This window comes from Mchenga conophoros, linkage group LG17 (assembly GCF_057382185.1).
Source record: "Mchenga conophoros isolate Kocher_MC1m ecotype Shallow Benthic linkage group LG17, M_conophoros_male_GT1.1, whole genome shotgun sequence".
In the NCBI taxonomy this organism is placed as follows: domain Eukaryota; kingdom Metazoa; phylum Chordata; class Actinopteri; order Cichliformes; family Cichlidae; genus Mchenga; species Mchenga conophoros.
Window position 1 is genome coordinate 33,268,313 of NC_140542.1, and position 143,878 is coordinate 33,412,190.

Consider the following 143,878-nt stretch of genomic DNA (forward strand, 5'->3'; position numbering starts at 1 on the left):
GGAAAACTGCTGGAAGTACAGATAGCTCGCACACACATACTCACTGATCAATACCACAGCAAGTAGCTGTGTTAAGGTTTTGCTGGTCTTAAGGTAACCTTGTTTGAGGATTCAGAACTGAAGCCACAGAGGCTGATAGAGATTTGTGTTATTTGTTTCGCTACATCCTTGTAGCAGGAACCCGTTGACCCCTTTGTTCAGCTGCTGATTATCTTTTCACTGGCAGACAAAAATATGTTTCTCATTACAAGCATTGGAGATTGATTGTGGTTTTCTTACCTCAGTGTAGCATGTCTGATTGGCCCGCGGTGGAGATAATTGCAAGTCTTGTTGTCTCAAGAACAGGTTCTCATACAGAGCCTCTTTCGTGCGGCTCCGTTTTCATCAGTCTCGGGGTCTTCAGGTCACAGTTTCGTTCTGCACTGCACATGCAAATATGCTCCTCAGAACAATGGTTTCTATCTTTAGTTCTCGCAGAGGTTTTAGATATCACTCATTATAGAATAAAAGGTTGGACTGTGCTGCTCACAAAAAAAAATCATTTGAAACTGTTCAACATCATCAGTGCACTTCTCAGCACCCGAAACTCTGATCTATCCAAACTCTCTGTTGAACAAGAAGCCTTTTTAAAACGTGTCACAGTCTCCTGACGTTTAATGTCTTTCTGGGCCGGTTTGTCCAGATGCTACCTGTAATTAGGAACCGTTTCAAAAAGCTCCAGACGCACCACAACAGCTTTGTACCTCTCAACAGACAAATGCGATTCATCAGCTACGTGCCATGTCAGATTTTCAGTGACAAGCTCTTGCTCCTGAATTTGGCAGATTGTTTTGTTATATGAAAGCAAATGTTTCCAAAGTATGTGTGACAATGTGCTGAGAAAACGCAGTAAAATAAAGCAGTCATTGAAGGTGTCAGACTGATTTTGCTAGGCTAGAATTTGCAGCAAAATAATGACTTTGTGCAGCCTGCTTTTACCTGTCAAACGTATTGATGAAGAATGGATTCACAGCAGCACGTCCCTCTCCCCTCTTTCCCCTGTCTTTCCTAACAACGGTTAATAACTATAATTACTCATCATTGGTAGCTGCATCTTCAACTCAGCTGTCATTGGGTTCATTCTGAAAGTTGAAAGGTCAAGAAATAATCTTAATCATTTTTTTTTTCATATCATAAGAGCATCTTTCAAGCCACACTGTGTTAAAATGCATGGAAGAACTGATTGGAACGTGATTGCATGCTTGCATGAAAGCATAAAGCAGCTGTGTAAGACTGCAAGATGCTTGATTGAGTTCAGATGAGCAATAGTGTTAAATATTAAGAAAGATAATTCAACAAATGGTATCGACATAGTGACGCTATATTTATTCTTTTAATATTTTTTAAGTTAGATGCTGCAGAACTGATCCCAAACCAAAAGTTGATGTAAGCAAATGAACATGCACATAATAAGCATGCTTTTTTGTTTTTTCAGCTCATTGAAAGTTGTTTGCATTAAGAGTACAGTGATGTATCACTGCCTGACCTCATTACCCCAAAGACCCTGCCCTCTGACCTTTAACCCCATCCTGACATTTCCGTACACTCTAGGATCATACCCCTTGTTCACTATTCTCACTACTTCAACCATTGTCTGTGAAGGTTCTCAGTCATCCAGGTCATCGTAGTCAAAGGAGCTTGCAAAGAAAAGCGTCTGGACTTCTTTAAGTTGCTTGAAGATGTTTCACCTTTCATCCGAGAAGCTTCTTCAGTTCTAAGGTCAAATGGTGGGGAGTCCCAGTTTTAAACCTAGTGGGAGAATAAGTACAAAACCTTAACCATTACACAGAATTAAGGCCAGAAAGTTTACTTGTTCATCCTCACGTAACCTTTTGTTTTACCCCATTTGTTGATATGTGGGGTTTCTTTGTCTTTAAATTGAATAGGCTCACGTGTAGTGATCAGCAAGCTATCCTCTCTACATTTAAGTAATGTAAGAAATTGGTTTAGAAATCACATCTGACAAAAGGTAGCCTGAAATCAATAGATGAGGGCTTACTGTGCAGATGGTTAATGGCTTGTTGAGAAAGGTCTGCTTTTTAGGATTTGCATGTGAACACAATCATAGACCAGACTTAAGTCTGAAGTGAAATATGCTGTCTCTCTGTGAGCTGATCTATGAATGACCTGGCTTTTCTGGATAACTTTAGATGAAAATTAAACATTAGCTATTTTATTGAAGCCATTTTCGTTTCACTGCTGAGAGCATAAATAAATAAATGTTATTTTTCAATTTAATGTAGGCCAAAGTCACACATGCTTAGTAATCGTTCGGGGACCCCCTGATAACCTCTGGGTGCTATGGAAAAATGTGTATTCCCCAACTAGTTGGCAAGTGGTTGCTAAAGGTTGCTGGAAGCAGCAGAGCAAAATCAATCCCAAAGATGGGTGATACTTGTCGCGATCACCAGCAGTTTGCTGATGTACCTTCTGTGAGTGTTTACATAAAAAGTAGGTTGATGATCACTGTACAGTAAACATTTCTACAGTCAACATGCAGGTATGTTAGCATGCTTTCATTATGGCACTTTCCCATTTTCACCCTGCCACCCTCACACATGGCATATTTAGTAGTTAAAGTGACAGTACACAGGCAGTCAATGCTGGATGATGTTTATTAGTCAGTGAACTCCATGGAACACACATTTATATGTAGATTTACTCTGTTTCCGAGACAAAACAGGCAGTCCACTTTCTTGTAGCAGACGGTGGTGGAGGGCGTTATAACTCAGTTTTTACTCAGCAAGCAGCCAGTATGACTTTTAGTCCTTTTCCAGGGCACATGTGGAAGACATGCAAAATAATAAAATACTCTTGTTAAGGCGTTAAATCCCTACTTGCTCACATTTCTTTTATATCTAAAAAGAAAGAGACCCCTGCTGTTTGACTTTGAGCTTCATGCAATCTTTTATCCAAATAGAACAATCCAAAAGAAGAATTCGATATCTCTTTTCAAAGAAACGGCTTATGAAGGCTTGCTCCTTCCACCAGATCATATAAGCAACTAATCTACTTCCACAGAAGAGCTCTTGTGACATCAGCAGGGCTAAGGCTTATGACACAGCTAATTTGTTTAATGTTCAGGAACAATGGAAAGAGAGGATTCACTGTGTCATCCATCAATGACTAATGCAAGGCTGTAGAATCACCTCAGCTGGGAATTAACGGGACATGCCTCTTATTGTTTGAGGGGTTCTTTACAATGAGGTAGTGATGTCATACCGGGCGTGTGAATGTGAAACGAGTGAAACCTTTTCCTCTTCTCATCAGTCTTCACCACCCTGATGGGCTGCTGGTATAGAAAAGGCTCTTGTGGGTTATTTGTGCAGTCCTTCATAGGGGGAAATGATACCATTGCAGGAAGCGTGATGTTACAGTGACATCATAGACATCTTGCTTTCCAGGCCTACAGTGCATTTTAGTGTTTTCAGCTCCTTTTTTTGTTTATTTGTTTATTTGCAGATGTTACAGATCTACTTTTTCTTTTCTCTTTTACCTCAATCCCATACCAAGGGGCAGACATCTACCTAACTGAGCCTGGTACTGCTGGGCGTTTCTTCCTCATAAAAGGGAGTTTTTCCTTCCCACTGTCGCCTATCCATCTGATGGACAACTTCTTATTATTGGGGTTTTTCACTGAAATACTGTAGGATCTTTATCGTGCAGTATTACGCACCTTGAGGCGAGTGTTGTGATTGGGTGTAATATAAATAATCCTGAAATGAATTGAGCAGACAGTCCTGCTGGGCTGTCTTCCAAAGGTCTTGAGTTAACTTTTTTCAGCTTACACGGGTCATCCTTCACAAAGACAATAATAAACAGAACACAGATGCTTCTCCAACCATTTTGCTGGGGCATCATTAAATAAATGACATTATTTCATGACAAGAGAACGTTAAGCAGCCTCATGTGGAATGAAACTGGCAGTCTTCTTGGAAAGATGGGTTTAGGAACTTTCAAAAAAGCAACTCAAACATCTGCTGTGCTGTTCATTTTAGCACCCAACTGTGGCACAGGCTGCAGCCAACCGTACCTCCCTTGAGGTTTCAACAACTGACAGATGGCAGCAAAGGGAAATCAGGCTGTGGATGCATGCGTGTCTATGTACCTGTCTATGCATGTATGCGTATGTGCAGATTTCTCTGCATCACATATCCAAAGGGGGGAAAAAAAGAAATGTGCACTCATCTTAACATCAGTTTGTGTCTGTCTGTATCTGACAAGTGGTCCCTGCGACATAGCAATGCCTTCTCTTTGATATTGCACGATTCTCTCCAGGTGTCACAACTGAGTTAAAATGCCACATCTTGAGTGTCGCCAGAACTTGGAGATGAATCCCACTGAACTAGGGAGGGAAACTGAAAATGTGTCTGGACAGAAAAGCAGTGAACATTAAATGTATTTGTATAACCATGAGCTGACGTCTGTGCATGTCATACAAATGTTTATGTTTGAATGTGAATTAAACAATTATGTCTTGGGAGTAATTCTAGTCTGCACAAGGAGCCTCTAAATTGCATACCAACCCTTTCAGCTTTTCAGGAATACACCAAATGCAAGTTAAAAGATTTCACCTGGGGGAAAGGACTGCTACGAGTAAGTATCATCTTTCAGCAGTAAGCCAGAATCATGGCTGAGCTATTAGCATTTTTTACTAACTTAGCATAATTTGATGCCTCTCTTGCTTTGAGCTAGGACTGGTCATTAAAAATGCATCTGTCTCAATTAAGGCAGTACCGCATGAACTCATTCGCTCACAAGGCACACTTTCACCTTTTGTTTTTTGTATTTACTAAGCACAGGTACATTTACAAAGTCTGTAAATGTACCTTATCTTCTGTTGCTCATGTGGAGATTTGGCAACAGCCTAGGAGTATCTCCGGCTTGTTATGAGAATGCATATAGGTTTTGGAGATTTTCACTTACAAACTAATGGTCACAGTCTGTCTGTCTGAATTTTAGCTTTTTTCTGGAGGGTTGGGGTGGTGGAGTGCAATCAGAAGGGAAGGGGAGTTTCTCTGTTGTTTGGTTGGTCGACCTTTTGGCCCAAACTAAACAAACAGGGTTCCCAGAGGTTGACTCTTTCTGATTTGCTGTTGACTTTTGGGTGCTGGTGTCTGCTATTTATTGAAGAATCATAATATTTGGTGCAGACTTTTGTGGTTGTCCAGTAGTTTGTTTTGTGGCATGTATGAACAAATATCTGCATGGCATTCTAATGAGTTTTGGCAAAACTGCGTGGCAGGTCCAGATGTTTCCTCTAATTAACAAATGTTTGATAAAGCTATAGACACATTTCTGTATCTGTCAGAAACCATATGTGATTGCTATTTACCACAGACCTGCTTTGGAAATTCTCTCTCTCTAATATACAAGCATATATTGTTTTTTTTAATATTTGGCACAACACTCAGTGGTTTATATCCAGACTCCCTTCTGTGGATTAATAATTATTTTTAAAAAAGAATCCTAATTTTTTAGCAACTGTTAATTTTCTGCCATTAACAAGTAAACTGCTATATTAAAGAACTACCTCCCGTGACAAGCAATTTGTTAGGATATAAAAAACTTTTATACACTCAAAAGACACTTAAAAGTTTATTAGTTGCTGATTTGAAACTCCTTTGTGCCTTCAGAACTACCTTAATACATTCAGCAAAGGTGCTAGAAGCAGATAGAAGAGATTTTGGTTCATATTGACATGACAGCATCACACAGTTGCTGCAAATTTGTCGAATCCACACCCATGAGGCAAATCACCTGCTTCATCACATCCCAAAAGTGCTCTCATGACATGTGTTGACAGTGTGTGTGAACTCACTGTCATTTTCAAGAAACTAGCTTGAGATGCGTTGTCCGCTTTTGGTGAGCCTGCTTGAAATGTAGCTTTAGTTTCCTGTTTTTAGCTGATAGAAGTGGCACCTTGGTGTTGTCTTCTTTAGAGTTAAAGGGATTGAAAGTTCAACATTCTGAGATGCTCTTCTGCTCACCTCGGTGGTTATTTGAGTTTCTGTTGCCTATCAGCTCAAAGCATTCTGGATCTTTTCTCTGATCTCTGACAAAGCATTTTCTGAAAGAGACTGGTTCTCACTGGATATTTTCTCTTTTTCAGACCATTTTCTATATGAGCCCTAGAGATGATTGTGTGGGAAGAAATAACAGTAGATCAGGAGTTTCTGAAATTCTCACACCAGCCAACAACAATGACACATTGAAAATCACACAAATCCCATCCTGTCCTCCTCATTCTGATGCTTGGTTTGAACTTCAGCAGGTCATCTTCACCATGTCTACAGGCCTGAGTTGCATTTGTATTTGACCGATCAGATAATTTGCGATATCACATTTTCAGTGTTGGTCTCCAACCAGTAAATACTTCTCTGCATGGAAGGCTGATATTGGTAGCACTTCCTCCATCGCATTAGGAACAACAAGTTTGTTCATTTCCCTTCAGAGCAGCAGCTTCAACCAAATTAAAGCTTGCTGTTTTGTAGCCATAACATCAGCATAATTTTCCCCCTCAGCAGTTCTCACTACCCTCGCTGTGAAGCGCTGCTTAGCTTGAAGGTGCTTTTCAAATTATAAACGTGGACCTCCTTAGCAGTAACTAAATAACTAATTCCCTGGACTCCATCGTAATAAAAAAAAGTAATTAGAGTACTTTAAATCTGTAATCTGAAGACCAAAAACCACTCACAAGAACCAGAACTCAACATGCATGCTGCCAGCTCTGAAAGACTCAGCAGACACTTGATGTTGCCATTGCTTTCTACAGGAAATAACTGCAGGTTTAACAAAAACTACATAGTAATTTGGAAATAAATGTATGCATCTATCCATTTGCATGTCTGTCACAGAAATCCCTGATTCTAGTGTCAAAGTGAGAGTGAAAGCGTCCCTTTCGAAAGGCAAAGAGCTTGGCTTTAGGACACGATTGTCATATCTGTAGCTGTGTTCTACTTATCTACCCAAGCAGGACATTACCATTACAGCTGTTTGAGATCAGTGTCACATACTCAGATAAAGAATGGGGTACCATTGTTAAACCTGACAATGAAACATGTTTGCTACTGTTTGGCCCAGAAAGGGAAGTCATCATTCATAGGAAGTGACATATTTACTGTTGTGTTGTTGTTTTTTTTCTGTAGAGATAAAAATTTTATGGCTGAGGGCAGAGAACACTTCTCACTGAGGTGGACAGCCTCCACTGTGTACAGGTGACAGGCTGCATCTTCCATTTAATGCAATATCACTAATCACTCTTTACGTAACAACTCTTTTGACAATAGAGCTTGTCACGGGGGCTGAACCTGAGCTTGTTTGTGCCCATAACACCTGGTGCAATCTGCTTGCCTTGCAAACACGAGTCTAAGATGAAGTGAGTGTGTATGCGAGGAAAAAGGATTTCATTTGGCTTCCTGTCAGGGAGGAAAAAAAGGCAAAATCCCCCAAAGAGCTGCTTTTAAAACAGAGACAAAGGAAATTTACATGCACAAACAAAATATGCAGACAATAAAAGACACCGCACAGGTCCCATCTTGCTGTGCATCTGTTCCCACTTCAGATTTGGATGAAGTCATTTTAGACTTTTCAAGACGACATTTTCATCACAGCTTCCAGACAGACAGACATCTTGGAGCACACGGGCAGGATATTTTTGGAGGTTGTACCTAGGCACTGCTTTTAAACTATAACTACATTTGCACTTTCATATCATCTCCTCACTGCTGGAGAAAGCTACCCGGTGAACAGGGACTGTGTGATAAATCCTGCCATTATACAGTGGGTGTGTAAAGGGGAGGATGGAGGTGATCATCCTGCCTCACGGGGACTGATAGAGCCCAACGTCATTTTGACTTTCCTTCCCCTTCCCTCGTTCTATTTCTCTCTTTTTTTCTGACCCTCCCTGCTTGCATCCCTCCAGCTTGTCCTTCCAAACAACACAGGTATCACATTCCTCCTTTATCAACCGCTCATTCATCCTTTATTCCTGTGCGGCAGCTGAGAGCCTGTCTCCCCTGTCCACAGCACAAACAAGACAAGATTGCACTGATATATAACAAAGATAAAATAAATATCAGACATTTAATAGGTGAGTTTCTACTTATATTCATTTGGAAATCCAGATATTGTACAACCTCAAAGAGGTTTGATAACAAGCTCTATCAAATGATTAAATCTTGTTTGTGTCATTTCCCTCAAGTTGATATCAAGTAATTTAAATAGCTGTTTTACATGTTAGATATCAAAGTGTTCCACTTCCCTTTCAACCACAAAAAGAAATAAAAAATTTACTTACTTTAGTTACCAGAAGATAAGGAAATAATTTAATAAATGCATTGTTAGAAGTAATAAAAAAACATTAAGTGGTGAGTAATTTCAACACTTTGCTCTCCTCCTCCCTCGTAATCATTATGTTAATAGCAGACAGTTCATATCCTATATAAGCGCCTTAGTTTGTGCTAAATAATAAATGAATTAGACTTGAAGCTTTGTAAGGTTGTGCTTCGTGGGGACAGCTTTGAGCTAAACACTAAAATAGGAAATACAAAACAGAACAGCTGTAAAACAAAAGAAGCAACGTACATGAAATGCTGTGGCAGAACGTTAAGAGACTGCGCATAAAAAATTCCCACAAACCTCAAGGAACTGAAGAAACAATCTAAATGAATGAGGAAAAAATTCCTCGCCAGTGATGCGAGAGACTGATACAGTCCTATGGAAAATGATTACTTCATGTTTTTGCTTCTGACATTGGTTCTACAACCTATTGTAGCTACTGTGTACCTGAATACTTTCCTTTAACATGACTGGGTGAGGTGGAGGCTTATATGCACACTGCTATATACCTTAGATTAAATATCACCCAGGAGCTCAACATATACTTTCTGTTTAAAAGTGCTGCTACAGATGTCAAACTATGACCCATTTAATTGTTTATTATGTACGTACTGCCTGTTTTGCCATTTCAGCAATCACGCCGAATGAACATTTTCAAAACAAACCTGAAAAGGTATTTATACTGAGAAAGGTTCCTGGCTCTGTGTTAATCTTTAATTGGACTAAAAAAGGATTGGAAGCAGTTTTTCTGGCATCAGCATCGGCAAGCATCAGGTCTGCCAGCACAAGACAGAGACGAAAACAGAGAGGATTTTGTGCGTCTGCCAAAGCAGACTAGGGGGTCCTGGTGCAGAGTGAGCACAAATCTGGCAAGGAACTGATGAGCTACACAAAACCAAGTCACACAGTAGTAAAACCTGTGGGTTGTTATTTCAGAATACAGACTGCACTGTTGGGTGTTAGATGTGTAAGTTTCACAATTTAGGCAATGTGCTTTCTGTGAGGGAATATGAAGCGCAGTAAGCAATCAGTTCCCCTTCAATGCCACACAGTACAGCTAAAATGGTTCCCCTCAGCCTCAAGGTGCACATTCTTTGTTCACTAATAGTGAGACAGCACCAACATAAACCATTAGCCTGATAAAGTACCACCATCAAAAAGAGCCATATGTGAAGTAGCTATTCCTCACAGACTAAACAGGGTCATAAACTATCCATAGATGAGGCAATTACTTCTTGACCTGACACAACAACCCATTTCAGCCAATCAAACAGCGGTAGGGACCAGCATCCATGGTGTTACAGGCTGCTAACCAGGTTAGCTGTGCTGCTAACTCAGGCTAAATCTGTCACACTAAATTGGATGGGGAGATTTAGTGTGGCTCCTTCCAATCCTGGGAAGCCATCTGATGTTGCTCAGTAGTCCTCTCTGCTCTGTGGGACCAGTAGTAGGGACTTCTCTAGTCAGGGATAGCTAGCTAAAAAGCCAGGGATACCTGCCAAACGCATGTGATTTATGGGCCAGTGCAGGCTACTTTGCATATGTCCTGGTTTGGCTCTTTATTTTAAGCCTTACCTAGTGTTCATAGCTTTCATAGTATTACCTTGTGTGCAATCAAACTACTAGTTGAGAAAAACCCTGCTTACATTTATAGATTGCTGCTGCACAAAGTACAGTCTCTGGTTTATGGATAAGGATAGGGATAGCTTAGAGAAGGGAAATAGGACTAAAGGGGTTGAGAAAAGTCAATAAAAATGCAACAATCACATGCTGGAGGCAGGAAGTCACACATGCTGAACCTGCTTTGAGCACTGAGGGCTCCAGCTCTATTACTTAGTCTATTTATGTACCTCACACCATCACAGGTTCAATCTGACAGCAAACGGATCAAATGGAAAGCAGCAAAGGGAATATCTAATATATAAATAATCAGCAGCATCCCAAAGAATTCAGTGCGAGTTTATTTACTGTATCTATCATATGCAGTTAGTTTTCCTTTCTTTCAGTGATCTGTAAGTTTGCAGTGATCTGTGGACACCTTAGGTTGGTGGTTCCTAACCTGCTATGTTAAATTATTAATTGTTGTCATAGTCCTGGGTCTTGGATAAAGGGCTTTTGATTTTCTTGTAGTTTTTCTGGATTCTTATTGTTTGTTGGTTTTCATCGTTCCTTTTGCTCTTGGTTTTCATTCATGTTTGAGCTTTGTTGTTGTGATTTTTGGAGTCTTGCTTTTATCATCCTTCCTCCATCTCAGTCTGTATTAATTTCCCTTTGTGTTTCCATTCTCTGTTCATCTTGTTAAGTGTTAGTATTCAGACTACAACAGTTTCTCTCAGGTTATTTCCATTGTACTTTGTAGGTTAATCTTCAGTGGTGTCCTCTATTAGTTATACTTCCCACCCTCATTGTCTCTGTTGTGCTGATGTTAATCAGTTTCACCCGTGTCTGGTCCTCCACCTGTTCATCATCACTTCATCTCATTCTTAAAATTATCTCATGGAGGTGGGATGTTGCTTTAAGCAATGCATTGGCTACAAAATGAAAGAAATATTAAACTGTTATGTTGATTGTCCACAGTAGTGCTTCATCAATGGATCATTAATATCCCTAATATATTATACAGAACTTTAAAATTGGCTCATTAAGATTAAACTCATTTTATTTTCTGGACGATTTCTTCTACAATAATTTTTTGCTGTTGTTTTTGAAATAGACATACATCAAAATGTTTCTGCAGTGCTTCAGTAAGTAAATTTAGTTCCCCTCACCGGTTATAACAATAATTCATTTATTAATTTCCTTTCAAAAGGAAGAAATGTAATTTCCTGGCTTGACTCCTAAATTGTCTACTTTGTGTGTGTGTGTGTGTGTGTGTGTGTGTGTGTGTGTGTGTGTGTGTGTGGCAGGTTTCCTATCATAAAAAAATAAATAAATAAACTCCGAAGTCCAATGTTTGTCATAGACTGCTTTAAATAATTGTTCAAGTAAAATAAATGGAATCAATTGCTCAAATGAATTCATTGAAAGCATATTCACAGATATCAGAGCTGGACTTCAGTCTGCATATGTATTATTCATCAGGTGATGTAACCCAATCGCCTTTCTCATTTACAGTAATGATCCAGAGGATTTTTGTGCTTCCTGCACATATCGATGTTCAGTATAACACATCCTCAAAGTGACAGTGTTCAGCTGCTATATGTAATTTTCTGAATATACATGTTGGAAATCAGTCTCATTTATCAACACAACTTCAAGTTCTGCTGACAAACTAAACACAATTTCACTGCAACAAACTCCAACAAAAATACCATTTTGCAGAGCTACTGCTGTCCCTGCCACAAACAATATATTTGTGTTCATTGTCCAGAGGAGATCTATACCAAGAATGCTAATAAAAGCTGAAGGAACCATGAATCACAACAGGCTTTTCAATATCCTTCTCTGGAGGACGACTCGTTCCCCTGCCATGGAAGACTCACCTTTGCACATCTGCTGTGATTGTTTGTAAATGACTGCAGCACTGATTTCAGCCTCGCATGGGATTTTCAGTGTTTGTGTAATTTGTTTGAATGGAAGGAGGTAAAATGGGAGAAAAACTGGTGGTAATGAAGGTGGCTGCAGGAGAGATAAAAGCCACCCACAGAGACTACTGTACTATATACAAGCAAGAGCACAAGTAAAAAGCATGGACTTACAAAAGCCTCCTTTTGCTCTCCAACAACATCACAGATATTATGGTCATGCTGTAGCCACTGCTTTGGACTAAGCAAAGCAATATGCTGTATGACAAAAGTCCCTCTGGGATGCAGTGAATCCCTCCTTCTTCGTCTCTCTATTAGCTTGGAAATACCATAAAATCTATACTATAAATAACATAAATATAGAAAACTATGGATTTTATTTAAGTTCTTCATTTATTTCCACCCTTGTCTTGCTGTCTAGGATTTACGGATACAGAATGTTCTGGTGCACAGGGGTGGGCAGCACGGGTCAACAGGTCACTGTTTCCATTTTCTTGACTACACACATCAAAGTCACTACATCACTAGACCAACACCCTAATAAACAGACTCCCTACTTTAGGTGTGGGGGCTGTTTTGGAAAGGGTCATGCAGTGGGTCAGCTGTCTGCTGACAGGCTTTGGGGAGGGGAGAACTCAAAACTGCACAACATCAGTCACAACAACAACAGCAAAAAATCCCTCCATAGTACTTAAAACAGAGACAATCAACATTTTTAACCACATAACAACAATTTCTACTCACCTGGTTGACCTATATGTTTCCAGTGCCATTAGCCAGTTGTTTTTAGGTACACCTGTTCACCTGCAAATATCTCATGAGCCAATCACATAGCAGCAACTCAGTGCATTTAGGGATTTAGACATGGAAAGACAATCTGCTGTGGTTCAAACTGAGCATCAAAATGTTGATTTAAGAAAAGTGACTCTGAATCTAGCGTGGTTCTCAGGGTGGTATCATTATTCCAGAAAATCCTGACCCACTGGGATTTTCTACACATCCATCCGTAGAGGCTTTGGAGAGAATGGTCTGAAGATGAGAGAAATGACTTGTTGGTGACAAAATTTAGAGCAGCATGCCCAGACTCCTTTTAGTGGATAGGAAGGCAAAAGTAACTAATATAGCTCAAATAGCTGCTCAAATAAAGTATTCAGAAGAGCATTTCTAAGTGCACAACATAGCCAGCAGAGATTCTGCTGCAGCAGACGACCACACTGGGTCCCGCTCCTATCAGCTAAGAATAGAAAAATGAAGCTACAACTCACAAAGGTTCACCAGAAGATTGTGGAAGACCACAGATCCCGAAAACATTGCCTAGTGTGATAACTGTTTACTTCTGCTGCCCATTATCAGTGGTTTAGGCCACAGTGGTTGTATGATTGCATGGCATACCAAATAAGCATCCTTTAAACGTCACAACAAACCTGAGTATTTCTGCTGACCATGCCCATTCCTTTATGACCACAGGATAACGCGCCATGTCGCTAAAGTCATCTCAAACTGTGTTTTTATAAATATAATAATGAGCTCACTGGCCTCCACAGTCACCAGATCTTCATTCAGTAGAGCACTTTTGGGATGTGGTGGAAAGGAGATTTTAGGCAAACTGCAGTGACTGTATAATGATGTCATGTTAATATGGAACTAAATCACAGAGGAATGTGTCCAGCACCTTGTTGAATCTATGGCATGAAGAATTAAAGCAACAAAGGTCTTAACCCAGTATAAGCAAAGCAGCATAAGCAGTATGTGTGCCTACATACCCGCCAAGCTCTCTCCCTGTTTTCTCTACAAGCAGTGACTGTTATTAAGTTTTACTCAGGTTAAGAACAAAACACTTAGCAAGTACAGTGATGGGTAACTAAAACAGTGGCTAACAACATGTGGCTGTACTGCCATCTGTTGACTGAAAACACACATCACATTTCCACAAATCCTCCAAAAATAATTAAGTTGTGTCATTTGTTGGGACTCAGTTGGGACGCATTGAGAAAATTTCACAAGTACACAGTTGTCATTTGTTTGTTGCATTCGGTTTAATGGTTTTGCAGCTTGACACAAAAGAAGTTAGCGTACAGATCCAGGTGATATACAGTAGTAGATGTCAAAGCGATATGTCTTTCATTGTTAATAACTCCGAATAACAATTTAGAGTCATTGCGAAACCCACAGCTCCCCCACCAACATTCTGTCCCCATCGTTGGTAGCATTACTCCTGTTTCAATAAATAAATTTAGAAAAGAAGAAGAAAAAACGCTATTCACAAATAACTTACATAGTTTTCATAAACACTTTTTAAAAATAACCAAAAGCATTTCTTATTATATTTTTGTGTACATACTAATGACTGATTTAACAGAGAGATGGAGACTGTCTGTGTAAAAAGAAATCATAATTTTTCCAACAAAAAGAATTAATAGAAAATAACTTAAGAGACTGGAAAATCGCACTTTTCGCTTGACAAACAACTTAAACTTTCTTTTCCTTGTGCATTTATTTCTATCTACACAGTGTTTGGAGAATCATGTGCCTTGTCATATAATCCATTCAAGACATTTTAGATCTTGTCATATGATGGTATACAAATATGGTTGGTAATTGGTCTAGAAAAGCATTTGGATTAACAACAAATCTTATTTTTGAGAAACAATTTTCTTTTTCCAGTATTGTGTTACACCTGAACAAAAGCTAGAAGGATGCAGGATGTGGCATCTTAGTGAGCATCAATGTGAAGACTGTTTGATAATAAAGACTAGATCCTCAATATGGTCCGTGTATTTGCTTCCCAGAGTCTGTTATATACATGTTGCTTGAGGCAGGCTTAAATTTCCAGTCCCACAACGCACAGTGCCAGCAGCACCAAAGACACCAGGCTTAAGGTGGGCGTGATTGTGGATGCATGACCTGAGGAAGAAGAAGAAACAACATCAAACACACAAAAAAGTGATTGAAAAGTAGGTAAAATGGGTGAAGACTTTCATTTTTATTTAATGATTTTTCTGAGCTTTACCCAGAATCTTAATCCTCCTGATTGGGCCATCTCCTCCTTCATAACGGCCACGCACCATCAGTTCATAATCTCCAACCTGAGGCATGGGGAAGTCCATGAAGTGCCAGCCAGTGATGTAGACCTTCCCATAGATGTAGCCTGACTTTCTGAACATGACCTGGCAGATGATGAGAAACATGGAAGGTCTTCAGCAATCCTGTTATCGCTATACGACAGACGTGAGAAACTTGTTTTAACCCTAATTAAAAGAGAAACACTTTACAAACCTTGTAGTACAGCGGGAAGGAAATATTACCGAACCAGTCGTACTGGATATGATCCCACCACACATACAGCCATTTCCCTGTCCAACTGATGTATCGCCACATCCTGGGAGGATCTGGTGGTGCTGTAAAGAGATCATTTATTGAGTCTCCAAATGCAGATTTGCTCCTTATTATAAATCTTATTATAGTTATGCTCTGTCTTACGTGGCCTCTTGGTGAACATCTCACACATTTCTCCAGGGGGTCCGAGGCCTGCTCCATTGTAGGCACGGACCTCGATGAGGTAGTGTGAATCTGGCAGCATATTTTCCAGCCTTGTCTGATTGACTGAGGCTGAGACAAAAATACGATTGGCACCTGGTTCCGGATCATCATATTTTCTCCAGTATCTGACCTAGATGACAGGATATGGGATTGTTATGGAATGGACCCCTGTTCAACTGATTGTTAATGCAACTATCTAATCTCTCTGCAGTTCTGTACCTGGTATCCCTCAATATACTGTTGTAGGCCTGTTCCAGTGTCAACCACTGGCAACCACCAAACCAGAGCTTCAGTGGAGGACACAGGCCTAGCGTAGATATCTGTTGGAGATTCTGTAGGTACTGAAGAAGATGGAGAAAAATGAAATTGAAAAAGGTGCTCATAGTTTCCACGGTAATAAAAACAGGAATGTGATCAAGCCCAAAGCAAAGGTCTTACCATCTCGTGGATAGTAGATGACCTTTGTGAGGGTGTAGGGTCCGTCTCCTTTCACATTAAATGACTTGATCTTCACCTGAAACTCTCGCACCTGGAAGTCTTCCTCAGTGGGGATGAAATAGGTGTCTCTGTGAACGTGTCGTCTTGTCTCAGGGTCCGAGATGGTCTCGTACCACCAGTCGTAAGCATCGTGAGGCTTAAACGCGACGATGTAGCCAAACTTCTTACCATAGAAGTACCAAGGCTCCACGGGCTAAAGGTCACAAGTTGAAACAGTTTCCAGTAAAATTCAACTGTTAAAATGGAACTTGCGAATGAGGAAGTCAAGCAGAGACACCTACTGTCCACGTGATGATTATCTCACCATTTCGACCTCCATAACCGGCCAGATTGGTGGGAGACACAACTGGTGCTGAGGGCAAGAAAATAGTTTATCATTAGTATTTTTAAAATAGCATATCTAACATATCACAACTTCAATTTCTTTTTTATCCTTACGAGCGTCCCAGGTTTTGATCTTGAGGGAGGGGATACTGGCCTCTCCAGAGCCATGCTCATTAGTAGCAATGATCCTAAACTGATATTCCATCCAAGGATACAAGTCTGTCACCTCTGCTTTCTCCATACTGCCATCAAGAACAGTTGGAGCTGAAGGACACAAGGAACATTTAAATGATGAAAATAATAATAATAAATATATATATTATTTTTTAAGTAATTTATATCCAAAAGAATCACAGATCATACTCATTTGTTTCAGAGCCTAAAAATAGTAAAGGATGCTTTAGTTTATCATATCTGTGGCGTGAGTTGGCCCCCTGCTGGCAGCGAGCAGTACTCACAAGTGCTGGCATTCCTCCAGTCATCTTCATATAGAGCCCAGTAGTGTCTGGTCTGAATGGTATAGTAGAGAATAGGGCTATTATGCTCAGCTCCTTTAGTCCACCACAGCTTCACCCACGTGTCCCCAATCTCTTCCACCCGAATCACACCAGGAGGACCAGGAACACCTGGGGTTTGGGGATCAGATGAGGGAGGAGAATGAAAACACATGGAAAAATGAGTATAAGGGGGATAAAAATAATTCCAGTTTTTCTGTAGTCACTTATATTCAGCAGTGTTGCTTTGTTCTAGCACCTCAGAACAGACTTTAATGGCAAAAGATGTCATGCCTATTTGCTAGCATGGAAAAATATTGAGCTGGGGGTGGGTTCCCAAGTAGCTTGCAGATCTGCAGCAACACTAGGCAGGCTACAGCAGCTTACATAGCATACTTTTATATGAGATTTCCTCATTGGATCCATGAAAATGTTACAGCTTTGCCATCACTTGCTGATGTGGGCTGGCACTGAGAACTTTCCTTCATAGCTTTCTAAGACTATACTTGACTCTTTACATCTGTGTTCACCTCATGCTCAGACTGACCTACAATCTTGAGATCACAGTAGGCAGTGTCACTGTCCACAACAGTCTGAGCCGTGCAGGTGTAGCGACCTTCGTGCCAAATTTGAGCGTTCAATATTCTCAGGTCGCCAACACCATCTTCGTTCTAAATGACAGGAAACAACAGCATAATAGAAGGAAGGAAACCCAAAGGAGAAAAGGATAATGAGAAAAGTGGGTGAAGTATACAGAGGATCTTTAGTCTGCATCTTCGAAGAAGGTTTAACATAAATATGGCTGTAATAAATCACCAACCCTACCATGACACGTTCATATTGTTGCCACTCTGCATTAAAGTCGATGACTCTGAAGTCTATAGCCCAGATAAATGTGATGTCCAGCATGGGGTCGTATGAAGCTTGACACTTCAGAATCACCTCGTCACCAACTCTAACCTCAGTGTCCTCAGGTGCTACTGTGATGCTGGTAGCCTCTAAGCAAAAGAATATTATAGATACACTTAAAAATCATTCTAGATTGTGGGATCTTTACTCTGTTTAGATGCACACATATACATGCGCTGACCTGTGATGGTGAGATAGCCAGAGCTGTTGGCCTTTCCTCTGTCATTCTCCGCAAAGCAGGTGTAAACCCCTTCATCGTTTTTGGTGGCATTCAAGATCTCCAGACTCCCGTCAAACATGATTGAAATGCTGTGAATATGGACATAAGCAGTTAAGCTTCCTGATGTGCCTTTTTTCAACAAGCAAAAGAGTAAAGCTGAGGTATTAGGCTGACCGTGAGCTGTTGTAGAGGAGCTCTTTGCCCTTTGTCCAGGTGAATCGAGGTCTAGGAGCCGCTCTGGGTTTACACTCAATCACCACACGTCCGTCTTTAGCTCCGAGAAGCTGCTTCTTCACAGGGTTGAACTCGAATGTTGGCGCACAGGCTGGAGGGAGGTTAGAAGTGTCATTTTGTGTTTAATACCTGTCTTAAACCATAATATAGCAGTTCAGTTGTGCTTTTAAATGTCAAAATTCACTAAATCAGAGTACCGATGACTCGCAGCTCAGCGTTGGCGTATTTGATGCCCCAGTAGTTCTCAGCGATGCACTGATACATCCCGGAGTCAGCAAAAGTCAGGCTGGAAAACTTCAGCTCACCTTTACCATACTAGTAAAAACACAACCCAAACGTGTACTTGAGCCAAAGAAGACTTACACAAAGCAACTGTAAAGCCAAGCTGAGATATCATATTGCCCAGTTTCACACAACATGTCAAAGAGTTTTTACCATATATCCATCTTTATACCAGCGGATGAAAGGGAAGGGTTTCCCTGATGCCACACAGCGCATGGTGTGCTCTGAGCCAATGTCTTTCATCGTGTTATTGATGGTCTCTGCCCACTCCGGAGCAGCTGGAAAAATATAATGGGAATCACTATACATTACTGGATAACACAGACAGGCAAGTCACTGAGCTCTGACAAATGACTTACACTCCACATAGAGCCAGGCCTTGTGCCAGTCCTTTCCTTTAGTGTTGATGGCTTCACAGTCATAAAATCCCACATCTTCGTACTGTACATTAAACAGATGAAGCACGGCCCCCGATTCACTGATTTCATGATTAGCCGGGAGGTCTGTAGCATCAACCTTCCTCCATACAATATGTGGGATGGGACTGTGCAGAAAATACAGTTAGTTTGTTGATGTGATAGTAAAGCAAACTAACCAGAGGCTCTTCTTTGATGCAGTCCCTACAGATAAAGGTATACAAAAAATAAAAGTATTTTAAAAAGTATAAAAAAATGTCTTAGACCACCAGCCAGTTTAAATTAACAGAACTGTTCATTACCCAAATCATTTTTCTATTTCTGTAATAGGCAATCCAAGAATATTCACAAACTCTTTGTACAAAGTAATCTTAATGTAAAATATAATTGTTCTCAATAAATTTCCAATTTTACTGTTGTAAAAAAGCAAAAAAAGAAAAGACTCATTATTATTTTTGGATTAAGAAGCAAAATTACAGTTTTTTACTTGCATACTTGAACAGAAAAATTTGTTTTAATGAGATCTCCCTATTTTACGAGATGAGGAAATGAGGAAACATGGGAACCGTTTGGAATTAATCTGCATTCGTTTTACTTAAATCGCTTTGGAAAACACTATCTAATGTCTAAAGTCCTGGTTATGGTTAGGGATAAGGTTATGGTTAGGTTTAAGGTAGTGCTGTCAGCATTAATCTTGTTAAAATGACGTTAACACCATAACCGCATTAATGCGACAAATCTCCTTTAGTGAGTTAACGCGGATCTCCCCGCGTGTGGAGCTGGACTGCGCTAACGCATTAATGAGCTAACCGCGCTGATGCATCGACGCCGTGCTGACAGCACTAGTTTAGGAATAAAGTTAGGGTTAGGGCTGGAATACATGGCTGGGACGTGTATTACCCTGGGAGAGTCATTCTACTGGATTTTATCCATAACCCAGGCGTAGCATAAGAACGCAGAAGGAACACCTCAGGACTTGACAAAATCATCACTGTATTACACCTCGGGAGTGAGAACAGGCTGAATTTGAACATAAGAATGTGAATTGAGTTTGTAATTTGCCAATACAGTTTTTAGTTTTACACAGGTTTTTGACAGATCACTCGAATAGTTTTATTTTCTTGTTTTTATGACAGTTAGTCGAATAAATTGGTTAGGCACTGTACATGAATGCAAACTTAAGAATAATTTAAACGATATAACACAAGATATTCAAAAGATATAACGTTCCTATTTGGAACACGTAAGTATACAACCCCTTTAGTTACAGACTGTTTCCAGGTTTTCTTGAGTTTGAAACAGGACTATAATATTTCAGTGGTTTTTAAATATGGATTTTGACTCAGTCATTTAACAATCCAAACATTTTTTTCTTTTTGAGCCATTCTTCTTTGCATTTTTCTGCATGTGATTGTATTTCTATTGAAAGTCCAGTTTCTGTAAATGACTTACAAATGACTGCAAAAAGTTGTTTTTACGTGGCATCTGCTCGCATTTATACCAATTAATTATCAGTAAAAGGGAATCAAATGTGTGCTCTTGTACCTTGCCTAGTTTTTTAAAAAAAAGTCAACTATTTCCATTATTGTTTCCACATAAACTCTTTCCTATGGTATTTGAATGCATCAGTGTTATGCAATGCTTGCATGTGTACATGAATTATACTAAGAAAAACTTACTTTCCAAGAGCAAAGCATTCTAATGTAATATTAGAGGCCAGCATGGCAGTCGTATCTGGGAACTTCACCCTGATGTCTGCTGGGTATTTTCTCTCCTCACCTAAGAGAAAAGGCTTCATTATATATACAATAATAAAGCATGCAAAAATCCTTTTCCGGTATCGTTGCAGCACGGTGACTAACCATCGTCAGGGGGTAAGGGGATGAGAGGGATGAATTTGGAGAAAACACTCTTTCCTAAGACGGGACTAGAAACAAAGCAAGAGTAGTTTCCCGCATCCTGAGCTTCCACCTTGGCAATGTAGAGGTTCCCAGTCTTCTGGGAGACAAACCTACGACGGTCTGTGTTCAGGAACACTGGGAACTCATTGTAGATCCAGCGGTAGGTAACCTCCTCTGAAAGGGAACAGAAAGAGGGAGAGATGCATAGGCCACGTTTTCTTGTTTGCACCTCTGAAATCTACACACTGTTTGAATGATGAATTTTAGGTGTAATTCTTGAAGACATGTACATACGTGGCCAGGCTTTTGGAGGTACACACAACAGAACTGCTCCCTGTCCTTCTTTGACATAAACTGGCTCTCTCTCTTCATCAGGAAACTCACCCAGAACTACACAGAAAGTACACGGGGGTCAAAGTTCAGCCACTGCAAAACTGCTCAAAGGTGTGAATAAGCTTTAGTCATTAAGGAGCTCAATGAGTCAACACAGTGTTTGATAAGTATTATGATTCAAAGAGCATTCCCTCAAAGATGAAAACTTGCTGTGTTGCTTTCTAGATTTTAGTCTGTGTTGTCCTCTCTTCTGTAAATGGTACTTACATAGTGCCTTTCTATGTAGTTAAACGTTCAATTTGCTTTTCCTACAAGACTCTATCACGCAATCACACACACATTTGTACCGCTCTTGTACTGGTAGATTTACTGGTAGCTTTTATTTGTTCGATTGGTAGAAGACCCGTTCTACCACCTGAGCCTCAGCCTTAGTGATTTGGAACTGCCATACCTGGCTTAGGTTTTTTCCATTTGATCTCCACTTAGTCTTTATCTGTATGCCAGTCTGAGGACGTTACAGTTGAAATTAATACATAAATATCAACACTAAAATAATCTGGACCAGTCAAGGAACTCAATCGTCACAACCTTAATGAGTTGGAGATAATGTGAGCAGACACGCTGTCAAACCTGAAGCTAAAGCCAAGAACATATTCAGCTCAAGATGTCAACACTGAACTTAAGCAGGAATGCCGTGCTTGGTGGTATTCACTTTCAAATACATTTTTAACTTTATTTCTTTGACTTTTTGCTTTTAATTTAGTTCAGTTTCAGTTTAGTTTAAAAAGCAACTTTGGTCTTTATTAGTTTTTATTGTATGGAAGGCATACGTCAGAGGCAAGACTTAGGAAAGTCAATACAGTTAATAGAATAAAAACACACAACTTGACTCACATTCTTGTAGGCATCCAAAATGTCAATAAATATGACCATCAAAGCCTTAAAAGACAAGTTTTAATAACAACTCTTTACTAAATTAACAAACACAAAAACTAAGAATCTTTCCTGTATATTTTTTGAGTTAGTTTTATTTCGCTTTTTCAAATGTCTAGTTTAAAGTTTTATTTGAGTGACCTAAAATGTTTTGGGTTTTTTTACATATAATTTTAGTTTTTAGTTCAGTTTTAACTATATTAACATTATACTCACATCCAAACTTGACTCTGGCCTCTTTGCTGATAACGGTGCCGTAAATATTCCTGGCCACACAGACGTACGTCCCAGCATGTTTCTTCTGGATTGGATTGGTGATTACCAAATTCCCCCCCACCAGGCTGTAGTGTTCATCCGGCTGCTCCTTGAGCTTGATTTCCCAGTTATCCCGACGCCACCTAGCAGCAATTCAAATGTGACATCCTGTAATGTAATTTAATGTATTTCTTATTTAGGAAAACTATCATGCACCGGCTTGTAACCTGTATGTAGCTGGGGGGTTAGCACGTGCTCTGCAGTTCATGGAGATTCTCCCATCAGGTGAGTCTTCGATGTAAACCACATCCACAGGCTCCTCTTCAAATATGGGGCCGTAACCAGTAGCATCCTCTGATACAGAACAAATTAGTTAGTTCATACATATTAGATCAAAAATAATCCTGAATTAGCTCTTTTAGAGTCCTTTTATTATGACAAAACCAACTCACCACCATATATTCTGGGCTCACCAAACAAAACTGCCACTAGAAGAGTAGAAACATTAAACATTAAAGGCTGCACAATAATATCTTTTTTCCCCTCAACATCATTTTGAGAGAGCATGTGTTATTTTTAGGCATCATTAGTTTTCTTACCTGTGAGCGAGGGGAAGGAGGAGAGAGCCAGCAGCAATAAAGCAGTGGAAGCCATGGCAGTCAGCAGACTGACTCAGAGGGATGGAGGTGGATGGAGAGAAAAGTCGATGGACAGGACATGAACCGGGGAGGGCTGAAAGAGACAGAGAGGAAGGAGAGCTTTTCCTTCAGGATCTATGTCATCATTTGTTTCATTATTCAGTGCAATTTATTTTATTTCTTCAAAACACTTATGTCACTCAAAACAGGCTAATGACACTACATGCTATTTACTGGACTTTGCAGACCAGAAGCAGTCAGTGCAGAGCAAGCTGGAATCCTCCCTGTGAATATAAATGATTCAGGATGTCAGTGACTCAGCAGTACAATGCAGTGTGAGCTGGGTGGGTGCACAACCACAAGAAAGTGCACCTGCACAAACACACATACCTGCACTGTCTGAGTGCATGCTCAAACACTGAAACCCCACAACTGCCTGCATATGAACAAAACACATTGTAGCTCAGCATTACTTAAGGGCTCCCGCAGTGCCATGAAACATGCTTACGCATCACTCCTACAGGATGAAATGACAGTACTGCTGCTGTGTGTTGGTGTGTGTGTTTGCAACAGCAGAAAACTATGTCAAACATGACAGTGTGAAAAACAGAAGGAATGACTCACAGAGGCATGGATATGTTAAGTATGACCTTGGATTGGTTAACAGGATGGGTTAAGCTGGAAATTGGATATCTCTGTGTAAAGTTTTAAAATCTCTTGTGGAGAACACATTTTATATCATTATCTCATAAAGAAATTGAGGAATCCCTTTATGATTGTCTGTTTTTCCCCTGTCTTGGCAGTGTTTGCTACTTTGCAGCTGTGCTGGGGACCAAGTGGCAACCAGTAAATGCAGTTCCAGGACTGGCCACTTGAGGCTGACTCCAAGAGCCAATTAGTTACCATAACCAGGGGTGCACATAAGTGGTCCGCAGGTGCACATTCGCACCAGATAAGAAGTTGCAACGCACGTTTGCGTACATATAAAAGGCACTGTTTTTGTCCGCTAGAGTGGGATTTTCACGGCATATTCTGCACCACATCTCTGTGCATTCATCATTTGTTTGAAGCCAGCTCACCTCCTGCAACCACTTTTCCGAGAATACGCGCTTCTTTTGCGGTTCGGACTCCTTCGGACATTTCTTTGGAAGTGGAGGAACACCAGAGTAATTGCTTAAAGTAGCTTATTTCTTCGACATCTTTAAGAGTTCTAAACAAATGTCTGTCCTCTTCCAGAAAATCTTATGTACGCAAATGTGCGTTGCAGCTTCTTATCTGGTGCGCATCTTTTATTTTGACAGCGAATGTGCACCTGCGGACCACTTATGTGCACTCCTGACCATAACTCCCATTTTAAAATACTGTTATTTACAACAGAAATACACAGGTTTACAGCCCTGTGCAGATAGGTTCTTTTTTAGTATTAATGGGTAATTTATCTCTTCATAACAACTGTAGGGGTAGAGATTAATATAACCCATTTAAGGTTTACAGCTTTGCACATGCTAGCTATCTATTTGATCTCACCATCGCTAATTAGGGTCACTGAATTTCTATCAGTTATCTAAAAGATAATATATTCTGTTTTGTTCTTCCAATAAGTCTATTTTTTGTCATCAACTTTACCATTTTATTTGTGTGTTATTTAGCATTATTGTAGCACCCATTCAGTCTATGGATGCTCCTAGCTAAATAAGCTTACTCGCCCTCAATTGTTACCTTTAACTACGATCAATTCATGCTCCAAAAAAGCAAGATGGCAACAACAGTAAGTTAAAGTTAAGGTTTTAAATCAGCAAAGCCACATCTACAACCTAGTATATAGATAGAATTTGGTTTTAATAAGCAAACAAGCCATCTCAGAGGTCATTTTAGTTATACTGTTTTATGGAAGGCTGCTTTAGTTAGCACCCTTTGTGTAAGCCCACTGATAGCTAACTAAAGGCTTCTTCCCCTTTGTGATTTCAGTTTACTGTAAATATAGATGGAAATATGGAAAAAAATTTGCATAAGAATGACAACTAAAATCTTTAGTTGTATTTTAAGCAACTCTGTTATAAACTGTAAGCTGACCTTGTTGTTGCTTATATGACATTTACATTTCAGGTTTCAATATTTAACCTCCTAGGACCTTTCGTCCACATATGTGGACATCACATTTTGGGTTATTTAGACCAAAATACTCAATTTTGCTCTACCTGATATCCACTTACAAGGACATTATACTGCTACTGTTCTATCGAAATTTTAAATGAATATACTCATATGTGGCTCTCATTTTTCTTAAAAACCAAAATGAGATTAAAAAAAAAATCTGCTAATTGGTAAATGGCCTGTATTTATATAGCGCTTTTACTAGTCCCTAAGGACCCTAAAGCGCTTTACATATCCAGTCATCCACCCATTCACACACTGGTGATGGCAAGCTACATTGTAGCCACAGCCACCCTGGGGCACACTGACAGAGGCGAGGCTGCCGGACACTGGCGCCACCGGGCCCTCTGACCACCACCAGTAGGCAACGGGTGAAGTGTCTTGCCCAAGGACACAATGACCGAGACTGTCCAAGCCGGGGCTCGAACCGGCAACCTTCCGATTACAAGGCAAACGCCCAACTCTTGAGCCACGATCGCCCCCCGATCTTTGTTTTTACATTCATCAGGTCCCAATATGCCCAAATATGAAAGAGAAATTGAAAATGCATGCTGTGGAAGAGTTCGGGTCTCAGGAGGTTAAAAAAGGAATGAAGGAAAAGCCTGACTCTGTAATTGTGACGAATCTTGTGGGATTAGTGGGTGTAAATGCTACATTTTGGCAGCTTCTCATTTTTGTATTAGTGTTGCAAAGTGCACTGGTTCGGCACAGAATAGACAACTACTACAGCTATGTATGCAAGTTACTTCACTTTACATAGCCAAATACTATTTATAAATTTCCTTGAAGTCTCTGCTGACTTGTTGAGGATACAAGAGCTGCAGATTTCTCTTTTGTGTCTGCTGCTGGTTCAAAATGCATCGGAAATCTTTCAATTTGCTCTAAACCATCATCAACTCAGGCTTACAATGGATAATCTTCATACACTGTCACATGGAATGAGGCCGTATTAAACTGAACATATTAAACATTACATTTATATAGTTAAAGGCATATACTGTATGCACGAAAACTAAAATTAACATGCACTTCACTTTAGTAATGCAAACTTTAAAAGGCAAATTGAAGCTGAATGGTAAAAAAAAATGTGGCAAAAAATAGACCTAGAAAGGGCCAAACAGCCATCATTCTCAGTTAGCAGCATCTGTCTCAAACAAGCAGAAAGAGGGAGTGAGAGAGCAGAGGCATACACCCAGTAGCTTATCCACATGCAGAGACTGCAGCAGTGACTTCTCAAAGGCCCTCATGATGACTCAGCACTAATGTCACCATAGCTGCACAGCTATGTGTCTGTGCATCTTGTCCTAAGATGAAAGTACACCTCTTGCATCTAGATATGGGTACACAGATCTGTACACAGGCTACATTGAAAGTGTGCAAACACATTCAGAAATCACTTTTATATATAGTACTTTCATACAGCTTTGCAGATTAAAGTTGCAATCTGTCATAATGGAAATTCTGATCAATTCATCTGAGTTTGTTTTCATGCGATTCCCAGCTGGCAATAATCCCACCACCATCCTCTTTGGACAGACCAGAAAAAAATTTAGGTCAGCACACGTATTAAGCCTCAAGTCTCTCTCGGGGGCTGACTGGATAACCATGTTTGCATGTGGCTTTTGTGGCTGCCAGAAATCACATTCATAGTAATGTTAGAATTCAGCAACAGGGCACTCGAGTAATGCTGCTTTAATCTTGAGTTTGCTGGGTTACTTATGCACGGGCATTTGGATCACAAGTGATGTAAATGACAGAATAAAGACACACGAGGCTGAATAAGGAATAATCTGAATCTTGCAGCCAAATCCATTTGGTGAAGGACTTTTCAGCATCTGAAAGGAGGCGTTACACTCGTCACATCTTTTACAATCTGTTAAATCCCAGCAGACAAGGGGAAAAGAGAGAAAGTGTAGGGGAGGGACACAATCCTGCGATGTGAGCAAACACATTTGAAGTTACCTTGGTTATACTGACTCCTACAGCTACTTCCATTTCTTTCACACTATGCAACAAATACACTGAACACTACAGTGCAGGCCGTTTGCGGCACTAATCTGGCTGACTGTTAAGTTCATATTCAAAGGGTATGCAGGATGTGGCTCTATAGCAATACACATTTAATTTAACAATAATTCAGAATTAATGTTTTAAGAGGATAGATGTTCCAGCGCATATATACAGCAGTTTGGGCCAATAAGGGAGTAGCCCTGTCTAATACTTTCCCAAGCAGATGCCATAATGGATCCACTGCACTCTGCGCCCTTGACGCATCCAGTATGAGACACTTTCACCTTGAGTCTCCTCCCTGCATCCACTGATGCACTTTTTTAAAAAGCATGTGCTGCAGTCGATTCACTCTGAACTAAACCTGCAGAGTGAAATGCAAAGCCAGACAGCGCTGACTTTGTCGCAGTCTTCAGTCTTTTAAAGTAACTGCGCAGTTCCTTACATCACTTCACCCCTATGACGATTGAGAGGCACCGGTAATTCACTGCTCTGCATTGCGGTACTCCAGAGCCGGTCCATTTCCACACTCCAGCTCTCAAAGCACCCCCGGTTTATTCTCACATCTCCGGACACGAAGAGACAATTGTGTCATGCACGCGCTCGTCTGCGGTGTCGTTCTTACCTTTTGAGGCGGAATGAGAAATTTCAGCGCACTGTCTTCATGGCACACCTGGACCCGAACCGCAACGTGCCACAGAGCCCACCCCGCCGGAGCGTCCCGTTCAGATGAACTTTTCTATTGGATGAGAGAGGCTGAGTGGCAGGTCATGGTTAGCGGGGAGGAGGCGGCTGCGATTGGCTTTCGAGAGAGGGAGGATGAGGATGGGAGGGATGCGAGCATCATGCTTGTGCGCATCCCAGACGAGGGAAATAAAGTCACAGTGGGGAAAAAAGATAATTGGTTAAGTCATAATAAGTATTAAAAATAAATTAATAAAATTAAAGGAGGAAATATATTAAGGCGAGTTATTGAATTGCTGTCATCTGATTGAAAATAAAGTACAAGTATAAGGGCAGGCTATAACTTGGCACTCCAACGCACTAAAGATTTCGCAGGAATTTGGAAATTTATTATAATACAAAGGGATTTGGGAAATTTGAAAAAAGACATAAAGGAAAGCTTCCTATAGCTGATGCGGCCATGTGCTGTGCATCTTAAATGACCTGCAGATTAATTATTAATGGTGGATTGCAGACCAGGCGAGGTACAAGGATTCCTTACAATACAATAAAATAAGTTGTGGTTCCAGGGTGGGGGCAAGATTTTATTTTATTTTATTTTTTTGCGGGGGGGTCATCCTAAACTTAGTAAACATAATTAATCCTACAGTTTTAGGTTTTGTTTTTTTTACCTATCCTACAAGTTTTGTACTTTTTTTAAGTAAAAGTGCAAAACTATTAAAGTAAACTACTTAAAGTATCTCAAGTAAGTTCTTACTCTATGACTAGCTAATTTTACAATGAAAAGAAGTGATTTAGTTACACATTTTTGTTGATAATCTGTCTTTAATACAAATGTAGAAGTAGAAAGGAGCACAACAGGAAAAACTGAAGTATATCAGATGTTTGTATCAGTACTGCAGTTACTGCACTTTTACACACTGAGGGTCCTCCAGACAGTCCTCCTCACAGGATTTACAGGATGAGACTTATGGGAGAAAATGATTTGACACTTAGAGTCCCCCGAGAGCAGCAGTGCCCAGCCTTCTACCTTTCTACCTTTAAAACCCGCCTTCCAGCCAAATGGCTGGTAGGCTTTTAGCTAGGCTTTAGCTTCAGCCAAGTGGAAGCTAAATTGGCTAGTCATTCATATGTAAATTAGGTTGTTACCTGAGAATTCTGGAGGGGAGTGGGGGTGTGTGAATGAGGGGGTGGGGGAGCTGCTAAAAGCTGTGAACTTCCTTTTGTGTTCGTCTTAATGCATTCTCAATCATCCAGGGAAATAAATCTCCAAAAGTCACCAACTTGGAGTGGTTAGTTTCCTGAGCCACAAGGAAACTTGGAGTGTTTCAGTTTGCCATCTTAGGGAGAAATCAACACACATGGGTGTATGTCCTTTGTTGCTGAGATTTATTGATAAAAACAGTACAAAAACCCAACCATTTGTACACATATTTACAAATAATAATAAAAAGTGAGTGAGTACATTTCAACATTTTCAGCAATCACTCACAATCCTGGCACTGCCATGGTATCTGCATTTACCACATGTGTATCTGTAGCAGTGAACACATCGCACAGTGGCATGATTGTTCTTGCATTTGTGTTTGACCTGACACATGGCTCTTTTTCCAGGGCTAGGTGTGGAGGGTTGTGTCCAAAGCAACTGTTCTTTTCTTGCCTTCTTCCCAGCTTCCCAACACTACCAAAAGGAAGCCAAACACTGTCACCCTTTACAACAAAACAAAGTGTGGCGTGGATGTGATGGACCAGATGGTTCGGGAGTACACTGTCTGCAGAGGAACACGGCGCTGGCCAGTTGCCGTGTTTTACAACATGATTGACTGCTACAGATACACATGTGGTAAATGCAGACTGCAGATACCATGGCAGTGCCAGGATTGTGAGTGATTGCTGAAAATGTTGAAATGTACTCACTCACTTTTTATTATTATTTGTAAATATGTGTACAAATGGTTGGTTTTTTGTACTGTTTTTATCAATAAATCTCAGCAACAAAGGACATACACCCATGTTAGATTAGATTAGATTAGATAGAACTTTATTAATCCCTCGGGTGGGTTCCTCTGGGAAATTCGATTTCCAAAAAAGCACAGCACCGACAGAATATTATATATATATATATATATATATATATATATATATATATATATATATATATATATATATAAAATACACACACACACACACACACACACACACACACACACACACACACACACACATATATATATAAATACAGAGACAATATAAATAAAATATACGAAGGGGATAAATAGAATAAATAGGAATAAAAATAAAAATACAAGTGAATTGCACATTTCAAGTATTGAGTCTATTGCACCGTTGACTATTTACAAAAGTATTGCACAAAAGGTATTGCACAGTGAGGTGAAGAGGCACTACAGCTTAGTTGTTCCCCCCTCCTTTGTCCTCCTGTTTCCCCTCCCTCTCCCCTCCAGGGAGGAGTTAAACAGTCTGATGGCGTGTGGGACAAAGGAGTTTTTAAGTCTGTTAGTTCTTGTCTTTGGGAGAAGCAACCTGTCACTGAACAGACTCTTCTGGTTGTTAATGGCCGTGTGCAGAGGATGTCTGGCATTGTCCATAATGTCCATCAGTTTCTTTAATGTCCTTTTCTCTGCCACTGTCACCAGAGTGTCCAGCTTCATGCCGACCACAGAGCTAGCCCTCCTGATCAGTTTCTCCAGCCTGGATGAGTCCTTCTTTGCTGTGCTGCTCTCCCAATGTGTGTTGATTTCTCCCTAAGATGGCAAACTGAAACACTCCAAGTTTCCTTGTGGCTCAGGAAACTAACCACTCCAAGTTGGTGACTTTTGGAGATTTATTTCCCTGGATGATTGAGAATGCATTAAGACGAACACAAAAGGAAGTTCACAGCTTTTAGCAGCTCCCCCACCCCCTCATTCACACCCCCCCACTCCCCTCCAGAATTCTCAGGTAACAACCTAATTTACATATGAATGACTAGCCAATTTAGCTTCCACTTGGCTGAAGCTAAAGCCTAGCTAAACACCTACCAGCCATTTGGCTGGAAGGCGAGTTTTAAAGGTAGAAAAGCCAAATGGCTGCTCTCGGGGGACTCTAAGTGTTGATCCACAGTGTGATTAAAGAATAGCTAACACATTAGCCTAAAAATAAATATGTTGTCTAGTCCACTGCATGCACTTACAGTGTTTAACAAATTTATCAGACCACCTGTCTTAAAAGCAAGAAAACACAAATATTTTTGATTACAAGTACAAGTGAATAACTGTAGTTTGGCATCATAATCAAACAATAATATAGTGTTTTACTTTTTTTTAAAAAAATAAATAAAAGAGCACATTTGAAAAGCCATGGGTGATGACAATAATTATATTTTAGCATTAAAAATATAATTCAGATTAAAGCGCTTGCACATACTGGTGAATCAAAAATTATTCTGGTGATTAATAATACTGTCAATTTAGGCTGTGGGATAAACCTTACACTGGATGAAGGTCTAATAAAATTGTTAATGTGTGTTGTCATCATTTGTATACATTTTTTCAAATTTGGATTTCCAGTCTTTTTTGCCTTAATACTGTGTTTGCCTATATGCTGGGTTTTGAATTTTGTAGTCATCTTCTCTGATAGCTGCCATATTTACACGGATTTCCTTTTCAATGGAAACCAGTGTTACAGAGGAATTTGAATAAAGCACACACACACCACACATGCGGTGCCCCAGATGTATGTTAATCTTGTGAGGATTAACTTTCAGTTGTTAATCTCTGCTGGTCATTAGCTGGAGAAAAGACAAATCATGCACTAGGTGGCGCCACACACACGCACATACACACTTTATGTTTTACCCCTTGTACAAAGTCAAAGAAAAACATACGAGTTGTGGAATCCTGAAACCAACATTTATTTCATTTTTTTAAACTTCATTTAAAATACAAAATATTTTGCAATATTATATCGTAGAGTAAACCATTTTGACAGCCTTTCATGCTTCCCGTGTAGCGTTAACATTAACCAGAATGTCATATCATATACTGTGTAGCCTACTGTATGTTAACCAGTAACTAGAACATCATTTCTGGTGTATTCACATTCCAATTTGCCAGTTCGGTTATAAATCCATGCTGACCATATTTCCATATGCTCCCAATTAATATTAATTGTGGGGTTTTTGTCTTCTTTTTGGATGCACACGCTTTAAAAGGATATCATTTTTAACTGATGTCTAGTTTAGGACAATAGTTCTTGTGCAAGCTACATCCACCCACACGGTGTTGTCCCAAAATAGATGCATGTGTTTATTTTAAATGATATAGCCTATTTAACTGTGTGCCTTTTTTTTTTTTTAATTTATTTGTAAAAAATACAGAAAATGTGCATGAACTGTCTAAAACAGAAACAATACAGGTGTCACAAGAGCTCAGTCACAAGTTAAATAATCTCCTTTGATACCTGATCGGCTAAACATTTGCAAAGTCACCTGACGGGTTAAAATATAAAATAACTTCACACCAAATGAAAAAGAATGATAACTGTAAATAGTCCCATCTCACACTGAACTGACTGAGGTCTAGCTCTCACCTTCGACCTCAACGTGCTCAATTCAAAGTATTATTTACAAAAATGCAACAGAAATATCTACACGTGGAAAGCTGACACGTTGCAACCTAAAAACTTGATGCAAGTTATGATAAACCCAACACATGGAAATGTTCTCTGAAAAAGAAAAGGAAAGGAAAGAAAGTTTTGCATGTCCTGTTGAGAGTGGGAGCAGACTGCTTGACGCACATTGGAATTATAGACTGGTACCAATGGAAACAGAAAGCAACGGCATACATTGGGCACGCTGTAACGCGGTAGCATGCATGTGGTGCACACGCTCACTCTCGTGCACCCGGACATTCACACTTAAGCTTCATTCATTTTACAGTAATATAAAACTCACTGCGCTCAGACTGAGACGACATACAGCATAAGGGTTGAATGCATAAACCGAAGTCACCAGTGTGTTTTACCATTTGGAGTGAAACAAGCAATATTTTCACATGAACAGATACACCTGTTTTCACATTCAGTATCATTTTTATGACCGCGTCGTTTCTAAGCGCTACCAGCAAATGTAAGTCTATTCCAGATGTTGAGTCTGGTTCCCACTGGCGGTTACCTGGTGAGAAGGTTGGCAGTTGTTTAGTGCTCCCAACAGGTTGGGAGAAGTTTGAAATGTACACATGACACATTTTTCCCATTTTATTATCGAGTGTTCATAGCTGGATGGTATGATTATATGATGCGTATACACTGTGAGCTGATGGTAGCTGGATAATATGATTGTCAACAAGGGCATAGCAATCTATAGGTGGAAGCGATCCCTCACAACAAACGCCACTGTGTAACATCAAAATTGTTCAAATCAAGTCACGTTTATAGCACTGTGTAGGAACCCTGGACTCCAAAATGAAAGAGGCTATTTTTTTTAAATAACTAGCCCACATACAATATTTAGTGGCATTACAGCTGATAAAATGGTCTTAGTTTTAATGTTCCCCTATGAACAACTTTATTATCAGCGAAATCCTGAAGCGCATTTTTTTGCGGTGTTGAACACTCGCGTAGCTTTTAAAGCTGTTATTAAGGTAAGGTCGGGTGGTATTCTGAATGCATCGCAGCTGTAGACTTCTTGAACTGCTCTGAGCTCTGGTCTGTCTCATGTATGTAACTATGAATCAGGTTGCCGTTCACTACAAAGGCACTAGAAACCGTGCTGAGAGCTTCTCAATCATTAACATCCAAACATCCAGACACCGCTGCACCATCTCTCAGTGAACCTTTCTCTAAATGCGACATATTTGCAGCACAGTACGCACAGCACATATGCAAGAAGGAATGCTATTGGAAGCAGTGCTGGGGTAGCGGTTAGCTCTGTCCACGTAAAACAGAGGCCTGCGCATGGGCCACAACTCGAGGTGGAAGCACCTGGCAATGACACTGGATCAATCACCACTTAAGAGATCAGTGAGAAGAAGCGCAGGCTTGGGAAAAACACAAAAGACTGCAAAAAAGAAAAGAATGGGAGGCCGACTGCAGTTAAGTGTGGGAGGTCTGGCTAGCTGGCTGGTGTGATAAGTGGCTGAAAGCTGAGCTTATCTAATGTCTAGCCAGGTTTTTAATGACCGCAAATAGACATACCTGTCCTTAAAATATAGCTTTCTTCTTCTTCTACCACATATGTACAAAAAAGGTCAAAAACCTATGCTAGCTTCTACTTGGAGTCACACATTTCACAGCAGTCTCTGCAAAGACACTGCTGTCTTTTTTTCCCTCTATATATCATACGTGATTTGACACTTTCTGACTGATAAAAAAAAGGAAACAATAAAAGACATACCCAGCTGCTTGTAGGCGTGCATGGTATACAGTTTCAACACGCAGCTTACCTCTGCAACAACTGACACGAGTGTGGTAAAACGCTTATTAGGATCACAATTTACTCCATGCACATGTTTATGAATGGGATTGGATGCATTTTTTTTTGCCTGCCTTCTGGTTATGTACTGTAGCTTGATAAAATATATCTTTTTTGATATTTCATATCTTGTATATTTTGCAAAGGATATCAAATGGCACTAACACACTTAAAAGATTCGTGCTCAGTCTGAGTGGTAAAAACCCCTTCGGGTACATTCCTTTTGCTTTTCTGTATTGTTTGCTCTCTCCTTTCCTCATTTCACACCTTCTTTCAATGGTTATGGGTGATGTGGAGCCGGTCTTTGCCATGTTGAGTGCGTCTTGATGAGTGGAGGTCACAGTGTGACCGGGGCTGGCAGGTGTGGGGATGAGGTCGTGTCAGCAGTCTTGGTGACAGTTAGCCATGGCCACCGGAGTGAGAACCACCAAGGGGTTAAGGTAGGTGTCCACAACAACTGTCACCTTAGCAGCTGTCACCACAGAGATGGTCACATTTGCCAGGGTGACAAGGGAGTGGCTGAAGCAAGCGTTGCAGCCAGGCTGTGGCCCTTTGTTAGACAAATGAATTCATGGCGTTGACAGGCGACGGGGCCTCTGAGCTCTCGTTGCCTTCATGCGTGTCTTTTTCTTTCTTGCCGCTGTACTGGCCGATGAAGGAGCCGTCCTCGTTGAACTGCCCGTCCCCACCTTCACCATAATCCACCAGACTGTCGTCGCTCTCGTCACGCCGCACCGTCCCATTGGACGGCGTCCGGCTACCCTTCAGCGGCTTGTGGTCCTCAGTGTCACTGTAAGGAGTAGGAAGATGGCTGAGAAAGAACTCGTGCAGCTTGCAGAACGTCTTCTGCACTTCTCATAACCTTTTAGAAAGAAAACAGGCTCTTCAAGCACATAAGCAGTCTGGCTTTTCCACTGCACAAGCATAGCTTACCACAGTGACAATATCACTGCAACTTTATGCCATCTTTGGTACACATTTTGATGAAGCTCACTTCAAGTGTGCAAATACATCCACAAGTGATTACTTTTTTAAACTAAAAACTTAAAATGAGCAAAATCATGGGGTAAGTGATACATTACACGTTGTGGTACTGTTATTGTACAGTGGAGCAGCTCAGTTAAATATCATTTAGGGTGTTAGTGCTGTGGTGGTTCAAGTCCGGGTGCAGCGCTGCAAGAGGAGTTTGCAAATACGTGCCGTTCAGTCCTTTGCAATGTACCTGCATCCGAATGCAATTTCTGAAACGCTTTCAGTCAATATGCTTTCGCTTTACATGCAGGAATCCAAAATGCAAACAGCATCATTTAAACCATTTTGTCACGCTCCACCTGTATTAACACATTGAGTTTTATTCAATACTATGGCAGCTACAGTGAGGATCATACAAGTACTTTAGCACTTAATGGAGATATTAAAGACATTATCATTATTAAAACAATAAAATGAAGGGAGCTAGAAGCAGTTAAAGCAGTAATATTAAATGGTAAATCTGGAGTGTTAATGCTGGTACTATAATGAGCATCATGACACAGTAGTCTCTGCCTTCATTTTCTCTTTAATCAGAAACTCAAGGAGGTTTTATAGGTTGCTTGAATTGCATGCTGCTTTTATCGCATCTTGTCTTACCTCTCCATCGACCTAAACCCCTCCCCCCGAAAAACAAAACAGAAAGATAAAAGTGGAAGGACACATGAAAAGCAATTCATGAGCCACGGTGAGTGTCTATTTTTTGTGAGCTTTTTTTGGAAACAGACAGCGCTTTCAGCTCTCCTAGTCGAAGCATGCAAGATCTCATTTGTTTTAAGAGCAGTTAGTATACAATTTAAGAGGTCAGAGATGAAACAACTTGTTAAAATTTACATATTGTATAATATGAAAAAGCTTCTTTTATATTAGATGGGCAATGTGCAGGTGAGTTGGTAAATGTAAGAGTCAAAGCAGAGTAGTTTGGATATCGCCTTGCCTCTGTGGAGTGTTTGGTAATCGAGTCTGGAGTGGGGAGTGTTTCTGCAGCCTGGTAAAATGTTCTACATATACAAACAGCCCAGTCAGGACACAATGGACCAACACAAAGAGAACGCTCATACACTGCTCTGGTCCTATTTTAACCATGCTTCTCTGACTGAAGAACGTCTCTCACCTGTACTCTCCAAATGTCCCATCATCCTCCTTCATGGGTTGGATCTCTGGGTCTTGGTGAGCGTCTTCTTTTTCTTTCACTGTCAGTTTCAACAGCAATTAATTTAAATTTCTGCGCATTCCCGACTACAGGCTTGGACTCATAATGCACACAGATAATGTGTGGTTTACCTGGATATTTGCCACCCTTGTTTCTCTTGATGAAACACACTATTAGAAGCACCAAGATGAGGAGAGCGATGGCACACATCAGTCCAATAAACCAGCCCTGGGTAGCGATGTCTACCTGCCGGCTGGCTACAGCTGGAGAAAGAAAGAAAGAGGAAAGAAAGAAAGAAAAACGGGTGGGGAGAAGTTCACAGAAATAAGATAAACATTAAGTGTCAGCTCAAAATGTACTTCTAGGCTCCTATAACAGTGAAACTGTCCTCTTCATGCTGAGCAACACTGAGATTAACAGAAGCTGTAAACACAGGATGGAACTGTGAAATGGGTTAATATGACGATTTATATGGAGGACCAAAACAGCCAAAATTTAAAAAAAAGAATTGGGGAATAAATAAATGACTTTAAATAAATTATTATGACGCTTATGGTGATGTTCAATAAGGAAGATCTGTAATCACTACTGCTGTCAGTGCTCAAACTGCTAGCCTATTCTTTATATTACTTCCACTTTCCTACGGTGTCAAACTGACAACGCTGACATCATTACTCTAGTCCAATCATTTTCTTTCCCCACCCCACAGAACAGAGCCAATTGGCCTCTAGTTTGCATACTTAAAATCTCAGCACTTTTCTTTCAATCTGCTTTCGTGCAATCCGTCTCATCCAAGCCTTCATCTTCATCTTCATCACCACCAGCATTTACACTACGGTGGGTCTTGTCCTAATTCTTATCACCGCTGAGATTCTGTCCTGCTATGACAGGTTATCAGAGTCTAATCACCAAGTAGCTTAATTGAATTCTGTATCTCAGTAAATCACATTCAGTTCTTCCAAATGATCTCTCCTTATCAAAATTGTCTTTAATGCATGAAAAAGAATGCAAAACAAAAATGCACACAATATTAATGCATTGATACATGCTCTTGCAACAATATTGTTTGGTCTGTGATGTTTTTTTCTGTTGCTGGGTGGTTGTCAGACAGCGTGACCATATAATCCACAAGCAGAGACCTTGTGGATCACAGTAAGATGTGTTTACTTCTGTATGTATTTACTTTTCTATAAATTTTCTGCTTCTGTCTACTTTCAATTGTATTAATTTCATATATACTTACCTTTCCATTTTCCTATTTATTTAGCCAGACTAAATTATTTCTGTTTTTCGATTACATTGTTGTTTTAGTATTGAAACTAGGTTGCTGTCGTTGTGTGCAAAGTGTGCACCGTAGAAGTCTAATTTTTTATGTTTCCAGATTACTGGAAAAATGAGGTGTTCAGTTAAACTGGATAAGTCGAAGAAGCTAAAAGTGCCTGAAAAAGGGCAAAGAAATATGGGTGTGGGGGGTATTATTTTGTTTTACAGAGTCACGTGTTTCTGTCTTTGTTAATTTTTTATTTCAGCAGTTCTGATCCTCAATGCATGTAGGCACTAACACAACAAAATTAAAAGAGTAATAATGGTAATAATGGGTAATAATGGGCATTGCGGTGGCGACTTTAAATGACATGCATTAGACCAGAGGCTACTGATGGCAACTTCTGACATGCTTGTACGCTAACTAACTACCGTACATTCATGTCTGAGTGTAACAAACTAAATCTGATGATGAAGGAAAAAAAAAGATGAAGCAGGCACTGAAAACAAAAACCATCTATGTCGAGGCATGCTGCCTCACCTGGCACCGTAACCAACATTTCGTCTGTGCTGTGGACTGTCGGGTCGGCTGCATCTTTAGCTATCACTTTCACCCTATAGGAAGTTCCCGGCTTTAAACCTTTTATTGTATGTGAGTGTGAACCGTTTGCAAACTCCTTTTTCCACTCCTCTTTACCTGGAATCGAGGCAGTGGAAAGGAATTAGATTCAGGAATCTGATACTGGGATAAATGCTAATTTTGAAAAATCAGATCTAGTCAGTTGTAAGCAAGTCAAGACATGCACTGATGCTTTGAAATACAAGAGAAAGCCTTACTGTTCTCAACAATATACTCCACATATACATTCTTATGGTGTCCAAAGTATTCCCAACTGATCACTGCACTGTCCTCTGATACAGAAGTGTTAACTGTGCCAAAAGCACGACCCACAGGAGGCGCTGGGCACCGAAGAGAGAGAGAAAATGTGTTTTTTGCTAATATAAAACATAAAAAGTACACATTTTTTGAAGACACCTACATTTTCAACTTACTAAATTACATTAATCTAGAATAAATCCAGTAAAACAAGTAAAATTATATCAATGTTTACATCTATGAACATCTCCAGAACAATTTGCCAGCGTGTATTAAACAGCTGGTGTCTTTGGTAGTTTTTTCCACCACATGTGGTAAAGTGGACCACAGGCAAGCTTTTAAAAAGGCCATTGTTGTTATGTTTTGGCTCAATATATAAAGTGAACATTTATCTTTGGAAACTTAAAGTTAAGTCTACAAAGTACTGTAGCTTTAACGTTACAAAATAAAATCAAGAAAAGAATTACAAAATAAGTAACAACGCTGTGCAATTCTAAGCTCCTGTTACATTATTAAAAACAGGTCAGGTTAGCTGCTACAAAAATGTCCATCTCAATAAAACACCAATCAGGTGGTTAATATTACTAGCAATATTTTCTGAGCTTTTTTTTAAATTACTTTTTTGTGACCTTGTGGCAGTTTTGCCTCTGTACACCACCACAGTGGATATTAAACCAATCATTCAAGATATGATTAAAGTTCAGAATTTCAATATTGTATTAACTGTTTAGGAATTACAGCTGTTTTCTGAGACGCAATTGACTCATAAGCAGTTTCATTGCCATGTGAGACCTGTTTTGCTCATTATTCTATGAGAAATTTAGCTAATGAAAAATCTGGACTTAGGTGCCAAAGTGCTGAACTTGCATTTGATATCTCTTCACTGGAGGTCTCAGTATGCGGACTGTCAATGCAAATAAAGGAGGCCATCAGTAGTCTGAAAAGCCAGTAAAACATTTCACTGAAGCTGAAGACTTTCTCAGAGGCAAGAAATCGATGACTAAGTCAGTCTGTATAAAAATTGCAGTTATTCCTAAACAGTAATTACAATACTTTTGTTAAACCCCATAAATTAAAACTGCATTTCAATAACATCTTGATTGTTTGATTTAAAATCCACTGTAGTGGTGCACAGAGGCAAAATGACAAAAATTGTATCAGTGATAAGCTAGTTCATTACCATCACGAAATCACATTTGAGTAAAGTCGCTAAGCTAAAATTACTAAGATGGATCATTTCTGCAGGACTGAGTTCATGGGGAGATAGTGGGGGAGGGAGTAAGGGACACAGGGAGTGCTTGTACCATTGTGAAACGGGGAATGCAGAGACTGAGTGATGGGGGAAGTTGGGTGAGGGGGCTCTGTGGGGCCTGAAAGAACACGGAAAAGAGTGAGACAAAATACATAAGCATCACAACAAAGAGCATACAGTACTGACACGGAGAGTTAAAATGTGGCAACGCTTCTTAATACTGAAAGCTAAAATGAAGCACCTGATCCAGCTCTGTATCTACACAAAGAAAAATGAGCAACTCTGCAGCAAATAAATTTCTACTTTGTTTATAAAAACAGTCAGTTTATAGCATAAATGTTAGCGCTGGAATTCAAACCATCATGCAAAAGGAATCTGCTCATTTAAAGAAGAGACATACTAAAAGATGAAAGAAAATATCATTTTACAACATAGAAATCCTATATTTCACACCGTGTGACTGTGTAAAAACGACCTATTCTTACAGAACAGGACACAAGCATGGTTTCTCACAATTGTTGGATTACCTTAACATGCAGGGAAAAGTGCAATAAACATGACATCTATGCTAGGGCTGTTTTCGTTTCTAATATCTATTAATGTAATTAGCATGCAGATACTTCCAGTGGCAAACTTGGGTTACCTTTGCCTGCCTCTACAGTGGGCCGAGTACGAGCTTCAAGGAAGAGAGAAAGAGAAAGAGACAGAACCTCCTCAGGGTTGTCATTTTTACAGAATTCCTGACATCTGTCACTGCACTGTGGCTATGGTTAGGCTGCTTTAAAACGTTTTCTTCCTATTGAGCTTTTATTTGGTTCACCTTAAGTTAAATGCTTAAACTTCAAGTTCTTGGACACAGGACTCACTTGTATGCATGACTGTGAAAGCCTCCTCTGTGATGATGGGGCCAGAGCCCTTGTTTGTCTTTGCGCTTAAGTAAAACTTGTAGAGCATGCTGGAGTTCAGGTTACTCAGAGTAATGGTGGTCTCGTTGGCTAGAAAGGTCATGACCTGGACTGGTCCCAGTTCGCTGGTATTGTTGACTGCAGACACGGCAAGAAACAGCCAACAATTGGAAAATGCAAAGATGAAAGTTGAAAGGAAAAAGCAAAAATGCTGCATAATACTGTGGCGATACTTAAAGTTGAAGGGGACTGCAAATCCTACCTGGTTGGTATTTCAGAATGTATCCAATGAGACGTCCATTGTTGTTAATTGGTGGGCCCCATTCCAGAGTGAGAGAGTCCAAACCAGGGTTGATTACACTGAGAAAAGAAGGAGGCCCTGGGACTGAAAACAAAACCAGAATTAACTCTGAGTCTGTTGGCTACATGAGCATTTGTAGGATACAAATATTTTATATTTGAAGGTCATATAATAGTGGCTAAGGAGTACATGAACCTGTATGACTGTTAAGGCTTTAATTGGATGTTGGTTCTGTGTGCCCTTGTATTTGGTAGGCTGTCTTACTAGTACAAACAGTGCTACTAGCAGCAGGTAAAATATATATTTTGTATTAATATGTACATTTAAGATATTGTAGTATAGCAACATTCAAAGTGTGGTGATCCATTTAAAATTTGGAGGAACTTGGCATCCTATTACAGTACAAGTTTTTTTTTATTCTTCTTTGGACCGAAAGACATACACACCTCCCTCAGGTGTCTCAAATGTCTTGCTTTGGCTAGAAGGCCCTTCTCCTTTGTTATTAAGGACTCTGATAGAGAGACTATAGACACTGTAAGGCTGGAGGCCTGGCAATCGTCCCTCACTTCGGTTTCCACTGAAAGTCAAAACTTGCATTTCCTGATCAGTCTCCTCTTCTGTCTCATGCAAACCATGCTTTCGCCTGTAGTATACCTGGAGAAAAACACACCAAGAGTTAAATGAATCATTGTGATGTTGTAACCAGGTTCCCCAACACAAAACAGGAGAATTAAAGTGATGCTCAGTAAAAAAAAAAAAACAGAGAAAAGCTTTTTGGCTCTCCTTCAAAGCTCAAAGTAACTTTTTTCTTTCTTTTTCCTTACTTCCTATACTACACTCATTCAGACATACACTCACCAGTCACTTTGTTAGATACACCTTTTCAACTGCTTGTTAATGCAAATATCTAAGCAGCCAATCACATGCCAGCACCTTCGTAGGGTTAGCCATGTAGACATGGTCAAGATGACCTGCTGAAGTTCAAACCTAGCATCAGAATGGATGTTGGTGCCAGATGCTGCTAATCTGCTGGGATCAACTACTTCTTAGAATATACAAAAAATGATTTAAAAAAAAAATCATATAGCAATAAAAGGAAAACAAGAAAATATCCAGTAAGCGGCAGTTCTCGGGGAAAAATGCCTGTTGATTCTAGAGGTCAAAGAAGAATAGCCAGACTGTTTTGGTTTTGCTTTGGTGGGAGAGCAACAAGAACTTAAAAATAACCACTTGTTACAACCAAGGTTTGCAGAAGACCATTTCTGAAAGCACAGCAGCAGAAGACCACAATTGGTGCCAGTCCTCTCAGCTAAAACAGAACCCTGAAGCTACAATTCACATGGTCTGACTAAAGTTGAACAACAGAAGATCGGAAAAATGTTGCCTGCCCTGATGAATCTTGTTTTCTGCTGAAACATTGAAATGTTGAGGTCAAAATTTGGTGTGAACAACATGAAAGCATGACTCCATCTTGGCTTGTATAAAAGGTTCAGGCTGTTAGAGGTGGTGTAGTGTTGTAGGGAAAATGTTATTGGCATACTTTGAGCTGGTTGTGCAGCTGAAAAATGGGCAGCAGACGAATGTTTCCAGCACCTTGTTGAATCTATGCCACAAAAAAATTAAGGTACTTCTCAAGGGAAACTGGGACCCAACTACTCAAGAAGGACTATTTTCATAGTATCTATAGAGTTGGTTGTATTTATAAGTGACATTAATGTCATAAGATTGGGACATCTACTTTGACATCTCTGTGATGGAGGGGGAAATGTGGCATAAGACAATACCTTGTATCCCTGTAGTTTTCCTCTGACAGAGGGCGGTGATATGGGCTCCCAGTGTACTTCTGCCAGTGTGCTGTTATGAACCATGACCTGCACACTCTCTGGAGCAGACAAAGGCACTGCAAAACAGAGAATATGAAATATTAAGTTGAACCAGTTTGAAAACACTGTGGTGATGGATCGTGGTCTTGTAATAGTAAACACAGTAAGGTTTTATAGTATGTCACATAACTAGACTTATTTATGACTTGACCAATACTATAAAACAAAATGACAAGGGTTACAGCGCCTGTTATTGAAACCTTAAACAACAGATGCTCATTCTCAAACTTCCCAGTCTGCTTTATCTTTTTCTATCTTCCATAGTTCTGATCTAATACCGAAAAGAAACGTATTTCCACAGAATGCACTTACAGTCTTCTCCAGAGTATCCAAACGCCACTTCAGGTTCAGGCCCAACACCATAATCGTTGAAAGCTTGAACTTTGATTTCATAGGGCACATATGTTGGAGTTCCAGACACAACCCACTGGGATACATTGGCCACATTCTGTGCTGACCACTCCTTCTCAACATCCTTCTGTCTCCACTGCACTTTATATTCCAGACCGGGCCCATTGGACTGGAGTCCTGTGAGTGGCTACACAGAGAGTAATGTTAATTAGTACTTGCATATTTCATCTATACAATACATTTAGGCTCAAATCAATCTGAAATATAATTAAAACCATCTCACTGTCCAGGAGATGACCAAGTTGCCTGGCTCGGTTCCTACTCCCTGAACACCTGATGGGTTTTCATCAGGAGCTGAGAAAACCAAAGAATCCTGGTTCGGTCTGAATTTATTTTTGTGTTAAGATGATTAACATATTTCTATTTTCAGTGACTTTTACCTGCAGGGTTGGTCCTATATTGACGTGAGGACTGGCTCGGCTCACTATAGCCGACACGATTTTTAGCCAGCGCTCTGAAGGAGTAGTAAACGTATGGAGAGAGGTGCAGCTGTGCTGTGGTGCTAGTACCAGGAACCTCTGTCAGGTTTGTCCAAACTCCTGGCTGGTGGAGAAGATCCTCATACTGGATCAGAAATTCTGGAGAAGATAAAAGATTCAGATGTCATGAATGTTTTTAACAGCAGAAACTTTGTTTTCATTTGTACAGGTCATAATTACTGTAGGTTAAATCATGTCTGCCGATAGTACAATCTGAGCAAACTGCTCCAGCACTGAGAATTTCATACTCTCTATAGGACTGTTGTTTTCATCTCCTGGGGTCCAGGTGAGCTGGACACTCCTCTCTGTTTGGTCTGTCAGCTCCAGGTCAGTCGGAGGGTCAGGTTTCTCTGTGAATGCAATAAGAAATTTAGTACCTTGCTTCTGTTTCCATATAAAATTTGGCACCAATACAACACTTTTCCACAATTAAAAACATAACAGCAGTAAATGAAATGTACAGCAGGTATTTTGATGGGTAGCTAGTGAGGTTAACACCAACATTTGTTAGCTGGATTACATCATTAACTGTGTTTTTCTTATTTAAAAAACATGAATGTCAGTCAACAGTTTGTATGCACTCACACAGTCCTGAGGAGAGGTCCAAATATTGAAAACGTGGGTGCAAATGTACCCATCATTAACAGTGACGAAAAACTTTTAAAACGCTCACATGCATTCTATGCAAGTATGGTGGGATTTAAAGTTTATGGCAAGTTTTAAGACAAAATTGACCAGAAATAATCAGACTGCAGGGTCAAAAGGTTAATGGGTCAATCACAGTCAAATAGCCGAATGCTGCACATTATTGGCAAAAGTTAGGACTGTTATATCCAATTTTTTGTGACAGTTTTTGCAACTTTATCATTTTTTATGACAGACACTTTTAAAATAATGCATTTTTATATAATTGAGTAAAACATGTCAAAATGTGTCTCATTTATGCAAATATGTATGTTGCATATAAGCTCTGTGATGTATGTATGTACAAACTGAAAAAACATTAAACATATATTTAAAAACTAACTACTAGACCAAATGAAACTGTGTAATATCATAAAAAAAGAGGGCATTTCCATTCATATATTAAATAAAAAACAGCTTTTAATTAATGATCTTGACCAAAACCTGTGTGATCTTCATCACCAGGACTAGCTTTATATCATCAACACCAGCTCATCAAAAGTTACTAGCAAAAGCCTGTCCTATGGGTGGTTCTGTACACGGGCAACATACGCTGAATAAAATAAATAAATAAATAAAAATAATCAAGAACTGGGATTTTTAATAAATCTTTAAAAAACAAAAAAACAAACCAAATAGATGTTAAGCAGCGCTGTATGTGTGACAAAAGTTTTTGCAAAGTTTTGTTCAGACTGGCCCACCCGTTAAGCTATGATTGTTACAGTTTAATTACTTAATTAACTTGAAAATAGTATTATTTTGTAGAATTTTGTACAGTTTTAGCAGTTGACTGTGACCAACCTGACAACACTGATGATGATACTACTGCTAGTTAGCGAACAGCACCAGATTTGTTCAGGTGTTGCAGGTAAAACCTCACATTACATACGATGTGTCATCAGAATTTAGTGTTCGTGTGTGTTAAAATGATGTCTTCCATATTGTTAAACGCACTACACTTTGCAAAAGTACATAAAATGCAGTAGCTAGCATGACAGCAGCAGGTGAAACACTGCAAAGGCAACTTTAATTACTTGTGTGTTTGATTTGAGACAGCAGACTGCCAAAATTCAAGTAGTATAAAAGTAATGTACACCATGAAAGGAAGTAGCCAAAGGACACACACAATGAGTTAAGCTAATGGAAGCTACAAATTGCGACAATGTGGACATTGTTTACCGTAGACAATTGCAGGAGTAGGAGTCGCCTCTGACAGCGAAAAGCAGGAGCAAAGTGCAAGAAGAGGGTTAGAAGTTAGGGACAGACATTTAAGAAACAGCAGAAAGATCTCAATGGTAATGTTATTTTAGGAATGTAACTAAAGCTTGAGGAGTAAAAACTAATGTTTCAGTGCAGTTATTCTGCAAAACAGAATAACTGCTACGATGCCTTCCAGTCAGGTTTTAGACAGAACCACAGCACTGAAACCGCTCTGACAAAAGTGTTTAATGACATATGTCTTAACACAGACAGTGGAAAAATGTCAGTCTTAGTTTTACTGGATCTCAGTGCAGCATTTGATACAGTTGACCACAACATATTACTCAAACGACTGGAGAACTGGGCAGGTCTTTCAGGAACTGTACTAAACTGGTTCAAAACATACTTAGAAAACAGGAAATACTTTGTATCAATAGGTAACTTCACATCTGAGCAGACTAGTATCACATGTGGAGTTCCCCAAGGTTCCATCTTGGGACCCCCTCTGTTTAACATTTACATGCTCCCACTGGCACAGATTATAAAGAACAACAAAATAAACTACCACAGCTATGCAGATGACACACAAATATATATCACAATGTCACCAGGAGACCGAGGCCCTGTACAGGCTCTTGGTAAATGCATTGAGGAAATTAATGACTGGTTGTGCCACAATTTTCTCCAACTAAACAGAAACAAAACTGAAGTAATAGTCTTTGGCGCCAAAGAAAAACGATTACAGGTCACCAGAGAACTTCAATCTATACATCTAAAAACCACAAACCAGGCGAGAAATCTGGGTGTAGTGATGGATGCAGACCTAAACTTAGAGAAACACATTAAGACAATAACAAAATCAGCTTACTATCACCTCAAAAATATTTCTAGGATAAAAGATCTGATGTCTCAACAGGACCTGGAAAAACTAGTCCATGCATTCATTTTTAGTAGGCTTGATTACTGTAACAGCATCTTTACAGGTCTACCTAAAAAATCAGTCAGACAACTACAGCTCATTCAGAACTCTGCTGCTCGAGTCCTCACTAAGACCAAAAAAGTGGACCACATCAGTCCAGCTCTGAGGTCTTTACACTGGCTGCCTGTCCGTCAGAGGATAGACTTTAAAGTTCTGATGCTGGTCTATAAAGCTCTGAATGGTTTAGGACCAAAATACATCAGTGACCTCCTGACCCAGTATGATCCTTCCAGATCCCTCAGGTCATCTGGATCCGGTCTTTTATCAGTTCCCAGAGTCAGAACCAGACACGGAGAAGCTGCATTCAGCTTTTATGCTCCTTATATCTGGAACAAACTCCCAGAAAGCCTCAGATCAGCTGAAACACTCAGTTTATTTAAATCCAGGTTGAAGACTCACCTATTCTCAGCTGCATTTGAATAAAGCACCAAATCCACACTTTTAAGCTTAAATTTCAAAACTTACATTAACTACTGATTTTATCTACTGTTCTGATTTTATCTGTTTTGATTTTACATACTGTTTTGTTTGTTTGTTTGTTTGTTTGTTAAGTGGGTTAGAGCTCTGGGTAGCTCCCCAGCTGGGTCTAGACTGGGTCTAGAGAGTATTTTAAATTCAGGGAATTTAAAATAGAAAGTAGCTCGTCCACAGAAGGACTGGTAGCTCCCCTTACGATAAGGGTTCAGATCGCGCGAACAGGTGTGAAATGTGTGTGTTTAGTTAGTTTGTTTGTTTGCTTGTTTTAATCAATTTTAAATCATACTTTTTATTTGTTTTTGTTTCTAATGTCTCTGTAAAGCACTTTGAATCACCTTGTTGTTGAATTGTGCTATACAAATAAATTTGCCTTGCCTTGCCTTGCAATTAAGGAACCAAAAGGGGTTATAATTGGGGGGGGGGGGGAAATCAAACAATAGAAGCAGGAAAGCAAAAAAGCCTCTGGATCTGTGTTAGAGCTAAATGATAACTACGTTAATAAATTAAGGTGAGAACGTACCGACAACAGTCAGCATGGCACTGGCTGAGTCCTGATCGAGGGTGGTGTTCATGATGCAAGTATAAGTCCCCTTATCATCATCAGTCACGTCTCTGATGGTCAGACTATCAGTGTCCACCTCGAACCTGAAAGTATTAACGAGAAATAACATCAGGTATTTCTACAGAGTCAACAGAATAAGTGCAGTCTCAATGGTTGGGCGTACCTCTCATCATCAGGCAACTCTCCTCTGTCTTTGAGCCAGGTCATGGTGGGGATTAGGGAAGGGTCATGCTTGACTTTACACTCAAAGACAGCGCTCATTCCTCTCTGCACCACCTTGTACTCTGGCTGCTTCAGGATACGAGTGGGCTCTGCAAAATGGATAACCATTATGTCACCGCTGATAACCTAATACCCACTGACAAAGAAGAATTGAACCACCAATGTCACTGTCTGAGTTCTGATTAGACTATACTGACCTTTAACCTCCAAAAAGACATGGTTCTCCTTGATCCCAAGGTTGTTTGTGGCAATGCAGGTGTACTTTCCGCTATTTAGCGGCTGGGCTACATTTATTTCCAGAGTACCATTCTCATGGATTACATATGGGTCAGTATTCTTAATGCTGATCTGACTGTCTTTGAACCTGCATAGAAATGGCAACCAAGGCAGCTCAAGTACAGTACAGTGCATCTTAGCTTTGAAATCTAATAATATTTCAAATGAGCTGACAGTTACCATGTGATGGTTGGAATAGGCGAGCCAAAGGAAGCACAGTGTAGTAATGCAGGGCTGTTGGTGATGACCTGGTACACTTGGTTAGGTGGAGTGAGGACCCTTGGTGGTTCAGCTTTAAAGGAAAAAAAGAGAAGATGCTTGGTAAAACTCATTAATATGGCCATTTTCCAAATCGTTTCTAACTAAAGATTTGTATGGGGCAGTTCTAATATGAAATAAATATGTTTTAACTCACCAAGAACACTGACAAAAGCATTCGCCAGGAGGTAGCCGAATTCATTGGAAGCATTACACTGGTAGACAGAGCTGGACCCTGACTGCACGTTGCTGAGAATCACAGTGTCGTCTTCCACCTTGCGGCTGGGGTCCTCAGGAGTGTCTAGCACAGGGCAAGATGATCTCTACATCATCATCTTTAATTGAAAATGAGCTGGAACTGAGAATTCAGTCCCCAGCTAATCAAGTTTACTATTTTGTCTGCTTTAAATTAGAAGTGATCTAATTTTTCTTACTCTCTATGGGAATTCCATTGACAAACCAGTCTATCCTTGGTTTGGGTTCTCCATTGACTCGACAAGTCAACACGCCAGTTTCATTAGGGGCGAGGATCAGGTTCCTGGGAATGCTGACCCAGAAAGGAGCCGCTGGGGATAATGAACAAGACTGAAAATGCTCAGTGAAATTCTTGACAAGCTATCACTATAAATCTTTCTTTAGCTTTCAACGTAATATAGGAGAGAAGACACTGGTTGTTTCTATAAATGGAAGATTCAAATGTGTATTTATCTGCTTGCATTAGAATGCATTTATGAATAAAAATTGGGGTTCAGAATAAAATATGGTAATACTGTAAAACAAATTTAAGGGCATCAGTAACATGACTGAGCTGATCTGCCTACCTTTGACAGTGACCTTGATGGTATGGTGTACAGTGCCCAAGTTATTTGTGGCTACGCAGCGGAAGTTGCCAGCATCATTTTCATTCACATCAGAAATCTTCAGTGTTTTCTTGAAGTTCTGGTAGGACACTCTGTTGCTTGGTAGCTCTCCTCCTTCTTTCTGCCACGAGATATCTGGAGTCGGCCTATCACAGAAGAAAAGAGATTACAGCAAACAACTCTTCCAGTCAGTTAGTTTTTCTTCTCTTTCAGACACTGCGGCACTAATTTGAGTAAACATAAACCCTTAGAGTAGTTACTGCATATGCCAACTTACAAGCCCTCAGCGATGCATTCTAGCTCCAGAGTCTGCCCTCTCAGAACCATCTTGGTGCTGGTGGTGCCGAGAGGCAGCATAAAACCAGGACGACGCTCGCCCTCTGGGCTGCCTGAACAGGTCAGAGCACAAGACCATATCAGCAACAGACCAAAACATTATACTTTAACACTGCTCTTCTTATAAAACAGAGCAGAAACCTCAGGGATGATTTACATTTTCAAAGGGCAAAGGAAGAGGAAAATGTAGTGTTGATGAAAAACTAATTGTGGATAGGAGAGATGGTTCAGTAGAATGTAAAAGAAAGTCTTTATTTACAGCATAAAGACAATACCAGAGCAAAGGGGATGTCTTTGAAAGACCTGAGCATTTGTTTAAGTAAACAACCCATGCATATAAATGCACAGCTGGACTGACTCCAGCCTTGGTCAAGAGAACAGTGCCAGCATGTTTTGATACAGGGTTCAAATACCAAAGGACCAGAATTTGCAGGAAAGGTCAGAAAATGGCAAATTATCCATATCAAGTTTCACAAGGTGGAGATGAACAATGTTACATAAAAAATAATGTTAACATAATAATGTTCTTTCATTTGTGACTATAGATAATTACTTAAAGGCCACAAACTGTCAGTAACAATTAATTGATAGAGTTGCATTTTACCTCGTATCACACTTTGTATCTTGTTTGTACTGATTAACGTTTAATTTGAATGAAGTAGGAGAAACCTGAGGAAGGGCAAGTGTTACTTACAGAGGAGGGGATTGAGGCCAAGTTAAAGGTGAGTGAGTGTGTAAGTCAAATATGGTTATGCAGGGCAGTAAAAACAGGGCCGGGTTCACACTGAAGGGGGCTGAATGGGTATAAACCAGCACTCACCACTATAGAAATCAGTGATATTGTATAAAGCAGCCAGAGTCTCATTCATTGTTTCCACTGTAATATAACAGAGAATCATAAGCATGCAAAACTAGGAAATGCAATGCATTTCCTAGTTTACATTGTAAAGCAAAGTATGTGTGTCACCCAAAGCCATAATTGAAAAAAACAACAACAACAACAAATAAATAAAATAAAATAAAAATAATTACACAATTATTATTAGTGAGACTGAGATAAGGACATTATAAAATCAAAGCCCTTACAGAGCTCAGGGGAGACAAACTTAAACTAACATTTATCTACAACAGTTTTGCAAGAGTGAAGTAAGGAAGTTGTAAAGTAAAAGGGTGTCTGACAAAGGAGAAAATACTAATATTCAGTTTACAATAAAAACTGAAAGTTTTCAAATGTGAAATGCTGGAAATGACTTGTGCAAGCTTAGACCAGACCTTTTTAGCTCCATAGTTATTTCTAGCTGCACAGCTTCATAGTTTAGGATTCCATTTGAGATGCTTTGCATGGTTTTAAAAACCCTTCAGTTCCTCTTCTATTTGAAACAAGTCGTTTTAGTTCCTTCCTATTAAAAAGCCTACGTTTTTCTGATTGGATGCCCCTAATCTGGCTTCCACAAACAGAAAGTGCTTGTAAACTTTGCCTTTTCATGTGAGATGACCATATAAGGAAATCTATGCTGAGCTGACTTAAGCTTGGCTCAGTAGAAAATATTATCAGAAATTCAGAAAAAGGTACTTTTTTAATTTAAGTAATTGAGTTTTTGGCTTCTTTAAGGAGAAATCCATTGCTTATTTAAACCAGTTTTGACTTACTGTCCAGGACAGTGACTGAAATCGGCTGTTTCTGCTGGATGGTTTGTGTATGAGGAAAGCGAGCGTAACAAATGTAGTCACTCCTGGTGTCTTCTGGGAGAACATTGGAAAAGTACAAGTCTCCATTCAGGGCCTGGGACACTCGTTTATCCAGTGGTAGCTTCTGAAAGTCTGGGAGGGTGAGAGACAAGCAACTTAACAATGCAAAAAGCTTCCATTAGCTCACAAGATTGTTTTATCAACTACATTCAGAAATGAGATGAGTCAGAAAGGATTGACCCAATCTTTTGTTGGTGAAGGTGAAATTCTTTAGTCATTGCACCTTATATGTCTGCAAATATGTACACACGACTCACTATTATCCATCCAGAAGATGACAGGAGGGGGCAGCCCAGCAGGGGGTCGACATTGCAGCACAAGGGAGACCCCCTTCTGCACCATGATGGCCTCATTTCTCTCCTTTGACCATAAGGGGGACCCTGTGAGTCACAAACATCAACACCAAGAGGTTAATGCAGAGTGGATAATATTTATTTGTACTCAACTAGTCGTCACTTTTAAAGCCCAAGCTTTTAGAGCTTATGCATTTAAATACAAAGAGAAGACTTACTGGACTGCCTGATGACAATGCTGTCAGATACGGCAGTGCCATGCTCATTGTTAGCTATGCATTGGTAAGTTCCCTCATAAGCTTCAGCCCTTTCGCTGCTGATATCAATGACCAGAGTTCCTGAACCGGGCTTCATTAAAACTTTGGAGTCTTTCTCCACATCAAAGTGAGTCCCATTTCTTGTCCAGGAGAAGCTAGAACCAAGAAGTATAGAGCCATGAAGGAAACACATGGAGCAGAAGAAGATGTTATGGCACATTTATTCATGTGTCAGGCAAATTTGAATTACTAATTTGACACTAAATCATTCATTAGGCATTGCAGGGACTCTCTCACCTGGGATGAGGCTTCCCCTTGGCTTCACAGTGGATGACAATGTTCTCGCGTGGATCAAAGATGTAATCCTTTGGGGACTGTAATATTATAGTAGGGGGCTGTGGCACTGAAGAAACCCCAAAAGAAGCGTAGTTTAGATACACAGCACAACAAAACCCGAATGTGCTGAATAATGCTGAATGTGTTCAAACAGAGGATGTACAAGCAGCATGCAACAAGCAGCGACAATCAAGACATTTATAGATGAAACACTCCATGCAGCTTACCATCACATCTACAAAGCACCACTTTTTACAGTGTTGAAATAAGTGCATGCACATCATTCGCCAAAATATTAAAAAACTCCACACCAGAAACCACACCAGTGTTTGGGGAAACTTACATCCTTCCAGTACTTTAGCTTTTTGTCCACCATGACATGCCACACCACAGTAATAGAATATTGAGGAAAGGTGTTAGTTTTTGCAAGGACTAAACAACAGGTTCAGGTGAAATAGATTCAGGTACTTTTAAGCATTTGACTGAGCCTGCACACTTTTTGAGGGGAGGATGTTTAGAAAGCCAGGTGCAATAAATGCTAGAAAAGTAGATGAAGACGTTCAACGGTTCAAACAGATTGTGTGATATCAAGATAAACAGAAATCCTTAAAATCTCATTGCAAAACACCATGCTGAAACATGCAAAGTTGAAATAGAATAGATAGAATAGAAATAGATTATTGCTACATTTTCATGAGGTAAAATATCTTCACTTTATCCCACAATATGAAAGTATTTCACTGAAATTCCATTAGTTTGAAAAGAATTATGCAAGCGTAACATCAAGTCTTACAATCACAGAGCATGTAAAGGGCAACGCTTACGATCAAGAGGCACTTCAAGTGCTGAAGTCATGTGACTTAGGAGTGTCAGCAGCACAGCTCCGAAGCCTGGCACCCACTTCCTATTCCTGTCCATGCTCAGGTGTGTCAGTGGCACGGTGCAAACCTTTTCCCCTAGGTCCAACAGAGGTGAAGGTTGTAGACAGCGTGAAGAAGTCTGAATCTGCACTACACAGAGGAATAAAAAATACTAAGAAAAACTTACTGAGATTTGTCTCAGAAATTTTAATGGCAAAAAAAGATTTCAGAATCAAAAAACAAGTGCACACGCACTATCCTCAGATGTATACAAATATGGTTAAATAATGTGAGTCCATCCATTCAAATGAACTACAGGTAAATAGAGCTGAATATTTACTCTGTACTACAATGGAAAGTTTACTTTAGTTTTTCTGTGAGGTTATTTCCAAAGTTGGGTATCTAGAGTCATGCTTGGCAAGTGACTCATAGTCATGCATAGGCTATCATTCGTTCAATGTAAAGACACTGGCAGGAGAAGTCCAAACAAACCGGATTCCCATCCTTGCAACTTAAACAACTTTAGCAGTGTGCATGCATCTGTCCTTCTTCATTTCGTTTACTTTCTCTTCTGATGAAAATGCCAGCGAGACAGACTGGCCCGGCACAATGAGCTTCCGAGTGTAGGTGCTGTCAGAATTAATCATCTGGGTGTTATATTCCAAAAAGCAGACACAGACTAATATGCTTGGGCAGTTTGTGTTGACTTATTTGGCGCTAGCTGCAGTCACATCTTATTGACCTCCAGACAAAATAGCCACTCAAACATAGCATGCGCACTGCTGAGATGTCCCTCCTACCACGTGCGTGCCTGTAAACATATGGCATGTGAGTGCACTGGGCTGGAACGATCGCAGCTCTGCTGCAGATATAGCCTCACACAGATTGGCACATGCATGCAAATACATATCACATTAGAAGCACCATCGTTGCCAGTGTGTCATATATATCAAGTTACACATGAAACATGAGCCTCGGCTACTGTTGCGTAGTTCTAAACAAATAGATGCAGATTGATGAGCCGTCACAAACACACAGAATTGTGTTGAAATTAATGGGCTGCTCTAAACTGGGCCATGGGGAACAGGACATTATGCAAAAACAAACATTTTTCCCCTTCATGTCCTATGCAGTGTGCATGAACTGAAATCATGATCCTGTTTTTCTTTCATGGAAAATTCCTTCGTGCTTTACTTTGAGTTCCATGTGGGGAATTGCGAGGTAGTCCAGAATAGATATGGCTATATGGAGCTGGAGCATAAAGGTTCTATTTAATTGAGTTCCGGATTTAACAGGTTTGTAGTCATGGCGTGAGAAAGCTTTGCAGAACTTTTAAAACCTTCTTATACCCCACACAATAATGTTTTGACTCCTGGCAAACAAATATCACCATTGGGATCATATGATTTCCCCCAAAAGGTTTCATGTGATAAAACAGTTGTGATCACAAAGACAAGTATATGGAATTCCAGAGTCACTTATATGGCTAATTCTTAACCAGATTAAAATGAGAAGAACACATGAGTTATATGTAATAAGGGATCCATGTCTCGTGCATCCTGACATGTTGATTATTCTTAACCAGCACATGCATCTCTGTATACACACTATTCTATGAGCAGTGCGCACAAACACATCAGTATATTATTTTGACAGAAGGGGGTTAAGGTCCTCAGAGGCATTTGAAGGTGAAATTTTCAGGCTCATTGCTTCAGGCTATCTCTACTCTGCGGGACAGGAAGCATGTCTGATGATATGAAAAAGTATGGTAATGACTCTGACACAAGTGTTGTGCACTATTGTGACAGGGCAGAGAGTGTGAGCTAATACAACCTCAGGACACAGCTAATTACGCTGACACGTCCTATTGGATATTCCTCTCACAAATTAGTCGAGAGGAGAGACACCAGGGAGAAAGAAGCACACAACAAAACCTTTGAAACTCATTGTGGAGAGAGGCAATATGATCATGCAAATGTAATGGGCTATCTTCAGATTAATTACGATCATAGTCCATGCAGCTATAACAGTAATGGCCTCCCACACAGTGTCACTAGCCATGCTGAGCTGTGCTGGACCTTGGAGCATTTTCCCACAGAGACACATTGAGCCTGAGTTCATTCAAAAGTGATTGAAGCTTTTAAGAAGTAGTTTGGTCTAAAAGGTAATGATTAAAAAAGAGAAAGGATGGCGCTGGAACGGCTGGCAGCCTTAACCCAATTTCCCTCGAGATGAATAAAGTATTATCAATCAATCAATCAATCACCAAGAATGAAGAGAATGTTCAACGTGGGTTTGAAATTAAGATACCTATAGCATGAGTGAAGACTGAAATACGCTAAATCATCCATTTTACCATCCTATTCCTCTCCTTTAATATGGGGAGACAAATTTTAAGAAACATTTTAAGCATAGCAGATTTAATTCACTAGGCATTCAATAGCACGCTCTTTAGATTTGTCATTAAGCTAGGCTACGGATTACGCTAGGCTACTGTTTTCTATGCTGAAGAATTGAAAGAGAATTCTTTAGTATAGAAAAAAAATAGCCTTAAACAATGACCCTTAAACCATGTAACCATTTGAGAAATGTGAGGAAACAAGATTCAGTTGCTTGCTAAATTGGTAAAAAAGTATTTAACAAAAGTACCTTTAGCTTAATTAAGCTAACAACACAACGCAGCTAAATCAGCAAACGAAGCTCTGCAGTATACATGTAGTGTATAATTAAATATCAACTGCCTTCAAATAAATTCTCAGTTTATTAAAATGTTTTCTCACTTGATATTAACTATAAAACTAAAAAACTAATGAAACATCAGTTAATCAGTTTGTGCATTTGATTAGAATATTTAAAACAGTACTTTTTCATGGGAAAGCCCAGTTTGCGTTGGCTCTAAGATTATTACACTTTAACTCTTCTACATATATAAGATGACAAAAGAGCATGCTAGTTAATAAATGAGTGTTACAAGCTTTACAACTGATTTTTACATGTGTAGAAAAATCAGCTTTTATATCTGACCTAAGTCACATCTCCAGAGTGAAGATTGCCTGCAGGGTAAAAAAAAAAAAAGGTAGACAACACAGATGACATAGTGAAGCATAGACACAAACACACAGATGCGTAAAATTAGCTGCATGTACAAATGTCAGCATCTGCATATTTCTACTGCTAGAACTCACTTGGGTCTAACTGGCACAGTGCTTAGACATTGTAAATACAGAAACTTTAACTTGCGTGATCATGTACAACAAAACTGAACTCTCAATCTTTGCATGACAAGGACAAAAAGTCCTTCAAACCTATTTGTTGCACAGTCAACACCGAATGTGTTTATGACTCCTGTTGATTGAATTTGTCATAATTAAAGCCACGAGGCTGTACTGTGCAGTGTGGCGGAAGATATTTCTCTGGCAGGAGACTCATCCACACAAAGATGCTTATAAAAGTGTAATTACACACATACATGTAGAGAGCTGGACATTCTTCCTGAAACTAGATGGGAAAAAAATAGTTTCTCGTTGCTCATTTTTTCAGAGGCTCCAAACAAAAAAGCCAAAGATGATGAAAACAAAGAGGACTCAATGGAGGATGAGTGGGATGACTGGCTAGTAGGCAAGTCATCTCTCATCCTTCTTTTTTTCTCTTCTTACTGACTCAAAGGTCGAAGTCCACAGGTCAAAAAAGTCACCCTAAGGCTCTGCCTTTTCCTTCTTGGTCACTCTATCCTTTCCTCTTTTCTTTCAGCCTGATCGTCACTGTGTTCTCCAATTCTTTCTTAAACCAAGCCCACGAGCAAGATATAGTTTCACTATCTCATCGGTTTAGTTTTACTGTAGAATACTCGATATTTGAAGCATTTCAAGCAAAAGGTACTCCTTTTTTTCTTCAGAGTGAATGAAAAGAGTGTTCCGTGTATATCATAAAACAAAACACAGATCCTTGTATCCATGTACACAAAACACTGACCGTTAGCAACCTGAAAATAGTTTGATTTTGACAACTTTTTGCTTGCCTTCTTGCCAGAGTCAAGAGGACTGAAAGTGCTCTCACTATGAGCACACAGCTTCTTATCTCTGTGCTTTGGTAAACTACCCAGCTTTGAGAGTTAGCGTATTATTTAGCATATTTAGCATAGAATTGAGAGCGAACCAGGGCGTGTCATGTGGTGCCTCTAACCAAAACTAAAGGGAATGTTACCAGTAGTGAGAACACACCTGATTCAGAGAACAAAAAACAAAAAAAAGATGATTCTGGACTTGGGAGAATCAAATAGTGGCCAAGCTAACTTATGAGGTATATTATATGATATCAAGTTCACTCCTTCAAGTTTACCCATTTGTACTGATTAGTGACATTCTCCCACTGAAAAACCACACTATAAGTATTTTATGTGGATTGTTATTTTAACTGTTAGGACAAATGACAAAGGATGTTGCATATGGAGCTGCTGGGCAGAAGGAAAAGAGGAAGACCACAGAAATGATTTATGAATGTGGTGAAGAAGGACATGCAGAGGTTTAGTGTGACAGAAGAAGTGTGATGGAACCACTGTGGCAACTCATAAAGGAGAAGAAGAAGATCCTCCGGGTGTAGTGATGTAAGAGTAAATATGCATTGGTGTTGTAATTATAATTTATAATAGTAATGGTAATTCTAAATTCCCCATAGGTGTGAATGTGAGTGCGAATGGTTGTTTGTCTCCATGTGTTATCTCTGCGACAGACAAGGATAAGTGGAAGAGACTGGATGGATGGATGGATGGATGGATGGAATGGTATCCGAAGGTAAATAAGTGTTTAACTAAGCAATTATTATATGTAAATCTAATAAAACAAGTAAAAATGGGAGAAAGTATAACCTACAAATGATCTCAAATGAAAGTTCAGTCTCCAGGTTGAGGGTTTGGTGTCACTCCTCTACCCCAACGGAAGTAGCAACAAATGACCTATATGAATACTTGCAACATACAGTTGGAGGACTTGCTGATTGATACTGAACTCCTGGTTACTTTCACTCAAATTACCCTCGACAAAAGAAGTCATCATAGCCAGAGTCAACATTTCATGATGTGAGGGCAGCTGACAGAAACCCAACAGTCTTCTTAGTTCGTAAACCCTGAAGCAACTTGCTAAGTTGGTCACTACGCAGCCCTCAGTCACACTGAGAGACACTGAGAGATGACAGCCCGACTAGAGAGATGAGCGAGGCAGAAAAGGGAAGCGGGAAGAGAATTAGAGGGAGGGACAGAAAACACAATCATCTGTAGTCGCATCAAATCATAGTGACAGAGATATTTGTGAACAATAGACTGAGTCAGACTGCTTTCAGCTAGACTGGACTAGACTGGATGCTCTCTCATCTGTACTGTAGCTCAGCACTCAGATAGTTCACTCTTTTTACATAGCTGACATCACAATAACATACGTTCAGTTTGTAGAGTAAAAGCCGCAGTTCACCATGTAATCAGAATGGACATCAGATACATTTTCTTTGATTTCTGCGTTTCTTCCAGTCAGTGAAAGCAGAGTTTATACTGTCATTTCAATGTGGGTACCCAGATGTACAATAATTATATGAGTGAAATCCTTTAGAAACATCAATGAACGTATAAAAAATGATACTGAAATAATACCAGCAGCTGAAATATATTACTCCAAGTTCCAGAAAAGAAAAAGGAAGACAGAGACAGCTTCCTGTAACTAAATACAAAAACAGTGCAGGCTGATACCAAACAACTGCTTTTGTGCTACCAGTGCCTTAGGATAGAACTTTACCTCAGTGGTTTGCAGTAGCTTCACAACTGATGCTGCATTCATTGATGAAAAGCAAGTGCTGGTGTCAGTCTATCAGGGAATAGTATCTTTTTAATTTATAATATAGGAAACATAATCCAGTGATACTGTTAGACTTTAACAACCTTTTTTTGTAACCTTTTAGCTACTAAAACATAAACAGCCTGTGAACCCAAATTTTTAGACCAAACAGTGACAAACAATAGAGGCTCTTCTGTCCCTGAGGTAAATGATACCATCTTAAAGAAAAAGATCAATGATCATTATCCTTGTAGCTCAGCTTTGGTCTCCATCAGCTCCTTCAGATAGATAAATCCTACAGACTATTCTACACTAACGCCAGAGGAAAGTTACGGTATTGGAAATAAGCCAGAGATGTAATGATACACCATGAAAGAGACACTTACCTATTAAGTCTTCTGAGTAAAGGGCTCGTGTTAAAAACACCAACCTACTCCTAGTGCTGTATCTGTCACTTTCATAATCTTATTGGCTGACTGCTCGACTCATGTTCTCTATTTCTCTCTCTCTCTAGCCGATCTATGACAATGAACTGCCTGTTCTTTGGGGCAAGGCCTCGACTGTGAGTGGAAGAAAAATAACTGGTAGCACTGCCTTACTAATCAGCTTTGATAGATGAGGTGCTATTCATGCACGCTCTCATATCTTTTTACAGAACCTAGAATTATTTACTTTACTTATCTATGCTTCACTGTAGTTCTCTTTGCTTGGACTGTAAGGTGAAGCAGTACTCGGTACTCGGTCCCGGTCATAATCCCATCCCATCACAAATGGGAAGCTATGCAATGCAATTGCAGGTTTTAATGAAGAAAAGCACAAAAATTCAAACTGGTACGGATTTGATGAAATACCTATGAGATAGGGGTGCAACGATACTCGTATCGATTTTGAACTGTTCGATACAGTGCTTTCGGTTTGGTAAGCATATGTATCGAACAATACAAAATTTTAAATTTACTTTATCAACTTTTCTTCTGACGATGCTGTCTGTGTTGAGAGCTCAGTGGATCTGCGTTCGACTACTCCACCTAGGCTGCACTGTCGAGTGCAGATCCACTGAGCGCAGTGGAGATTTGCTGTGTTGTGGCGTTAACGTCATTTCAGATTAACGCTGACAGCACTAGTGGGAACACAATGAATATGAGTGCACATTTACACCGACAGCATCCTAGTGCGAAGACAAGTGGAAGCAGACAAAAACAACAAGCACGCATGCTACAAATGATACAAACTTTACCCGAGTCATTTAGACAGCCGTTAGCACATGATTCTCCTTATGGGGACCTGATATGTTTAATATGCTGCTGAGAATATAGCCCAGAAGAAGCGTATAGTATAGCTTTTATTTTGGAAAGAGCCATTACTCTGTAATAAACTCTCTTTTCCAAAGATGAGTGATTTCTCAATCAGATAGATTTATTATTTTATCCCTTTGTTGTTTCAGCAACATTAAATTTAAAAACTGTACGTTTGAGTTAAAAAATATATTTATAATTTTAATAAATGACAAATTAAAAAAGCATGAACATTGTTTTGTATCGAAAAAATATCGAACCGTGACACCAAAGTATCGAACTGAACCAAACCGTGAATTTTGTGTATCGTTGCACCCCTACTATGAGATATTATTGATGTGTGTGTGCATGTAAATTTTTTATAGGAAAGAAATCAGGAGGCTTGTTGTGGTGCGGAGAATCTGAGAGGGAGCAGTTTCCGTCCAGGGGCAGTAGTTGCACAGGGATGAACCACTGGCATGGCCAATTTGACCTCAATCCTTTGTGCTGTGGTTGACCTCTTGCCAACCTAGGGCCTTATCCATTCTGCAAGCAGTGCAGGCCCATGCACTCTGAACCACATCTTGACTGCCTATTCCAAAGCACTGGAAGAAGGAAGCTAAAAGAAATGGCCAAATGGACATCCATAAAGTCAAAGCTAATAAATACCACCCCAACCTACCCACTCAAAGTTATTAGATCACAAAAGGAAGGAAACAGTTCCCAAGAAACTCTCCTGTTTTCTTCATGAGATCATCTTAAAACCAAAATGGCAGATGTGCAAGTGAAGAGGTACTATTCCTCATCTTCAGGTGAGGCGTACAGGTTAAGGGGTGAAATGCTGTTGACACCGCTGAAGGTTACCAACCAAGACTATCTTGAGTAGGCCACATCAGTGATTTCCTCACCTCACCTTGCGTAACATGCACTATTTTTAAGATGCACACAGTCGTATACTTGGAAGATAGGGAGTATAAGTAAGTATACATATACATACATATATATAATTTTTATACTTTTAAGCAGTGAGCAGTTTGTCTGTTGCCAAAGAGCATTTCAGCAGGATTTACCCAGCTTTGTTTACCCTGATTTCACCATCAAAGCCTCATCATTTAACTGCTGACTATCTATGAGTCTATCTGCTATTTGGAAGTTGATGTAGAGGGAGCTTTCATTACACTAACACCACTTCTTTACAGTCAAAATACAGACCTGGCAGGCCCATTGTCCTCAATAGCCCCCAAACCGGATCACACGCAGATAACTAATCAAAGCAAACTATCTAATGCTCTTTTGCATGCGGACACACATACACACAGTGTGGGTCTTCCCTTTTAGGATCAGTTATTCTAGCACCATCCGCAGAATGCCCCAGCGCCTGCTTTTCTCTGAGGCTTTGTGAAGTGCTGATGGTCAGCATGCGCCACGCCATGTCCATTGTGCTTCCTGTTGTTTACTAAAGGGATAATGCTGAAATGGCAGGGGACAAGGTCACACCTCCAGAAATAAAAGATGTAGCCACAGTGCCACCCAGTATTGTTGTGATGACAGAAACTAATACACGTCGGTACAAGTAGACCTGGTTTTGATACTCAATATTAATTTGGAAATGGATTTATAATCAATTTTGCTTGGTCCAAGAAATGACGCAATTTATAAGGGATGGTGTCATCTGCATAACCATAAATGATACATATGCAGGCTGTGTGACTGTATGATCATTATATGGTCACATAGACACAGTTGTGTTTCCTTAAACCAAACACACATTTTGAAATATTTTCACTGAGTTTAATAATAATAATAATAGATTGCATTTATATAGCGACGCTCAAAGCGCTTTACAGTTCCACTATTCATTCACACACTGGTGGAGACAAGCTACAGTTGTAGCCAAAGCTGCCCTGGGGCAGACTGACAGCAGCGAAGCTGCCATATCGCACCATCGGCCCCTCTGGCCAACACCAGTAGGCGGTAGGTGAAGTGTCTTGTACAAAGACACAACAACCGAGACAGACAGAATAGGGGATCGAACTGGCAACCTTCCGGTCAGAAGATGAGCTTCCCAACCCCCTGAACCATGGTTGCCCCTGCAAGCTAAAGTCAAATAAAAGAAAAGGTAACACTCGAGTTACAAAACTAGTTGTATGTTTTTAGTCATAAACACGCACAACTAGATTTTTCCTTATTTGCCTCTGAGGTATCTGAATATTCATGTCATTGAAAGGCATGGCACACTGACTGATGGTCTTGGCTTTCTTTTTTTAGCTTTGTGCTGTTTAAAATTGTGATTTTTGTGCTAGTGTGCAGGAGCACGCAGGTGGCATGAAGTGATCGAACTCATAGCAGCTATATATCTGAATGGGTTGGTGAGTGTCACCTGAGCCCCCCCGTATTTCATACTGGGATTATCACTGGTTGGTCGCTGTTTGCCTGAGGATTAAAACATCGTGCTTTACAAGCCTTTAAAGCTGTCGACAACAGGTCTATTTATGAATGAGCAGTCAAAGTGAAACTAGGCTTATGTAATGTCATTCTGTGCTGTTTTACTGGCCAGTTTGTACATCTGTCTTGCATAAAAGGGGACATAAGCTGTAAATCTGCTTGACCCCCCCACCCTGTAACCACTTTCAAATTCAACCCTGTTGAAGTAAATTCCCATGCATATCCAACCCCTCATAATCCCATGATATAAAAGCTTGACTGTAACAAAGCAAAAGAGTATCTTATTGTCTTTCCTTTTTTTTCCTATTGAGGGAAAGAGAAGAGCCCTGCCTTTGCAAGACGTGAATGCTAACAGCTTTGCTCCCGGCATATTTGTGTAAAAGAGTGAGAAAATAGCTAGGGAGGACTTTGAAGGTATCATTCACACTGCCTAACAAAGGAAACAAACTGCAACGTTCATTTTGTGACAAAAAGATTAATGGCACTAAGAATGGGATTGTTTTTAGATCGAAACATGAAAAAAAAACCCCCACATCAGACGATATTAGTTGTACCATCAAACCAAGTTTATATACTTAAACTATACAGGCTTTGTAAATGATAATTGCCTTAAAACAAGGACGGGGGGTTCTCATCCGTGCATAACTCATCAGAAGCTATTAACGATGGCTGTCATTAAAATTCGCTTCATCTGATGTCACATTTTACGGCTGTGATATCTGGAATATTGTGTGCATAGGGACATGCTTGCTGCTGGCTGCCGGCAGCCTGGTTGGGTCTGTGCAGGCATCAGTTGCGAGTGTCTCGCCTGTCTAAGGTCATCTCGTCAAAAGCCATGGGCTCAGTCAGAGCCGGGGGCCGTGCTGGCTCAATCCATAAGTGATTTTTTTTGTGTTTGTGTGGGTGACAGGTGGTGTGAGGAAAACTCGATAACCCTGAAAAATATGTTGATATCATGTAACAAAAGATTTTACAGCCTGTATAGCCATATTATTTTACTCGTTCATTCACTGCAATAAATGTCAGTTTGAGCTGCAATAATTTACAGAAAGATCTGCATGAAATGCAATGAATGCCTCATTTAATTGCTTTATTTTTAGTAATGAATATCCATCTTTTTTGCAGTTAATCCAAAACATTTCATCTAATCACTGTATTCTTATTCTAAAATGATCTTTCACAAAGCATTTACTATAATTGCCAAGGTCTTTGCCATCAATGATTAAGTTTGTAAAATGGGAAAGAAATCATCTGCACCATCTCTCAGCTATGAAATGAAAAGCAATGTTTTATTTAGCAAAAGGAAGAGTAAACAGTGGTTCCGACTACACAGAAAACCATTAAAATCATGTATCTTAAAGTGTTTTAAAATAAAGATAAGTTGACACCAATTAAGGCACTGCACTGCAGAGGCTTCAGCTTCAAGGTGGGGCTGTATAAAGTGTGAAAAAGTGTGTTTACTGAAAAGCAAAGACTAGACATTAAAAAAACAGACCCTAAAATCAATGGGCAGTCTCATTCTAATACAGTGCTACAATGTGACAGGGCATGAACCCAGCTGGGCTTGTAACCGAGCCAAGATTCATTGGTATTCCTCTGGGGTTACTGCTAGGTAAAAGATATCAATAGATGCACATGGCCTTGGTACGTGACTCTGACATGACTTACTGTGTGGGGTCCTATAATTTATTTTGTTTCCAGCATGTGGCTGTTTTTATCCTTTGGGGCAAGACTGTTACACCTTTAACTTATTCCCACATATGGCTCTTGCAGTGGTGACATAACAAAAATAGTCACATTGTCAAACCGATGGCAGGCTAACTGACAGTCCGATCGGGGCAGGAGGGGAGAATGAAATGATTAGGGAGAAAGAAGAAAGTGGGAAATTTTTAAGGCGGAACGGGCTGAAATGTTGACAGGATGGGACGGGGGAGGGGACTGATTGACAGTGTTATAGCTGCACAACAAGCTGGCATGCCCCTTTTTTTTCTCCTCCACCCATCTGTTCGCAAGGATTACTCATAGAGACGGGTGGACAGGAGGAGAGAGGAAGCTGGAGGAAGAGGGCAGGGAGGAGAGGAGATCCATCATCGCAACCTGCGATAACTGAATTCAAACCACTTTTCCATGACTTCTTTTCAGTTAAATAAACTGCTGCGATAATGACTCACTGTTAAAATTATGGCTCACTGCAATATAGTAGAGGGCTCTCATGGGACTATTGAGGTAACAATGATAGTGCCAGAAGGTGGAAACACTGTAGTGATGTGTTATGTAATTGCTGAGTGTGCTCTACTTACTAAGACTATTGCTCCCCAGAATGCTGTATAGCAGTGGCCTGTTGGCTGTGCCACTCACAAGCCATTATATTTGCTGCTCAGTATTTATTTATTTATTTTGTATTTATTTATTTTTTTCCTGTCTTGCAATGCAGATTTACGTTCCTAAGTGGACCTCAGTATTTGCTCAGTATTACAAAAGCAATCACATTCTTTCCAGCCTTCTAACATTTATACATTACTACTTGATAATGACTGTAAAACTCCCTGCACTGTTAATCTGAATGTGTTAATTCGCATCAATGCACCACGCTCCTGTCTGTTTGTGTGTCCTCTGCATGTGCACTGGAGTGTGCTGATTATCAGGTGAGCAGCAGATGATGCCAGGACATGTGGCTGCTATTTATCCAGTCATAAACAATCCCCTGTGTTCAAACAGTTGCTGAGTAATTACACTTACCCGTGCTGGCCTTTTAGGCTGTGGATTTATGGGGACTTTGGCTGTTTTTATTATGTGACCTTAAGGATTTTCCATGTTTACACTTGAATCTGTTCCCAAAAAACCTTTTATAGCACGTGTCTGACCTGTGAATGTCTCAGATAACCATACTACTCTAAACAAAATCAAACTTAAATGATCTGTTATAATAATTTTCATGTCTTGCACTCGAGTAGCTTTACATGATTCACAGTTTCACAGTTCAAAACAATTGTCGAAAATAGGGCACTTCAGCTACTTTCACACTCCTTTTAAACCAGCTGTCTTCTGATTGGCTTCCCCATTGTAAACAAAAGGGTTGACCAGGGTTATGGGTGGTGCTGTGTCCCAGAGATAACCATAGGGATATCTACTCTTACTGACAGCATACAGAGCCAAGAGTAGAAAAAACTGAGCGTTTCGAGCTTGAGCTTTTGGCCCATAGAGTTTACTCGCACATAGGCTAATGGGGTTGTCGTAGCTATTCAGAGGTTACAGCATCCAAAAGGTTTATTCTAGTGTTCTAGGTTTTCTTACTTGTACTTGCTGAGTGTACAGGGAGTGCAGAATTATTAGGCAAATGAGTATTTTGTCCACATCATCCTCTTCATGCATGTTGTCTCACTCCAAGCTGTATAGGCTCGAAAGCCTACTACCAATTAAGCATATTAGGTGATGTGCATCGCTGTAATGAGAAGGGGTGTGGTCTAATGACATCAACACCCTATATCAGGTGTGCATAATTATTAGGCAACGTCCTTTCCTTTGGCAAAATGGGTCAAAAGAAGGACTTGACAGGCTCAGAAAAGTCAAAAAATAGTGAGATATCTTGCAGAGGGATGCAGCAGTCTCAAAATTGCAAAGCTTCTGAAGCGTGATCATCGAACAATCAAGCGTTTCATTCAAAATAGTCAACAGGGTTGCAAGAAGCGTGTGGAAAAACCAAGGCGCAAAATAACTGCCCATGAACTGAGAAAAGTCAAGCGTGCAGCTGCCAAGATGCCACTTGCCACCAGTTTGGCCATATTTCAGAGCTGCAACATCACTGGAGTGCCCAAAAGCACAAAGTGTGCAATACTCAGAGACATGGCCAAGGTAAGAAAGGCTGAAAGACGACCACCACTGAACAAGACACACAAGCTGAAACATCAAGACTGGGCCAAGAAATATCTCAAGACTGGTTTTTCTAAGGTTTTATGGACTGATGAAATGAGAGTGAGTCTTGATGGGCCAGATGGATGGGCCCGTGGCTGGATTGGTAAAGGGCAGAGAGCTCCAGTCCGACTCAGACGCCAGCAAGGTGGAGGTGGAGTACTGGTTTGGGCTGGTATCATCAAAGATGAGCTTGTGGGGCCTTTTCAGGTTGAGGATGGAGTCAAGCTCAACTCCCAGTCCTACTGCCAGTTTCTGGAAGACACCTTCTTCAAGCAGTGGTACAGGAAGAAGTCTGCATCCTTCAAGAAAAACATGATTTTCATGCAGGACAATGCTCCATCACACGCGTCCAAGTACTCCACAGTGTGGCTGGCAAGAAAGGGTATAAAAGAAGAAAAACTAATGACATGGCCACCTTGTTCACCTGATCTGAACCCCATTGAGAACCTGTGGTCCATCATCAAATGTGAGATTTACAAGGAGGGAAAACAGTACACCTCTCTGAACAGTGTCTGGGAGGCTGTGGTTGCTGCTGCACGCAATGTTGATGGTGAACAGATCAAAACACTGACAGAATCCATGGATGGCAGGCTTTTGAGTGTCCTTGCAAAGAAAGGTGGCTATATTGGTCGCTGATTTGTTTTTGTTTTGTTTTTGAATGTCAGAAATGTATATTTGTGAATGTGGAGATGTTATATTGGTTTCACTGGTAAAAATAAATAATTGAAATGGGTATATATTTGTTTTTTGTTAAGTTGCCTAATAATTATGCACAGTAATAGTCACCTGCACACACAGATATCCCCCTAAAATAGCTAAAACTAAAAACAAACTAAAAACTACTTCCAAAAACATTCAGCTTTGATATTAATGAGTTTTTTGGGTTCATTGAGAACATGGTTGTTGTTCAATAATAAAATTATTTCTCAAAAATACAACTTGCCTAATAATTCTGCACTCCCTGTATACACTGCAGATACAAACAGGGCAGAGCCAAGACTGCAAAGGGTATCAGTCACTGCCAGCTGTGAGTCATGCTCAACACTCAGCACTTTTCATCTATGCTAACTGACCTTTTTATTTGAAGTACAGCCAGGGATTGAGCCGCTTATAAAGTTCATAAAATGATCTGTCATGTGTATGTACAAATTATATTTGTAGGTCTGTTAGAGTCATACATTCGAGTAATATATACGTCTGTCAGAAAGGAAAAAAATATGTATTTAGCGTATAATTGCAACCAAGTGGAGTTTATGGCTTTGCAAAAACTGCAGTAGCTCCTTGAAGTGATACTAACCGTAACACAATGGGAGCATATTACTAAGACGAAAATATAAAAAGAAATGCCAACTGAAAAAAAGCACTAGAACAGACATGCCATCAGCAAAAACTGGGGCTGGGGTATTCGAAGAAGAAGCTGGCTGACACATTCAGTAACATCATTGTGCACACGTAGCATGTAGCTGCAGTAGCATTACAAGTGAATAAGAGCAAAGCATAAGCACGTTTTATAGTCACTGAACCTGGGTGACCCTCTTCTTCTACTCTATAGGTAGAAGCATTATTCTCTCAGTTATACACATAGACAATTAGAATAACTGAGGAAATTTAAAATCAACATTTCAAAAGATGTTTCACAATTGTTAAGAAAATGATGTGAACAAGCAGCCACTTGCTCAACCTGTTCTCAGAGAAGAGTAACACAAACAGATTTTTGAATCACATTTACAGAAGAAGAATGGGTCAGCATCCCGAGAATGTCACATGTCACTCACATTGGAATAACCGGAACCAACCATCATTCAGACTCACAATTTCATCATATATATAGAACTCGTTCAGACTGCTGTCTCCTCTCATGCTGCCATATCATCAACTACATAATGACATAATCTTAGCTACCCATTAATGGCTTAAACCTCTCCCTATATAATGATTTTTTACATCTCTATGCTACTTTTAAATTCAATAATATATCACTCATTAAAGAGAGAACAATGTAAATTGGCACATCGTGGAGAAAATGTAGTCAAGCAGTCAAAATATACTCAGAAGCAATCTCTGACTCACCTCCGAGGATTTATTCTCAGCTGCTGTTTGTCTTCAACGGATATTTCAACCTGAAAAAACAAGACGAAAATGACTATAAATAAGGAGTTTACCTCAGATTAGAAATACTATAAATAATTAACGTCTAAGCATTCATGGGGAATGACGCTGACTCCTTTGACATTATGTAGCAAGGGTGCTTTTACTGCATAATATTTGGCAAAGAAATTATAAGTCTATTTAAAGTCTATCACAGCTTCCATTTATGCCAACTCAGACCAGAAACCTAATCAGCATCATGTTAGAGGGAAGGATTTGGAGTTAAAAGACGTGTTCACTGCTCTCAAAAAAGACCTTGGATTTCAAAAAGACTCAGAAGCTTCAATTAACTAAATACACTTGGCAAACGCTTATTTAGACCTCTTTGATTCATTCATTGCACAAGGCCAGTGTTACCCACCAGCACTACATAAATACGTGGGCACCTCCACTTATCTCTCCAGGGAAAACCCAGTAAATGACTGCATATTGCTGAACACAAGGACCTCAATCAATAACCAAAATCTCTCCTGTCATTTTTATTACTTTTATCTCCAGTAGGGACACACGCACAATGAAAGGTTACCCACCACCATACACGCACTTGCACGCAGCGACCTCTGCTTCCCCCAAACGGGCGTCCCTTCGTGACCGTGAATGCATTATCATAATCTCCTGAGAGACTCCATTCATCTCATATTAGCAAAACAAATGTGACAGACAAAGGACGGTGGCACATTTGGACGTGAAGCCATTAAAACTGTAGTTAGCTCAGATGGGAAAGATGGTGAGTCATGCAATAAAGCGAGGTTGAGCTGTTTGAATTTACTAGATGATGTAAAAAGATGAGAAAGGGTTCTTGATCTATTACTTAGATGCTATCACTTAGAGGAAGAACCTGGATGTTCCAGCCTAAGCCCAAAATGTGATCTGAAGGAAGTCAACAATAAAAAAAGGAAGGCAGTTTGTTGTTGTATAACCTCACCTTATAATTAAACAAACCCTGCATCGATTTCATCTTAATGAAGACGACTGAAAGTGCATTGATTTAAATGTGTCAGGATAAGCTGAATGAATTTTTCATTGTGAACTGATCTGATCCGATTTGAACTGAGCTGCATTGATCTTATCTCAGCTGAGTTGAAACAAATTGAACTGAGACAAAAGGGGGCACAGATCAGGGAAAGAGGAAGAAACAGTGTGAGATGTTAATGAATGGAGGCAGGAATGTAGCAAGACTTATAAAAAAAAAGGCAGAGCGAGGACGATGAGGGGGAAAGAGTGCTTTAAGAGAAAGAGAAGAAGAACAAACATTAAAAAATGAAGAGAGAGCGGGAATCAGAAGCATCCATTTTTAATCGGCAAATCTAAAAGCGCTTCATCATCTTAGCGCAAGGAGGGGGATGGAGAGAGATACACATATAGTATAAAAGGAGAGGAGAGGAGAGCTGGGAGGTGCTACAAGAGCAAAGCTAGCAGAGCTGACCCCATGCTCTAGCAGGTTGCCATGGAGACAAAAAAGAGACATGCAGAGAAGAATAAAGAATACAGTTTCCCTTTCAAGAAAACACTTAAACATATGGGGATCAAACCAAACTATAGTAAAACTTTGGGGGTGCATGTAGGTTTGTGTTCAAACAGTCAACTTAGCATAAAGTAAATCTGGTTTCAATAGCTTCATAAATTGGGTGTAAAAATAATGATTATTTGTGAGACCTGGGTTAAGGAGATGGATGGATAGATGGATGGCTCCTTTCAGTGTGGAGCCAGCTGACATACATAGCCAAAACATAAGATCAACTTGGCTCAAACAGAAACACGATTGCTTGTAAAGGTAAAAAAAAACAAACAAAAGAAAGAAAAAAATAGAAATAGAAAATTCAATAGAACATTAAATAAATCAGAACCTGTAATTTAGAATAATTTGTTAAAAGAGGTTTCAATATCACCTGTCAACAAGAAAAGAAAACCCCCCAAAAAGCAGAAACTAGAAGATCCTTGTCAGAGCAGCAGATGTACTAGTTAGAAATATTTGAACAGAATTAAGACAAAAAAGTTAAATTAACATCTCAATACATAAAACAGGGATTTCTAAATTTTCAAATGTTTAACCAGCTGCTTGCAGTCTTCCTTTTCCATCGTTTCCACCAAAATCCATAGCCAAAGAATATATAACCGCATCAGTAATTTCAATGCACCATTTGCTTTTCCTTTCACATGAATGAGCGATCCCACGATGCTGGGTTGAGTTTTTTGTTTTCTTAAACACATCACCAGCTGCTAACATCTCATCCTCGCATACCTTTGTAGCCTGGTTTTACTCAACAGAGTGATTTTACCTCAAGTGGTGTAACAAGTTTGTTGTTTCCACCTTTAGCAGTTTTCTTGAATATTTTGAAATGTACTGTGCTTTGTTTGAGGTTATTGACCAAATTCCCTTTTCCTTACTCCTGTAAGAAAAATCTGTATTTTTCACATTCACATTGTTGTTTATCTTTTAATTTCTGTGATTTGCCAAAATTTGTTTTCTCCAGGTGCTTCACTGACTTCATTTTAAACAAATGGGAATTATTTTAAAACCCAGGACAAGAGACAAGTTACCTCACACACAGAACAAAGTCTTAAGTAAACATTTTCACTTCACCTTGAGAAGAATTCATGAAGTAGAAACAGATCTGATCTCAAAGAAACTAAAATAACTCTGTGACAACAGTATGTATGTGAACTGTAAGCTCCGATGATGAAGGCCACTGTTTCTCTACGTATGTGCTTACACCAACTAAACTGTGATCACCATTCTGGATTATTAAAGTCATATATGTGCCAAGGCCTGGTGAAATACCGCTTTGATTTATTATCTAGCTCCTGTTTCAATTAGCCTTCTGAGTTTATGAATCCACCGGGAGCCAGTAAACTGCAAGCATCTAAATGTATCGGTGTGTGGATTTTTCATCCTGTGATAGAATAACTGACCCCAGGCATGAATAGAAATTGTGAGTGTGGGCTGTAATCCCTTAGGCCAAGAGGGCCAGAGCAATCAGCGATGGTGGCAGCTGCCTGAAAAGCACACTTAACACATGCCCTGACTGCCTGGCCTCTTCACTCCCTACCTTTAAAGTAGTGAAATATTGTGTCCAGACAAGTGTGCCATCAAGTCTTACTCGCTTGCATTTGATCTCCACACACCATCTGACTTGAAGCCAGAGTGGGAGCAGCAAATACAGGCTTTCGGTCCCACAACAACAATAAGAAAGAGTTGCAGGTATTTGCGACCATGTTTTGGTTTCATTGTGAAATGAGAAGAAAAAAAAAACAACAAAAAACGAGTGCTTCCATTGGATGTAGCACCCGAACAGTGACAAATGTCTATCTATAGATGCTTTTTTTGTGCACTTTTTCAGACATACCATCTGTGCGTAATGACATTTTGCTGTGATTGTTTACTACCGTGATTGTGCCCATGCACATCAGTCTACATGTTCCTTTAGAGACAGAAAATGACAAATGACCTTATTAAGATGCTAGCCTGGTTGGGTTCAGTGGACCGATTCATAGTGTTGTATAGATGTATAGCTCCCTTGGGCAAAGAGAAATTAAAACTGTATTAGATTTTTTTTTTTTAAGCAAATCCCACCATTAATACAAGTACTGCAGTTTAAATGTTGAAGATACCACCAGTTCCTGTCAGGCTGAACCTCTTTCAGTTTACAGCTTATGCAGTCCAGACAGATGGAAATTATATAATGGTATTTCTTATGATCCGGCTACATTAAAAAAGGCCACAAGTCAGTGTCAGTTTGACCTTTCAGACTGCTTTTGAAGCCTCCCCCACAACAATTTAAACCCATACATTCCCTTGTAATGGTTGTGTGTGTGCTAGAGACACAGACTGAAAGGGAGGGTTGGTTACCATGACTGTTCTAAGGGGTTTTTAATTTTAACAGTCTGTGAGCATCCTTCAGATGACAGACAGCACACATAGTCCAGTCCCACACAGAAAAGGGCCGCCAAAGAGGAGCTGGTTTTAATCAGAGAGATTTATAACCTCCCGCAAGTTTATTTCTTCCTTCAGAGGTTAAAGAGGCAGTTCTCCAATCTGTGCTTTTCCCACTCGACACCGCACAGCGCACTCAATGGAGTCATCAAGAATGTCAAACATACACACAGAGACGGAGGAGAAAGAAAGATAAATCAAGATTAAAGAACAGCAGGAAGCAGCTTTTTAGTTTCATTGGCTGATTCTCTACTGAGCTTTCTGCAGCTGGGTGATGCATACTGTAAAAAAAGAAATCCAGGTATGAGCTCTCTGGGGATTGATCCAATCAACAAACTCATCTCAAAGTCCCAGCAGAAGGATGAAAGCACGAGTGAAGCAGGGAGGGAGTAAAAACGTGTTTGGAGCAGCAGAAGAAGAAACAGGCCGACTGTAGGGAAAGAAATGATGTGCAAGATGAGCCAATGAGCCAAAACTGGTGTAGATGAAATACTCTGACTCTGATTTAACAGTCAAGTCACAGTAAGAGGGTTGTAAGTGTCTGGATTCCTGCAGGCTTTATATGGAAATGCTCATTTGGGCTGTAAAACTTAATTTAACATAAACATGCACTCCTACCCCTAAAGCTTTAACATTTTACTTCCTTCACAGGCCACAGATCTATGCAATTAAGCACCTTGTTTGAGTTTACTATTCAGTGACACTCCACAAGAGATAACAGCTGCTCTATCAATCTGACAAGAATCTTATGATGTCCTAAATTAACTATTATTACAGATTTCAATAACAAACTTAGAACATGAAAGCAAAGACCACACTGCAAAAATCTTTATCTACAGGAGTTTTTAGACTGCAGGACTTTTTTCATAATCCATGTTATTGCTGAGGGATTTGCCTTTTTTGGTGTGAAACTGAAGAACTACATTTGTTGTGGTCTTTTATGGTCTAGCAGGCTATGTGCTCTCCCAGCACGGTCGACACTTAAGTGCTTACACTAAGTGTTCTAACCAAGCGGCAACATCGGGGCTGAATGAAACCAACATGGTGGTTTGTTTATTTGTCACTTAAAACTGACTTCACATAAACTAATCTTTTCTGTTAAAAGGCCCAAACATAGCATAGATCAGAATATTTATGAAAAATAAATGTGGTTATAGCGTTGTACAAAATATAGTTTTCATCTCTCAATCGAAATTTCCTTTCATAACAACTTTTTATTTTTCAGCTACATATGTCTTATATAAGTTATGCATTATTTTTGATGGGCATGTCTGTGCTGACCACTGTTTGTCTACTACAGTAGGTGTCCATTCAATCAAACTGATCTGTCAATGAGCCGTAGGTTTGAGTACCAACTTAAATGGTAAATGGGCTGGTACTTATATAACACCTTTGTTCTCAAATTGAGACCAAAAAAGCACTTCCTAATAAAAGTCTCATTTGCACAGACTCACACATGGATGCATCGGGCTCAATTGAACATTCAGTAAGAATACTTCAACATGTAGATGGAAGAAGTCGATGGATCAATCTACCAACCTTGGTAGATGATCCACTGCCATTCCTAAAGTACCGTTTCACACTAAATCAGCTGGTTCCAAACCTCAGAGCACACCGGGGTTAGAGGAATAAAGACAGCGAGGGGATGTGTGGTCACTCCTGTGACATGTTGAAACCAAACAAACACGTGGGTCAATGGTGGCGGTGGCAAACCAAAAACTGATATGTCAGGTGTGGTTACACTTTTCAAAACTCAGTGCAGAAAATGCTTTCTTTAACATCTTTATTGCAGAATGTAAAGCTGGGTATGGCAACGCATCCAACCTGAAGAAAACCCTGGTAAAACCCAAAATACAACTAAAAGCTGAGTGTACTGGATTTGAAGCTAAATTCATTGACACGCATGCTAACTTCAGTCTACCTGTTCTCTAGCATAGATCAAGCTGAGCCCCTATCATAAACAAACATGTTATGTCAGATAGTATGTCTGAAACCTTAACATTTAACTCTAATCGGTAATCAAATACCATGTAAAATTATAACATATTATCACTGTAAGAGTCATGTCAACATCACAGACCTTTTTCAGGCAGTTTCCTTTGAAAGTACTAGTACCGGATTTTGTTACTTTTATATTTAAAACAAATTCCACACCAAATCCTTCTGTGCTGTTACTTTCTGGAGCATTTTGGATCTGCTGTTTCATTCATTGTATCAAAAATACTATTTAAGAAGTCAGTGCTCCGCTTTCTGGTCAGTAAAATTTTTGTATTATTTTATCCACGTCTGCACTAATTAGCAAGTATCTTTATCTGCGCATCTTGCTAACCAAGTTGGTTATATCCACTCCAAATACGGTTAGTTCACACTCAACAAATTGCAATATTAGAGCTTCAAAACAGCACTCCACACCCATCTTTTATATCTTTTACAGTATATGGGTCACACACATGTATAAATAACCTTAAACCACCATTTAAAAAAACTTGTGTAAACGTTAACAAAAGGCTGAAAATTTGAACAACAGCTCTTAATGTAGGGCTTAAAAAACACACAAACACAAGAGTACTGGGTTGACAGTGAAGTTGGGGCTATTAAGCCTGCATGCAACTAAAGAAATAGAACACCATTTTCACTGGCATACCAACAAATGACCAGCTTTAATCAATTCAGCATACATTAGAGCTAATATATAATGATATATTGAAGGTTATATAGTTCTTGGGGTAGGCCCCACTACACAAACACAGCCTTCATCACAAGTAAAGCAGCGCAGTAAAAGAGCTGCACATTTGTATTGAAAGAGACCTTTTAGTCACCCTTTCTGGTGAATGAGGCACAGGTCTAAACCAGTATTGGACATTGTGAGAACAATTTGGTTTCAAAATATCTTGAATATGCATTACAGTATGACTGCTATAAAAAACTAGGCCGCACAGAGCTTTAACTAGTGTTGCCATAGAGAGTGTCAAACAGAGTAGCATATGAAAACTTAACAGAGTAGGATGCAACACGTCAGAAACATGCTGAAAAAAGTCCATACAGCCAGAACCCCGGAGACCCTCTTAACGAAAGCAACAACACAAAAGGGATGTAAGGAAAAGCAAAGATGGAGACAGATGTAGAACTAAGCAATGAGAGTGAAAACGAGTGGAGGACACTGAGAAACAGAACGGTGGAAATGAGAGTGTGAGGAACAAAAGGCTTGTTTAAAAAAGGGTGAGCAAACAGCAGAGGTATATGGCCCTATAGGACGCCTTGGAGACATCTAATATTGACTGCACGTCTTCCACCTCACACAGAAAAAGGCAGAAGAAGAACAGATGAGGATTGAGGCCTCCTAATATTAGTAACAGAAGTGGAGAGGGATTTCTCTAAGTGATCTCATTAATTTAGAACTCCTCAAATACAAAAAAAAAAGTTCTCAGGCTTAAAGCTGTGATGAGGAAGTGAGAAGCTCATACAAAGGCTTTCTGTGTCAGCAAAGTGCAGATCTGCCTGGCAGTGTGCTGTAACCAAGAGATTAAAGCAAATGGGATATCACTTTTTCCCTTTGGTTTAAGACAGGCACCGCATGAAGACTGATGCTTGATTGTAGCTTTATCAGACTAAGAAGCACATTTCTCCCTCTCCTGTCAGTCTTACTCCAGACAAACGAACACCTTGGAGGAACAGCCATCCTGCACAGGAGACTCTAGCTCCTGTTTATTAGTGTGTTTATTAGGATGTGCTTACTGAAAGCACAGCAGGTGTGGTATTCATACATGTGCCCTAGCATTATGTTATGAATGATTTTTCTAGTTAAAAATAAAAATATTAAGCACCTATTTTTTAACCTATTCTTTTCCATTTATGTTACATAGTCAGTGTAATGAGGCAATGTTAAAAAGGATTATGTTCAAGGACTAAATACCCGTGGCTAAGTGCTTTAAAAGGCCACTTCAGGGATCTGAACAGTGACTAAATAAGATTTGAAAACACTCAATCAAGCTGTGGCTTAGCTATTAATTAATTGTTTATTTAAGATATCAGCCCAGCCTATATCTTATTGGAACGATAATGTCCTTTAAAAAGTCGATATGCCAGCCAGGCCTCATGAACGTTTGTGAAATACTCACAAAGAGAATTCTATGCGGATTTTTTTTGCATGTTTGTTTACAATTTTTACATTTTTTAATGCAATATAGAACATATTTTATGTTAGGTACATTTAAAAAGTATGTGACAGGCATTTTATTTTAAATGAACCTTCAATATTTTTGTAAAGGTAATCAACTCATATGTGGAGTTCCTCAGGGCTCCATGCTGGAACCTATTCTGTTTTTAATATATATTTTTCCTTTAAGATAATACAGCAGTTTCCTGATGTAAAAAGATTTATCTTATCATCTTTTTGCTGACAACATTCAGCTAAACCATTCATTTAAGCCTTCTGAAGTTAATAAGCTCTCCGCTCTGATTGACTGTTTAACCAACATTAAACAATGGTTGAACAACAATTGCTTACAGCTAAACCCAGACAAAACAGAAACTTTGATTATTGCACCAGACAGCGCAATACCTGATATTAAACAGTGACTGGGTGATTTAGGTTCCTCACAGAAGCATAACCTTAGAAATCTAGGTGTTATTTTTGATGAAGCTTTTTCTTTGGAGGAACATTTAAATCAGATATTAAGAACCTGTTTTTCTCAATTGAGGAACATTTCAAAACTTAGATCCATCGTGTCAACAAGTGAACTTGAGATGATAATCCATGCTTTTATCTCTACAAGACTCGACTACTGTAACAGTCTGTTTACTTGTCTAAACAAGAAAGGGCTAGCTCATCTAAAGGTTGTTCAAAAGTCTGCAGTGAGGCTACTGACCCGTTTGAACAAGGGAGCTCACATGACCCCTGTTTTAAAGTCGCTACACTGGCTACCAATCAGATTTAGGTTTGTCTTTCTGTGAACCCCTCTTTCCGGGGAAAGCTCTAAAATGTGTACTTGAGCTCCATATCACTCTCACTGAACAAGAACAAAGCAGGGGGATATCTAAGCAGCAGCAGAGCTTTGCCATAAACGCATTAACATGTTTGTCTGTTTTTCTTCTGCATTTCGAAGTGCTATATTTGTTTATTGGCCATGGGGTCAAATAAATCTCAGTTGCCGCTCGCAAGGCTTTCAGTTCTGTGGCTCTCGGCTTTGTTAATGTGACAACGTTGTCTGGGATAACAAAGGAAGGCTAATGTGCAAATTTGCCTGACGCCTTCCTATTATCTGACAGCCATGAGTCATGCCCTCACCTGTGCAGAAAATTATGACGCTTGGTATAACTTATTTGGATGCTTTCATGGTTCAGTGATACAGTGATGCTGTTGTTTCCTTGCTGCAGTGTGCAGGACCACTGTTGCATGAACTGGACACAGATGATTCCATACAGTGCATACACTTGGCTCACACACACCGCAAACCTCCTTTATTTGGTTCCTACCTTTGCCTTGATTTTGATTAAACAAATTCTTAATCAAACAACATTGATCTAAAGTCAAATTCTAGCACACAAAATAAACCAGACAGCAAACATCAGTCTGAGACCTACAAACCTATCAAAGATTGGCAGGTTTGAAACAGGCTAATATCACACTTCTGCCATCATTTGGATAAAGCTGTTAAGGTATTTTGATACATTTGTGACACTGTAGATAGTAGACTGTGTCTGTGTCCCAGTAGCCTCATTCTTTGACACCAATCTCAGTACTATTGGGGACTTGCTATATCTATCTTTTAACACCTTTCCATGGCTTATGGAGGAGATTTAAAGATTTCATGTGTTGTTTCTTTCACTTCTCCAAACCTCTTATCATTCCTCATAAGACTAGCAAAAACCTCGTTTTGGGCCAGGTCTACAAATCTGTCCATTCCAGCAAATCATCAGCACTGTGACTATAAAAGGCAGCTGTGCTGCTAAAAAAAGCAAATGGTCCAGTAAAATGGAAACATGGGCATAGCAGGAGTAATGACAAGTCACAAGCACGATTAACACCATTGTTGAACTGTGTCGAGCTAGGCATGGTTTAATAATATTCATGACTTGTATTCTCAGTATTCTATAGTGTAGTTTGTTTTTGTATTTCACCATGGCCACACATCACGGCTGACTGGTTAGGGTGATATTTTAGGGCTGTTAAATTAAGTAACTTCAGACTGGATACTATGCCACAAAAAAGTAGTTATATCAATAAAGTAGCAAATGGTTTACTGACATTTATGTAAAGATGCCAGTTTTTACATAGTGATGAATCCACGCAAGCAAAGTGCACTTAGTCTGTTAAGCATTTTAGCATCTTTGAGCACACTGCTTTGGATTTACATTGGAAAATTTGTGTGAAACAGTTGATGAAAACTTTAAAAAGTATTAGTACTATTTGAGCACAATTACTTAAATAATACTGCCACACTGCAGTAATTCAAATAACCCCTCATTACAACCAAGGTATGCAGAATACTATAATTTTATTGTAACAGTTTGGGCCTGTTAGTACCAACTGAACATCTTTTAAATATCATACTTTGCCAATAGACAGAATAAAACATGGACCTAGCTTCCTTGTCGGAAGAAAAGGAGCTATAGAAGTCTGTGTTGTCCTGTGAAAACACTTTCCTGATGAGTTTATGGGCTTAGTCACTTGTTTGGCCGAGATCAATAACACCAGGGAAAACTAGGACTACTGGACTTAGCAAAGTAGCAGACCCCAGCAGCATGCTGTCAGCACATCTCACATAACACACACACAAAGAAGCAGAGATTATTCAGTTCTGCCCACGGGGCTTCACTGCCTTGTTGGAGAGTGGAGCTGAGCCCATGGTAGGCGAGACAGCATGGACCCAGCTGTAAAAGAGAGGCTGTAGCTATCTCTATAGAATGACCCTAGTCAGCAGTTTAGTACTACTAAAAACAGATGCTGTCAGAACTAATGAGTGTAGCTCGCAGCATTGCAGCTCAGGGTTTACATTGGGACAGTCCACAACAGAATGCCTTCTATTTACTAGTTGTTTGTAATCCTGATATAATACTTTGTTCAAAAGAGAAATAACTAAAACAGTGTGTTGTGCAGGAAAGTCCTGCTTTCTCTTGCTCATTGCAATATGGTTGACAATGATAATAACAGCAGGAAAGATTTGGGCAATCAAAGACACACTGAGTTAACCCACTCTACTCAATGCAGTGTTAATGAGGTTGTGAAGGAAACATGGGGCAAAGTGTTCAGCTGCACTGATGCACTCCTGGTCCCTAACCCTAATCCCAGAATCAATACTCTTCATGTCTAGATGTGATTTGAATGCATCCGCAACTAGATGTCCTGATACTTATGGATTTGTGATGCCAGGTCCACATCATCAAACAGAAGGGTGTTAATGAAAATGTCTACATACTAGTATGTGATTATATTTTGAAGTATTAAAAACTAAAAACAAAACAAACATATTCTCAGACAGAGAATAGCAGAACCACTACCCTAATGTGAGCCTGTATCCAGCTACCATTTCACAGAGAGGCAAACAACAGTATATCGCCACCACTTCAAAATGTGCCTCTATAACATGGACGATTGCAAGTGCAAGTGACAAGAGGGGAAAAGCACTCACTAATTCATTATTCAGTGCAGTGTCTTTTAGCCTGGCTTTGATTCACCAAGAAGCAATGCTCCTAAGCAAGGAGATAAGATACATATTTGCATGTTTTTGCATTTCCTGGATGCTACAGTCATAGCTCCTAGGCTGTCTGCAGCATAAACCCCTATGTTGAAGTCAGGAACATTACAGGCTACATCATCATAAACCTGAGCCTACTAAAAACGCATGGCATGAGCTACTGCCTCTTCTCCTCAGAAGCTGCTCTCTGAGGCACAAAATAATTTTTATTTAGATATAACTGGAAATTGCACTTATGAAAATTCATGTCAAATGTGCACAGGAGGATCTGGTGACAGCCTCCAGGGATGGCAGAGGGCAGCCAATGGTTTTTTTGGGCTGTGTTAATTACCCTCTGCGCAGCCTTCCTGTTCTCAGTAGTGGGCCCTGAGTACCAACCACCCCTGAGCATGCTCTCCACTGAGGAGCGGTAGAAGGCCAGCAACAGCTTCTGATCCAGGTTATTCTTCCTCAGGACACAGAGGAAGTAGACCGTCTCTGATGTGCTGAGACACTATCCACTCAAAACACTTCATGACTACAGACATGAGGGCTATAGGTCTCATCAAGGCTGTCGTTTTGGTGATGGGAATGATAGTGGAGGCATTCATATAGGTGGAAACGGTGGAATAGCCTGGTGAGGATCCCTGCCAGTTGGTCTGCGCAGGCTTTAACCACAGCCCCAGCCTCTCACCATCCTCCTGACCTCATGTTTCTAGAAGAACCCTCTTTACTCAGGTTGAGTAAAGAGGGTGTTTAACTGCTCTGCGTTTGAGGCTGCTGTCAGGGGTTGGGGGGGCTCTGGCATTTGTAGTTGATTTGTAGTAGATGAGGGCCTGGTTGGCTCTCCTCACAGGGGTTGTTGTCTGTGAAGAAGCCTCTATCCTCGTCCTGATGACCTCCATGGCCTGTTTGATGCCCAGCCTCATGTTGGCTCTGGCAGTGCTGTACAGAGAACTGTCCCTCCGCCTGAAGGCTGCGTTACGAGTTCTAATCAGAGCCTGTACATCACTCTTCATCCAAGGATTTCGGTTAGGAAAAGCCCAGATGGTTTTGGTCACTGTCATATTATCTACACAGCACTAACTGTAGAAAAGTAAAAGACTGAGTGAAGGTCTCCAGTCTGTCAGATCAAAACAGTCCTGTAGCTGGAGGAGAGCATCATCTGGTCACGTTTTAATGACCTGGGTACTTGGAGGGGTTTGTTTCCTGAGGGGGGTGTAGGCAGGGATGAGGACCAGAGAGTGGTGTTCAGATTGTCCTAGGGCGGGAGCCATGTTGCTCTGTAGACCTGCTCGTTGTTACTGTACACATGGCCCAGTGTCCTGTAAAACATACCTTGTCCCCAGCAACAATATGAACATCCTCCGGGTGTGTGGTTGAGTGCTGAGTTAACGTTAGCATTGGGGGGGGGGGGGGGGATGTAAATAATGATAACTATGGCTACTGTCAGCTTGCGAGGTAGATAGAAGGGCCTGCATTGAATGACCAGGCCTTTAGGTCTGGTGAGCAGTGACTGTCTATAATTCTACTGTCATGGCACCAGTCCTGAAGCACATAAGCACAGAGCCAACAACCTCTTCCCTTACGCGAGTCTTTGATGCAGCCCTGGCTGTGTAGGGTCCAGCACGGTAACTCCACTGAGCCATTGGGGATGTTTGGATGGAGCCATGATGGTGGTTTCTGTTGTTATCTTCACAGCTGGACGCGATAGCCAGCTCTGCATCCCTGCTTTTGGTCCCTCTCCCCCGCGCCATGTATATCAATTGCAGGTCCCAACAATAACCCACGGAGTGCCTGGTGGTCTTGCAATCGCAGGTGGGATCCTGTCCATCTCTAAGTGCTCTGTTTCAGAATTTTTTCCAACCTATCCCCTGTATGATATCATAGATAAGGGGCCTACCTATTTGAAGCCCCATCCACCTGCCGTTCAAATCTTTGGTTTGTGAAAGGCAGCCAATGAAAAGAAAGTTGGCTGAAAGGAAGCGGGAAAGGGGGGCTTGTTTCAGACAGATGAACTGAGGAGTTCCATAAAGACTCAGTATGAAATCAGTATGGGTTATTTTAATGGCTATATATATATATATATATATATATATATATATATATATATATAGTGTAGTGTATTTTTTTATATACACTATGTAAAAGACATTTCTCTCACTTTTTATGCCCAGAGGCAAAGACAAAGGTAAAGATGGAGGAGCACAGGCAATGCTGCAATATTTATGAAACACAGGATCCACAATGGTAGGAGCGTGATGTCACAAAGAGTGTTGTATCCTGTCTTTTAATCATAATGAGCTACATCTTAATGTAAGGTACACACTCTTTTAGTCATGCCTTCTTTCAAATAACCAGCTTTGAAAGAAATTATAAACACTGGCAAATGGATAAGGGAATATAACAAAATCCATGAGTATGGTATTAAGGCCATAATAACACCACTGATATGGCACTAGTGGCTGCTATCATTGTTGACCGAAAAAGTGACGGTTAATGTGATCCAACCCTGACAGGACACTCCCTTGTCACCTGATAGCTTGTGTTACCTGCCTATATGAATGTGAACCCAGACGAGCTTACCATGGGAAAAGTACATGATACCGGCTTTAGAAATGTAGCTGGTCTTCCACTTATTGAGGGTCCTTTTGTGGATTGACTATCTTGCAGCTGGTATATCACATAGCTGTAACGGATGCCTGGCTTGAAATAATATATAACAAAGCAACAGTGGTTTCCTGTGCCTTTGCATTTATCACAACCTGGGGTCTTTTATGCTGTCATTTAATAGCTTAAAGGGGAAGAAGGTCTTTATGGTTAAATGCCCCACATGATATACAGCACACACACTTGGACTCTGCCAAAAGCCACATTCTACAACATTTCCATAAAAACTAGAAGCAAAGAAACAAACAAGTAAAAAAAAAAAAAAACAGCCTGCAGCCAGTGAATAAAGGTTAAATAGGCTTTGTGAGTCACAGATCACAGCTGAAAGTGGAGGAGAGATGGAGTGGGTTGTGGGTCAATACCAGCAGTGTGCATACGGTGGGAAAACGCTTGGAAGGACACAAGGGGGAAAAGAATGCTCGGCAAACTGAGAAGTGCAGAGATGTATGCAGTCCCTCCAGTCATGGAAGTAGTTATAGTTTAAATAATGTGGATGCATTCAAATCCCATAATTCATAACGTTACTTTTCTTCTGTTGAGAGAATTACCAAAGGAAGATATGTAACAATATATGACGTATATCAGCTGTAGGAAAAAAGCTTTACATAACTTAAATTAAAATTATTATTTTTTCAACTTAAAAAATTCTGGTACATAGAGATGCACTGAGAGACCGAGCAGAGAACGCAATCGGATGATTTCCAGTGTTCTTAGCCCAGACTGGTGATGATGTCGTAAGGCTTGTACAATGATACAACTAGCAGAGTGCACAGTCACAGAGAAATGTCGTTACCATGGAAGCTCCTCACTGTGAGAGAAGACAGAGTTTGTAACAGCAAACCTAATCACCTTCACCCAGCTGAAAAGCAAAATTTTAAAGAAGTTAAGAGACACAAAGTGGCTAAGGCTAAAGCTACCCAGGGTTCACAGCCAGCCACAAGCCAGCAGCCTCGGTATTAGCAAACGATCAAAGCAGTTTCAAGGAAAATTATGGGAGTGATTGGAAAAGAGTAAAGGATTGATGTCCTGTTATCTGATGAAGTAAAAATTATACTGGAATATGGTGCAAGTCACTAACATGTTTAATATACAAATTTAATTTATATTGATATAAATCTGTTGCACCTTCTTTTATTTGGTATAATATGTCAGGTAAAGGTGGATGTACAGCAGCTCATTTTCATTTAATTTTTGTAGCTCTTTCCAGTACCACCAACACTATTATTTTGTTATAGGACAGGAAGTTTGCTTAAAGATATATACTATAGTATATATAGTTAGCATATCATACAGTTTGCTTACGTGGAGGTAGCTTGTCTGATCTCAATCTTCCTGTGAGTATCTGCAGACTATATCTGCAGCAGAGGCCTCATGGTTATCTCTTTCCCACAGAAGAGAGATACAAAAGATCAAAAGACTGCAGAAGATCTAGTAGCTCACTTAGTAGGAAACTGCCTGATTGTAATCTGTTTAATCCTTTGATCAGTATCAGCCACTGAGATTCACAAAATTGCTTCTTGCTGAACAGATGAGCATTATCAGAAGCAACTAAGGCAGAATAAAGCAAAATATAAAATCAATACATTAGAGACATATTCTATTAAAGTGTTCTTCTCTTCTGTCTGTGAAGCTCCAATAAGATAAAGTGCTATGACAATAGCCAATGATGCATTTGTCAGCCAAGGTGAGTAACACAACCTGGCACTGAAAGGACAGTACAGAGTAACTGGCAGTCCCAAAACACACCAGCTCAGCAGCTATGAAGGTGAAGGAGACAGAGAGGTCAGAGCAGCTAGAGTCACAGTCTGCAGCCTTCTCGCTGATGGGAAATGCTACTGACGTATAAATGCAGTCACACAAATGCATAAAAATAATGCTGAGTAAGAAAAAAGGGACAAGACTTCTTCTTTTCCGGCAAGTCAGACTCTGCAGCCTGGTTTTCATCAAGTCAGCTAACAAAAAAAATATGCTGGAAGTACATTTAAATGGATTGGTGCACAAAAAAGCATTATCATAAAAGCATATTTTTAGGTAAAATTGTATATTTGTTGTAATTTTTCTAGCAATTGTAATAGAGTATGTAATTTTGCATTAGCAGATTAAATGCAACTTGGTACCTTATATGTGTTATTGTGGTGACAATGGAAGATCTGTGTTGGTTCAAACAGCATGGGGATTTCCAGTCTCTCCATAGTGCAATTTAAGCATCTGAGCATATAACTCATCCGGTTCAAACAAAATTAAAGTTTGTCATGTTAATATATTAACATGACAGATGCCTTTCTTTTTATCTCTTATCATCAAGGCCGACAAACTTGAGGGTCTTTAATAGGTTTATCAGTCTGCTGATGGATAGCTTTTCCACCCTGAGAACCGCTTGTCTTCTCGATCCTGCTCATCTGCTCACTGCACAGTTTATTTTTCTCCACAAAGCCATTCTTTGAGTGCAAGCCGAGGACTCTTACTGAGGGAGTGCTCAGAAGAGACTTTCTCCGAGGTCAGACAAGCAAGGTTGAGGACATATGCGGGCTCCATTGAACCGAAGCACTTCTACCACTCCTATACTGACGATTAGCAGACGCTCATTTCAGAGTAACCCCCACGAGCAACTGGGACCGGGCTCACTTTCTCCTGAGGAAACGACTCCAGTCTTCCATGCAGGTGTAGGCTACTCGGGCTGGTGTAGGTGTGGTAAGAGCACTGTCTGATTCAGGTCAGTGAACGGGCTTAAAAAGCAATGCATAATTACACACTCTGCAAATCAAGTATGAAAACTTTAGGATAAAATTCCTCCACTCCTACAGTGGGGCAAAAAAGTATTTAGTCAGCCACCGATTGTGCAAGTTCCCCCACCTAAAATGATGACAGAGGTCAGTAATTTGCACCAGAGGTACACTTCAACTGTGAGAGACAGAATGTGAAAAAAATAATCCATGAATCCACATGGTAGGATTTGTAAAGGATTTATTCGTAAATCAGGGTGGAAAATAAGTATTTGGTCAATAACAAAAATACAACTCAATACTTTGTAACATAACCTTTGTTGGCAATAACAGAGGTCAAACGTTTACTATAGGTCTTTACCAGGTTTGCACACACAGTAGCTGGTATTTTGGCCCATTCCTCCATGCAGATCTTCTCGAGAGCAGTGATGTTTTGGGGCTGTCGCCGAGCAACACGGACTTTCAACTCCCGCCACAGATTTTCTATGGGGTTGAGGTCTGGAGACTGGCTAGGCCACTCCAGGACTTTCAAATGCTTCTTACGGAGCCACTCCTTTGTTGCCCGGGCGGTGTGTTTTGGATCATTGTCATGTTGGAAGACCCAGCCTCGTTTCATCTTCAAAGTTCTCACTGATGGAAGGAGGTTTTGGCTCAAAATCTCACGATACATGGCCCCATTCATTCTGTCCTTAACACGGATCAGTCGTCCTGTCCCCTTGGCAGAAAAACAGCCCCATAGCATGATGTTTCCACCCCCATGCTTCACAGTAGGTATGGTGTTCTTGGGATGCAACTCAGTATTCTTCTTCCTCCAAACACGACGAGTTGAGTTTATACCAAAAAGTTCTACTTTGGTTTCATCTGACCACATGACATTCTCCCAATCCTCTGCTGTATCATCCATGTGCTCTCTGGCAAACTTCAGACGGGCCTGGACATGCACTGGCTTCAGCAGCGGAACACGTCTGGCACTGCGGGATTTGATTCCCTGCCGTTGTAGTGTGTTACTGATGGTGTGACCTTTGTTACTTTGGTCCCAGCTCTCTGCAGGTCATTCACCAGGTCCCCCCGTGTGGTTCTGGGATCTTTGCTCACCGTTCTCATGATCATTTTGACCCCACGGGATGAGATCTTGCGTGGAGCCCCAGATCGAGGGAGATTATCAGTGGTCTTGTATGTCTTCCATTTTCTGATGATTGCTCCCACAGTTGATTTTTTCACACCAAGCTGCTTGCCTATTGTAGATTCACTCTTCCCAGTCTGGTGCAGGTCTACAATACTTTTCCTGGTGTCCTTCGAAAGCTCTTTGGTCTTGGCCATGGCGGAGTTTGGAGTCTGACTGTTTGAGGCTGTGGACAGGTGTCTTTTATACAGATGATGAGTTCAAACAGGTGCCATTCATACAGGTAACGAGTGGGGGACAGAAAAGCTTCTTACAGAAGACGTTACAGGTCTGTGAGAGCCAGAGATTTTCCTTGTTTGAGGTGACCAAATACTTATTTTCCACCCTGATTTACGAATAAATTCTTTACAAATCCTACCATGTGGATTCATGGATTTTTTTTTCACATTCTGTCTCTCACAGTTGAAGTGTACCTCTGGTGCAAATTACTGACCTCTGTCATCATTTTAAGTGGGGGAACTTGCACAATCGGTGGCTGACTAAATACTTTTTGCCCCACTGTATATAAAGTGATGATGCAGTTATTTGCAGCTGCATATGTAGTGAAAAGCTGCCAGATTCAATTATACCCTATAAATACAGCCTTAATAGTCATTGTTAAGGCTGGTTGGTTCACAATTGTCATGTGATGCTGGTGCCTTGAACCAATTGGATGTCTGGTGCGATAAAAGAGGTTCTTTAATGGCTTCTTTGACTTAAATCCTTACTAATCATTTTAGAGCTGTGACAAAGATTCGGCTGCCTGGGGGTAATTTTATTTTTAAGCTGCCTATACAATGAATTAAGCTCACACCACCGGGATTTGAGCATGCTTCCTTTGTTTCCTTAACAGTATATTTTAAAAACTTCAGGGATAAGAGGAACTGGAAGAATTTGCAGTTTGTCAGAAGTGGAAATCTATGTGGTTTTAAGAGATCTGGAGACATCTGCTATGTTGTGAAGATAATCATATCTAAACAAACTGTGCATATGTCTCAGTATATGAAATCAAATCAGCCCTTCAGAAATACATGTTGGACTTTTTTTTTTTTTTACACTCAGCAAGTGACATCTACCACCAGTCTGGCAACTCATCTGCTCTCACCCACTCTACCATCTGTTGCCCACCTGATCCCCACAAGCAACTCACCTGCAGTCTACAAGCAGGGTCACACTTACTGATTGCTTTCTATTCAAAAGGGCCTGAAATAATATTGAGGGGCAGATAGTTACAGTCATTATTGATTATCATTTAGCCTTGATTGTTGTGTTACTATATTAGTGGACACATGCAGGATTCAATATGTGTGTATACATGTGAGCCAGGAGTTCAAGATTGCTATGCCATGCATCCTTTTATTAATCTTAGTCTTGTTGTGTTCCTTCACTCTATTCTCCAGCATTGTGCCTTCCCATTTCTCTTTCCTTACCTTTCATTTCCTTTCATAATTCAATTAATAAATATTTTTAACTTTTTTTTTTCAAATTCCACAAAAGGATTTCTAAGGTCTCTGCACTGTAGCTGTGTTTTTTTTTGCAGAGCGATATCAATTTAGGTTTTTTATGAACGATACCAATACTGATAATTGGTGATGTAAAAAATCTGATATATATAGAGATAGAGATATATGCTTTGCCTGACTCTGCTTGGATTTACTGGTTGTTGTCTTTGTGACATTCCAAACATGTATTGTCTTGTGGACAAAGTATGCAACATCCACCCTTATAACATGGTTGAATGGTGTTTCTCCTTGCTCTTCTTTACATTAAATTATTTACATTAAAAAACACCAACAAATTGGCAAATATTTAATATTAGCCAATAATATCAGCCTGCCCATAAATCAGTTAGGACAATATTGTTTTCTGTGTGTAACTCAGTACACAGTCCCTGCCACTTGGTTTGGATGTTGTCAGCCCAGTGAATAGACGTTATCTAGTATTATCAGTCTCATAGTGCCAGTAGGTGGCTGTCTCTGCATAATAAGACCTGGTTTCATTCTCTCAGGTAATCAAAAGTTAGCCATTGTTTTTCTATGGCAACAAAGTTCATAAAATTAGACTGCATATGTGGAAAAGGAGTAAATTAACCAACTCTCAAAGCTGTACATAAGTTCAAGACTTGTCTTTTGGACTTTAGTATTTTGTATTTTGATCTAACTCGCTGTTAGATCGTCGTTTTTTTCTGAATTAAAACCACTTGATTAAAGTTGGAAAAATATCACAGTTTGGTTTAAAATACAATTTTTGTACAACATAAAGAACATGCTTCAAACCTGCATGAGCAGCTTATCCATGGCATTCAACACTGGAGATTTAGAAGTTCTTTAAGAAAACCATGAGATGTCTCCTTCATAACCTGAATGTTTATCACTGAATGCAGTCTGCTGAGCAGTTAAAAATGCATTAAGCCTCTTGAGATATAACATCTCATTTTCAAAGGGGTCAAGTAGGTTTAGGAGGGGGGTGCCTACTGGTAGCTGCAAATAGACACCATTTTCATATGTCTAGCTTGAAGGACTGACTTGTTTAAATGAAAATCTGGTTCTAGCTCACTGTCTACCCTACGACAGTTGGAACGATGCAACTTATTGAGTTGATCACAAAACAAGACACAATCGAAGATATCAAGGCGAATCGAGATATCGCCCTGCCTTAGCTGGAGATTCAGTTTTTAATTTAAGCTCTAGCTTGGTGTTTATGTTAGCAAAGACATCAAATACTTGAATTTAGTCTTGCAGAAAATCAGATCTGCTTGACACAATACAGCTTATTTGCTGTAGTCCTCAAAGCCCCTCACTGAGCAAAACTGGGTCTCTTCCATCTTCCCGAAACAACATCATATTCCAAAAATGGAAAACACACACACACACACACACACACTCAATTACAAAACCATCTGTCTTGTATAAAAAAAAGGAGAGGAGAACACTAGCATCTGCTCTATCAGAGACCTTCCAGCAGAAGCTACGTGTCACCCTCCCGCCCTGGCTTTAACTTGTCCCCATTCTCTAATTCATCAATCTTCAACCACTGATGCTAATTTTCATGTGTTCCAATTCGTTAATGAAAACAGCCACCCAGACACATTCAGCCATGAGCCAAGCGGTACAGCAAAGATGAGGGGTGATGTTTATGTTCCCCCACCCCACCATCGCCGCAGGGTGCTATTAACCCACAGAGTACCGAAGGATCTATGATGTACTATGATGCTAATTGTGTTCATTCGGCTGCAGCTTCCACAGCACGAATGAGTAAATCTGGTATGAAGACAAAACCCCAAGATGCTCCTGTTGTGACTTCATTAGTATGTGCACCTGAATACTTTATTGTTCTTATATAGTACTGGCAAGAAAAAAAACAATCTCTGTAGACGAATTTAACAAAAGAAGCAATGTTTCCTTGTTGTTTCCAATTTCAATATATTAAACACCAATTCTGAAAGAAAAATGACATATCAAATACATACTGGAGGTAATAATGTACAAGCTCTCCTATGGGAGCCTCATAATAGTTAAAGTAGGATACTTGTATGTTTTTCCAGTTGAATTTAACAACTAATCAACAGAGAAGTTTATTTTTCAAAGTTTATGATTATAAAATGTAATTTTTACAATGTGTTTCTTTATTTTTACATGGAATAATTTGATCTGTTAGAACAAGAACAGGAATTCAAAGACATTTGAAATTAGGACACGGTAAATGTAATTGTTTTCAATGGGATTCTATTAAGTTTATGAAAAAAATTGCAAATGTATTAATAATGCTAACATATTATTTTGTCACTAATTAAATCACATTAACCTAAAAAATGGCAAAGTAAAAAAATAAATAAATTAAATGTACTATATTAATTCATCATTACTATTAGTTGCACTTTGCTTTACAGGTTGGATCTCGTTTGCCTTCAATATTAATTCTTAATTGCACAAATTCAACAAGGTGCTGGAAACATTCCTCACACATTTTGGTCCATACTGACATGACAACATCCCACAGGCGCAGCAGATTTGTTGGCTGCACATCCACAGTATGCATCTCCTCCATCTCTCCAAAGGTGCTCTATTGGATTCATATCTGGTGAGTGTCGAGGCCATTTGAGTGCAGTGAGTTGATTTCATTTTCAGGGCACCATTTTGCGATGATTTGAGCTTTGTGACATGGTGTGCTATCCTGCTGGAAGTCGCCATCAGAAGATGGTTGAAGGCTTCAGATAGAATGAACATGGTCAGCAACAACACTCGGGTAGGCTGTGTGTGTGAGGCTGTGCAAACCATGGCCTCAGATTCAGCTTCTTAGCTGACTTGAGTGGTACTAGTTGTGGTCTTCTGCTGCTATAGCCCACCTGCTTCAAGGTTTAACATGAGGTGCATTCATGCATTTTTTTCTCTTTTTCTGACCATTCTTTGTAAACCATAGAGTTGACTGTGTGGGGGAAATCGCAGTAAATAAGCAGTTTCTGCAATACTCAGAACAGCCAGTCTGCCACCAACACCTATGCTACTGTCAAAGTCAATTAAGTGACCTTTCTTCCCCATTCTGAATCCCAATTTGAACTTCAACAGGTCACATTTATCATGTCTACATACCTAAATATACTAAGCTGCCGCTGTGTGATTTCCTGTTTGGATAATTTAGTTAATGAGCAGTTGAACAGGTGTATCTAACAAAGTGGCCATTCGCTTCATGCGCATATATTCTTTCTTCATTAATTTTTCTGGTTTTAAAAGTTGACCTAATTATGCTTGTAATTCTTCCTTGAGGTTATTTTCCACTGTAATAACCTCAAGCTCTAATCACAGCTATACTATGGAAAAGAAAACCTTTTCAGAGAATGAAACTAATTTAAATCCTTGGTGTTATATAAGGAAGCTGACCTGAACCCTGATCCCCAATCAGTCTGAAAACAACATCATACCTGTCTCTGGTTTATAGATCGTTCGATCATTTAAGTCGACAGCGGTTAGAATGAGAATACACCGAAACCAAAACTTCGAGCTCCATCGCCTGACTTCTCGTCTAATGGGCTGTGGATAAATGGGAGAGCAGGAGAGTGATGGTGACAGTGCATCTGCCATGAGTAATGGCTCAGTGCTGGCACTGCTCTGACAGGCCGGGGAGTTTTCACAGGAGACTGGAGGTATGTCGTCTGATGTCTCATGGGGGAAAAGCTCACCAACAGCAGTCATGCCCACAGTGCCAACATGCAACAACCTGCCATGCCATGGGATAACAATTATAGTACTACCGGTACTATTATAACACTATTTACAGCTGCAAGAACATTTAAAAAAACCCGGTGTTCGCTACTTTTAAAAGAGAAGATTATTTTAGGTAACATTTTTAAATAAAGAGAAAAGGACCTGAAGGAATTGTTGACTCGTCATATAAAAGCTGAGGTGATATGTAATAGCGGTACTGTTATATTCAAGTGTCTTGATGTAGTTCAGACTTTTCATTTCATTTTTCAAACCTGTGCTTTTCCTTGCTGTGACTTGTCAAAATGTTTTCAGTGAAAAGCTTTAATATAATTCAGTACCTGTCAGTTACAACTGTGTACAATCTTTTTTTTTTTCTCTATTAATTCTCACCTGTGTATTTTTTTCAGTGGCCTAACATGGGCTGGCTTTGGCAGGAGATCGTATAACTGCAGAGAGCTTCGTCACGTACGTTTTAGAAGAAATTAAAACCTCAAAGGCAGTTAAAGTTAGATATGTTTTCTTGCAGACTTAGCTCTCGCTGTGTTTTCCTGGAGATTATAAAAGAACAGAGAGTTAAATGCTGACTGGAGCTTTCGAAATGTAGGTTAGCAGGTTGATATTAGCATTCTGGTGCCGCCTCGCACAGCACAATTATAGGCTTCCTGTTCACTGCAACAATTATTAAACCTGCAAATATTTTCTGTGCTCTAAAGTACTTTCCTATGCAGGGTCAATTTTTTCAGAATTTTTTCATAGGGGTGACCATATGGAGGCTACAAAAATATTGGGGTGGCACACCAAAAACAGAAGATCGTGAGGGATGTACAAAGTGACACAATACGAATGACAAAAACTGCATATGTAGTAATAAATAACAAGTTAATGTTTCAACTCATTGTAGGCTGTCTTCCTCTCGCTTGTGCTCATGTTTACTAAAATTATTACCATCTTTGGATAGTCATGCCAGGGGGCGCTAGCAAATTTTGGGTGTGGCCAGTGCCCCCCTTGGCCCCCCCTTGGTGGTGCCCCTGGGTCAGAGTGGGCGCACGGCATCAAGTCATATTGAATCACGCTGTAAATGTTAGTACCCCAAGGAAAACCCCCACAAAACTCACACTTTAAATTCTGCAGTGACACACAGTGCCATTCTTATTGCCTCCAAAAAGATTCTACCCACTCATGGACTGTTTTGCAGCCAGGCGTGGAAGTCACTGGTGACTTTCTGCAGCATATAGAACAAGCATGTATGCATTTAATTAAACACTACGCAAAGAGCAGTGCTTGTTTGTTTGTTTTTCACTGCATAACAGGGACACTGGGCTCAGTTCCTTGAAATCACAATGAATAAGCAAATCAGGGTTGCAGTCATTTACATTACATTGCATTTACATTTGAGTCTATATTATGTAGCGGTGGAAATCCCACAACAGAACACTATCACAATAGTTCATTCATGATATGATATGATATTTTATTTAATAAAATATCAACATTTGGTGATATCTGATATCAATCAGATATCAGTCTGCAATCGAATGGGATCACGTTAGCAATTTCATGCAATTTCTTCCTGATATTACAACAATTAACTGTGATAAATTGTCAAAAAATCCCATATTTTCTATCTACATATATTTCTTATCTACATTTCTGTCTATCATATCTACATAGACAGATATTCACATTTAACTGTTACAATTATGTCAAACTGCATCTGTTTGCAGAAATGTTGCCTCCTATCAAGCAACCTGTGCAATTACAACCAAAACTGGTACTTGTGACTGAACTATTAGCTTGCTCTGAATTAGGAGGCAGCAGTGGGACGGTTTTTCGGCTGAGCAGATTTAAAGTAAATTTGCTCAACTAACATTATCCCAGGATAGCGGTGCATGAGATGAGCCCTCTTGTTCATAATATTCACAGAGAAATCAAATTTATTTTAAAAAATACTGCTATTTGGTGTTCCTGTATCGATACACCGTCATGCAAAATACTGCGATACTATGCTATATCAACTTTTCTCCCACACTTGTGCTGTTATAGCAAATACGTTCTGTTTATTCAGCTCCACCTTCATCTCATCCACAGACACAGACCACACTGTAGCTTCAGAACAGTTTCCAGCACATTCACATCTGCAATCCCACACTGTAAGCAACTTGTCTGTTAAATTACAGTCAGAACTAGTAGAATTTAAACAATTATTTACTTTTCATCCTGCCTACATCTATACAACAGCAGAAATGTTCTGTATTGATTCTACGCTTTAATGTATAATACTGAAAGCTGTTTGGATGCATTATACTATTTTTTTAGTATGCCCACCATAATCCCCACAGTAAAATCACACGTCGTCCCCAGTGTGCCCTAAACTCAGTTTCTTGTCTTTCTTGGACTGCGGCAGGACATCAGCTTTGTCACAACTCCCTGCTGTATTGCACATTTCCTTCCATGCAGATGATCACTACAGCATCTACACCATCATGGCCCATCGCTAATTAACCCTTAACACTGCATCACACCATTCTAACAAAGTGCAAACACACAAAGCACTCACATAACCATTGTAATACGTCTAGATGAATGGCAGAAACGCTCACATTCCTACTGATGTTGGAGTGCTGTCTAATCCTTCGGTGACTGCAGTATTCTTTATTTCTAAATGCACATTTTGCAGTATTCAGGTGCACTCACTGAGAATCATAGATTTCTACATTTTACAGCATTTTGTCTTAAACTGTCTACACTTTAACAAACTTCCAACTCACAAGTTCATTAGAACATGGCCAACATTTGCTCAGTAATATTCACTAATCATTAATGACAAAGGACTGCTAAATGCTACTATTACAATTATATGGCAAGGTGAACAACATTTTTTTAGCTGATGTAGTAATAATAATAAGATTGGGTTTAATATGACTGCTGATGTATATTTCAAGCAAATCTTGAAAAATATTAAAGGCTGTCCTCGTCTCTGTGCCTTTGTCCTCCAAACTCATGTATAACGGTTTCGTTTTATCGACTATAATCAGTCGAGCTCTTACCCTACATCTCAAAATCTCTGATATGAAATCAAGGGCGGCTTAAGCTTCCCTTTAAGTCAAAACACTTGAAATGACACCGGGAGGATGGAGGGGGGAGCTGAGCTACAGCTGGCAGCATCACCAGCAGACATCAAGTAATCCGCTCAGCGCTTTCACGGGCCTGCCCGCACCGGCCGGCAGCACCGACCCTGCTGCACCAGCAGCTTCATTCAACGCCAGGGCCCACCGACAAACCGCTTTCCCTCCCCTCCTGTGGCTTTGATGCTACTGCTCCTCAAGATGCAGTGCGGCTAGTGCACGCACTGCAACGTCTGCCTCATACTCGGCGGCATCCAAAATAATACCGGGCGTCCATATTGCTGTGTTACCGCAAACCTGGGCATCCTGGACCAGCCAGCATCACAGGGACATCGCGGCAGATGACAAGACTTGACACACTCGCTGCACCATTACCCTAACCCTTATGTCGTGGGGGGGATGAAAGAATAAAGACACCCCCCTCCTTCACACACCCCCACTCCATCTTTAAAGAACCAAAAGAGATGAGAAACACTCACCGTTTTCTACAACCCGACTGTTGTTTCCTCCACCCCGTCAGTGAAATGTGTGTTGATGCTGCTGAAAAGGCTGAGAGAGGCGCGCGTGTGTGCTGTGGGTAGGTGTGTGTGTTTCAGAGTCTGTGTCCGGCTGGTGCGTGTCCGCCCCCCCCCCTCTCAGCCGCTGCTACAGCAAGCTGTGGTCCACACGGGTCCTCCGCTCTCCCCAGCAGCTCCCCTACCGCTGTCAAAACCAGCAGCGACAGAGATCGTCTACGCTCAGAGAGGATGACGCACTCCTCTCACAAAAAAGGGACCAAGCTTTAGCCCAACATTTGACTTTGTGCTTTAAACATTGTATAAACAAGGCCTACATGCCATGAAAACTTTTATGCCATTTACCCCAGCAGGAAAAGAAGCTCATCAGCATGTTTTCATCGTAATGGAGAAACAACAGTAAAAGCTAAGATTTCTGTCAAATAAGGTAACACAGACTCCCTATATGATTATATTTCTAAGGCAGGTAAATACTCTGTCAGGTACTTAATTAATATTATTAATCTATTGATTTTAGTCTAATATAAACTAGTAGTAATCTAAAACCTCACAAAAAGAAGACTATTTTCTTTTAAACCAGAGTGAGACTCCTTTGCTTTAATGTTTTCAGTCGTTACCAATGTGACGCAGATTAAAAAAAAACAAAAACAACAACAAAAACAACAACAACAAAAAAACACCCAACTACAGCGACCCCTCTTTAATGAGCGCAGCAGAGGGGCCTGCGGGCGAAGGTGCGTGAAACAAACAGTCCTGCCGGGATGTAAAGGCTTTATTTCTAAAACGTTGAAACCATTACTTTAGTAAATCATCATTAAGCTTTGTTTGCTTTATAGTTTTGGCTCTTGTTTTTAAAGACCTTACATTTGCAAGATTTAGATGTTGAGACATTGAGCAGTTTAGTCATTGGCACTTACGTTGGCTTTGCTGCCAGTGTTTTTCACTGGCACCTTCAAAAGTCTCCATTCAGTATAAAATTAACACAGTGTGCTGCTAATAGATGTTTCCCAATGTCACGTGCCTGGACTGGACAGATGGCCTATACAGATATGAACAAGGCCTTGCTGGTGTCAAACACTCCACTGCACATTACATTTTCATTACTGGCCCGCCATCCCACTACATATTTTAAACTGCAGATCCTTCTTCTCACATGACAGCTGTATGCGTGAACACTCCTCACCTATCCCACATAACTCAGGTCGTGTCATATCAGGGACACAGGAAGTATGTCTTCTATAGACTGCAGCCATCAACACCAGTAATCTACAGACTCACTATCTCTCTCTCACTCACCATCACTACATACACTACTAAAAAAAAGGAACACTTTTCAATCAGAGTAAGCAGTTAAACTTATGGTATAATGAAGTGAACAGTTAAGTAGCAGGGGGGTGCTAATCAGTTTCAGTTGCTTTGCTGTTACTGAAAAAGGAGCAACAATGACACAACTCCTATAACAGAAATAGCTTTAGGCTACAGGTGGATGCCACTTTTATTTTTTTCACCAGCTTTGCATTTGTCTAGAGTAGGGGTGGGCAACTCCAGGCCTCAAGGCCCGGTGTCCTGCAGGTTTTAGATATATCCTTGATCAAACACAGCTGATTTAAATGGCTAAATTACCTCCTCAGCATATCTTGAAGTTCTCCAGAGGCCTGGTAATGAACTAATCATTTGATTCAGGTGGGTTGACCCAGGGTGAGATCTAAAACCTGCAGGACACCGGCCCTTGAGGCCTGGAGTTGTCCACCCCTGGTCTAGAGTCAGTGTCAGAATCAAAAACAGACTTCCTGAGGGTGGCTTGGGTGCCCGACGTCCTCTAGGACAGCAGCCCCCAACCTTTTTGCGCCACAGACCGGTTTATGTCCAACGATATTTTCAAGGCCTTTAAGGTGTCACGGATAAATACAACAAAATAAAAGCTGTACCAGTACCAAAAAAGAAGATTTATTCATAACAAATGGGAAAAGACCCAGGGAAACCCATTTAACAATAAAAACTATTTTTTAAAAAAAAGATAAAAACCCTGAAAACTATACATTTCACACCTGAGCCTCAACTCGGGGACCGCTACTCTAGGACGCTGTGCTCACTACTGTTAGGTATTTTAGTACCATGGTAGCATTTACTGGATATTGTTTTATAGTGACATTATGCAGGAAAACTCTGTCATTCAATAAGGCCCCTTTGTTTTAGTTATTTTTCTCTTTGACCCAAGAATTGATGTGTGAGAATCACAGGCTGGTACAAGGTTGAAATACCACAGAGATCACTCCCTCAGCTACATTAGTTTCTTAATCTTTTAGACGCCTGATGAAGGCCAAATGGTTTGTTTCAGATTTCACTAATGAAAGAACTCTTCGTTTTGTGCCTTGAAAATATGTCGCTGAGATAATCACAATTGTAGCTGAACTGATACACTACACAAAGGATGCTTCTTCACCCAAGGGCAGGAAGACGCTGCCTTATCTTGGTCTGTACTGGTTTAAACTGATAATCTGCTGTCTCATGAATTTTACCCTCTATATAAACTGTTGTACTTGTGAATAAAGTTGAGTCAATTTGGGAAGACAATCTAAAGCAGTCTCTGTTTTCTTGTTCTCCCAAGCTGCTCCCGAGCTCGTACTAACACGCTGAATGGCATGCTTGAATATTACTTGAGAATATATTTGACTGTGTTACAGACTAAGGGACATTCTCTGCTGATAGGTGAAGGTACATTCTCTGCTGATAGACGTCCACGCCTCGGAGGAAGCCGATCCACGGAGTAGGCCTTGGAAACCGTTTCCTTCAATTTTGGTTTCAGAAGTGGGATCCTGACGAAGGTAGGCACTCGTCTTTTATTTTATAAGACTGTGTTATGCCTTTCTCAGTGATCCACATAGAAACGGGATACGCTGACGAGGCCTTCTTCAGTGGCCCACATAGTAACAAGTGGGATACACTGAGGAGCCTTCTTTAGTGGCCCACATAGAAACACAGGAAGTTGCCTGTTGTTTTGTAAATAAAAGCAGAAAGGACACAGGAAGTTGCCTGGGGTCATAAAACGAGAAGTTGCTCGTTATAAAGTGAGAAGTTGCTCACTAAAAACATAAAATTGCTAGCAAAAAAATCAAGTAACCTCAGGTGTGCCACAGCAAAAATAAAAACTAACTTAAATCCTTCAAAGCGTCTAAACCCCTCTGGAAATCACTGACCATGGGTCAGAATAATTCAAAGACCTTAGACGGGTCCGATAAAAAATCAAAATTAACTGTAAAACCGAAAAAAATAAAATATAAAATCACAAATAGCGGCTCAGTACGACTCCCACTTCCGGTTACGTTTAACCCACGCTCGCGAATCAATGAAGACTTCCATGATTACGTATCCAGAACATGCGGAAGTGCTTACGTGACTGATTTCGTCTCGAACTTAAGAACTATAAGTTTCATGCATCCTAATGTATTTCCGGAGCCCTATCCCGAACGATTATCGCCAGAAAACAGGTCAGTAGAAATGTTAAATACTATTTGTGATAAGGAAAGTAGGCTGATTAAAAAGTCCTGTAAAAAATATATGATAGAATGTCGTGATGTGACCAATCGCATGCTACCACTATGGAAAAAAGGACCCGAGCCAGACGTAAATGCTTTAAATCAAGCCAGTGTAGGCTCTAGTATATCCACTGCAGAAAAAACTAGCCTTATATGCCCATCCGTTCAACCTACGGCTCCGCCGCCTTATGATGAAAAGACAGAATTAATAGCTGCTGCGGCGGCTGCACGTCATCAGCGCGTATATCCTGATATAACAGCAGAATCCCAAAAGAGTGAGGAAGGCACTGAAATGACACCTAAATCAGAAGAAGATGACTGGTTTAACCTAGATCAAAGACAGGAACGAGAATACACTGAACGAGAAAGAGAGTTACAGGAACATAAAAAGCAAACAAAACAGTTAATGACAGAGTGTGAGGAAATCATGAAAGATCCTTTAACTGAACGTACGGAAGCTGAACTGCAGGAAGCCGTTTCCGTCATAGATAATCATGTTCAGCGCCACACTAGAGTAGCGAATGGTTTAACTGTGCCAAAAGCAATAACTAACACCAGAAATTTAATAAGGAACTACTTAAAGCAGAGAAAAGAGGAAAAAACTCAAGAGGGCCCCCACAAAAACACCCGTTATAAAGAAAAGCAGGGATCACAATTTAATGACGTCAGCACCTCCCTCCCGTTCATGATAATAGGGGACATGTGTTGCATTCAACCCCCTAAAATTTCAGAGTTAGCAGCAACCATTAAAGAACTTCCCGATCCTCTACAAAATCCTACAGCCTTTGTTTCTGCATTACAGAGAAGTACCAGATACCACCACTTGGGTGGGCCTGATTATAGATATATATTATGTCAACGAATTCCAGGTGTGACTGAATCTCAGCTTATTGAAGAAGTAGAGGAACTAGACCCTAAAAATGACCAAGCAGCCAACACCACCTCGTTTTTGTGGATAAACGATGACAAAATCACAGCCTTTTTTCAAAATCTAAAGAAATTTCTGCTCACAATGTCTAGAGATAAAATTGATTTAAATGCAGTAACCATGTGTAAGCAAAAGCCAGATGAATCCATTCTAGTTTTTATGAAACGTTTCACACACTGCTGGACTAATGAGGCATGCATGCCTGAAGGAGGAAATGATCAGATTTTCATAACAACATTCTTAAACAATATTCATCCAGAATGTTCACAACTATTGAAGCTGACTGCCACTGATAATCTCTATGACATGAAAATAAAGAACTTTATCACACTTGTCAAAACAAAAGCTGGTGCAGATCTTTTCCCCAACAGCACGAAGGCTAAAAGTGTTAAGATGATGTTGAATTTTGATGTTGAAGGCTCAGAGGAAAGTGAAAAAATGATGTATGCAGGGGCCCCGTCCCCTCAACAAGCGCAGCAGGGAGATCTCAGAAGGAGAGATAGGAGTGGAGACGTATGTTTTTACTGTGGAAAAATAGGACACTGGAGGAGGGAATGCAAATCAGCAGCACATAGGTCTCAACCACAAAACACAGGACCAGCTCCTGCCACTAGGCGTCAGCAGAGCTCTTACAGACAAGGTAACTGGCAACGCAAACAGGAATCACATCAAAGAAACGGCCCCTTTTCACTTAGGCAGCAACTTTATAATCCACATTTTAATCCCCACCCATATGATAACGAAAGACTGGACCGACAATAGGGAGGCCCAGGTGAAGATGAGGGACAGTGTGAAGCACTACACACGATGCTGCATTTGCAATTGTCCCGTAACACAGAAAGCTTGCCCATGTTAGATATAGAGATAGGTGAAAAGACTTATTCCTTTTTAGTTGACAGTGGAGCCACTAAAAGTTCACTGTCTGGAAAATTCTATAGTGGGCCTGTTTCCTCTGTGTGCATCAACACCATGGGAATAAACGGAACTCTAGTGCAATGCCCCAAAACTCATTCTCTAAAAACACGCTGGGGCCCAAAACCAGACGAAATTACATATCATCCATTCATAATTATTCCAAACTCGCCTGTGAATCTATTAGGCAGAGATTTAATGGCAAAAATGAACTTGTGTATTTCATTTAACACAAAGGGTGAAATGTTTGCAGATACTGATAACAGCTATGTTTTCTCTGCCCTATGCACCGACACCATGGAGAAGGAACAGCCTCTGTGTCAGCTGGACGCCTCAGCGGAGAATGAACTCAATATCCATCTGACTGGTATCCCACGTCACACTCTGTGTCAAAAACATGTGCAAACACCGTTACCAGGTAGCCCCATGCCTGGAAGCCACATATTTGTTTCTCTCACACTGTTCAACAACATGATAACTGCACACACCAGAGAAGGCCGAACAGTGGTTTTGTCACATAACTCAGACATAGGCTATGACATTACTGCACCATGTCGACACATAGATCTAACCTACCCCATACACTGTACTATCTCTGCTGTCACATTGCCAGCTGAATATCAAAACATGACATTATGGTCAAGAGGTGAGAATGATGTAGGATTTATTGACTGTACACTTTATCACGTACACCTATTAAAACACAACAAGCCAGTATATGTCAAGCAACATCCCATTTCCACGGAAAAAGCCGCAGCCCTAGATGTCATGATAGGAGATTTATTGACTACAGGAGTAATAAAGCCCACACTCCTGTCAATCCTGTGCCAAAGCCTAACAAACCTGGCGTATGGCGTTTCATACAAGACTTAAGGCAAATTAATGCAGTCAACATTCCTCTGCCACCTCTCGTTTCAGATGTTCACAGCATATTGACATGCATTGCATACACATTTTACCGTGGTGGATTTATGCTCCGCTCCTTTTTCTCAGTACCTGTGCATGAGGACACACAGCCGATATTTGCTTTTACACATAGAGATAAGCAGTACACATGGACTCGCTTACCCCAAGGCATGGTAGACAGCCCTGCGGCTTTCTCAATGGTGGTACGTGCTACCCTGGACGGCTTCACTCCTCCAGAGGGCTGTACTCTGATCCAATATGTAGATGATCTCCTCCTCTGTGCTGAAAGTGAAAAACTATGTCAAACTGCCACACACATGCTACTCCAGCACCTCCAACAGACTGGCCACAAAGCATCAACAAAGAAAATGCAGTACTGTCAGACTTCTGTTCAATATTTGGGATTTACACTGTCTCACGGAAAACGTTCCATGACTGCAGACAGGGTCAAAGCTGTGACCTCCGTCCCTCGGCCCACTACACAGAAGGAAATGTTGTCCTTCCTGGGCATGGTGAACTATTGCAGACAGTGGATACCAGACTGTTCTTTTCATGACCACATTCTGCGTGACTGTTGTAAAAAAGACAAGCCTCCTCGAATACTGTGGTCCACAGAAATGACTGCCTCTTTCAATGCATTAAAGGGAGTGCTGACCTCCGCCACTCAAAGGTGCTGCCTGAATTGTTCAGGGAATGCCGGCCTGCCTGAGAGCAGTAGCAGCTTGCTCTATCATGATAAGGGACTGCGAGAAGCTCACACTCTCACATGACACTATTCTACACACCAATCACCAGGTCACGACCATTCTAGCAAACATAACTACACAACACATGACCGCACAACGTCGCTCAGGTTATGAAGCTACACTGACTTCAACAGCAAATCTCACTATAAAAGCAAGCAGCACACCCAATTCGCCAGCACACTTACTTATTCGTATGCTGTGTTCCTCTGACCGACAGGATGGTTCAGACGACCCTGACGATCATGACTGCATGACACGTATACAGGAATCCACAGCACCATGTCCAGATTTAGAGCAAACACCTATCCCAGACTCAGCCACGGTTTATGTGGACGGGTCCTGTTCAAGGCCGAGTGACAACTCATTTCTTTGTGGCTATTCAGTGGTAACAGTACCTGACATCATACTAGAGGCTCACTCATTACCATTTCACTCAGCACAAAAAGCAGAGCTCATGGCTTTAATACGCGCCTGTGAGCTACATTTGGATAAGCATGTGACAATTTACGCAGACAGCCGCTATGCATTTGGCGTTGTGCATGACTTTGGCACATTGTGGAGACAGAGAGGATTTAGATCTGCTGATGGAAAATAAATTGCTAATTCTGATCTTGTGCAAAGACTTTTTCAGGCTATACAGCTACCATCGGCCGTTGCAGTTGTAAAAACGAAAGGACACAGTACAGCTGACACAGACGAAGCAACAGGTAATGCCTTAGCAGACGTGACAGCCAAGGCTGCAGCTCCCACCTCCGCAGGAAGTATTATCTGTGCCCCTACAGCTGCCACTTGTTACACTCCCAGACTATTTAGAGACAAATGTTGATTTAAAATTTATACAAGAGCAAGCCTCTGCATGTGATTACACCTGTTGGGAGAATAATGACTGTACCTTAGATGACAGAGATGGCTTATACAAAATCTTAAGGGTTTGATTGCCCTCCCATATTCCCTGATGCCAGTCCTTGCCCGACATTTTCACTGTGTGAGTCATGTCGGACAAAGAGGGGTAATAGGGGCAATAAAATCAAGATTTGTAATTGAGAAAACATCACACGCAGTAAAACGCATATTAGCAACCTGTCTAACATGTGCACGAACTAATGTAGGTAGCTCAAAAGCAAAACATCAGCATTTACCACAACCAGATTTCCCATTTCATACATTACAAATTGATTTTACACACATGCCAGCACAAGGAAGCATCAAGTACTTACTGGTAATAGTGGACCAATTTAGTAAATGGGTAGAAGCTTACCCAACATCAAAAGAAACTGCAGAAGTAGTCTGTCAAAAGTTGTGCAATGAAATAATACCCAGATTTGGAATACCTCACCAAATTAACAGTGATAGAGGACCTTCATTTACATCAGAAGTAATTCAAAAGTGTGCTAAAACTCTAGCAATAGACTGGAAATATCATGTGCCATACCATCCTCAGAGTTCAGGAGTTGTAGAAAGAATGAATAGGACCATAAAAAATCGCCTGACTAAAGCAATGATAGAAACAGGAATGACCTGGATCAAACTACTTCCTCAAATCCTCTGCGAGATTAGAATGACTCCATCCGCAGCAACCAAATTATCTCCATTTGAAATAATCATGGGAAGACCGTTTCCAACACCATGGTCAGCCTCCAGAGGGGCACCGCTATTGGAAGGGGACATAGACACTGCATTGTCTGACTATGTTCATAACCTGGTAGAAACACTGAATAATAACTATCAGAAAGTTTGTCTCTCTCAGCCTCTCCCTTCCATAGATCCAACCCATCCGTGGAAACCAGGAGATGCGGTGTTGGTAAAGTCGCTAAAACCAAGGGCACTCGGGGAGGCCGCGTGTTCCAGCCCCAGACTGTACTTGCAGTGACGAGAACCAGCATCCTAACAGACGGACAACCTCAGTGGATTCATGCCAGCAGGGTTAAGACCAGCCCCACCAAACCACCTAAGGCGTCGGATCAAGTAGATGACGACTCAGGCGAGCCAACGCCCGGATCCAATCCACCTACACACACACAATCACTGATTAACACACAACGCCTGAAAGAACAACAACAAGGTACTCGAACATCCAGCAGGAACAGAAAGCCTAGAGTACCACACAATGTCTAACCTGATAAAGATAGACTCGTTTCATCCTGATAATGGAGAAAATGAAATGCCCATTGTCATCACACGACGCTTATACGGTGTCTCTCGAACCTGGGACCAGGCCAGAAGACGACTAAAGAACTGTCTTTTTTATATATTTAGGTTATTAATCATATCTACTGCATTAACCTTAGGATTTTTATTTACTATTTCGTATTGTAAAGTGCAACCCTGTTCACATTTCTGCAAGCCACATTTTCAATGATAACCCATATAGCTACTAGTACAGCTACTTCAATGTATTTGCAATTAGCACAAATTGATCCTGAGGATGTGCCAGATGTTACCAATGATGTTCCTGATGTGTATATTGAACATTAGGTTGTGAACTATTACATTTTATGATTTGCTTTTTATATTATGTTATTACATTTGTGATTTTTCCTTTCTATTTGAGTTATTATTTTAAAAAATAATAAAAGAGGGGAACTGTTAGGTATTTTAGTACCATGGTAGCATTTACTGGATATTGTTTTATAGTGACATTATGCAGGAAAACTCTGTCATTCAATAAGGCCCCTTTGTTTTAGTTATTTTTCTCTTTGACCCAAGAATTGATGTGTGAGAATCACAGGCTGGTACAAGGTTGAAATACCACAGAGATCACTCCCTCAGCTACATTAGTTTCTTAATCTTTTAGACGCCTGATGAAGGCCAAATGGTTTGTTTCAGATTTCACTAATGAAAGAACTCTTCGTTTTGTGCCTTGAAAATATGTCGCTGAGATAATCACAATTGTAGCTGAACTGATACACTACACAAAGGATGCTTCTTCACCCAAGGGCAGGAAGACGCTGCCTTATCTTGGTCTGTACTGGTTTAAACTGATAATCTGCTGTCTCATGAATTTTACCCTCTATATAAACTGTTGTACTTGTGAATAAAGTTGAGTCAATTTGGGAAGACAATCTAAAGCAGTCTCTGTTTTCTTGTTCTCCCAAGCTGCTCCCGAGCTCGTACTAACACGCTGAATGGCATGCTTGAATATTACTTGAGAATATATTTGACTGTGTTACAGACTAAGGGACATTCTCTGCTGATAGGTGAAGGTACATTCTCTGCTGATAGACGTCCACGCCTCGGAGGAAGCCGATCCACGGAGTAGGCCTTGGAAACCGTTTCCTTCAACTACCCAGCACCGTGTGTTTTGCCATAGAATACCAGAATTAGCATGTCCAGACATGAAAGAGTCTGGAGAAGCCGTGGCAATAGTATGCACCTCAATCTGACCAGAAACTCAGTGATGCCCTGGTTCATATCTGGGATCGGGGATTCCTTGGGACACCATCTATTGCCAAACAAACTACTGAATACCATTTTGAGTTGCTGCAATGCAACTTTGCAATTTGATGGTTGGAGTCTCTTTTAATTAAGCCCTCTATACGTTGATCATTTTAATTTCTATCAAATGTTGTAGCATCCTTTTTGTTCCCAACACATTATCCAGTCCATATCAGTATAATATCCAGCATGAGGTTTTTCTCCCATAAAGATCTGATGTTTTTAGAGTGTTCCTTTAATTATTCTGAGAAGTGTATTTTCACCATTATATGTCAGCAAAAAGAAAAACAGTGAGCTTGGAGTTTGCAGCTGTGGCTTAATCATATGTAGCTTCCCACAGGGCAGGCTCAGATCATCAACACTGTTTAGGGGGAAAAAGGATATACGTACAGTTTGTCCACGATATGTGCATGAAGTAACACTCATCTGGGCCGAGGGACATTAGCCTTCACCACTGTGCAGAGTGCTGTAACGTGCAGTAATGGTGACAAGGCCTGAGGGAAGGCCACCACCAAAACAAACACAACTTAATGTGAGATGAAAAATATGCTGCTGTGTCTGTACATGTACGTTCAAACCTCAGAGAGAATGTTGTGCACCAGCTCATGGGTGTGACTGATATTATCCTTTTAAAGACGTGCAGACGTTGAAACGGTGGGCACAGGCACTGATGTCTGACATTTCCACAGGGCAAGTAGGATGTTTGTGTGTGTGTGTGCGCAGGTGTGTCTCCATATTAACTGGCTGACAGAGACCTGCAGAGAGCAATGGCACTGTGCAAACTCAGTTTTCGCTCAGTGAAAGACATGGCGAGACAAGATTATTTATTTATTTAATTTTTTTAAGAGTGCGACATTACTGGCAGACACACCACTAAGTGGAAAAACACTCGAAAGCCATCGTATTCCTATCACCAAGCATCTTTTAAGGCCAAAATATGTCGGACTTGGAGTGGGGTCTACACCAGAGCTTCTCTGTGCCACTGTATGATTTAAAAACAGTTTATACAGGACAGGATATATTATGGCAAGACAGTGTATGTTTAACATTCACCAGATATATATTTCCACACTGTTAATGTTTACACTGAAGAGAAGCAGCTAGAGTCTTCTTCTCACTCATCAGTATGAGCTAGAGGTGGGCAAATATTGATAGTATCGATACTAATGCTGGTATTGGTATTGGATCGATACTTTGTTTCTTTCCTTTAGGTTCAGTATGTAGCCCACTGAATTGTGTTGCATAAATTATTTCTTTGGAAATGAAAAAATATACCTTTAATAACAGAAATTGATCTAAAGTGGTTTGGAGACAGGCTTCTTTACATTCCAGGCACATTTATATGATACTCTGAAAAACCCAGTTTTGAAATACATGTTTGTTTGTTTTGTTGTGTTAACTCATTATAGTGGAAAGTAAAAAAAATATCACAGTGATATAGTGGCCATTAAAATGTGTTCAGAATGTGAAAATTGGTGATTATTCATCTCATAAGTATTTTTCAGACTGCTCAGCCCTGCATAAGTTAAACATATCAGTGCTGGTATTGGTATCTGCAATACTGGGCCTGTATTAGCAAGATCCCAAGCACTACTGGCTGAAATGCAGCCCCAAACCATGATAGAGCCTCCACAGTGCTTTACAAATAGCTGCATATACTCACTATTGTACTTCTTTCCTTACCTCTCCCATATATACTGACAAAGATTTAAATAATATTTCATATTGGATTTTTCAGTTCAGTTCATATGTAATTTGGGATAGCATGAATATGAACTTGTTCAGAGTACTCGGACTGCGTCAACCCAGGGAATCGTGAGAAGGAAATACACTTAAAAAAACTGAGTGAGTGCTGGGCCATTTTTTTTCTCCTTTCTTCCTTATTCATATTCATATGAGGGAATTCGAAACCTGTAACCCCTTTTCCCGTGGGTGCACTCACACAATTGGAACTACTTTAGACTGAGAGATTGCAATCTCGCATTTAGGGGGTGGCGGCTGTGAATCTCAATACAGAGGAGAGCCACGATAAAAGAGAAGTCAGTCACCTTGTAACAACATCTGGTCACATGCTACACTTTTGTTTGTATAAGAAGATGGCAGATCCTGGCAGACGTTGATCTGATAATCACATAAGCCAAGAGCGTGAACTTGAAAACAAGAGGAGAAACTTGGCACATGCTTCAAACACTGAGCAAAAAACAAAGAGACACATTTATTAAGTTCCAAATGACTTTCTATAGCAGTGAAATAAAGCAGGTCTGCTGTGTAACACATTTTTGCCAAAATCTGAGGCAATTTTAAGCAAACGTGGGCACACATACGTTGAGAAGATTGTCAATGGGAACCAAAGCAGTTGCTAGGGAACACCAGGAACAGGAGGCGTAGAGACAGACAGCTCTTGCTATAGTGCGGTGGTATGAACTATTTATATAGACGCTTCATGTAAACAGTGCTTGGCGGACTTCACTCTACCCTGGCATTTTGGCCTTTAACACCGAAGAGAACAGAATGAAAATTGCGTGTGAGTGTTAATGTCACATTCACCTCATTTGTCTCTCTTGACCACCCTTGTCAAAGACACCCAAGTCTCTATATCTCCATCTCTATCTCCCCATCTATCTATCTGTAAATAAACATATGTAAGAACAGCAAAGAGCAACAGCAATTATTTCAACATTTTTAATTTGCTACATAAACAGAAAACGTAGAAATGCAGCCAACCCTGACCCACTCTCTGTCTTAAACCTTGAGATATAAATTGCAGCACCTTCAGCATGAAAGTTTTACTTCTTATACAAACTCACTGGCCAGTTTACCAGGAACTCATTGGACCCTTATTTGCCTTCAAAAGCGCCTTAATTATACAAACTGGGGCTGGAAATATTCCTCTGAGATTGTGGTGCATATTGACATGACAGCATCACACAGTTGCTGCAGATTTCCTGCACACAGTGCTGCTGTACAAAGGTGCTCTACTGGATTCAGACCAGGTAACTGTGGAGTTCATTTGAGTACAGTAAACTCATTTTCCTGTTGAAGAAACCGGTTTGAGATGATTTGAGATTTGTCACAAGGTGTGTTATCCTCCTGGAAGCAGCCATCAGAAGATTGATTACACTGTAGTCATTAAGGGGTGGACACGGTTAGAAAATACACAGGTAGGCTGTGGTGTTTAAATAATGCCAGTTGGTACTAAGGGGTAAATGCTCAGTTCAAACATTTTAGCATGCAACCTAACTGTACTGAGATCCTGCCATGTGATTGGCTGTTAGTTATTTGTGTTAGCAAGCTGTTGAACCGGTATGCCAAACAAAGTGGGCTGTGAGTGTATTCCACAGTAGTGAAGAGTGACTTCTCTGCCATCTATCAAATTTTGGACAAATAACATAAAAACAAAAAGTCAGCGCTCTATCAATCATGTTAATATATCGAAAAGGGTGGAACTTTTACTTTGAAACAGTCAGGGAATTCCTGACTCGAAGAGTATTTTGAGCCATGTTTATCACAGACACTTTCAGCCACACTGGTAGCTGTACACACCCCTGCAGGATCTCTCACCCCGTTATCAGTGTTCACTTAATGAAAAAAATCACTCTAGAGCAAGGACGAGAGTAGGCAGCACGATCGTAAATCAGGATCTGACGTTTGGCTGAGGCCACGGTCAATCTCAAGCTGGTACTGAAGAGAGAAAAAAAATAAAAGGTCCATCAATCCGCATGTCAAACTGTGATGTTGACACACTGAATGCAGGAGTGAGACATCAATGCAGGGAAATACTTGCACTACTCTGATATCTGTAGCTTTTGAGTGTTTGCAGGTGCAGCTTTTAGTGGCATGCCGTTTATGTTGATGGGGTAACGGCAGCATGACTGGGAGGAATGATCCCGTGGAATTTCAAGTGACAATCAATGAGATCAAAACAACAAAGCAAAAACCTAATGCGCGCAACTGGAAAAAGAAAAGCAATTCATCATAAGACGACACTTGGCATTCTTCATTGACATGTCTTTTGTGTGGCGCGTTGTGATTTGTCTGTGTCCTTATTTTAAATGACACTGAGGCAGCAGAAACTGAAAGCAGATATACATCACACACGCACACACAAACACAAAGAGAAACAAAATCACTTCTATTTGCTCTTTAGGTGTTTAGGAACTAAGGAGAGACATTTCTGCAGTTTTGAAAACAAAATGATTTTCCATTCTTGGATGGTATAGGATTTCAACGCAATCCTCAATACACTGGGTGTTCCTTTGTCTGTTGGTTTGTTTCCTAACACCCCAAATGTTATAAATGAGTGACAGGTAAAGATGCTAAAATAATACAGAAAATCAAAACTATCAGATGAGCCCACAGTGGCAACAGTGGGAAGGAAAAACTCCCCTCTAAACAACAAGAAACTTCTGGCAGAACCAGGGTCAGGTTTAATAATAACTAAGGATTAAATTCAAAGTAGTGTGTAAACACACAAAGACTGAGTGAGTGAAGAACACTTTGTGCAAGAAGGAAGAAGGAAGAGTGGTTTGACAGTATAATTTTATTATATCATTACATTTTGTTCATTTTTGGCATTCCACTAAGTAATGAAGGAAGGGGTCGGGGCAGGAAGGATTCTCACAATGTCAAGTCTATTTAGTTTATAAATTGTGCAGAAACAGAAATCAGGCTTGATTGAGGTTCAAGGTAAAAGCTTTATATTAACCATGGGGCCACAACTAGCTGCTTAAAGCGGGATAGACATGCTTTTTACCAGATTACAACATTTTCTTTTACTTTAGTATCAGTCTTCAAAGTAGCGGTATGTGCACACTTTTTTAAATTGTTAAATTCTAACACTTCATAATTACTTATGTCATAATTACCACAAAATGTATTTACATCATTCTCAACAGAGAGGCTAAGAATTACCCTTTAAAAAGTGCGTGAGGTGTTAACTTGTGTACAGTGTTACAGATAGGTAGTCACGCTCATGTTCTCACGGTGCAATCATGTATTAATTACATCTTTATGTATTCAAGTTACTGAAAAAGAAAACAAAGCTCACTTCCTTTACCCAATAACCATAGGTAAACTGTTGTGTATAACAGGTATCACATGCCCATCTTTGTGCGTCCCAAAAACCAGTAAACCAGCATTTTCTTACATTTTCCTCCTCCCTCAGTCATGTAAAGGTTTCCGCTGTAATGTCAAAACCTGCTCAGTTCTAATAGAACATTCCGTCTCCACTATAGACACATCCTTCCCCACCAACAGCAAATTGTATTACACTTGTTAATTATTAAACATCAATATGACCAAAGGATCTTTTCTTTTAGTGTTAGGTAGCTGCGGTAAAACAGTGTAAACATTTGTAATTTAACTTCAAACTGTCTCCTAGTATGCATCTTTTCCACAACATTGATTCCATTGGGGGTCTATTTGCCTCCCTCTCTGTGTCTTTGTACCTTAAAAAACAAACCCCTAGGGTCACACTGCTACCAGGCTAGAGCTTGGAGACGAAGGGGAAACCTTCGTACATGTCGGCCTTGAGCTTGGCCCACTCGGCCAGTCGCTGCATGGCGCTCTTCTCCTGGCCCAGGATGCTAGCCGCCTTCCTCAGCTTGGCCTCGTTGCGCTCGAGGTAGCGCTCGCCCTCGCTCTTGAGGAAGTTCAGCTTCTCTACACGGTTCTCATTCAACTGGATGTCCTCGCTCATGTAGGCGTTGAAACGGAAGTAGGTGTCCGGGGGCAGGAGAGCATCCAGCATGGTGTGTACTTCTGAAATAAGGATGGAGGGACATGTTTTTTGTTTTGTCCAATACTGGTTTTCATCACACCACCTCTAACCTTTCGTTTAGAAATAACTGCTTGTGGGATGTCAAACACTGATAAACAACATTTTGTGTGGTCCTACCCTCTGTATCTGTGGCACTGCTGATGACGTGAGCCAGTTTGGTCTTGAGGCTTGTGTAGGTTGTGCTATTCTTGCCCGCTGTCTCGTATCGCCCGGTGCCCAGAGACAGCACGCACTGCAGGGGTGTGTTTGGCCACAGACACTTACACTCATGAATGGCCAGAGCTGTGGGGTTGTTGATTAGGAGTCCTCCATCCTAGAGAGGAAGAAAGGCTGCCATGTTTTTATTGTGCAGAGAAAGATTTTTTGGTATGTGTCCTTTAGCTTAAATATATCTGTTGTGACAGCATGTTGAGGACAAATGAGGTGAAGTGGACAGGCTGTCCTGGAGCTACACAGCTTTGGGCGAGAGATGTGCTGTGCTGGAAAACGAAGTAAACAAGCCCGGAAAACAGTGGTTTTATCTGCCCTCAAAAATAAGTTGCATTTGGATCATTTGGACAGAAACTACCTACAGTACAAATGTAGCTTCACTGGTAAATCACAGTGCGTTTCAGGATTTTAATCTTACAACTTTCTTGTATTATCCCATTGCTTTTGCACTACCCATTTGGTGTGCATTTTTACTAAATAGTGTTAACAGATTCTTGACAGAATCATGAACAGAGAAAAAAAAAAGAAAAGAAAAAAGAATAATCCAGCTCAATGGCTGTCTGAACCGTTTTGCTGCTTCTGCTCTTTGTCAGCCTTTCACCAAGTTCAGTTCTGAATTTAATCCAAGCACTGAAGTTCTTTTGGCTGAGATTAAATAGTGTGAGAGTGTGGCACTCCATCTTGCCCCACAGAGAAGTGGGAAAAGGTTATTTCCACTCTTCTACAGGTGGTGGGGCAACAGAAAAGCAATGAAACTAATGCAGTAGTTTAGTTTGTAAGGATACAGAACCAGCATAAAAGACTTAGAAATCATTTTAGGATGCACATTTATATCAGACTCAAAGTGTCATCTGATGAGAGTTCCCTGTTTCACTCTTCAGTGACCGTAGGCTGTAACGGGTCAGTAGCACCAGGACAACAAACAAAAGCAGAAAGCTCCTGGTAACAAAAATCTTTTCTTCTGCTCTTCACTTATCCCACATTACATTAGACCACAGTAAATGTTGATCTTAATGGGTCTGCTCTGCTCTCAAGGCGTTCTTATGGTACAATAAAACATTAAAAGTGTCATTTTAAGCCTGATTGTGTGACTGTTAAGACAAAGGTGTAAGCAATTCATATATATTCGTATACTATAAGCTGCACTGCTGAGACAAACCACACAGATTCCTCTTGACTCTGACACTAAATGACATTCAGAACCCCTCTGATCTCAGTGACTGCAAGAAACTCCTTAGTAATGCTGTATGATGAAAACAATGGACTTGAATGTGTTCGTGTGTTTTTTTTAATCCCTTGCAGTGGCAGAACTCTCCTGAGAAATACCGCTGCAAGTGCTGAAAACTAGAGTAGGAGTGAGATCAGTGGGTGGCGAGGGTAGCTCAAAATGTTGATGAAACACTATTTGGCTCCAAGAGGAATTTGGAGAACAACGCACATAACTCTCTCAGTCTCTGTCTTTCCATCCCTGCTGTCAGCCCAGTGCATGGGAAACAGATACTTTTTGCAGAGGTGTAAGTGAGGAGAGAAATGTGCAAACAGAAACAAACACACACACACACACACACGCACACACACACGCACACACACACGCGCACACACACACACACACACACACACACACACACACACACACACACACACACACACGTTATACATGCAAACAGAAATGTAACTGTAATTGTGTTGGATAGAAAGGGAGATTACAGCCATGTCATATTTGCCTTGTTAATAAATGGAGAGAAAGCAGCAGACAGCTTAGCTTTTGTTAACTAAAGATTAGAGCACTTTTCCTGGGATAGTGCCACAAAAGAAGCTCTCCGGGCAAAGAATGAGCAGGCCTTTGGTTCTAAACCAATAATGTCTACAAGTATCAAGGCTTATGTAGACCAGAGGTGTAGATTATGACCTGTTATTGGCAAAAAAAAAAAAGGAAACACAAAAGGGGGGGTCTACAAGGACTACTGTATTAGAAAATGGCAGGGGAGAGAAGAAGGGACAAGGCTAATTTTGCTTAAGTAGGTTATCAAAATGAAGCTAAGCCTTGAGGAGAATTGCTGCCTGTAAGATCATCTAAAGATATCCTGCCCTAATAATACCACTTCAAAATAACACTTTAATATTAGTCTTTCTGGGCAACTTCCAGATTTATTAGAGTACAGCAAAATACCAGTGTGTTTTCTTAAATTGCAGCACATTTGAACTCTCAGGGCCACCGTCTAAGCCCCACCTAATACATTAAAAGCAATCAGTTTTTAAAATGAGAAAAAAAAAACAATACATCTGACAAGAATCCAAACTAGAACCTAAATGACATATTGGGCAATATTACGGGCTGACTGATGATCTCTGTAGAGTCTGCATGTTCTCACTTTGCTCCTATGGGTTCGCCTCCCACATGCTTGTCGGGTTGTCCCGGGTGTTACCCTTCCTTTCGCTCTGTGACAACTGGAATAGGCTCCACACAGACACGGTTCCTTTAAAATATTCTCTTTCATAGGGAATCAGAAACTTTTGCAATTTCCCTCGAGGAAGGCCTCTCGGGGTGTAAAAAGGAGGATACCATTGATGTTTAAGGTCACAGACCAGGTCTGAGGACTCTCTCTCTCTCTCTCTGTACCGCCACCCCATTCTGTTGACTTTCCCCTCTGTCCTTCAGGCTCTTGACAGCCAGAAAAGAGGAAGAGCCAATTATGGGGCTGTTCCAAGGTTGTGAGTTTGAAATAGTGGAACAAATCTGCACATATATCCTTGATGCACAAACACACACGATGCACTGCAGCTTAGTTTATGTGTAATAAAATGCTCTATATAAATAAAACTGCCACTGCTGTTGCACGCAGTGCCTGTGTCCTTGGCACTGGTCCCTTAAAAAAGCAGCATCGTGGCAGAAGCGCATTGGTAGATTTCCTGGAAAGCAAACCTCTTAGAGACGTGCACTTTCACATGCCAATCTCAATCCCTGTTACTTCCATAACACTGGCTTAATTCTAGGCTTAATTTGTGACAGATAATTATTTTTATGGTTTTGAAAATGTGAAGGTCAACTGAAACCAAGACACAATAACTAAATTAATATATTGCGATTTAGTTAGTGAAGTGGATAAGCAGTTAGCAGCATGAGTGGATGGACAGATGAGTTCAGTTCAGACTTAAATTTAAGTTAAAAATAAATAAACTGAATAAACTGAACAGTCAAACATCTCCCAGTTGTCTCACATTCATGTTGTACCTGATGAAGGTCTTTTCCCAGAACAAATTCCTGAAAGTAGCCCGGAGCGGCAGACGAGGCCCTGATAGCCTGCCACATCTTGTGTTTGCAGTCTCCAAGGTAGTGAGATCTCACTCCTGGCATGAGTCGATAGTTCCTGAACACATATGCCTTCAGAGGAAGACCTCTATTCACAATAGTGCTCACTGCTGACACCTAGTGGGCATGAAAAGAACTTTTTAATTTTGAAATCAGTTTCATGAAACCCTTCAAGTCCTAAGTCCTCTGCGGTATAAACAATGAGAAAAGAAAATGAAACTAAACAGGCACATTAGAAATATTAAGATGTTAAACAAAATCCCATGGGTGTGCACTCAAACACTTACTTTTGGGCAGTGGGGATCCCTGGCACTCTCGATCATACGTCCATCACCCATCCGTTCTCTAAAGAAAACACAAAATTACATACAAATACTCTAGACTATCCTGGTGTCTTTGAAGCTGAGGACTGAAGAGAGGAAAGAAAGAATGCAAAAAGTGTACAAAAAAAGAAGAAAAAGAAAGAAAAAACAGACCTTTTTTTTTTTTTTAAATAAGCAATGAAAGAGTGTTGCAGACTAACTTGAGGATGTTCTCCCACATTTCACTGTCATAGAAAGCATGACTCCAGCCCATCTTCATTGTTCCAACGATCACATTCTGTTTGAACACATCCGAGCCCAGCTCCCGGTACATCTTCTCGCACTCTTCCAGGGGGACCTGGAAAATCCCCAGCATGAAAGCCAGAATGGCACCTAATGGAAAGGAACAAGTGAGGACAGCTGACACCTAAAATCCTTTAATCGATTAGATAAATGATGGATTAAGCTTATAACAGACCGACAAGAGAGAGGTGGCAACACCATACCTGTGCTGACCCCGCAGATGTAATCAAAGAGCTGGTGGACTGGTTTCCCTGTGAGGTCCTGCAACTTATGGAGAGTCTGCAGGGCCAGCAATCCCCTGGAACAGTTTAACAATATATTTCAGTCTGTGTCCGCAACACTTTTACTTTAGACAGACTGATGTCTGCTGATCACCGTGTTTAAAAAGTTTGTTTCATTTACATTCATGTGCAGTAGATTTGTACTCTGTACTAGTTTAATATAATCTGGGTGTCTGTCTTTTTTTCCAAAAGCCGCACCTTGTTCCCCCTCCATCTATGGACAGGACTCTAATTCCTCTGCCTTTGACTGGTTCAGTGTAGCCAGTCAGGGCCAACGCTTCTCTCACAGCAGCCTGAAGAGGAAGATCTCTGGCCTGGCGCAGTCGTAGAAGGCAGGGCAGCACTTTCTCCTATCAGTCACAATAGTAAACACAGAAAATGAATGACTTTAATGACCATGTAACCCACATGTTACAAGAACAAGTTGAAATTACAAACAGCACTAACCTTGATGGCCACAACTCGAGTCTCTGGGAATTCCAGGAGATGGCTGCTAAGCTCCTCCACTCGAGCAGTGAGGAGTTTGACGTCGGTGACGGCCTGCAGCCCTTTCACCAGAGCTCTGGTCCTGTTGTCTACGCTCACCCTGGCTATTATCTAGGTGACAAACGCAGACAAAATAAAGCAAAGGTCAAAAATAATGTGGAAACTGTTTGGATATGTGTTAAATGACAATGACAAATAGTAGAGCTCATCATTTATAACATTTTTGGGGGATTATCAACCATCCCTTCCATGCCCAAAGACACGCTGCGCTACGTGATACATTTTTATATATCTGGGAGCTGAAGCAATAATTATGGGTAGTTCGACATGTGGAGGGGCAGCCTTTGTGGGTTTGAAATAAAAGGTTATTACATGCAGGAAAGGATGAGTTCATTCTACTCCCTTCACACAACGAGGTGATCTAATTGTAACCGGTATGAAAGGAGAACAGGAGGAGGAGAAGAGGAAGATCCAGTCACGTGACTATGAGAGATCTCTAGTTTGAGAAACAGTTGCCTCATGTGTCCTTAACTGCCAGCTTCATTAGACAGTAAAGGGAGCAGTACACACCGATGCATATTTCCCACATGGTGTAATCTTCATTTCTTAGAACTAGTGTTAATATAGATTTAGTTTTAGTCATAATCTTTTAGTCATAGTCTAAAAGGTCATAGCTTAGTCATTGGGATTCTTTTAGATTTAGTCTAATTTTAGTTCATACACAGTTCATAAAGCATTTTAATTTCCCTTGACATAAAATTAGAAATGTGACCATATACCTGCTCTTCTCTTCCTCACAAGTGTTGATGTTTTGTCCTGTTCTCAAAAAAAAATTACGATGGACAAATCAAATGTGCACAAAGGAAAGTAAGAAGATTCCTTCTGATTGGATCACTTCCAAACTTAATTTTTCAACGTGACTTATTTAGTTCTGACAGGATCTCGTCTCTCCAGAATAATTCCATCTTATTTTAATTTACTGAAGAAAGTGTAAATACATTTCATCTATGTTTTTGGCATTAGCTTTTATTTAAATTTTTCATTGTACTGCTTCTCCTCTCCTGTTCTGTTTTGCTTGTGAATGCGAATCAAAGCTCTGAAGCATGGATCGGTCATTAGCATCACATTTAACACCTCACCTTTTCCCTTTGAGTTAGCAGCTCTTGCTTTGCTTTGTCGGCTTTCTCTTCCTCACTCTCCGTCTTTACTTCTTCCTTCTCTGGAGTGGCATCATCCACGGCAACATCTGAAGACATGTCTGCCATTTTTTTGGAATCGCTTCTAAATTTGGGGACCAGTGGTGCGATGTAGCTGCCGACAAAAGCCTGAACACTGGGCCGAGGGTAGGACAGATAATGAGTGAAGCCTTTTCTAGGGGAGGCCGTCGCCACAGCTTTGCTTTCGGCAGAAGGAGCCTCTACTGGAGGACTAGGCGAAGAGGAAGAGGCAGGAATTTTAGCTGGCGCCTCAACACTTTTTCCTACTGGGGACAAAACAGGAATGTGGTCCCCCTTCTTCTGAGAGGAAAACTGAGGAACTGGTCCAGCAACATGATCGCCCCCTTCTATGTGCTGCTGCTGCCTGCTCTCTCCTTCTGTGCTGGGTCCGAAATAAGCGTCAATGTGGTTGGCCAGCGTTTTGTAGGTCTCATCCATGTTGGTAGACAGAGCTGCTGGCTGGAGCAGCTGCATAGTTTGTTTTGCCACATTAGAGGACGGGGCAGAAACACTTGCTGCTGAATCCAAAGTGGACATGGACTTCTTTGTGGAAACAAAGGGCTTCTCTGTAATCTGCTGCTGCTCCTTATCTGTCTCCTCACCTTCATCTTCTACTTTCATTGTAGTTTCAGGTAGTGAAGCCTTTGAGGCTACTGTCTCGGCTTTTACCCGAGACTTTTCTGCGTGGGTGCTCTCAGCTGTGCCACCGCCGCCCCCCGCCTTGAGCCGGGAGAACTTGGAGATGAAGTCTGTGCCACCTACTGCCTTGGTAACACTGTCAAGTGTGATCCTAATCCGTGACATACGTCTCCTGTTTCACTGGGGATGGCAGGAGAGAAATACTTTCCTCAAGCAAACAGATGAGGCGATAACTTCTGGCAAATTCAGCAGCATTCTGGGAGGCTTTCTGCCATGAGTTTATTGTTCGCTGCTTGCAACACACTACCTGTAAAGATAAAAACAGAGATAAAAAGGAAATTATATAAAGAGGAACACTTGTATATCAGCCGGAAACCCAGTGTCCTCATATGGAAACCTTAAATTTGGGCTTTTTTGCACTTAATAAAGTGTTTTAAACACTGTAAATCAGTGACTTTGTTTTATGCTAAAATATACCTTATAGGATGGATATGAGGAAATACTTTAAAAAAATGTTCTCAGTTCAGATATAGTGCTTTTCTTTTATTTATCAGTTCAAACTAATTCCGAACAGCTAGGTGAAATCAGAAAACAAACAAAAACATCCCAAACAGAAGCTCAGGGCGATATTGGTTAACTTGCTTGCCATTGTAAATTTGGCCAACAGAGGCCGCCGTCTGACCGGTAACTATAGAAACAGTCCAACAAACAATACAAATGACCGCAACTTTCATCAAGATACTGTTAAAAAGGGGGACAACAATGAACCTAACAACAGAGTCAGCTCAGCTTGTAAAAACCCTGCTGGACCGACACCACCGCACTGAGAAGGCTGAGATGGATGATATCCCATGGGCTGCCTGCAAGGACTTCACAGTGAATGTCGGGGAAAAGCAGATTGGGGCTTACATTAAAACGTGGGAGCTCCCCTCTTGCTGGTTGTACAGTGTGGACTTTGTCTGCTCAACCGAGGAGGAGCACCGGACCTTCCACCACTACCGGGCCCGATTCAGCACCCCAACACCGAGGAAGCCAATTCGGGGGACAGCTAGCGTCTACTTCGTCGTGGATGTATCGAAGGTTAAACCTCAAACTCTACCAGTGGAAGTCAGCTTCATAGTGGAGTCAAACAAACTGGTGCACACACCGGGGAGGACCAGGTTTAGAGAGAAGTGGCTGGTGGACGTTATAGAGAACAAGACTTTGCTCCAACGAATGGTAGACCTTTAAACCCAGCAGATAAAAATATCGCTCCTTAAGTTCCTGGGTGTTAGCTCTGCACTGTGAGGGTGCTTTTAAACTTCATTAGCACCCCACCACACATACTTCGAAACACAAAAAAGGCTAAATAACGACCATTATCTGTTCTCTGGGTCCGCTTTGTACAGTTTGTTTTGGCGCTAGGCGTTAGCAGAACCAATTCAAACGTATTAGTGACTAGAAAGCTTCTTATTTTATATAACACGCTTATGTGAAGGAATAAGCACCTGACCCATGATTTCTGAAAGCTAGCTTACTAAACAGACGTCTAAACGTAAACATGTGACCTCGCTGGTACCTGACAGCAATACTAGTGAACATAAAACACCTACCTTTCTAACACTATTGGTGATAGCAACATGAGCAGATCGTCTCCTCACCTTCTGGAACCCAGAGCTCCTGGAGTGTTTCATTAGTATGAGGATGGTACCTTAGAAAAAAATAAACAGGAAGAGGAGAGGAAGTTACGCATGTGGGCATAGTTCAGCGGACCGTTTCCCCTGCAGTGGTTTAGGTGTGCCACTAGAGGTCAGTAAAAACACATTAGGAATAAGGAGATAAGAGGAGCGTTACAACATCAGTTAAAATCTTGAAATCCTTTGAGAGCCACAGGTTTTCATTTCTAAAATGACAACAAAGAGTAAGGGGGAAGTTCCTTTTCAACAAAACCCTCTTTACTGTGCTATGGTGGCAAAACACAACAAGAGTCATCTCTTTATATTGTAAGGTAAAGGCCCTGCAGTATTAGAGAAAAAAATCCAATAATCAAGCACTTTGCGAATGTGGAGGGAAGAACTCCATTTTAACAAGAAGAGACGTCTTCCTGACAGAATCAGGCTCAGGTAGGGTCTGTCATGCACAGTTGGGAAGTGGGGGAAAGAGAAAAGAAGAAAGAAAAGAGGAAAGAAAAAGAGAGCACAGGGAAACAGGTTTGGGATCATTGTCTTGTTGAAAAAAGTCAGATACTTTCCAGGTGGTATTGCACGGTGGATCAAAATCTTTTGATGATCTTTACTTTTCTGTGTCCATTATTTCATTCATTTTGGTAAAACTAATGGAACACCCGTGTGTCTCTAAACTATGACATAGCCTCCACCATCTCTTCTGTACATACAGACAAAGATTTGAACCAAAAATGTCACATTTGTTGGGTTTTTTATGTGTAGGATAGTGGCTCAATAGCCTAGTAGTTAACAAATATATTTAACACATGACATATAACACTTTGGTACAAGACTGAGCACAATGTCAGGGTGGACTGCATCATTAAAGACACCTGGTATAAAAATCTATGGATCCATCTGCTGTGGCAACCCCATATGAAGCTTCTTGTGTAATTTGGCATACATCAGCCTTATGTCTCTGTTTCCCTTCATTAAGAATGGCTTCTTGACAGCCCCCCTGCCCTTTGACTGAGATATAAGTGATGTCTCTTTAAATGTCTCACAAGAAATTTCAAATAAACGGTTTTTTGTGTTCTTTAACAATTAATTCTTTTTCTACAGTTAATATTTTTTTCACTTAATATGTTTGGTTCAGTCAATGTGATGAATCTCTGTTAAGTCATTAAGGTTGTGTTATCTCATGCTCTTATTAATGCTTGGTTTAAATTATCTTTCCAAATTGAGGTAATGTTACTGATCTGGTCACGACATGGCACTATTGCTCATTCCAATATGGATGGTTTCACAGTAAACACTTTTAGACTTATAACTTTTAGACTGAAGAACCCCTTCTGTTAAAACATAAGCAGGAAAAAAACTCTGTTCGCAGGATTTTTTGGGGGGTCTATTTGACAATAAGGCATCTATATTCATTAATTTTGGGGCAATAATCTACTGCTATTCTTATTCAATCTCACTTTTCTATTATCCTCAGTCTATATGTCAGCTGTTTTTTGATTATACCAGGGAAACTACCACCAAGCCATATGCATGACTACTTCAGTAGCTCTTAGTACAAGTCACTGCATCAAAACCTAACCTTTTTAAGACAAAGATACGTGGTATTTAGTACTTTTTTTCAGTAGCTTGAAGGTCATTTTGGCATACAGTAAACAGTTGTTTTAAACAACAACAAATTTACAAGATGCCGTTTGAGTAGCAGGACAGCCAAAAAGCAATAGCTTATCCTATTTGTCTAGTTGTTGCTCATCTAAATCACAAATGCAAAAAGTCTGGACCTATGAGAGACGCTTATCTGTACGCTGAGTTTCCAAGGTCTGCGAAGGATATGGGCACAACCTTTAAAATCTCCCTAGTCATAGCAGATATTACAAGGTCAAACACAAAACAATCGACCTGCACATTTTAAAGAGACTCTGACATTTTTAAATGATTATTTTCATCTTAAAACAGAAGTTTTAAGAACTTCACACACAGGTTCGCTGACACTTAAAAAGTCAGTGTTCAAATAAACTTAGATATAAGTTTTAGATATATCTTTTATAATCTTTTATCATTTTAATCTCAAAAGAACAGCGTGGACAGAGTTCACTTGTCATGATGCTGTGGATAATCCTGATGTTTAAAAAAAGAATATTGATAACATATATAATATCTCAAAAGATGTGTAACTGTTGTTTTTGCACAGCTTTTGTAGAGTTATAGACAACTCTCTCTGTCTGCCTTTGTTTCTTTTTGAGTGTTTTTCGTTTTTCAAAAAAAGAGAAAGCCCACGAGTGTTGGAAATGTGCTTCCTCCAAAGGGTGTCTGGAGTCTCACTTAAAGACAGCATGAGGAGCTTGGTCACCTGGGACGGGCTCAGAGTAGAGCCGCCACTCCTCCATATAGAAAGGAGACAGCTTAGGTGATTCAGGCATCTGACTAGAATGCCTCCTGGACGACTCCTAGGTGAGGAATTTCTGGCTTGGTAACACCTAGCTGTCTATAGACTGGACTGGAAACGCCTGGGTGTCTCTAAACTGACTTGGAAACGCCTAAATGTCTCTAAACTGACTTGGGAATGCGTCAGTGTCTCTAGACTGACCTGGGAATGCCTGGGTGGTAATGTCTTTGCTTAGACTGCTGCCCGTGGTACCTGAATCTGGATAGGTATTAAAATAATGGATTGATGGATGGCTGGATGAAAGTAAAACACCTGGCTTGAAGTACCTCTTCAGACTTTTACTAGTTTAGGCTAAAGCAGGCTGTAAGAATGACTTAAAACACTTTTTACTGTGATCCACCAAAGAAGAAGAAAGCTGAGATATCTCTGAGATATATAGCAGTATCCCAATACTGAAAATGCACAGCAGCATTATTTCAATTCCAGTTTGAGAGGCATAAAGGCAACAACAGCAATTTGTGCTTAAATAGGTGCCAGCTATTGTGTAAAGCATCGTGTAAAGACAGTGATGATGATTTTCTTTCTCCAGCAGGTGGAGCTGAAGCACAAAGAGATATACTTAAGCTGGATCACCATCATTTTCAAAACATGAGGAGAAAAACAAATGAACACATTGTCAGTAGTCTTCAGCTCAATTTCAAACCCAGAAAATCTAGACTTGTGGTCACCTGACCCTTGTCACTTGAATCTACACTGCACAAAAAATGCCCCTGCATGAAAACTGAATCATATGCTTAGTTTGCCATCATCACAATACACCTGCATCAATGTTCACTCAATACTCTTTTTGCAGACTAAATGTTTGAAGAAAAAAAAAATGAATGAATGCACTGATACAACAGAGTTAAAATGGAGAGAATTTACCAGCAGCACATCAAGGTATCACAGTTTGTCCAGTTCTATTTATATTAATTCAGTCTTAAAACAAAACACAATTAAATGACTAATTGTATAACATGTAGCACTTAAGCAGCACACCAGTACATTAAATGTAAACCACTTAAATCTTGTTAAAAGAAAACATATGAAATGCATAAGTGATAACAGTGACATCGTGCAGCAAACAAACTGAGTATAACAAAGGAAGCTGCCGACAGACCACACAGTGAAATGCAACAACGCTGCACAGGGCAGCAGTCAAATAACCATTAATAAGTTAGGAAGTTAAAACTGATCACAAGATAGAGTAGAAAATTACTGTGCACAAGTCTTAGGCACTAAACATTCTCGCAAATATAACTTATATAAAGTGCAGTAATGCATTTTTGGCGTGGCCAACTTTGAAACAGCAAGAACAGGAAAACTTTCACAGTTTTTCAAGCTTCTCAGCAGAAAGGCCGTTCCAAGCATCTCAGAGAAGTTGCCCCAGCTCTTTTGCAGCACCTCAGATGCATCTGCTGCAGGGCTCTTGTTCTTTATGTCTCTGGATTGCAGTCATGTTGCAGAATTTGCGTCCATTCAGATACCACATCTAAGGTTCCTAAAACTTCTGCACTGCATCCCGTAATAATAATAATAATAATTATGCACTGTAACAAAGCACTGAGAAGCTGTAATCCAGCTCCAGCAGGTGGAACCTTAAAGATGATCTGATACACGTGTGTAATAACAGAAGCAGGGAACCGTTTTGTAGAACACTGAGCTGGATAAAATGAGGCACAATGGCCTTCTTTCATTCATTCAATCAAACATGGACACCAGCCAGTTTTCCTCATCACTATACTGATAATAACCCAACAGGCATGTGCCACATTGTTCCACCCCACATTTCTCTATATAGGAATGCGTGGAGAGACGGTGATGTGTATGGTGGAGAAAGCTGTGAGCTTACTGAACATGAATTCTGTGTTTGCACAGCAGTCGTAATGGTTAAAAAAGAGGAGAAAAAACCCACATCATATAAGCTTCTGTTCAGACAGAAGTACAAAGGTTTGATGTTAAAGACGCAATAAATGGACCAATGATGAAAGCACATCAATGCCATGCTTATTTACTATTATTATTATTATTATTATTGTTATCTGTCCCCCATTTTAACCACTTAAAGCTGGGATATGATCACAGGTGTGATAAGGTATCCCCATTTTTGTGTTATGTAAAACATATTTTGTGTTTTCTTCATTAGAATGCATTACACTTATTTCTGTGTTATAGTTTTATACATTTTTAAAACTGTAAATGAATACATGAATATATATTACATTGTTATTATTGTCATTTCTTTTTTTTTAGGTATTTGCTATATTATTTTGTTAGAAATTGTGTTTAAATTGTCTAAAACAGCCATGGCTTCATCCTTTGAGGATATGCATGGTCTGAGGCTGGTCTGACTTTATTATGTGTGTACACATAAATTCAGGTCAGCATTAAGGAATCCAGCAGACATATGACTGAAGCGCAGCGTCTTCTGGTGTGCTTTGTGTAAGGTTTGTATGAAAGCATTTGCAACATTTCTACAAAAGCAAATTAACTGTAAGAATATATTAACATCTCGTTCCATCTTGTAAAAATTCAGACCAGCACAGATGATATACACTCTTTTAAACTTTCTGCTTCTCTTTAAAAACAGCACCATCCCTCTTCAGGAGGGCTACCTCGTTCTCCAGGGCACGGATCTTAGCCACCGTGCTCTCCTCCCTGCGATCCAGTTCTAAGATCTTTGCGTGCAAACTCAAGATCTTCCTCCAGAGCTCATCTTTGTCAGTATCCGGTCTGCAGTACGAATGCTCAAAAACAGAAACCTTCTCTTCATCAGTGAGTCCACTCTCTGCTAAAAAACAGCCTGTGGTTTTGTCCTTGACCAGTTCCATGGGGACAAAGCTAAAAGCCTGACCCAGCACTGCCTGGAATGCATCTCCATCCATGTTTGCCCCTGCATCAGAGAATGAACCTGGCTCACAGCACAATACAGTCACAGTGGACTCGGCCTGCTCTTCAGAACAGAGTTCCCTGCTTGGAGACTGTGCTGCCGTTTCACCATCAAGTGGTTTCTCACAAGCACCAGTCTGTATCTCAGAACGTTCTAAATGAGAGTCCAACACTGCAGGTTCAAATACCATCTCTGTGCGTTCCCCAGACATATTGTTTATCACTGCTGACTGGGACTTTCTGCCTGTTTTGCTCAAAATGAGTGGCCTTTTTTTACTGGCAGGAGAGTCGAATGTTGCAAGCTCAGGATCACCGAGTGAAATGTTGGTTTTAGCCTTGAGGCTTCTTTTCAGGTTTGTCGTTTTCTTCTCATCGTCCTGGAATAAAAGATAAAAGGTCTTCATTAATGGGAATTAACAGAAAATCAACAAGTTTTGGCGCAACAAACGCGTGGTAAGAAACTGCTTAAATCCTTGCCTGCACTCTCTTCGTCACCACTCTTGTACCCTGTCTCTTGTTTTGATTGGTTGACCCCAGGTATTTAAACTCACCTGCCTTCACTACCTCTTTTCCTTGCAGTCACTGTTATAACATAGTACTAATATATACAAATATATATATAAATACAGGCTTAACTCCACAAGACTACGCTTTATACTCAAAGTTTAAGAAGTTATTAAGAAGCTAAAATTGTATTCTGAGCTTGATGTTTTCTAGATACATACATCTTCACTAGAAGGAAAAATGGTGGGGATGGCTGTATTCTTCAGGTACCGGATTCCCCATCGAATATCGAAGCAGTCCGCTGTAAAGTGCTCACTGCACAGATACTGATGTCGACTAGGGGTCCACTGCTCCCTCTTCATGTTGCTCACCCATTTCTGAAGCCTGGACTTGTCTTGCAAAGGAAACCTTTGAGAGATAGACCGATAATAGAGAGCTTTAACTCTAAGCACTGGAGTGTGATTTGGATCAGCCCAACACTACCCTCGTGTCATTACAAGCAAGCACTATGATATACTTAGATGACATCCTTTTTGCACCTCCTGCAAGTGACATCTTTCACCAATTAAGCCAAGCAACACGTTACAGATTAACTAAAACAACAAAAACATACGGGTAGAAGCTGATTCTCTTGCTGTCTTGTCTTGATGCAGTCCCCCCACGGTTTCTGCAAACTCTCACAGCGCAGTAGCGTGGCATATCTGTAGACAGACTACATGAAAACACATCGGCGAGACCCGTTCGAGGATACAATTAGAAAAAAAGAAAAAAAAAAACCCACACACCAGCTCGTAGATGATTATATCCGGTTTGTGGCCCTCGTAACGGAAGTGACGTGTACAGCATTTATTTTCTTTTTTACTGGCTCTTTCACGTCATCACTTATTAGACATATTTGCATCGAAATTAAGATTCCCTATGAGGATATAACTTTTTTAAATAAAATTATTATTTTCATTATTTGTATTAAATAAAAACCTACAAAATAATAACGCACGCGCTAAATAAAAAATGTACCGATGGCAAAACCTGTATAGGTCTTACGGCATTTGTCTATAAAGTACAATCGACGTTTTAATCTTTGAAATCTTTCATTTAAATTTACTATTGACTTTCAATGCTTCCGTTTTCCCCAACCCTCGGATTATTTAAGTATTCTAATTCTGCTAAATCGATTACGTCAAAATTGAATAGAAAAGCAAAGGCGGAAAAGATAAGCAGATTATTTTCTTGCGTTACCTATACCTACGTTCCGCCCTGGCCTTAAATCTTCCACGTGCGCATATTTTCCACCAATCACAACGGTCTGAATCACTGTGTTCGGAAACCCACCAATGGCGTTGCGAGTCGTGGTGTTACGGCTCAGGAATGCAGCTAGACAACAACTGTTAGCTTTCGTTTCACATCAGCTGAGCTGGAACCTCCGGCGATTAACACCAGTATCCCCAGGCTGTTTGTTACCTTGTATACAGGTAAGCTCTCAGTTTTAACTTAGCTACTTTAACTTAGCTGCCGCCGGTGGCTCTTTATAGGGTATAATTTACAAGCTTTTAAAAGGTCAAACTAGTTACTCCTCTTTTCCAGTAAAAGTTGTCATTTTTCTTGTTTGCGACGCCTTCTGCCTTCAGACTCGCTCGAAAGTTAATAACTGCTTGTATCGTTTGACAAAACGGTAACAATTTTATCCTTTTAAGGCTTCAGAAGTGTTTCAGAATTGTGTGAAACGTTTTTAACACAGTTGTCTAAATGCTGTTCTCACAGACGGAAAGGTGTCTAAACCACCAGTATGGCCACAGCGCAGTCGACGTTGCTGCTAGCAGTGCATATTCTGCTCATCTCAGAGTTCATTCTGGCCAAAAGGGACTACTACGACATACTAGGGGTGCCGAGAGATGCTACCGAGCGGCAGATCAAGAAGGCCTTCCACAAGCTGGCCCTGAAGTACCATCCTGACCGAAACAAGGGGCCAGACGCTGAAGCCAAGTTCAGAGAAATAGCAGAGGGTAAGTTACACATTATGTCAGTCTGTATTGTTGGGAAAGAGTCCTCATACAGTTGATCTAGAGACCTAAAAGCAAAATAGTTGCTACTTAAAAGTTTTTTTTTTTAAGGATTCTGATGTTAGAGTGGACTTAAAGGGGAGGATCTGCCCCAGCAGTCGCACCTTTCCTTGTTTTTGTTGACGTAATTGCACACTATGGTAACGGCTAAAGGGTTACACGCCCCATTCTGTGCTTTTTGTAACTTATTTCCTAATGAATTTAATCTTATATATATATTTGTGTCCTCCAGCATATGAAACCTTATCGGATGATAAGAAGAGGCAAGAGTATGACCAGTTTGGACATAGTGCTTCATCAGGGGAGGGCCAGAGAGGAGGAGACTACGACTTTAACCAGCACTTCAAGTCATTCAACTTTGATGACATTTTCAAAGACTTTGACTCTTTTGGTCAACATCAACAACAACAACACCACCAACACCACTTTCACTCCCACTCTAATTCCCACCACAAGAGACACTTTGACAGCCACTTCCAGGCTCATCGAGAGGCCATGAATGGGCACAGGAGGCAGTTTCAGCAGGGCAGCTTTGGCGGAGGACTATTTGATGATATGTTTGAGGACTTGGAGAAGATGTTTTCCTTTCACACGCACAGCTCCAGGACTGAGAACAGATTTCAGGGCTCAGGGAAGCAACACTGCAGGACAGTGACGCAGCGTAGGGGGAACATGGTGACCACCTTCACTGACTGCTCTTAAGACAGGCTGGATAGTGGGGGGGGGGGTTCTTTGTGGTTTTTGAAATTGAAAGCTAATTTATCACTTGGTGAAACAGAGTGGCTTTGTGTGGCTTTTTGTAATTGCATGTAATTTCCTGTATGAACAAATATCTAAGCTAGCCTGAAAAATGGCTGCTTCCAAGCAATAACTCATTCATATTATTATTATAGCATAGTAATAAGTCTTAAGATCAGTCAGATACCTCCCTATCACCTCGCTTTCCAGGTTCGTTATGTTTACAATCTGATTCTCAGGCATGGCCTATGCTTAGTTTAAAAAGAGTACTTTTCTCTTGAGCAGTGAAGCAATTAGATGCGTTAGAATTCACATTTGTGAAAATGGGAAACCATAACTCTGCAGCTATATAGGCCATATTTTATTTTATCTCATCAATAGAAACCTTTTTCTCATCCAAAACCAAGACTTGCAGGTTTTGCACATTTGGTTTCCTGACAACCCCCTTTTTTTTTTCTTTATTTTGGTGAAAGGATACATTAACAATCAATTCTTCTAACTGCATTTGTGGATGCACTACATTCACCTGGAATGTGTACAGTTTGGCCATTATCAACTGTTACCTCGTTTAGGTTTTTTTTTGGTTGTTGTTGTTTTTTTTCCTCTTCCAACAGAGTGGCATCTACCTTTTACTCAGTCAGGGTTGGAAATTAACATCAGTCCTATGACAAAAACTGGCAGACTTGGCCACAGGCAAAGTCGGCGGAGGTGTTTGCATGCGTGATTGCTTGGCTGTTTGTTTGTTTGTTTGTTTGTTTGTTTGTTTGTTTGTTTGTTGTTTTGTTTTTTCATTTGGACCAGCTATCACAAAAACCACCCAGGCTCATCTGCCAGTCAAACTGAGTGGTCTGACAAGTTAAGATTCCCTAAACTGATCATAACGTGCAATATTTAGCACCTTTGCTCTTCATGTTGCCTATCTTCTATAGACCGTGCTGTGTAAATGTCATTGTCTAATGTCTGCACTTTGAATGCGTGCGTGAGTGTCTTGAATATCAATTGGTTGCAAAATGTTTGGAGAATGAATAAAAAAATATATATTAGAGGAAAGTTTGTGCTTGTGTTTAACTGAATTGGGAAAGGAGGGAGGCAGTAATGCACTTGTGTAATTGGTCTTTGTTATTAATGTGCTTTATTGTTTATGATTGTATTCTGATTATAAAATATGAATTATATTTTCATGTGAAGCACACACCAATGCAAATGTAGAATAAGTTCCGTGTCATGTGGTCTCATGAGATGAGATGCAACTAAAAGGAGAAGCTGCTTGATGTGTGAAGCCACAAAGTGCAAGTTGCTGCACTGGCTTCTGCACACTGTTTTACATGCATACGTGTTATACAGTCTCAGATAAACAGACTGTATCAGTTTTGTACAGTAAGTGAGAGATCCACTCAAGGATATTTACATAACACAACACAACTGCACATTGGATGATTCTTATGTGAAACTTAATAGTTGATTTGACTGAAAGACAGTTTTTCACGCTCTTTTTAAGGGTTCAAATGCATGGATCATAACCCACCCCCCAATTTTACTTATTTGGGTCACCCAGTTACCAAAATACACAAGTAACCCACTTTCAGTTTTGCCAGCATTTTACCTGATAAGCAATTCTTGCCTACTTCCAGTAGAGGTCATACTTTCTTAAAGCAGGAAAAGTGTTTTGAGCGCAATCTGCAACATTCATTGGCTTATCAGGTGACACAGAGGCAACCTTGACAAAAATAACAACATGGTGGGTTAGAAACCTAGGTAATGCTTTTTATTAAAATTCGGGCTATAATGCATTACAAGAAGGGTGAACCGTTCCTTTGATCGTATACTCATAGGGGTCTTTTGAAACACTCTTTGTCTGCTCCCTCACCCAGTTCTAATTTTCCATGGGAGACCCTACCAGGGTGCAAAATCTCTCTGACAGCATAGCTCCTGGGATCTCTGGGACACACAAACCCCTCCACCACGATAAGGCAGCGATTCACAGAGGGGTATCTGTAACACCTATACACTCAATACAATACTTTTATTAAACACTTTTAAATAAAGTCAAAGTTTGAATTTCTCTCATAATCCACTGAGAGACTATATTTTCAAAAAAATCTGCTGTTGTCAAAATACTTATGACTCTAACAGCATCTCCTCTCCTTAAATCCCCTCCCTGTTTTATCTTTCAATCTTGAAATCTAAAGTTGGCTTAATTACATATTTTTACCCACTGTTTATCCAGCACAGCAATAAATAACATAATTATTTCATTTCATGAAATGGCAAACCATTTTCCTACAATTTCTCTATGTCATTTAGTGGGTTTTCCTCAAGTACAAAGCAAAAGCTTAACTTAATTGCTGTACCTGAGAAACAAACATAGCAGGAGGGTTAAAGCATTAAAACCGAATGCTCATGAGATCCAACCACAAGATAATAAAATAAAATATTAAAAACAACAAGAGAGAAAGTAGAAGAAAAAAGACTGTGGCATAGCAATCCCCTTAAAGTCTCCATTTGAAAAAAAAAAATGAAGTGAGCATGTGTATTAGCAGAGAGCTCTGTGGTGATAAGGTTGGCTAATAAGTAATAAACACTGGTTAACAAGTAATCCTGATGGCCATCATATTTTTCATAAATTTGAATAAGGTTAGAGATCCAGCACACCATGGTCTTGCAAATCTGCAGCGTCACAGAGCTAGCATGACACTGCAGATTTCTTTATAAAGCTCTAATAAAGCATTTGTTATCTTGTCTTTTATGACAACACACATATAACACTGTGATACAAATGAGGTAACTGGTTTGGTTAAATTGTAGGGCAGGCTCTGCTAGTTGGGCATGAAGCCATCTCACATTAAATACATATTATTTTTTTATGCAAAATACTCAAGCGTTTAATATCTATTTCAGAGATGGTATTTCCCTTTCGATGTAAGTGGCCTCCTTGACTCCTACAAATACTTCCTTACTATACTTAGGTACAAATTTCCGGTAAAGGTAGTTGTTTTTCCTGACCACTTTTACTCCCTACATGTTTTAACAAATATCTGTGCTTTCTTCTCCTTACATTTTCAAAACAGACTCATTACTTTAGCTTTAATGCATTTGAGGGAAGTTTTGTCATTGCCAGCTTTCAGGCATCAAAGCGATTTGAGACTAAACTGTAACATGAAAGGCAGTCCTGTTCGTGTATTAATCTTCTTTCTTTCTTTCTTTCTTTCTTTCTTTCTTTCTTTCTTTCTTTCTTTCTTGCTTGCTTGCTTGCTTGCTTGCTTGCTTGCTTGACACAACACCAGAATGACTGCAGGTGTCTATAAGTTGCGGTACTTCAGGATCTAGCTAGCCTTACTGAAGAGGAGCAAACATAAAGGGAGTGGCTTAAAAAAAGTGGCAGGTAGTTTCAAATGCAAGGTATCTATCAGCCTAACAAACATCAGCAAACACAAACTGTTTGTGGGCAGTTTGTCACACAGTGTGTTGCTAGCTAAAGGTCCAGTTGCTGTATTTCACAGGAGAGAAAAGAAAGAGGGCTAACTTTACTCAGAGATGGAGAAAGATAAGAAAGACATGAGAGAAAGAAGAGAGATTGGATTTAAATGTAAGGACTGTTTAGTGGTATTTGATAAACTGTAAATGTAAAGCTTACATGTAATTCCTCATGTTTTTAAATCAGATATTCGGTCTGTACATTCAACATTATGTTTTTTTCATATTGTGAAATGTGCTGTAAAACAAATCGAGGTAGACTAACTGCTATTTAAAAGCTGCATGAAAATAAACAGGTTAGTGCAGGATAAACAGGTTAATTCGCTGTACTGTGATGGTTCTAAAGTAAAGAACAATGTGTGACTGGTGCCCAGTGACTGTCGTTCATGGTCAGAGTAAGGTTGCATCAAGTGTAGCAGACATTCATATGAACCTCAGCTGATGATGCTTAGATTCATTGACTGAATTGCACCTTCATACCAAATTTATACCATCTAGAAAAAAGGCAGCAGAAACAATGCTTGCTGTCAGTGGAGGATGGAATCAGCAGGACAACTCATGAAATATCTGCTGACATCTGGTTTAATTACGTTGTGTAAATCCACAAAGAGCAGCAGGTCAGCTGATCACAGCCTGTACACTAGTCTGAAAGTCTCCTGAAGTTCTCAATAGAAATTATTGTCAGTTATGATTTTTTTCCCCCTCCACACTCAGCGATTACAACCAATTTTAGGGTTCCCCCACCTGCTGAATCCCACTTTACTGTACACATTTTCCTGTTTTGAGGCAAAGTCATCCTCTACAATGTAGGCAACAGAAAATAGATATATTTTCCTTTTTTTCCCTTCAGATTCAAGCTGAGTATAATTAGAATTTTAAAAAAGTTAGACTGAACGTTTGTATTCCCATCTATTAATATTATTTTATCATTATGTTAATATAACACAATAATATAACACAAGGTTCATATAGCTTTGCACACAAATAGAAACATCCTCCAAAGAGCTACTTTTTACTTTCTTACTTTGAGTGCATTTCAGAGCTTGTACAGTTCTATTTTTACTTAAGTAAAGAATTTGACTCAGTACTTCAACTTTTACTGGAGTAGTTTTTAACAGTAGTATCTGTACTTCTACATAAGCACAGAATATCTGTAGTTTTGCCAACTCGGCTTGTTCATGGAAATCAAAACCACCTTTTTTGAAATCCGGCAACGGGAGAAAAACCCCACCAAACTCCGTGCTCCCAGCGTCTGACGAAAAGCCACAGACTGAGCAGCAGGTATATTCTTGCCTCACCGTCCGTCCGTGGTGAGTCAATTCAAGTAGGTACTAATGTTGCTCTTTGTTGTTTTCTGTCTCCCCTGTTTTTTTTGTTTTTCTTTCTCTCCATACAGGTGACCCAGGAGTTTTTTTTTTTTTTTTTTTTTTTCTCTCTTCCCCCCCTTCTCACCGTCTCTTCTCCCCTTTGGTTTTCTTTCTTCCTCTCCCCCTCTTTCTTTCATTCTTTCCCCCTGTCCTATTAAAAAAAAAAAAAAAAAAAAAAGGATGACAAAGGATGAACTGAAGCTCCGCCATCACGTGATGTCACATGCTGCTGTTTCTGATGTCACTTCCAAAAAAAAAAAAAAAAAAAAAAAAAAAAAAAAAAGTAGGTACTAATGCAAAGGGTCACTGAGCAGTGACAAAATTTTCTCACAATAATCTTTCTGGTTTAGCAAAACTGTGCACTTACCCTTGTCTGCTGGACGGATGGTATTGCTGTTCTCATTATTAAGCGATGTGAATGCTTTCTTCTCCTCCTCCTGCATTGCTGTATCATCACCGCTGAAGGAAACGGTTTCCAGGGCCTAATCCGTGGATCGACTTCCTTCGAGGCGTGGACGTCTATCAGCAGAGAATGTACCTTCACCTATCAGCAGAGAATGTCCCTTAGTCTGTAACACAGTCAAATATATTCTCAAGCAATATTCAAGCATGCCATTCAGCGTGTTAGTACGAGCTCGGGAGCAGCTTGGGAGAACAAGAAAACAGAGACTGCTTTAGATTGTCTTCCCAAATTGACTCAACTTTATTCACAAGTATAACAGTTTATATAGAGGGTAAAATTCATGAGACAGCAGGTTATCAGTTTAAACCAGTACAGACCAAGATAAGGGAGCGTCTTCCTGCCCTTGGGTGAAGAAGCATCCTTTGTGTAGTTTATTAGTTCAGATACAATTGTGATTATCTCAGCGACATATTTTCAAGGCACAAAACAAAGAGTTCTTACATTAGTAAAATCTGAAACAAACCATTTGGCCTCAACAGGCGTCTCCTGAAAGATTAAGAAACTAATGTAGCTGAGGGAGTGATCTCTGTGGTATTTCAACCTTGTACCAGCCTGTGATTCTCACACATCAATTCTTGGGTCAAAGAGAAAAATAACTAAAACAAAGGGGCCTTATTGGATGACAGAGTTTTCCTGCATAATGTCACTATAAAACAATATCCAGTAAATGCTCCCATGGTACTAAAATACCTAACAACCGCAACCTTTGCATTGCTGGGACAGGCCGAAACCTTCATCTGTAGTTGCTCTGCTTCCACATCTGCAATGTTGTTATTTTGAATTGCTGTTTCTGTGACTGTGATCAGTTCCACTAGCGGGATTTGTCTTGGTGTCACAGCAAAGTTCAACCCTTTTGCTTTGCTTGGGTGAGTTGTCTGTCAGATAAAATTTTCACCCACTTGCTCACATCTTCGGTGTGGCCGCTGAGGACACACACATATTTTTCTGGTATTCTTTATGGCATCAATTTCAGCAATGTCCTGAAAACATTCCTCAGAAATTTTGGTCCATATTGACATGATATCATCGCACAATTGCTGCAGATTTGTCTGTGCGATTTGTCTTGTTCCACCACATTCAAAAGGTAATCGAGTAGATTTCGATCTGGTGCTTTGGAAAGAAAACCTTGGGCCTAACTTTTATCTCCTTGAAGGAAGTTTGGTGTAAAAGAGAAGTCATAATCAAAATCAGTTTGAAAACAAAAAATTGTGAAAATATATATACATAGATTGTGTCTACATTTTTAACGCAACTGATAAAAACATACATATTATCAGGATAATAATGGATTGCATTTATATATATCCTTCCACTATTCATTCACTCTCACACACTGCTGGAGGCAGCTACAGTTGTAGCCACAGCTGCCCTGGAGCAGACTGACAGAAGCGAGGCTGCCATATCGTGCCATCGGCGCTTCTGGCCAACACCAGTAGGCGGTAGGTGAAGTGTCTTGCCCAAGGACACAACAACCAGAACAAAGAGCCCAGGGATCGAACCGGTGACCTTCCGGTTACATAACATAGTTATTCTTTTGGAATTCAGCTAAACAGGGTCAAGCACCCATGGGTGCTTGACCCTGTTTAGGAACAGTTTGTTCTTATGCATAAGAACAAACTGTTCCTGACAAAGAGGAGGACTGTATATCTATATTAACTCTAATGAGCAGAGAAACGTTTTTAAAGTTTTTATCATTAACGTTGTGATCTTTGTGAGAACATCTGCATTTAGACATATTTCCATTTTGACATGTCACGTTTAACATATCATTGAATCTGCAGCTGTAGTTTTCAGTGTGTTGCTGAAGTAATATTCACTGCATGATTCAGCATTTTGTTCTGAGAACAGAGTGCTGAATCACATGTTATCTTTTGCCTTCTGAAGATAACATGCACCAACATCTCAATAAACGCACGTATATTTACAACGTCTTCACCTTGACAGAACAGGCCTTTAGTCAACAAAAAGTTACTGCTTCACTATCCTACTGCTGTAAACCCAACTCAGTCAGAAAAAGAAAATTTTTCTTTTGTGTGTGTTTCCCACTAGTTTATAGTAAGTGAGTTCTGACAGATTTTTGGTCTTGGGAGCATATATTTTGAAAGGCTTTCCTAACCTTGGTTTGCTGAATAAACCCTGCAGCAATCTTCCGCTGAAGCTTTTTAATTAACACACGTTGCTGTCTCTTCTCCTCCGCGTCCTGTGTTCAAAGATTATTTTTGAGGGGGGATTAATTCATTCAGACTGACCTAAAATCGCAAGCCGTGCTAATAGAAACTTTATCAAATTGCATAATCTTATTTACAATACTTTGCGTTCCTGTGATGGTTGTATACTAACTTTTCACTTTCCTGTAAACTCTTGACACAACTGAGACTGCTTACTGCCTCGATTCTGACAAGTTTACAGCACTGTATATGGTTGTGAACGTTATAGTGACTATACACTAATTGATGTCACAGACATGTTTTTTGTAAACTCTAGAGGAGTCATCTATTGCTGCATCGTTGTAAGAGGTATCAATGGTAAGTGTCAATTAAAAAATTTCATTTTACTTTGTCTGCGGATTTATGTTTACACATATAAGAGGTTACCAATTTAAAGTGAGATGCAGTCAAATGTCAGTTTCAGTAACACAATAATTTTGTTTGCAGCTTTTCAGAATTATGCTCAGACTGAATAAAGACATTACTTTCAAATTTTCCACATTATCCAAATTGTGGAAATTATAGAACTACCCGTTAAAAATTTTTATGTACACCTAACAGAATATTTCTGCACTGTGTGTAAGAAAAGCGGGGCCCATTGAAAGCCTTCCTATTTCACTGATATTATGATTATGTAAGAGACGGTCTCCTCCTACTACTAGAGAGAGTATATAGTAGCATGAGTCAGCACATTCAAACAGTGAGTGTTCCGACTAGGTTGAGAACGTTACTTCAAAGCTACTAAGATGATACCTGCTGTTACACTTAACAATGGAGCAAAGATGCCAATAGTGGGTCTGGGCACCTGGAGGGTAAGTCTTAGATTTTTTTGTTTTAAACTAGCTCTGTGGGAGACTGCTAATCTGTCCATGCTCACCCTACTTTTCAATGAATATTTCTGCTACTCTCATTATTTTTCACTGGTTTCACTCGTCTATGTTATCTGTACTATTTATATTTAATTTGTTTTTATATAACAAATTCCCTATCTTGCTGATAGAGTCTGGTTACAAAAGAAACCAAAGTAACATGTTATTTACATAGTGCAACTAAAGTAAAATAAACTGGATTGTAGAGGCTAATCCTACGTGACGCAATGTCACTGGTATGCATGAATGAATTAAACAGTCCAATAACTCCAGCAGTACTTATCTTGTCCTTTTTGGTCTTTATTCCAACATCATTTTACCATAACAACGCAGCGGTCACAAACTGCTTGCCTTCTTGCGATTCACACTTGCTTTATTCATTCCATGTTTTTCTATCACCTTACCTGTGCAGTCAGAACCAGGAAAAGTGACTGAGGCCGTGAAAGTCGCCATAAGTTGTGGCTACAGACACATAGATGGCGCTTATGTGTATCAGAATGAAGAAGAAGTTGGAGCTGGAATCCATGCAATGATTGATCAAGGAGTGGTAAAGAGGGAAGACCTATTCATTGTGAGCAAGGTGAGCTTTAGAGAGAGCCAATAAAAATGAGTATAAACCATTTTATTATCTCAGGTTGTCTTCCAAAGCAGTGGCTTTGGAAGACAACCTGAGGCATGTGGCTTTCCACACCATGGTGATCCCTTTACATGAAAGATCCCCAGCTGAGATGGGATAAAGACACAAGCTAGTGAATTCCTAGTGCTGGTTCCAAGGGTCGGTGGAAGGGTTGTGTCAGGAAGGGTATCTAAGCTGAATCAAAAGCAACCACTCTGGAAATAAAGGAGCAGCTAAGCAGCAGTACCTTTATAGTAGTTATGTTGTTAGTTGCATAAGGAAATAATGAGGGTACAATGGTCATACTATAACATGTTTACAGCGTTGGGGGAAATGAGACACCTTGTTTGTAAAACTCCTGCTTATTTTTCCTAGTTATGGTGCACCTTTCACCTTCCATCTCTGGTGAGAACAGCTTGTGAGAAGACTCTCAAGGACCTGAAGCTGGACTACCTGGATCTTTACCTCATGCATTTCCCAATGGGGACCAAGGTCTGGAAACTTCTGTCCAGTCCTTACAATACAGTTAACTTTCTCTAAAATCTCTGTGATATAATAGTGTTTATAATGAACTGCAATTCATTATTATCAGGATGTCCAAAACACTCGCTGAAAAGCCTTCAGCTAATCCAAAATGCTGCCGCAAGAGTCCTGACAGGGACTAGAACGAGAGAGCATATTTCTCCTGTTTTGGCTTCCCTTCATTGGCTTCCTGTTAAATCCAGAATTGAATTCAAAATCCTGCTCCTCACATACAAGGTCTTAAATAATCAGGCCCCATCTTATCTTAATGACCTTGTAGTACCATATCACCCTATTAGAGCACTTTGCTCTCGCTCTGCAGAACTACTTGTTGTTCCTAGAGTATTTAAAAGTAGAATGGGAGGCAGAGCCTTCAGTTTTCAGGCCCCTCTTCTGTGGAACCAGCTTCCAGACAGACACTATCTCTACTTTCAAGATTAGGCTTAAAACTTTCCTTTTTGCTAAAGCATATAGTTAGGGCTGAACCAGGTGACCCTGAATCCTCCCTTAGTTATGCTGCAATAGACGTAGGCTGCCGGGGATTCCCATGATGCATTGAGTTTTTCCTTTCCAGTCACCTTTCTCACTCACTATGTGTTAATAGACCTCTCTGCATTGAATCATATCTGTTGTTAACCTCTGTCTCTCTTCCACAGCATGTCTTTTATCCTGTCTTCCTTCTCTCACCCCAACCGGTCGCAGCAGATGGCCGCCCCTCCCTGAGCCTGGTTCTGCCGGAGGTTTCTTCCTGTTAAAAGGGAGTTTTTCCTTCCCACTGTCGCCAAAGTGCTTGCTCATAGGGGGTCATATGATTGTTGGGTTTTTCTCATACGAAGCGCCTTGAGGCGACTTTTGTTGTGATTTGGCGCTATATAAATAAAATAAAATTGAATTGTATTATCAGACTGAACTATGCAGTCTAAATTTAATACTGTCTTGAACACATCTTTTGGCCACTGCAGCCAGGAGATGATCTTTTTCCTGTGGATGAGAATGGGCAGGTTATTTCTGACAACAGCAACTTCTTGGACACTTGGGAGGTAATATAAATGACTTATTGCACAGTGATAATCCCGTGGACTTGCTGACAACCAAATTAAAATATGCTGTGCTAAAACCAGTTTATGATTTATCTTAAAGGCCATGGAAAAGCTGGTGGATGCTGGTTTGGTCAAAGCTATCGGCATTTCCAACTTCAACAAAGACCAGATTGAAGCCATACTTAACAAGCCTGGCCTCAAGCACAAGCCTGCCAACCACCAGGTAGATTTTGCAAAATTGTTTTTTATTTATTTTGAATTCTGGAGGCATGCACTGTTAAAAGATGAAATGAAAATAAAAATAAAACAAAGTCCCCGAAATGTGGTTGTTTTCTTAGATTGAGTGCCACCCATATCTGACTCAAGAGAAGATGATCAACTACTGCCACTCAAAAGGCATCACAGTGACAGCATACAGTCCTCTAGGCTCCCCTGACAGACCCTGGTAAGAGGATGTACAATCTATTGTAAACAAAGCTAATGTAGGAGTATAATCAGCTTTACTTCTCGAGGATATTAACAGTGTCACATTGTTTTTCTTGTCCTCTTCTACTAAAGGGCTTCATCTGATGAACCCTCGCTGCTGGAGGAACCTAAGATCAAGGCCATTGCTCAAAAGTACAAGAAAACTCCAGCACAGGTACTGAGGAATTACACAAGTCAGGAATTTTGAAATTTGAATTTCTAAATGAGACATCTCATGTTGGGTAAAAGGTCAGATATCAGACAGTAGGATCACGAGTGTGCAGCACAACCAGAGAACAACGAGATGCAGTATTTAACTAATATTGAATATCTTAGTTATTGGCTGCATGTTGTCTCCCATGGAAAACCAAAACCTGTGTGCTTACAGTTATGCAATGCAACATTTCAAAAGTTAAATTACTGACGTCAGCAAGAAGAAAATCAGTACTGTCATGTGGTGGATTAGAAGGCTTATTAAAAAAATATTTAAATCATGGGAAAGTTAAATAATACTGAACTGAATGACCACTGCTCGTTTGAACCATATCCCCAGGTTCTGATTAGGTTCCACATCGAAAGAAATGTGGTTGTCATTCCAAAGTCAGTAACACCCCATCGTGTCAAGGAGAACTTCCAGGTACAGTAATCATAAATATTCATGAGCAGATTTTGTTTTTAGTCTTTTTTAGCTAATATAGTGTATTCACACTGAGCAGTTATCATATTTAGATTTATTTGTGTAGAAATCTGCATTGTTGGGGGGAATTTAGGTCATGGACTTATGCAAAAATTTGTGTTTTTCTATGTTCTCATTTGGATTTTCATTATACGTGTTGGGTTCCATAGAGCAGCTCATATAGTTTGTGCAGGTTATAAGTTATTTTTCGGTTCTTTCTTTTTCAGCTGTTTGACTTCAAGTTGAGCAAAGATGACATGAAGGACATCCTCAGCTTGAATAAGGACTGGAGAGGCTTCACATTACAGTGGTGAGTAAAAATAAAGGAAGATTAAGGGTAAAGGGGATACAGAAAAAATAAAGACGTGGCATTATTCTAAAATAAACTGTGCTATCAATTAATGGCTATTTCTTGTCTTCTCTTTCCAGGGCTTCAAAACACAAAGACTTTCCCCTTAATGCAGAATACTAAGTTAATATGGTTCACCATGCCTTGTTTATATCAGTTTTGCATGAATGTTTCCTCCAGAATTTAAAAATAAATCAATAAAATGAACAATGCAACTTGTGTGGCTTTGTTAAAAATCCTGTTAGGACATTTGTGTTTGCATTGGATGAATGTGAGTTCAGCTGCTTTTTAAGCCACAGTGAGGGTTTTGGAATGAGAGAGGCATTTCAGTGAAAATGTCAAATAGTTCTGCCAGAACTAATTTACAGTTTGTAAATGCATCATGTTGTAATCCATGTAATTAAAATTATGGATGAAAAGGCACAAAATAAGCCAGTAATTAAACTGTAGATCTACCAGTACAAAAAACCCAGCATCTTCTTGTTGACATGATTAAAAAAAAACAACAACAAACATTTGTCCTTTCATACCTATATGGTATTAATTTTTTTTTCTTAGGAGAAAGGGGGAAAAAAAGCACCTTACTTTTGGGAGCTTGGGGGACTTTGTTGGTAAATCAATCATCATCATCTCTTATTGTGTCAGACACTACTACCTTATGTAGGACTTTGGGAGGAAACCACTGGCAGGTGTGGCTTTTACATGTGGGTACCTTAATAAGATCTAAAAGCACATATCACATTGGATGCCTGACCCCTGACCTAATCCTGGGGTGCACTCATCCTCACTGCCAGAAGGGATGATCATAACTGTCCAATCAGTCTTTTCTCCCATTAAAATATATAGTGTCCATTTTCTGTAAGTTAGTACAAGTTCATTGTGGTGCATAGTTTGACTACGTGTATATCCCATAACTCAGTCATCTCGAAACATTAGAGGCACTAATGATTAAATGATCAGCTGGCATTAAATGCTGAAGTTGCCTGATAATAAGATGAAAATTTAAATCACGTGCCCTAAGAAGAGAATCCTAACTGTATACCGTTGCTCTGAGGGAATAAATAAACTTGTTTTAATTTTACCAGTTGCTGGTGCTTTGGTTCCTGAAAGGATTGCTTCACCCTTGGGTGAAAGGTCAAATCCCCTTCTATTCCTTATTTTATCAGACATTGATGTCTTTTGTGTTACTGCATTTTAAAATAAATACATAATTTAAAAAAAATGAAAAGACAGTGTAATAAGAAAATATGCAGTTTGCTGCCCAAGAGCAACAAGATGACAGCACCCTGCTGACATGACAGAAACCTCTACAACTATATGCCCTGAATGTTAAACATGTTGCCTGTGGGCCAAGAGTGTTTAATTCATAAATCATTCATAAGACAAACTATTTTTTAAAAGACCAAAAAGGTACTGCTACTTCTGTGTGGTGATGCAATGCTAGCATCACTTTATGGGAGTGAACAGATTCACGAAATACAATAGTGTAGCCAACTTTCATAAACTCTTTTATGAAGTTTTTATTCTTTTTGTAGATCCAATTTGAGCTGTACATTTTACAGTTCCTCATTGTGCTTCTTTTTATTTATACTAGTGCTGCCAGCGTTAATCTCACTAACATGACGTTAACGCCATAACCGCATTAACACGGCAAATCTCCGTTAACGTTAAATAAACCTGAATTGAATACAATAAATCTCTGCTTGGGCTGGTCCTTCCTTCTTATTTTTAAATATAATTATTTTATTCTTTTCCACGGGACTTTATTAAACTAGCAACAACTGAAGCAGGATTTCTAGTCCCACAAATGTACCTATCCGTGTACAATTTTCAGTCACACAGGAGGAGAAGAGCTCTAACAAGCGTGCTGCAGGGTAGTCTTCGAAGATCCTGACTGTATGTCGCTGGAAGTAGATGACTTATGTGACTGGCTATTGACAGCTGGTTGACAAGTGCGCCGGAATACGGAACACAGGGGTTCATGGGAAACGGAGAACAGTAAATAAACTTCAAAGATCATAAAACAAAGCATGAAAAGCACAGACAATGGCAGGAGTAAGACTTTTAATTGTTTTTAAACACTCAGTTTAACGTCAGCTCTTTGTATCCTACAACTTCGCTCTTTTCTACGGCCGGCTCGCAGAACAGCAACAACACAAGAAAGAGTGGCCTACAGACCGGTTGTAGCACATAACTTGTACACTGCCTCCATCTGACAATAGATTTCACTGCAGATAGATGGGCAGACCCTAGTGTGGAGTGAACGCGCTCGCTTTGCTCGACAATAAAACGAGCATGAGAAGCAAAAGCCACACCATTATAACACAGTAATACACAGTAATACAAAGCACCAAATACTGTATGGCATGACTCTAAGGCAACATGTGCGTCACAGAGATAAGTTTATAAATTCGCCATTTTTTTGCCTCTGTCAGGGACTGCAGGTTTCACGTTTAATGCAAATTAAATCAAATTTTCTATATAAATGAAATACATTTTTAAAAATTGTTGGACATGAAAGCTTAAAGGTAGTTAAGATTGCTCTTGCATGTGACACTACTAGACATGAAAAACTACAAACTAAATGACATTGTAAAGTCTATGTTTTATTCTCTTCAGTAACTTAACAAATACATTTACTTCACCCCAAGGCTCAATGCCAATATGCCACTACAGGAGTGCAAAATCCAAAACACAATTATATGTTATAATAACCCAAAGATCAAATTAAGCATCAAGTTGTCTTTGGAGTGTGTGTATAAACTTTAGTGGTAACACAGGAAGCAGGTGTTTTTTTACCTGAGAAATGTAAAAGGAGTCAAAGCTACAGCAGGGTCATTCCATGAAAAAAAAAATAAAATAA

The 143,878-nt window shown here is 40.1% G+C and overlaps 8 protein-coding genes across 24 annotated transcripts in view; 3 read left to right on the forward strand and 5 right to left on the reverse strand.

The window, feature by feature from the left end:
• Positions 1-13,914: 13,914 nt before the first annotated feature.
• Positions 13,915-27,790, reverse strand: cntn1b (contactin 1b). The gene is made up of 24 exons (XM_085252127.1): positions 27,667-27,790; positions 22,842-22,974; positions 22,695-22,730; positions 22,470-22,596; positions 22,204-22,385; positions 21,016-21,111; positions 20,683-20,895; positions 20,500-20,599; positions 18,764-18,948; positions 18,558-18,682; positions 18,320-18,437; positions 18,063-18,213; positions 17,850-17,977; positions 17,585-17,757; positions 17,307-17,430; positions 16,724-16,891; positions 16,380-16,529; positions 16,223-16,293; positions 15,882-16,134; positions 15,663-15,784; positions 15,384-15,573; positions 15,180-15,301; positions 14,914-15,070; positions 13,915-14,807 (listed from the first exon to the last, which is right to left on the reverse strand). The coding sequence occupies exons 2-24, from the start codon at positions 22,894-22,896 to the stop codon at positions 14,725-14,727; spliced, it is 3,129 nt and encodes a 1,042-aa protein (XP_085108253.1). The 5' UTR covers positions 22,897-22,974; positions 27,667-27,790; the 3' UTR covers positions 13,915-14,724.
• Positions 27,791-31,611: 3,821 nt separating this feature from the next.
• Positions 31,612-95,867, reverse strand: nrcama (neuronal cell adhesion molecule a). 14 transcript variants are annotated; one of them, XM_085250963.1, is made up of 33 exons: positions 95,665-95,867; positions 68,617-68,666; positions 53,061-53,241; positions 52,580-52,597; positions 52,198-52,303; positions 51,862-52,055; positions 51,608-51,730; positions 51,252-51,422; positions 50,422-50,478; positions 49,543-49,654; positions 49,227-49,411; positions 48,840-48,971; positions 48,563-48,706; positions 48,328-48,439; positions 48,069-48,235; positions 47,813-47,960; positions 47,608-47,732; positions 45,611-45,640; positions 43,996-44,097; positions 43,649-43,846; positions 43,492-43,562; positions 43,170-43,395; positions 42,759-42,874; positions 41,421-41,628; positions 40,936-41,058; positions 40,635-40,811; positions 40,412-40,444; positions 39,821-39,886; positions 38,477-38,599; positions 38,181-38,336; positions 36,508-36,639; positions 36,338-36,416; positions 31,612-34,984 (listed from the first exon to the last, which is right to left on the reverse strand). In XM_085250963.1, exons 3-33 carry the CDS (start codon positions 53,152-53,154, stop codon positions 34,750-34,752), a joined length of 3,963 nt encoding a protein of 1,320 aa, XP_085107089.1. In that variant the 5' UTR covers positions 53,155-53,241; positions 68,617-68,666; positions 95,665-95,867; the 3' UTR covers positions 31,612-34,749. The 14 variants fall into 14 exon arrangements, with proteins under 14 accessions (XP_085107089.1, XP_085107088.1, XP_085107090.1 ...); XM_085250962.1 differs by having other exon boundaries at positions 53,061-53,246; XM_085250970.1 differs by having other exon boundaries at positions 34,842-35,835; positions 53,061-53,246.
• A 14,818-nt stretch (positions 95,868-110,685) lies between these two features.
• pnpla8 (patatin-like phospholipase domain containing 8) lies at positions 110,686-120,462 on the reverse strand. Of its 3 annotated transcripts, none has more exons than XM_085252202.1 (10): positions 120,331-120,462; positions 117,974-118,997; positions 116,796-116,945; positions 116,547-116,698; positions 116,271-116,365; positions 115,986-116,157; positions 115,750-115,807; positions 115,385-115,579; positions 112,060-112,255; positions 110,686-111,923 (listed from the first exon to the last, which is right to left on the reverse strand). In XM_085252202.1, the coding sequence occupies exons 2-10, from the start codon at positions 118,853-118,855 to the stop codon at positions 111,649-111,651; spliced, it is 2,175 nt and encodes a 724-aa protein (XP_085108328.1). In that variant the 5' UTR covers positions 118,856-118,997; positions 120,331-120,462; the 3' UTR covers positions 110,686-111,648. The 3 variants fall into 3 exon arrangements, with proteins under 3 accessions (XP_085108328.1, XP_085108327.1, XP_085108329.1); XM_085252201.1 differs by having other exon boundaries at positions 117,974-118,993; positions 120,279-120,422; XM_085252203.1 differs by lacking the exon at positions 120,331-120,462 and adding an exon at positions 119,600-119,846.
• On the forward strand, positions 119,387-119,949 carry akap14 (A-kinase anchoring protein 14). The gene has a single exon (XM_085252204.1). It carries the CDS (start codon positions 119,408-119,410, stop codon positions 119,918-119,920), a length of 513 nt encoding a protein of 170 aa, XP_085108330.1. The 5' UTR covers positions 119,387-119,407; the 3' UTR covers positions 119,921-119,949.
• A 3,179-nt stretch (positions 120,463-123,641) lies between the features above and the next one.
• Positions 123,642-134,514, reverse strand: LOC146555785 (THAP domain-containing protein 5-like). Of its 2 annotated transcripts, XM_085251917.1 has the most exons (4): positions 134,176-134,514; positions 126,783-126,870; positions 126,391-126,577; positions 123,642-126,042 (listed from the first exon to the last, which is right to left on the reverse strand). In XM_085251917.1, exons 1-4 carry the CDS (start codon positions 134,249-134,251, stop codon positions 125,338-125,340), a joined length of 1,056 nt encoding a protein of 351 aa, XP_085108043.1. In that variant the 5' UTR covers positions 134,252-134,514; the 3' UTR covers positions 123,642-125,337. The 2 variants fall into 2 exon arrangements, with proteins under 2 accessions (XP_085108043.1, XP_085108044.1); XM_085251918.1 differs by lacking the exon at positions 126,783-126,870.
• LOC146555786 (dnaJ homolog subfamily B member 9-like) lies at positions 127,514-130,159 on the forward strand. Its single transcript, XM_085251919.1, has 3 exons — positions 127,514-127,641; positions 127,931-128,172; positions 128,462-130,159. The coding sequence occupies exons 2-3, from the start codon at positions 127,956-127,958 to the stop codon at positions 128,929-128,931; spliced, it is 687 nt and encodes a 228-aa protein (XP_085108045.1). The 5' UTR covers positions 127,514-127,641; positions 127,931-127,955; the 3' UTR covers positions 128,932-130,159.
• A 2,651-nt stretch (positions 134,515-137,165) lies between the features above and the next one.
• Positions 137,166-141,230, forward strand: akr1b1.1 (aldo-keto reductase family 1, member B1 (aldose reductase), tandem duplicate 1). The gene is made up of 10 exons (XM_085251838.1): positions 137,166-137,290; positions 137,760-137,927; positions 138,339-138,455; positions 139,448-139,525; positions 139,626-139,748; positions 139,864-139,970; positions 140,084-140,165; positions 140,544-140,627; positions 140,894-140,976; positions 141,096-141,230. The coding sequence occupies exons 1-10, from the start codon at positions 137,225-137,227 to the stop codon at positions 141,136-141,138; spliced, it is 951 nt and encodes a 316-aa protein (XP_085107964.1). The 5' UTR covers positions 137,166-137,224; the 3' UTR covers positions 141,139-141,230.
• Positions 141,231-143,064: 1,834 nt separating this feature from the next.
• The window catches only part of LOC146555788 (aldo-keto reductase family 1 member B1-like), a 5,567-nt gene continuing 4,753 nt past the window's right edge, over positions 143,065-143,878 (reverse strand). Inside the window, exon 10 of the mRNA XM_085251791.1 lies at positions 143,065-143,878. This exon is cut by the window's right edge and continues 262 nt beyond it. The gene's annotated coding sequence lies outside the window, so the exon portion shown is untranslated.

Bases quoted from the DNA above. Each gene is read 5' to 3' on its own strand.
- cntn1b (XM_085252127.1), bottom strand. From the start codon at position 22,896: ATGGCTTCCACTGCTTTATTGCTGCTGGCTCTCTCCTCCTTCCCCTCG. The intron at 20,896-21,015 runs GTATGTACATGT...GTTCCCTTTCAG, and splicing joins ACCTCCAAAAGCCTGGCCAC to AGGAGGTTACCTACCGCTGG. The intron at 16,294-16,379 runs GTAAGGATAAAA...TCTTGCCCTCAG, and splicing joins GATCAAAACCTGGGACGCTC to CACCAGTTGTGTCTCCCACC.
- akr1b1.1 (XM_085251838.1), top strand. From the start codon at position 137,225: ATGATACCTGCTGTTACACTTAACAATGGAGCAAAGATGCCAATAGTG. The intron at 137,928-138,338 runs GTGAGCTTTAGA...TATTTTTCCTAG, and splicing joins ACCTATTCATTGTGAGCAAG to TTATGGTGCACCTTTCACCT. The intron at 139,749-139,863 runs GTAGATTTTGCA...TTGTTTTCTTAG, and splicing joins ACAAGCCTGCCAACCACCAG to ATTGAGTGCCACCCATATCT.
- pnpla8 (XM_085252202.1), bottom strand. From the start codon at position 118,855: ATGTCACGGATTAGGATCACACTTGACAGTGTTACCAAGGCAGTAGGT. The intron at 115,808-115,985 runs GTTAGTCTGCAA...TGTTTTCTTTAG, and splicing joins ATGTGGGAGAACATCCTCAA to AGAACGGATGGGTGATGGAC. The intron at 112,256-115,384 runs GTACAACATGAA...CTTCCTCTCTAG, and splicing joins TGGGAAAAGACCTTCATCAG to GATGGAGGACTCCTAATCAA.
- LOC146555785 (XM_085251917.1), bottom strand. From the start codon at position 134,251: ATGCAGGAGGAGGAGAAGAAAGCATTCACATCGCTTAATAATGAGAAC. The intron at 126,871-134,175 runs GTAAGTGCACAG...GTCTGTCTACAG, and splicing joins CATCCGTCCAGCAGACAAGG to ATATGCCACGCTACTGCGCT. The intron at 126,578-126,782 runs GTATGTTTTTGT...TATCTCTCAAAG, and splicing joins AAGAGAATCAGCTTCTACCC to GTTTCCTTTGCAAGACAAGT.
- LOC146555786 (XM_085251919.1), top strand. From the start codon at position 127,956: ATGGCCACAGCGCAGTCGACGTTGCTGCTAGCAGTGCATATTCTGCTC. The intron at 128,173-128,461 runs GTAAGTTACACA...TGTGTCCTCCAG, and splicing joins GTTCAGAGAAATAGCAGAGG to CATATGAAACCTTATCGGAT.
- nrcama (XM_085250963.1), bottom strand. From the start codon at position 53,154: ATGGACAGGAATAGGAAGTGGGTGCCAGGCTTCGGAGCTGTGCTGCTG. The intron at 43,847-43,995 runs GTATGAAATTCT...TATCTTCTCCAG, and splicing joins AAACAACAGTCCTATAGAGA to AATTTCTGATCCAGTATGAG. The intron at 41,629-42,758 runs GTATTGTCTTAT...GTTTTTCTCCAG, and splicing joins GAAAACTACAGGGATACAAG to GTATACTACAGGCGAAAGCA.
- akap14 (XM_085252204.1), top strand. From the start codon at position 119,408: ATGACCGCAACTTTCATCAAGATACTGTTAAAAAGGGGGACAACAATG.